Source organism: Acanthochromis polyacanthus, chromosome 4 (genome assembly GCF_021347895.1).
Source record: "Acanthochromis polyacanthus isolate Apoly-LR-REF ecotype Palm Island chromosome 4, KAUST_Apoly_ChrSc, whole genome shotgun sequence".
NCBI lineage: Eukaryota > Metazoa > Chordata > Actinopteri > Pomacentridae > Acanthochromis > Acanthochromis polyacanthus.
In genome coordinates, this window is record NC_067116.1 from 9,828,074 (window position 1) to 9,970,959 (window position 142,886).

The 142,886-nt window shown below is 40.9% G+C and overlaps 4 protein-coding genes across 5 annotated transcripts; 2 read left to right on the forward strand and 2 right to left on the reverse strand.

Moving 5' to 3' along the window:
- Positions 1–14,295: 14,295 nt before the first annotated feature.
- Positions 14,296–60,847, forward strand: LOC110966547 (tetraspanin-1). Its single transcript, XM_022215943.2, has 7 exons — positions 14,296–14,889; positions 17,047–17,289; positions 20,542–20,616; positions 51,139–51,237; positions 55,426–55,569; positions 57,025–57,108; positions 58,942–60,847. Exons 1-7 carry the CDS (start codon positions 14,296–14,298, stop codon positions 58,999–59,001), a joined length of 1,299 nt encoding a protein of 432 aa, XP_022071635.2. The 3' UTR covers positions 59,002–60,847.
- Positions 60,848–64,062: 3,215 nt separating this feature from the next.
- Positions 64,063–114,588, reverse strand: pomgnt1 (protein O-linked mannose N-acetylglucosaminyltransferase 1 (beta 1,2-)). 2 transcript variants are annotated; one of them, XM_051947293.1, is made up of 22 exons: positions 114,488–114,588; positions 113,966–114,207; positions 113,366–113,468; positions 111,532–111,647; positions 110,786–110,851; positions 110,418–110,531; positions 110,216–110,333; positions 106,978–107,076; positions 105,115–105,242; positions 104,098–104,168; positions 103,622–103,697; positions 103,173–103,256; positions 90,865–90,906; positions 90,618–90,676; positions 80,929–81,001; positions 79,627–79,755; positions 79,084–79,209; positions 68,859–68,923; positions 66,852–66,896; positions 66,627–66,762; positions 66,407–66,516; positions 64,063–66,012 (listed from the first exon to the last, which is right to left on the reverse strand). In XM_051947293.1, exons 1-22 carry the CDS (start codon positions 114,516–114,518, stop codon positions 65,931–65,933), a joined length of 2,115 nt encoding a protein of 704 aa, XP_051803253.1. In that variant the 5' UTR covers positions 114,519–114,588; the 3' UTR covers positions 64,063–65,930. The 2 variants fall into 2 exon arrangements, with proteins under 2 accessions (XP_051803253.1, XP_051803254.1); XM_051947294.1 differs by having other exon boundaries at positions 114,410–114,500.
- Positions 114,589–127,767: 13,179 nt separating this feature from the next.
- LOC110954741 (interferon-induced protein with tetratricopeptide repeats 2-like) lies at positions 127,768–129,821 on the forward strand (the record flags this gene model as incomplete). The annotated part of the gene is made up of 1 exon (XM_022199416.2): positions 127,768–129,821. A coding segment is annotated over one exon (1,338 nt), but the record flags the coding sequence as incomplete, so codon positions are not given.
- Positions 129,822–131,021: 1,200 nt separating this feature from the next.
- rtca (RNA 3'-terminal phosphate cyclase) lies at positions 131,022–137,781 on the reverse strand. Its single transcript, XM_022199414.2, has 11 exons — positions 137,616–137,781; positions 137,373–137,473; positions 136,564–136,707; positions 136,341–136,464; positions 134,002–134,060; positions 133,783–133,924; positions 133,006–133,127; positions 132,682–132,740; positions 132,369–132,463; positions 132,181–132,285; positions 131,022–131,689 (listed from the first exon to the last, which is right to left on the reverse strand). Exons 1-11 carry the CDS (start codon positions 137,664–137,666, stop codon positions 131,591–131,593), a joined length of 1,101 nt encoding a protein of 366 aa, XP_022055106.2. The 5' UTR covers positions 137,667–137,781; the 3' UTR covers positions 131,022–131,590.
- Between the last annotated feature and the right edge of the window lie 5,105 nt (positions 137,782–142,886).

The window sequence follows — 142,886 nt, forward strand, 5'->3', positions numbered from 1 at the left end:
TCCAAAGGACATTCTCCCAGAAGCTTTGTGGCTTGTCAACATGCATTTTTGCAAATTCCAGTCTGGCTTTTTTATGAGTTTTTTCAGCAGTGGTGTCCTCCTTGGTCGTCTCCCATGAAGTCCACTTTGGCTCAAACAACGACGAATGGTGCGATCTGACACTGATGTACCTTGGCCTTGGAGTTCACCTTTAATTTCTTTGGAGGTTGCTCTGGGCTCTTTGGATACAATTCGAATGATCCGTCTCTTCAATTTGTCATCAATTTTCCTCTTGCGGCCACGTCCAGGGAGGTTGGCTACTGTCCCGTGGGTCTTGAACTTCTGAATAATATGAGCCACTGTTGTCACAGGAACTTCAAGCTGTTTAGAGATGGTCTTATAGCCTTTACCTTTAATATGTTTGTCTATCATTTTTTTTCGGATGTCCTGGGACAATTCTCTCCTTCGCTTTCTGTTGTCCATGTTCAGTGTGGTACACACCTTTTCACCAAACAGCAGGGTGACTACTTGTCTCCCTTTAAATAGGCAGACTGACTGATTATGAGTTTTGAAACACCTGTGATGTCAATTAAATGACACACCTGAGTTAATCATGTCACTCTGGTCAAATAGTTTTCAATCTTTTATAGAGGTACCATCATTTTTGTCCAGGCCTGTTTCATTAGTTTGTTTTTTTAAATAATTATGTTAATCAACAATTCAAAAGTAATGGCTGTTTTTGATTATTTAATTTTCAATAAATTTTTATTTATTGTTACTTTTGTGAGTTTCAAGTGATTTCAGTGAGAATTGTGGGTTTTTCCTTCTTTAACTGAGGGGTACCAACAATTTTGTCCACGTGTGTAGAAGAAAGGTGTATGTTAGTAATGCATTGAGCCCAAACATTATCTGTAATTACGATACCTAAGTCCCGTTCCCAAGCTTCTCGGGTTTTAGTTTGCGATAGAGGGTCGATGCTCTGGATTATTTTATAACTCCTAGAAATTAGACCCCTATTCCATGGATTTAAGTTTAGCAAATCATGCGAAAAATCTTTGTCCGGGGGCTTGGGGTAAGAGTGAAAAAGTTTGGAAGCGAAACTGTGGACTTGGAGGTATCTGAAAAAATGTGATTTTGGGATATTGTTTTCTTTTACAATAAATTCAAAGGGTAGAAAGGAATTTTCATCAAATAGATCTTCAAAAAAGACCAATCCATGTCTACGCCAGCCAGCAAAATTCGAGTCAGTTTGTGAAGGAGCGAAAAGATGGTTATGGGACACAGGAAAGAGGCCGCTCATCTGATTGAGGTTAAAATGCTTGGAAAATTGTATCCAAATTTTGATGAAACTTGTAACAACAGGATTGGAAAAAATCTTACTGTTGGTGCACAGTGAAAGTGGAGCCATCACAAAAGCGATTGGTGATATCGATGCATGTGATGAAGCTTCCATTGTTGCCCAAGCGGGCCCATCATTATCAGAAAATGTTGATATCCAGTATGCCAGTTTGGAAATATTCGATGCCCAATAATAGTAGAAAAAATTTGGGCCTTTCAAGATAGGTTTCCTTCATTTGGGGTATTGAATGGTTCCATATGAAAGTTGAAATACACTTATCTAATTTAACAAAGAAACATTTTGGGAGCCAAACAGGAATTGCCACAAATAGATACAGAAATCTTGGTAACACTGTCATCTTGAGGGCATTGACATGGCCAGCTAATGAAATTGGAAGGCGTGACCACCTTTCTAATTCTTTTTTTGTGTGTTCTAATAAACTGTCGAAGTTTGCTGCTTTGAGTGTCTTGAATGTGCTGGTTACATTCACTCCTAAGTACTTAAAGGACTGATATTCAGTTTTAAATGGGAAGGAACTGTAATTTAGTGTTTTACTCATGTCATTAATAGGAAATAGTAAGCTTTTTGTTAAATTTAATTTATAGCCTGAAAAACTCCCAAATTTCTGCAGTGAAACTAAAAGGTGAGGAATAGACTGGATCGGATCAGTGATAAAAAGAAGTAGGTCATTCACATAGAGCGCAACCTTGTGGATTGTGTCTCCTCTCTTAATGCCCTTAATTCCCTCATCACCTCTCACCGCTATAGCAAGAGGTTCTATGGCTAAGTCAAACAAAAATGGTGACAAGCAACAGCCCTGGTGTGTCCCTTTAAAAATAGGAAAGTATGGTGATATTAAACCATTTGTTTTAACAGCCAAGGTTGGGTTGCTATAAAGAATTTTGATCCAGTTACAAAATGTTTCACCAAATCCAAATCTCTTCATGACTGCATGTAGGTATGCCCACTCTATTCTATCGAAGGCCTTCTTGGCATCAAGTGATAGGATTACCTCAGGCAGCTGTATTGGATGAGTGGAGTACATGACGTTAAAGAGAAGTCTCATATTAAAAAATGGTTGTCGACCAGGAATGAAACCGGTTTGGTCTTGGTGAATAAGTGTTGGTATCACATCATTCAATCGGTTTGCCAGTGTTTTAGTCAGGATTTTGTAGTCGCAGCAGAGAAGACTAATGGGTCTGTAAGACGAGCAGTCAAGTGGATTTTTGTCTTTTTTCAATATCAGAGATATAGTTGCTTGAGTGAGAGTTGGTGGTAGGCTGCCATTTTCTAAAGTTTCGTCATGCATTGCTTTCAGAATAGGTACTAATTTGGGTGCAAATATCTTGTAATATTCAATGGGAAACCCATCAGGTCCCGGGGCCCGTCCACACTGCATGGAGTTAATTGCGGCTTGTATCTCATTCACGGTGAGAGGTTGATCAAGTGAAGATTGAGCATCTGAATTAAGAGTAGGGATATCTAAGGAATCTAAGAAGGATTGTATTGCACATATGTTTGGATCTGTGTTTGATGCATATAGGTCCAAATAATATTTTCTGAATTGACTGTTAATAAGTTTTGGGTCACATGTAGTTACACCTGAGCTGATGCTTATTTCTGTGATTTGGGAGTTACTATTTGTTTGACGGAGTTGATGAGTGAGTAGTCGACCTGCTTTCTCTCCATGTTCGTAAAATTTTTGTTTATTTTTAAGTAAGTTTCTTACTGCTTGGTTATTAAACTCCATCTGAAGCAAAGCGCGTTCTTTCTGTAACTCTGATGTGGCAGATATTGAATATTTTTTATCGATGTCCAAAAGGGACTTCTCGATTTCTAAGAGACATTTGTTGCGTTGTTTATTTTGATGGGCGGTTTATGAACTTATTTGGCCTCTAATGTAAGCTTGATGTGTTTCCCATAGAACCCGTCTTGAGATGCCTGAACAGTCATTTGTTTCAAAAAAAAAAGTCAATTTGCTCTGCAACAAATTTCTTAAATTCAGTACATAATAGCAGAGAAGGGTCAAGCTGCCACGTTCGTTGGGGCTCAACATTATCTGGGAAATGGGTCCAGTTGTACAGGACAGTGGTCCGATACCACAATACTGTGATACTGTGAGTTAGTGACATGTGGATAGAGATTACTGTTAATTAAAAAATATTCTATCCTTGAATAGCTTTTGTGGACAGGTGAAAAGAATAAGAATTGTTTCGTATCTGGGTTTAGTTTCCTCCATGGATCTGTGAGGCAGTAAGACTGCATGAAAGACTCAAGGACGCCACCAGACTTGGATAGCTGACTGTCCGGTTTCGGATTGGATCTATCCAGATGTGGGTGTAGTACGCAATTTAGATCTCCAGCTATGATGAGCTGATGGATGTTGACATCAGGTAAGGAGGCGATTAGCTTAATAAAGAATTGCGGATCATCCCAGTTGGGGCCATAGACATTTACAAGAATAGTTGGGGAATTACAAAGTTTACCGATTAATATAATGAATCTACCATTGGAGTCAGTAATCATTTTGGTATGGCTGAATTGAGCTCCCTTCTTAAAAAGGATTGCAACACCCCTAGAGTTATGGGTAAAGTTGGAATGATAAACCTGACCGATCCAGTCATTTCTCAGCCTTGTATGATGGTTGACCTTTAAATGTGTCTCCTGTAAAAATATAACGTCTGGGTTAAATGATCTCAAATGGCTAAAGATATTATTGCGTTTAACTGCATTGCCCATGCCTCTGATGTTCCATGAAATGAAGGAGATCCAGGAGTTCTGCTCACCTGTCTGCGCGATGTCATATCCTTTCAGACTTACAAAGATGTGCTATGCCATCAAGTCCTTGTAGAAGATAGTTGGGTCTAACAATAGAAATACACAGTTCAAACCAACTTAAAAACCAAATACAGAGAACTAAAAAACGATAGTAGGAAAATAGAAACTTTTGGTACCCATCCCAACAGGCTATCAGCCCATCAAAGTAGGTTGCTCCATCTCCAGATAATCAAACCATCAACCCGAACACTTGGTACTAAGCTAATCCCTAAGAGAGCTATGCATGAGTCGAACAATGCAGAGAAGTAACTGTCCTCAAAACTAGAAATTCCAAAAGTAGTTGCTTTAACACTTTACGCTTCAGTGTGTCGTAGGTGTACCGCCGGCGGTACACTTACTAATTTGCATAGGAATTTCAAGAATGTCCGACGGCTGCAAACCCGATTATACAAACACTATACCCCGATGGAAAGCTTAGATTCTCATGAATCCGCCGGTATAAACCACTTTCAGATGTGATTACCACAGCGGGTGAGAAAAACACATTTGTCCGACAAAAACAAATATTCATCCATCCGTTCTCTATACATGGCTTCAATGCACACAGCGCGACTCACATTTCTGGGTTCATTATTACACACAGAAAAAAAGATTCCACAAAAAACGGCCATAATCCAACCTTTTACATCCAGACAACACAAGCCAGTAAACTATTTTGTCCAAAACATGTCCTGAAGTTGGTATAAAATCCACGAATCGGTCGTTTTCAAGGAAATGCACCTCGCGATGTGCGTCCAATATTCCCTGTATTTTTCGTCATTTTTTTAATTTAAAAATAGAATATTAGCGATTTTTTTGTACTGAAAACGGCTGGAATTGACTGAAGCTTAAAGGGTTAAAAGCTGCCATACATTGAAAATAAATAATTGAGAAAAAAGAAAAAAAAAAGGGGGGGGGGGGGGGGGGGGGACGACAAGGCTGAAATTTAGAAGAAATTTAGAACAATTGTGTAAATAGAATAAACTGAAGGTAAGCCAAAGGTAGATAAAATGCTGTTCGGATTGCAAATCCACTCTGAATGAGTCCCACATACTGTTGTTGAATATATAAAAAATAACTGAAATAACTGAGTGGCTACAAGAAAAGAGCAATGGAGTAGCATGGTGAGAGAGAAAGCTGATTGACAATATATTGATTATTTACGAACTAATTCACAGAAACAAACCTGTGACAGAAGAACTATTGTCACATCGTTTAATGTCAACTTTCTGTGCTGTTGCAGTTTCACAAAGCTGTCTGTGAGTCACATGCAAATACAGTCTATGGCAACATCACAGCTTTTCATGTGGGAGTGAGAGTTACAACCTCTCAGTTACCTGAGTCTCCGGGCTGCAGGTGACCGATAATGTACTCCTTTGCTTCAGCCGGGTTATCGAATGATCTCTGCTCTCCGTTTGGAGCAGTGATTTTCAACGTCGCAGGAAACAGGAGGCCAAACTTGGTGTTGGGGCAGCGACTCAGCAGCTGTATTGCTTCTCCGAAGGCAGCCCGACGCTTCCTCACGGCAGCAGTGTAGTCCGGATAGATGAAAATCTGTTTGTTATTATGCTGGATGGGACGCTGGTTTGACGCCTTTCTCAGGACATCCATCTTCTCCTGGAAATAGTGGAACTTAATGACAATTGGCCAAGGGGGATCCCCCTGTTTAGGCGTTGGCTGTAGGCTTCTGTGGGTACGATCGAGTGTCGGGGTATAATCCAGACCCAGTAAGTCCTGTAGCAGTTTAGTGACCGGCTGCTCCATATGAACATCCCAGAAGCTTTCATCCATGGCGATAATACGGCAATTATCTCTGCGTTGTCTTGATTCCAAGTCTTCCGTCTTGGCTGTCAGTTGATTGACTTGAGAGGTTAATGATGTGAGCTGTGTTTCTAGCTCAACAACCCGGTCTTAGTATTGGTTAGCCCCGTCCTCCAGATTCCGTATCGATGTCGCGTGTAGCTTTAGCTCCTGGTTAGCATTTTCCAGTGCATCATGTAGCTTGGAGCTAACTTTGGCTATTTTCCTGCGCAGCTCTTTGGAAAAGTTTTCTATCTTAGCATGTAGGTCCGACGACAGTGCAGTGACTGAGCCTTCTATCTTCGTCAGGACCGATTGCTCAGAGGCTTTGATGGCTTCTATGATGGTAGCAACGGCCAGATCCGGCGTGTCCTTCGGGGGACCCGCCTCCGGGGAGTCCGGGGCTTTACCTGTGGCTGGTTTTGACTTGGCCCGGTGAGACATGACCGCGAATGTTGCTTGGCATTAAGTAGAAAAAAAAGCAGGATAGGAGAAAAAAATGCAGCTATATTATCGTAAGAGGTTTATAATTTATTCTAAGTAGGTATAGTGTTGTTTTAGAGGCTATAGTGAAATTGTCGTTTTCATGCGGAGCTCAGGGAATATACGTCTTTAAATGTTGCTGCTCTCGAGCGCCCCCAACAGGGCCCTAGACTTATTTTCAGTCTTTATATTATCTTCAGTAACCCCAAATTTCTCATTCTCATCTACTTTAGTCATGAATGACTCAGATAAATCCACAATACCACCAAATTTACGAGCCTGTGCGGGTGTAAGGGTGTACACAGGGAACAGATGTGGTTCAGAGAGGTCAGTAGAAGTGGCCGAGGACGAGGCGGGGACCGGAACATCAGCAACCACGGGTTGAGGAAAACTTTTCCTCCAGACAAATCATTACCTAAAATGAACGAGACAGCACTGATTGGCAACTGTGAACACACGGCTACTTTTACCTGTCCTGTCACTAGTGGCGATTTCAAATACACCAAATGCAGCAGGGCTCTCAGTACGGTCATTCCAATTCCCCACAGTAACACATCAGAACCATACGAAGTCTCATTCAACAGTGGCATGACATCACTTAACATCATCGACTGATAGGCTGCCGTATCACAAAGGATTTTTACTGGTACGTTTTCTTTTCCCTCTCCGGTCCCAGATACTCAACCATCTGTAATGAACGGCTGAAAACGAGCATCAGCATCAGAAATTTTACAATCTGATTGCACAGAATGCACTTGTAGGGATAACTACTAAAGCGATTTTATTTGCACTCGTTAAATAGGAGGGGCACTACCCTGCATATGCAGGGAAATTAATAATTTATGCAGAATCTCAAGGAGATTCCTGTCCAAATACAGTTGATCAGTCTAATATCTGAAAGTCTCGAATTCTCGGTGAAATTGACCTCAGTTTTCATACACACAGAAATGCAGAAGACGGTGGATTGGTCTAAATGCAAACATTTATTTACTTTTCTACCGGAACAATACAAGTGAACTATATACAGTGAGGAATGTGTCACGTGTGTGTATGTGTGTGTGTGTGTGTGTGTGTGTGTGTGTGTGTGTGTGTGTGTGTGTGTGTGTGTGTGTGTGTGTGTGTATGCTCAGGTGCTGGCTAGTTTCAAGTTAGTTTCAAGTTTATTTGTAAAAGGACAGCGTGCAGTTACATTAAAAAGATGGTTGCACCAGATTTAGCTTCAAGCTAATTTCCATCTGTAGTCCTTGGTCAATAAAAAACATTCATTATTTAAAACAACGCATATAAAACGCATTACCTTAATGCAAAACAAAATCAAAATCAATCTTGTGGGGACCAAATGTCCCCACAACTGTTGGAAAACCGAAAACAATGTCACTCGTGGGGACCTCATTTCAGTCCCCACAACTTTAAACAGTGTTTTCTTGGCCATGTTGTTGTTACTGATAAAAGTAAAAGTGCAAAAACGTTTCTTTAGGGTTAGGCATTGTTTTGGTCTGGGTTAAGGTTAGGTTTAGGGTAAGGGTTAGGGGTTAGATATGAATGGGAGTCAATGGTAAGTCCCCACGGGGATATAAGAACCAGACATGTGTGTGTGTGTGTGTGTGTGCGTGCCTGTGTGGGATTGTGTGTAGGTGTGTGTGTGGGTCAGATTCAAATCAGCATATTAAAAGATGAGGATTATGGTCGTAGAAGCCAGATAGCGGACGACCTGATTAAATGAAACAATAATTTGGACTACGAACGATTGGTAAAAGAATAAACGGAGGGGTTGAATTTAGGTAATCAAGTGGTTAGTGCCATTAACCCAAATCAGACAGAGAAAGCTCAGCTGGTCTCTTACTGTCAGTCAAACCGTCTGTCAGAGTCTCCTCCTGGCTGGGACGTGCGGGCCATGGGCTTTACAACGCGCCTGGACTTGCTGGTTCTGGAGCGGTGTATCGTCTCTAAGGCAACGCATTGACGTCCTGCCGTGGGCAATTGGTTCGGAGCAAGTGGGTCTGGACCAGAGGATCGTTGAAGCGATGGACACTGCAAGCTCTTCTTCCAGGGTTGATGAAAGTCACTTGACTAAAAATGATGGCTCTCAGGCGTTAGCTGAGTAACTGGAGAGCTGCCAAAAATTAGGAAAAATGGAAACTGGTTCTTAATCAGTTCTTGTCAAAAATCATGGATAAGAAGAATAAGGGGCGGCTGTGGCTCAGGTGGTAGAGCGGGTCGTCCAATGATCAAATGGTTGGCGGTTCGATTCCCGCTCTCGCCTAGTCATGTGCTGCATGCCGAAGTTTCCTTGGGCAAGATTCTGAACCCCGAATTGCCTACCAGTGACTGTTCCACTGGTGTGTGAATGTATACTGACTGATGTTGCAGGTTGATTAGCAACCTGCACATTAGTGTGTGAATGTGTGTGTGTCTGGGTGAATGGGAGCAATTGTTGTAAAAGCGCTTTGAGTACTCTGATGAGTAGAAAAGCGCTATATAAGAGCAAGTCCATTTACCAAGTCCAATAAATTCGGAACAAAGAAACTTCAGAAGATAAAGAAAAAACGTGTCTTTGGTAAGAATAGTGAGATGCTCCTCAGCGTGGAGCCTCTCAGAGAGAGGACAAAGGGAAGAGAGCGAACAGGGCGCTGGCTGGCCTTTATCTGGCCAGGCAGCCCATGGGCAGAGATGATATGTTTCGGCGCGATTCTCACTCGTAATTTGATCACCTCTTTGTCTGATGAGAGGCAGAGAGGAGAGATGGTCAGAGTGGATTAAAATATGATATTAAACGTGCAAACGCGATCTGTGTATCTCTCACCATAATCCCGTTAAGCAAAAGTGACCACATATTCCTAATTATGCAGGCTTACAAATATGTGAGTTATTTAATTCAATAAACTATATGTGAATGTGCTTCTTGATACTAAAAATATATGTCACAGTAAGGATATGATAACATGTCATACATATGGTAATGAATAACACAGTTTTCACCTTTTCCAACCTGAATAACACAAGATTCATAATTAATAAATGGGAAATCATTCTGACATTATTGTGTTCTCCAACGTCAGTAGGGGGCACTGTGGACTGTGGAAGAAATTGAATTAAGCAAGATTTAATAAGAATAGTTCTACTCCATATAAAAGCACAATTTTTGAATATGTTAAAGATGAAGTACTTTCTGTAACTTTGGTAAACCTGAAAACACAAAATACATCTCAGAAATATGAGTTTTGAAGATGTTCTGTTTCAGTTTAAACAGTTGGGTTGTACCAGTCTCTATGAGTGGTCGTAAAATTTTACGACCCATCTTATCTGATCCTGCAAGGAAGGAGGCAAAGATGGCATTCCAGAAGGGGGAGGAAGATTTTGGATGAGTGCTGATTAAAAGAAACATTCACAGCATAAAGTGATAGTCATTGTCTTTCAAATGGTTCTAGTTTTGTAGGGAACTCCATCCCTATGAAGGAGGTCCGAATGTCCTTCACTGTAAATGAAAACACACAAAGAAATAGATATGTCCCAATTCCTCCAGAAACTGGGGGGTTGTTCTGTGTGGAGAGAGGAGAGAGTTCTGTTCTTATCTGAGTTTGTCATCTCCTCTGGAATTCCTAAGGCCAAGCGATGTTCCTACACACTTCAGAAGAAGTCACAGTTTTTATTAAACACACACCAGCGGACGGCTTACTGGGTTTGGCCTGACCTTTCTTTTTTAGAGCTGGACAGACTGCAATTAAATGACCCGGCTCATGGCAGTAGAAACACTTGCGGCTGTCACCGGCAACCGTGGGAACGTTTCTCCGCGCAAGCTTCGGTGATCGGTTTCTCCGTTCATACACAAAATTTGGTCCACACGACGGCTGTGGAGAAAACACAGTTTTATGAGTCAAGATAAACTCATCGGCTAAGGCAGCTGCCTTCGTAACAGATGAAACCTTCTGTTCATTCAAATATACAACGATGCGCTCTGGCAAATATTTTTTAAATTCTTCTAGCAGGATTGACTCGTGCATCTCTTCCAGAGATTTCACACTGCATGCTTGACACCATTTATCAAACAAAATGCTTTTCTCGTGCACGAATTCTAAGTAGGTCTGGTTGGCATTTTTTTCCCGATTTCTAAATTTTTGCCTATAAGCCTCAGGGACTAATTCATAGGCCCACAGCACAGCTTTCTTCAGAGTGTTGTAATCTAAACTCTGATCTATTGACAGACTAGCGCAAACCTCTTGCGCTTTACCAACAAGTTTACACTGCAATAGCAACGACCAGTGGGCCATTTTAACGCAGCAGCTATGCGTTCAAAAGCACTGAAATACGAATCAACCTCTGATTCTCGAAATGGAGGGACTAAAGCGATGTGTTTGCTCATATGCTGCAAAGACATTTATGCATGCTATGATTCTGTCCCACATGTCATATTGTATCACATGTTGGGGACAAGCTGGGCAGGCAGTCATCGAACCACTGGAGTCTCTTTACAAACAGACTTTGAAAATCCTGGACAAAAACTCAACACAATATCACCATTGCAGGATTTTAGATAAGCATCGTCTACTGAGTTTTGAAAATTTTAAGTTATTTTCAAATATGTGTCTTGTTTTTAAAGTTTTAAATGGTTTGGCCCCTCCTCCGCTGCAACAGTTCATTCAGTATCGCTCGGCAAAGTCTATTAAATCCACAAGGATATCTTCCACTACTGACTGTGCAATACCTTTTCGACGCACCACCTTTGGACAGTCAGCTTTTTCTGTAAAAGCTACGGCTCAGTGGAATGCCCTGCCTGATGACATTAAGACCTGTAGTTCTATCAGCAGTTTTAAAAACAAACTGAAAAACCTGCTTAAGAGCACTCAGAACTGCAACCATTAATGTCTTTTTAATTGTCATTTATGTGTGACTGTGTGTACATGTCGACTTTTAAGTGTGTGTGTGTGTGTGTGTGTGTGTAATGTTTTGATTCACTGTCATGTTTTTCAGTCTAGCAATGTTCTTTTAATTGGCATTTTTATGTGAGTGTCTGTGCTTTTAAGTGTGTGTGTGTGTGGGTGTGGGTGTGTGTGTGGAATATTTTGTTTCACTGGTCATGTACTTTTTTCTAACGTAATGTTGTGATGTTTTTATTGTGACTTGCTGGGGGACTGCAGATGAAAATTAGCTTAAAGCTATCTCTGGTACAATGCATCAAATGGAAACATTTATGTTTAATATTGTACATGGTCCCTTCTTAAATTAACTACTACTACTACTAATAATAATATCAAACCCACCTAATGAAGCAGATGCAGCACTTGGACTGGGCACAGACATATCAGCGGCAGGCTGGCCCCGCTCCAGTTCTAGGGCTCGGATGCGGAGATGCATCGCCTGCATTGCCTTCCAGCTGTCTATTCCTCACCTCAGCTTCCTTAATTGCCAGGGTTAGGCGGAGATCCTCCGTAGCCATACCTACTAGCGAACCAGCGGCTGGCTTGTGCTCCACACCAGCAGGGGATACACTGGGAACCTCAGGCCCCGCTGCATCCACCTGCGGCGGGGTTTTGCTTACGCCAGCCCTCGCAGGAAGCACACCGGTGTCCACCAGCTGTTGAGTCAAAACAGTTTGCATCTCTGCTTAGCGGGCATTAGCAGACACACCTAGATTAAAACGACCAGCAATGATTAATAGGTCTGTCTTCCTACAGTTGTCAAATTTTTCCCATGCGGGACTGACCGTAAACTCCTCGATGGAGTAATCAGCCATTCTTCCTCTGAATTCCTCCCACACAAAGAAAAATGCCAACCACACAAAACACTCATCTAAGTGTAACACTAAGCGAAAAAAGCATCGGACGAGCCCCCAATTCATGTTACGCCCAGCCGAGAGGACACTGAATGGAACATGAAACTGTCATCCTGTTGAGGCCTCAAGCAGCACACACTACAGCTTTTCCCAACCAAATTAATAATTTATTTTCCATAAATGAATATAAACAACACTTGTATTGAACAAAACTAAAAGTATGGATGAGATTGAGCCAAAACACTAAACAAAACCACGCTAAGCTTCCCGAAAACAAGGGGGAACGAATAAAATAAAAAATAGCAGCTCAATCTCTTCTCTTACAAAAGAACCAGAGTTGATAAACAAGTAACAAATGAATGGATGGACTGCGCTGCTGTGTGCTGGTTGGGACTTCGCACAGGATGACTCGCCCATATGGTCCTCTCTGTCTCTGACCCCCCAAAGGAAATGACGTCATCTTTCCGCTTTTATGTCCGACCTCCAAGCAGACCGAGCTGATCCGGCATCTCAAAGCATTTCATAATGACCAGTGTGAGACTACCAGACAGTAGTCATTCAGCCTGCTGATGACAGACTTTTTGGCAGTGGTATAATTGTTGAAGACTTCCGACAGGGTTGGATGATGGATGTGGACAGGGACAGGTTGAAGATTTTAGTGAAGATCACAGACAGGTGATCTGCACATTCATTTAGTACACTTCCTGTCACACCATCAGGGCTAGTAGCTTTCCTCAGATTCGCTACTCTGAGCACACACCTTACCTCATGCTCCATCACAGTGAGGCTGTGGCTGTCTGAGGCTGAAGGTGTGGCATTTGTGTCTACTGTTTTCACCTCAAAGATGGCAAAAAAGCAGGAGGCTGTGGTCATTGAAGTGTCCTCAATCTTCCTCCTGTAGGCTGCTTTAGCATTCTCAATGCATCTCTTCAGTCTGGCTCTATCAGCACTGTATGGAGCCCTTAAAACAGCCCCATGATTTGAGCTGCCTCTGGATATGTGCTCTATTGTGATGTTGTGACTTTGTACAAGTAACCTAGTGCTAAGCTTGTGGCCAGTCCTTCCCTCGAGATTATTGAATTCTGCCGCAAATGTAATATGGTTGCAAATTGTCAGTCATTTTGGCGTTGAGGTTCCTAATCAAATTGTCAAACGTGAGCTGAATTTGAGCCAGAGCTAGATCCATCAGCTGGTGTTTTTTGAAGGATGACAAATCTTATGAGTTTTTTGAATCGCAGGTTTGCCTATATGCGGAATGGAAAAGAACTCAGAACTTGCTGTATCAAGATGCAGCTATTTCTAGGTGTCGCAGACTGGCTGCACAGAAGTTCTGACTCACTGGCCACCTGCCAGATTATATTTTGGATCTTTTAAATACACCCCCTTCCGGTCATACACTTGCCCAATCTCTTCCACCCAGTCACCATGCTGTTAGCTCCTCATCTGCTCCTGAGCTGGCTAGTTGTTCGCATGCTAGTACCTGTACCTCACCACAAACTGTTAGGATGGGTGTGGTGAACATGCAGCCTGGTGAACCTCAAGATGTCATCTCCAGTATCTAGTCCCCCATAGGCTCGCCTTCTGTCAGAACCACCACTGTCTCCCGATTGCCCCTCAGAGTCCGTCACCCCCGATTCCATGTCTGATAGTGCTTGGGAGTCTCCCTTTTGGGAAACCCGTCTAGCCATAAAAACTATCCCCAGAGGGAAGCGAGGTCCCTGACGCAGAGGCTCCCAGTCACCCCCTATCTCTATTTCATCCTGTGTGTTCATTTCTGTTGGACAGAACCCTCGGACTGGACAATTTCCCCACAGATCAAGCCAATTCCTTGCCTGCCACAGAGTTTGCCAGCATTCGGCCTGCAGAACCTGAATCCATACCACCAACATACAGCCAGACAACTTTCAAGAACAGTCTTCATCTGTGTCAATTAGCCCATTGATTAACTTCTGGCCTACACCACCATCACACAGGAACCAACAGTCCCTCACCACTCCAGAAAGCCTGGCAAGCATGGCTCCAGAGAACACCAGGCCTCACCACTCCCCAGCGCCCAGACCTCGCCACTCCCAAGCAGCATCTGAGGTCCCACTGCTGAGTCCCACCGATGTCCTGCCGCCGAGGCCTGCCAAGGTCCTGTCGCCGAATCCCACCGAGGTCCCGCCGTCGAGTCCTGTCGAGCCCTGTCGAGCCCCGCCGAGGCCCACCGAGCCCCGCCGAGCCCCAAGATCCTGTTGCCAAGCCTCATCTCCTGGCCATTTCTGAGGGGGTCAAAGACACCCCCTCACCCATCCCGAAGTGGCTCCATGCCACCTCACCTGTCCAAGTTCCTGAGCAGGTCGACGTTGACGCCGGTCGGTCCCAGTTCCAAGGTCGGTCTTCAGCCCGGCCACCAGAGGGTCCCTGTCTTGTCCGCCACTGCCAACCTCCTGAGGGTCCCTGTCTCGTTCTCCACTGCCGGCCCCACGAGGTCCCCGTCTCATCCACCGCTGCCGGCCTCCAGAGTGGTTCCGTCTCCTCCATCTCCGGCTTCCAGAGTGTTTCCGTCTCCTTCGTCACCGGCCTCCAGAGTGGTTCCACCACCATGAACCTACCCCCCAGCTCTTGGAAGAGCTGCAACTTCCAGGCTGTCCTTCGGACCAGCCTCGCCTGTCCTGCCAGCCTCCGGAGCGACCTCACCTGTCCTGCCAGCCTCCAGACTGTCCTCTGGAGCGGTCTTGCCTGACCTGCCAGCCTTTGGGCCGTCTCCGGAGTAGCCTTGCCTGTCCTGCCAGCCTCCAGGCCATCCTCCGTAGCGCCTCCCCATGTCCTTCCAGCCTCCAGGCCATCCTCCGTAGTGGCCTCCCCATGTCCTTCTAGCCTCCGGGCCATTCTCCAGAACGCTCTCGCCTATCTAACCCACCTGGCCTGCCTGCCTTGGAACATTTTGTTTTGTTTTTGACCAGCTTTTGAACTATCCTCTGGTCTGTTTTGGTTTTGGACTTGTCAGTTAATGTGCCTCCAATGGCTATATCTAATGGTCCAAATGCAGATACTTTGGGTAAGCAATGCAGCATGGTACTGAACAAGTAGCTCAACAGCTTCGTGCTACTCTCAAGTCCACACTAGTTACGTTTGTTTTTCTCATGAAACCAAAATTGTTGACAAGACTTCTCCCTTTGCAACCTAATCCATCCATTCTCTATACACCACTTTATCCTCACTAGGTTCGCAGGGTTGCTGAAGCCTATGCCAGCTGACTCGGGCAAAGGCAGGGGACACCCTGGACAGGTCACCAGTCTGTCGCAAGGCTACATATACAGACAATCACACTCACATTCGCACCTACGGGCAATTTGGAGTAACCAATTAACCTCAGCATATTTTTGGACTGTGGGAGGAAGCCAGAGTGCCCGGAGAAAACCCACACATGCACAGGGAGAACATGCAAACTCCATGCAGAAAGATCCCAGGCCCAGGCTGGGATTTGGATCTTCTTGCTGCAAGGTCAAAAAAAGCAGGGACGCAGCTTTCAATTGATTACTTGGTTTAAAGTGATTTGGATGTCAGAATTAAAAAGACCCAGTCTGTTCTCATCTGGGTCAGTTGGCATTAACATTATGGAAGTGAAATCATGCAGCGTGAGCAGTAAAAGTACCTAATAATTTGCTCTCTCATACCATTACTACCAGTTGTATTTTTACATTTTACATAGATGACCGTAGCTTTGATTGAAGTCAAAACTTTATTAGTAATGTTAACTGATTGGCGCAGGGGGTTCAACTTCTGTGTTGGAATTCAGCCTCAGCATTGTGGTGGATCAGTCAATGCAGTGGGAGCATGAATTGTATACTGTGCAAGTAAGGTTGAGTGTGAGTTTGTTGTGTCGTACAATATTATGAAAACTGAACAGTTTCCCAGTTTTTACCAAAATAGGTTATCTGTCCTTCCAGCAGACCTTATTGATTTTATTGACCATTTAACATGGAACTAGGTAGAGACACAGTGAACCAAAAGTTTCATTGCGCTTATAATTTGTTTATTGCTGTGTATGGAAAAAAAGCCTGAATCCATTGATACCTTAGCATTTTCAGAAAGACATCTTTTCACTAATTTCCATTTCTGGTGTCAAGAATTCAATTATTCTCAATATTTGCAGGAATGTGATATAATTATACAATAGGTTGCTGGTCATCTGGTGTTCACTGTACTTGTAGTTGTTACTTGTGTACATTTCAGTCATTGCATTTAGTGTATGACAGTGGAAACACTGGTCACATATTTGTACAATCTTTGTTGGGCTGAAAATAGAAAAACCTTAGTGTTGTCCACAAAATTTAAAATTGATCTTCTTTACTCTTTATAGTTCTGTAGCCTACTTCTGTACACACCATGGCTGCTTTTATCAACAAGCACAAGACGATCCCTAATTGAATTTGTTTTCCATTGCATCTGTGCAACATTAATGGGGACAAAAAGGCAGCACTGAAAACAGGAAGTCATTTTCTTCAGATAAGTAAAAAGAGGCCAAGTTGTTGCACAGCATCAATGCACACTAGGAAGCCTGAGGCCCAACTCTCTCTGCCTCACAAGAAATGCTCCTCTCTGAATAGGAGGGAAGAATGTTGAGGTTTCATGTTGTCACTAAAAGATAATAGTAACAGAGGGATAATGATGTAATATGGCCTCTCATATTCCAAATCAATTACTCCCTCAAGAGATGTTGACTTGACCACATATGAATGACTGCCTGGCACCCAAATGATTGATATTTTATTTGCTGTTGTTAAGTGTGGACTACTAATGGTCATTATCCCACTTTCACAAATGATAGAAATTAATTTGCTTATTGCACACTTATGCATAGATGTTTTAACAGATATATGTTGATCAATTTTTCTGCATCCTCCTGCAGCTAGGTGGCCTAACACTGCTGGCCATGGGGACCTGGGTGAGTGTGGATTGGGGTTCCTTCCTCCACCTCCTGGGGCCATTCTCCAGTCAAGGCATGCAGTTTATCAATGTGGCCTTTTTTTGCATTGCCATTGGTGCTGTGCTGGTGCTGCTGGGACTTCTGGGCTGCTGTGGGGCCCACAAGGAGAGCAAATGTCTGCTGCTCACAGTAAGTGCACTCAAGATTGTGGTCACACTATCCAAGTGTAAGGTGCTATTCTGGTTGATGATGTTATGTCTGCTGAGATCTCACTCACCTGTAGCATGTTATATGCTGGTAAGCCTACACCTCATCAGGACTGTCTGTGTTGTCTTCATGAGTGTCAATAACTGGCTTAAAGGCTTCATCATCCTTTTCTGGCATTATGCAGGAAGTATTTCCTCTAGGTGCAGTTTATTCATTGGCAGGAATAAGTTCCTATGGACTAAGTCTGAAGTTGACGAGGCCTTCTTCTTTCTGACAGGTTTTTCTTCTACCAGCACTTGGTCACCGGGACAGAAAACAACACCTCTGACTGTTCTGTCATATTGTCTCTTATCTTTGGCTGAGAATTTTTACTATTGTTAGCTGCAATTTAATATGAGGAATGTATTCTCTTTTCCCATTTCTGCGCGTATATCTGCCGATCAGATGTCTTAAGCTCTTTTGGCTTGGCACTCCTAGTAAGACTCCTGATGGAAAAACTGCATGCACAAGGCAACCATGTGGTATACAAAATAGCAAGATACTTTAGTCACTTATATTGTGTTCCATTGCCCTTTGAAGAAGACTTATAAGAGTTCATGGACAACAGTTACAATGTAAATCACCATAAATGAATATGTATGGGTTGATGGGGTGTGTTTGCACTCAGCTGCTCAAAACTCCAAGAATGAGTGTCCCACTCATTCTTGCAGTTTTCTGGTTCTTCAGAAGCCCAGCTAACATCCATGTCCACCTCCCCTGCCTTATCCACATCAGCAACAACACTAAACCCTGAACAACACAAAGTAAATTATTACACTTGTTAATGATGGAGCTAACTATCTCTTAGTCCACTAAGAGTGGAGTGCACCAAATGAGGAGCACAAGCAGCACATTTCCTTATAGAACATCCCTGTACACAGTGTGGGACCTTCGCGCTCGTCCGCTCGTCAATAGCGACCTGAAACTCGGCCGGACGACTCGTCATTACGATATCTACATTCTTGCTCGTCCGCCCGGACGACCACCGCTCAGAAAGACATACTAAACTAGAAAAGCACTCAGAGAGTGCAGACCTTCGCCAGGCCATCGCTCAATTGTACACATGACCAATCGGAGTTTGTTTGTCTGTTAACAGTATAACCCAAAACGTAATGGATGGATTTAATTTAGTTTTAACAGTTTGTGCACAAAGCATAACATGCATGTACAGTGTAACAGCACAGTGTTTTGACGCACGCACATAACGGTAGCGTTGTGCGCGCATGTGATGGTACCGTACGTGTCGCCGCCACTTCGTTTCGTTGGTCCCGACTCGCTAGGGCAGCCCGAACCGGCCGCGCAGAATTCGGCCGTCGCCCGGGATCTTTGTGCACAAAGCATAACATTCATGTACAGTGTAACAGCACAGTGTTTTGACGGCGCCGCCGCCGCACGTACATAATGGTAGCATTGCGTGCGCACATGACGGTACCGTACGCGTCGCCGCCGCTTCGTTCCATCGGTCTCGACTCGCTTGGGCAGGCCGAACCAGTATATGATCCGGCGACCTCTGTCTGTACAATTGAGAGATGGCCTCTCGCAATTGTCCTTTGACCTTCAAAAAAATCCTGGATCCAGACGGTGATCCGGATCACCTCCAAAATCTAATCGATTGTTACTTTTGCTCTTCCGGACATCCTGTAAAAATTTGGTGAAAATCCGTCCATGACTTTTTGAGTTATGCTGTGAACAGACAAACAGACACACACACACACACACACACACACACACACACACACACACACACACACACACACACACACACACACACACACACACACACACACACACACAGACGGACAGACAGACAAACAAACTCCGGTGATTACATAACCTCCTGGCGGAGGTAATGATTTCTTACCAATTTAAAACAACGAATAACTTCTCAGTTCTCAACCTGCAGGAGGCCGCCATCTTGTGTCATTGCGCATCGCTTTTGCGCAGGTTTCAGTTTCCGGTTGGGGTTCGTGTGGATGTTGAGCGATGTCGATTCCGACTCTAACCATTTATTTATATTTATTGCTTTGGTTCCCAACTTTCCTTAGGGGTCTCGCTTCGATCATTGAATGACAGTACAGAGGGGGCTATAATGAATAATGAAGAGTTTCATTTCCAATTTTTCTTATTATTCGATGTTTGGAGGTTCGATTCCCACATCTCCACACAGGTCTCAGTTTGGATCACACAGGTTATTAGGGCAGATGCTTGGGTTTTGTTATCAAGGAATATTCTCAGGGATGATGTGGTCTTAGGACTTTTTTGGTATGACATTTTTGTGATATTTTTGTGCTAAGAGACTTTGTGCTAACTTGTCTAAGTCATATTTGTTCTTGTTGGTCAAAGAGACTATTTAATGATAATATGAAGATATTAGTATTGGATATGAAGATATATAGACTTGGTATGATGATGATGATGATATTATAATATCTCATATTTGCTTATCAGGGATAAGTTTATTTCAATGTTAGATAGATGATACTAGTAATAATGTACATAGTTGTTATGTTAAAAATTATCTCAGGATGATGATCTCAGGATGATGATCTCAGTGCTACTGGAGGACCTGATGCTACATTTAAATTTTCAATGTTATTTCTGTAGAGTTGCCATATTAAAAGTGATCATAATGATCTCAGGATGATGATCTAAGTCTTACTGGAGTGTAGTATTAAAGTTACACAAGATATAATTACATTTTTTTTTAAAGTGACTTTTAATCAATTTTATTTTTTGCTTCAACTAAAAAAAACGCCGCGAATTACGGACGACCAGAAATTTGTACGGACTACCAAAAATTTGGATTTGGCAGGAGTTGGTCGTCCGTAATTTGCTGTACGGACGACCAAGGATTTTGACGAAGGTCCCACACTGTGTACACATCTCCCATTGCATTGAAAGATGAGGATTTTGTTGAAAGATGATAATGGAGCAGATCCTGTGACAGCTCAGCACCCAGCACATAACTGGCTCACAGGAGAAATAGCTGAAATGGACTGAAAAAAGACAATAGATGAGCTGATGCAACAGATAATTCAAGCTCTATGTCTTCCTACTGTCTGTCTCTGTACTCAATTGAACTTTAATGAGTGGAGTGATTATTATTGTTTTCCATGCATAGTAATGTTTTGTTTGTTTTTTGTTTATTAATGTAGACTTTTTTTCTATCACCTTCTCTCTCATCTTCCCCTGCAGTTTTTCTCCATCATTCTCATCATATTCCTTGCTGAAGTGGCTGCTGGAGTTGTAGTTTTGGCCTACTCTTCTTTTGTAAGTTGTCATTTACTGCATACCCATCACATTCCCTCCATCCTCCCACCACTCTTTCTGCTTCTCCACTCATTCTTTTTACTTCCTTTTCCTTTGTCTCTTAAATGTACTTGTTCCTCTGCTTCTTTCCCTTACACCCTCTCACCTTCCTGTCCTATTCTCTGGATTTTATCTCCATGTAATTTCTCTATCATAGTGGCAGGTTATCATTGAATTACTGACTTTATGTCCACCTCACTAAATCTGGCTACTTAATGATTCTGTGATGGCCTGGGGCCATGTGCGCTGTGTCTCATTTTGAGCAATTTATCACCTAGTAACACTGAAGCTAAAGCCTTTTATATGCAAAACACCCTATTTACATATGTCTGCCCCTCTCTTTCACTCACACTCACTCACTCACTCACACACACACACACACACACACACACACACACACACACACACACACACACACACACACACACACACACACACACACACACACACACTGTGTTTTTCTATCATTGTGGGGACATACCATTGACTCCCATTCATATCTAACCCCTAACCCTAACTCTAACCTTAACCCAGACCAAAACAATGCCTAACCCTAAAGAAATGTTTTTGCACTTTTACTTTTTTCAGTAACAACAACATGGCCAAGAAAACATTGTTTAAACTTGTGGGGAACGAAATGAGGGTCCGTGTACGTCGCCGTCATTCTATTTTTGATTTGGGGTCAAAACACGTTCCCGTTTTTCGTTTTCAAAACAAAAATCAGAAAACAGAAAACCAATCCGTTTTCTGATTTTCTTTTTATCAATAAAAACGGATATCAAAAAACAAATTAAAAGTTAAATTTCATTTTTTGATATCCATTTTTTAACTACACTTTTGCAAGACAAACATCAGAAAACAGAATATTCAAATATACACAGCACTTTTCTGCATGCAAAGGTGGTGTGCGGAGCGAGGCCTTAATTCATCCAACTCATGTTCTGACGAGCGGCTGGAGCTTGAGGTGGCAAAGGCGATTGAAGAGGTAAATGGTCCATTAACAGTGTATTTTGATGATATTTATTGTTATGGTCCTGGATTCATGACACACCACATAAGAAGCGATCAGCGTCCGATTTGTTGATAATTATTAATTATTATTTCAATGGATGACAAACGTCAAGCAATCAAATCAGTCATCAAATTTATTTTTATAGCCCAATATCACAAGAGTTAGGGGCTCGACACACGGGAAGCGACAGTTGAGGGGGGATGCGAAAGTCATCGCAAAAGGAGATAGATTCAACACACGGTGCGCGATACTTGGCAGCGGCAGGCGACGGTGACACACGGCGCGCTGTGCAAAAGCACAGATCACTTGTCTCCCTCACTTCTGATCAGCTGTGAAATTGGAGGGATTTTTTTACGTTTTCAAAGATTTTCATGACAGAAAAGCATAAAAATGATGAGCCAGAAGATATTGCTTGATTTAGCCAAAATTGTACTATTGACATTGGCTTATAAAAGTTTACCCTGGCGCCAACCAATTCCCATGCAGCAGCTTTTTTATTTATATAATGATAGTCATTAAGGGAAGGATCATAAAGACTCGGGAAGTCAATCACAGCTAAAATGATTTGCTCCTCAATGTTGAAAAAGGGCTGAAAACAATTGTTGAAAACCGGAGCGGACCATTAATGTATAGGAGCAGACTGCACTGTGTAACATGCTGTAAGCTCTTTGGTAAGTGAGTGAAACCCTCGCCGATTGGTTGAAGCTCCAGGCGACAGCAACAAAAGTTGAACATTTTTCAACTTTCTTGTATCGCGTCGCAAGCCAGCGGGTGCACGTCTACGTGAACGCGCACGAAATGTCACATGCACAAATGTCGCCGTCGCGTTGTTGGGAGGGGGGAAAGTGATGTTCGTCTCGTCGCACAGCAGCCATAGAAAATGAATGGAGCGCGACTGTTGTCGCTTCCTGTGTGTCGAGCCCCTTACCCCAAAGGAATAACGGTCAATATTCTGTTTCTGATGTTTGTCTTGCAAAAGTGTAGTTAAAAAACGGATATCAAAAATGAAATTTAACTTCTAATTTGTTTTTTGATATCCGTTTTTATTGAAAAAAAGAAAATCGGAAAACGGATTGGTTTTCTGTTTTCTGATTTTTATTTTGAAAACGAAAAATGGGAAATGGCCGTTATCCGTTTTTGGTGTTTGACCCCAAATCGAAAATAGAATGACGGCGACGTACACGGACCAATGAGGTCCCCACAAGTGACATTGTTTTGGTTTTCCTACAGTTGTGGGGACATTTGGTACCCCACAAGTATAGCCAGCACCTGAGCGCACACACACGCACACACACACACACACACACACACACATACACACACACACACACACACACACACACACACACACACACACACACACTCCACATGCTCCATTTCCATCTAGTGCCATGTTTAAAAATTACAAGGATTTCAAATGAGCTATGTAAAAGGAGGTTAGTAACGACTGGCATCCTAATAAAGAAAGTAGTGGAGTTTTTTTAATCTAGTCAGAAGATGTATCTGAGACCATATGAGCAAAGGAGGCAATGTAATATCCATGTGCAGGAAACAGCTGATGGAAAAAACAGAGTAAATTATACAATTCTTGAAGCATTTCATTTGTGTGTGCTTCTGGTATTTGTAAACCAGCTTGCAGCTGCACTCTGCAAAAACATCAGAAACACATCATCTGCATTAGTCTTTTCTTTAAATAGATTTACCTCAAAGTCATGCAAAGTGACTGCTGTTTCTCAAAAGCAAAAATGTAACAGACATGATATTTTTCTAGCATCACAAAGCTTCATAATGGCAACATGCACACACTTTGATGCACATCACCACAGATGTAAGCACATCAGCTGATCAGGGTATTCAGTTGTCATTTTCCCTGGCGTTGCTACCAACCACACAAAAGCAGCAACCATTAAGAATGGACTACATTAGCTACCATGAATCATAATGATTTACTGGCATCAAATGATGCAATGTGGCTTCTCTTTAAAGAGTCTGGACTTACAAGAAGAGGTCTGAGTGGATGGTTGGAAAATGACATTCCATAAACCTCATAAATAATTTTGGTTGCAGATCTTAACTCCATAATAGCTGTAACAATTTAATGGACATGGAAGTCATATGACTCCTTAAAGTCTTATTTTCTTAAAAGGAGAAAAGCTGCCAATAACATTGTCTCAATTTTCAACTGTTCATATCATTTTGGGAACATGAAGGTACTGTGCTGCACATGGCATGCTGTCAGAGTAGGATTCTTGTATGTCATAACATGACCACCTGCCCAAAATTGTGATGGTCTCCCTTATGCTGCTACAACTCCTCTGACCCAGTGGGGCATGGACACAGGACCTCTAGGGATGACCTGTGGCAACGGGATGGTGGCCGTGAATTCTGTGGGTCATGCGGCTTGTAAGGTAGGACTTACCTAGATCAGGCTTATCCTGGTACTCACACAGATGCTCAATAGGATTTGGATCTGGGGAGTGTGGAACCCAAGTGAATACATTAGCTTTGTCGTATTCCCCGAGCCACTCCTGAGAAGATTTTTGCGGTGTGTCAGGGTGCCATGAGGGGTGGGGTGTTGCATGACCTTTATTGTCTAGGCAGATGGTACATGCCAAACATCCACACGAATTTCAGGACTCAAGGTTTCCCAGCAGAACATTGTATTTGAACAAGATGTTACTCACTTCACCTGTCACTGGTCATAATGTTCTTACTGAACGGTGTGTATACGTATATAAGTGATGGCACACGATTTAAAAAAGTAATCAGATTAATTAGAGGCTTTGTAATTAACCACGCCTGACGTACACGTCAGCGGGGTTACTGCATTCGCTTCGGTATCTGGCTGGCTGGCTGGGTAAGTATGTATGTGTGTATGTCTGTTCAGATATCTGTGCAAGTGCTGAAGTCAGGATAATCAAACTTGGCACTGAAGATCGGTCTAAAGTCCCCTGCTCAGTTGTGGAGTTAGAGGTCTGGGCATGGTTCTGCCATCTAACTGAGGGCTGGTCTAGTTAATTAACTGCAATTATACCATTACCACAGGTAACTTGCTGCTGATATCAGACATTATAATCAGTTCCCAACAGACTGTTAGCAAACTTTCATGTGCAATAAACTAAAGTGCAATTCATTTGTGTGTATATGTACAGGGCTGCCAACTTGTGACAAGACCTTAGAGCAGGGGTCGGCAACCCGCAGCTCCGGAGTCACATGCAGCTCTTTCGTCCCTCTGTTGCGGCTCCCTGTAGCTTTGGAAAATTAATAATCAGCAGGCTATTTAATTAAAATTTATTTTATTTAAGTTTGTTAGTTTAAAAAAATTTGATTCTAAATTTGAAGATTATTGTGATCTTGTAACATCAAAATGAAACGTCTTAATTTTTGTCTGTCAAAATATGCGTTCCAGCCGTCAATCTCCGACACTATTCCAGTCTATTATGGGATGGATACACCGGCTTCAAGTGCTGCGGTGATCAGAAAACTATTTGTTGCACAATTTTCAAATAACCACGTTTTTATCCAAGCTGCCATCAGGAAGATTTATAAAATAAACTTTCTGCTCAACACACTCAGAGTGTTCTCATCTTCAATCACTGTTCACCAAACTTTGTTGTGTGCTGACAGTGCATCCTGTGAGTCTTCTTCATGGCTGGAAAACAGACTTTAGGTTCATTAGCGCTACCTACCTGGCTGGAGTGTTCATTAGTGTTATCTGTCTCTACTCTTCCACAGTCATTTAAAGCTCCCAGGCAGCTACACAGGCTTTCAAACAGGGTGCGTCAACAGCTGCACAATGACTGGGGAGTGTAGGACAGAAAATGCGGACTGGATTTTCACAAACCCGGCATTCTCTGGGGTAAAAACGCAAACTGGATTTCTCTGGAGGTTACATATTCCCATAACAGCAAAGTGGAACTTTTTGTTTTTTGCCCGTGTGATATTGGGAGCGTGTGAAGGGACTGATTTGCGTGTGTCTCACGGCCAAAGCATGAGATTTGGCAACCCTGTATGTATAATAATGAAGCTGACTAACTAGCTAGCAAAATATAGGCTATATGCTTGCTTCAATAATAATGAAGCTAAGTAGTTCCTAGTGACCTAGTTATAATGAAGCTAACTAGTTAGTAGCGAGCTAGTTATAATGTAGCAAACTATTTACCAGCTAGCTATTAATTATCTAACCTTAAAAACATTTTTCTATTCAATGTGAAAGTCATATGAACCTCAAAATGTTAACTTGTAATATCCTTGTCAATGAAGGATTACCGGACAACATGATGCAGTTACTTCTTGCTTTTAATAAACATTTTTTAACCGTGCTGGTCAACAACATTAGCCTGCTACTGCTCTTCTTCTAGCCTTGACAGCCTATGGCTTAATCTGTAATGCCACCTATTGGTCAGGGGTAAAAATAGCATTCTCATCTACTCCATCCCCCCCCTTAGGTTTTCACTTTTCACATGAACAATGTAATAATTAGGTAGTTCTGAACCTTTCTGCATCCTAACAAAACTAATTAAACTTACATTCAGTGTCAATTACTAAACAGTAGAATGAACATGACACAAAATTACACTATGCATTTTTTTTAACATGCACAGTCTTTCAAGTAGCTAGGTTTAGACACAGTTCGTTGAGGCTGATGTGCAGGTGCAACTGCCTGCTGTGGTGGTGCTTCAGTTCCCGTGACTGGGAATGGAATGTTTGTCACTGAAGGTTTTGCATGGTCTTGTACAGTCCCTTCAGAAGCACAGCTGTTCCGCACTTCTACTGGTTTCTGCGACACTGCTGCAGCATCTGCCGATGACAGAGGCACTGTAGGTATTTCTGGGATTTTGAGTTCTATTAAATCCTTTTCTTCAGGTCTCGCTAGTATCTGGTCAACATGTCATCGTATGATGGTTCCATCTCCGAGCATGACGTTGTAAGACACTGGTCTTGTGACTTTTGTAACAAAACCTGAGATCCACTTATGTCCATTGCTGAAGTTTCTTGTGATCACAGCATCTCCACCTTTGAAACTTCTCTCTGATCTTTGCCTGTCATGATGCTTCTTTTGAAGACCCTGTTTCCGCTCCACCTTAGATCTGAGATGAGGATTCACCAGATCCAGCGTTGATCTTAACCTACAGCCCTGCAACATTTCAGCAGGTGACAGTCCTGTGGTTGACTGAGGAGTAATACGATAGTTAAACAGGACTCTTGACACTTTGGTAGTGATATTACCTTCACCTGCCTTTTTCAACATGGACCTAAATGTCTGCACTGATCGCTCAGCACAGCTGTTGGAAGAAGCATGGCAAAGAGCTGAGGTGATGTGTTTGATAACATTTTTGCTCATGATGTCCTTAAACTCAGCACTCACAAAACATGAACCATTATCTGAAACAATCATCTCAGGTAGTCCCTGATTGCTGAAAATCTTCCGCAGACATTCAATAGTGTTAGCCGATGTTGCTGAGGTTACTGGATAAGCGTCCATCCATTTGGAATAAGCATCCATCAGAATCAAAAACATGACCCATAAAAGGTCCTGCATAGTCAATATGTAGCCTTTGCCACGGCTTACTTGGCCACTCCCACAGGTGAAGTGGTGCTGAAGCTGGTAATTTGCGGTGTTCTTGGCATGAGCTACATCCCTTCACCACTGCTTCAATGTCAGAGTCTAACTTTGGCCAACAGAAGTAGCTTCGTGCTAATGTTTTCATTGTAGTGATGCCTGGGTGATCATGATGTAATTGCCACAGCAAAGCTTCACGGCCTGGTGGTGATACTACCTTCACCTGCCTTTTTCAACATGGCAGGTGAAGGTAGAGTATGACGCCTCGCCGTGGGTGTCAAACCTGGTCATAGCCCAGAGAAGGGGGGGCGGACTTTGACTCTGTGTCGATTTCACAGATGTAAACAAAGCCATCATACCTGATTAGTACCCTCTACCTACGGCTGAGGAGCTTACTAGCCATTTCCATGGCTCCACAGTCTTCAGTAAAATGGACCTGCGAAACGGCTAACTGCAGGTTCCTCTGGCATCAGCCAGTATGGACCTTACTGCGTTTGTCACGCACGTAGGGGTTTTCAGGTTCAAGCGCATGGCATTCAGACTTTCGTCAGCCCTGAGCTGCTTCCAGAAGATAATGTCACTCATACTGGCGGGTATCCAGGGTGTCTCCATCTACCTGGATGACTTGGTGGTGCATGCGCGATGCTCATCTGGAGCAGGTCTTTCAGCATTTCAAACAGCATGGGGTCACTCTGAATCCTGAGAAGTGCGTGTTTGGAGTGGAGGAGGTTGAGTTCCTGGGCTTTCGGCTCTCGAAGGAGGGAATCTCTCCAATTATGTCCCACACTAAAGTCATTTTATCCCTTCCAGATCCTCAGTCGTCGTCCCAGCTATCTTCCTTCCTGGGGATGGCCGTCTACTACCTTAGATTCATGTCACACTATTCTGACTCAATGGCCCCCTGCGCCAACTGCTCAGGAAGGACGCTACGTGGGACTGGACCCCAGCCTGCCACAAAGCAGGGCGCATCATCAAACAGCAGCTTATGGCTCCTCCCACCCTGACCCATTTCAGCCTGACCGCCCCCACCTTGGTCACCTGCGATGCCTCCGGGTTGGCGCTGGACGCTGTGCTCTCCCAGCTTCAGGACAGGGTGGAGCGCCCAGTGGCTTTTGCTTCACGGGTACTTACTCCAGCAGAACAGAAATACTCGGTGGGGGAAAGAGAGGCTCTGGCCTGCCTGTGGGCATGCGAACGTTGGCATGTTTACCTATACGGGAGGCCGTTCACCATTCGCACAGACCACCAAGCACTGACTGCACTCCTGACGACCCAAGGCTCTGGTCACAGGTCCATGGGACTGCTGAGGTGGGCAGACCGACTGAACCAGTACAACTTCAATCTGGAGTTTATTCTTGGTCGGGCCAACATAGTGGCTGACCTCCTTTCAAGAGCTGTGTCGGTGACAACAAAGGACTCAGGCACAATGCCGTCAGCCATAGAGAGCGACGAAGACTGGGTACACATCTTGCAGGGGCCAATTAGTTCAGTGGTCACCTTGGCGGAGCTGCAACAGGCCTCAGCTGCTGATGAGGTCCTCACAGCTCTCCCTACCTATGTCCAGGATGGCTGGCCTGCCAAAGTGGATGACAGGTTGCTTCCCTACTACCGATTTCGCAATGAGCTCTCCTGCTGTGGGGCAGTGTGCCTGGCTCGTGGACACCGTGCAGTCATCCCAGAGATCCTCAGGTCAAGAGTTCTTCAAATGGCCCACGAAGGACACCTTGGGGTAGTCAAGGTAAAGCAGCGCTGGCGTGATACAGTGTGGTGGCCCCATATAGATTCTGATGTTAAGGAACTGGTACATAACTGTGCCTGCTGCCTTCTGAGTGGGAAAACTGGCCAGCCTGAATTGGCCCCTCTAAGCCTCACCCTGGGAACACATCCAGGTGGACCTCCGCGGAGAACTTCATGGGGCACCTACTCAAGCTCGCTACCTGTTGGTTGTGCATGATCTTCATTCAAAGTGGCCAGAGGTTTTTCAACTCAGCTTAACTAAGGCACACTCCATCATCACCTGCTTGAACAACCTGTTTGGGCGCTGGGGCCTTCCCAGTGTTGTCACAACAAATAATGGGCCCCAATTTGCATCTGCAGAGTTAACAGAGTTCCTCACACTTCGGTCTATCAGGCACATCAGGACGGCAGTGTACCACCCTGAGAGTAATGGGGGGGGGGGGGGGGGGACTGAATAAAACTCTCAAGAATGGAATCAGAGCCTGTCTTGAGGAAGGGAAAACTTTCAGTGATGCTCTCAACCAAACTCTCCTTACCATCTGGGCATCCAAGCATTCTACTACAGGAGTGTCACCTGCATTGCTCATGATTGGGCGTGAGCTAAAGCAACCACTGGACTGCTTGAGAGTTGAGCCAGCTCCTGCACAGGGGAACCCAGCGCTCCAGAAAGTCAGAGCTCAAGGGAAGTGTTCGCAGGCTCTAATGAAAGAAAGGTTTGATGCTACGCACCGAGTGCAGAGCCCCTCACTTTCAGCAGGGGATTGGGTCAGAATCAAACATGTCCACCACCAAAATAAGCTGCACTCATACTGGTCAAGCTCCTGCAGGTGACCAAGCGGCTGGGGCCAGCCACTTACAGACACTCAAACCGCCTGCACAGGGTCACAGCCCCCACATCTCCAGACTCACCTTTGTCCCAGGCAGTGGCACTGGGTTGGCAGCCCAGGCCAAGAGCTAACCAGGGCAGGGGTGACCCACTAGCACCGCCCAACACAGCTTCGGGGCTTGCACGTCTTCAAAGAATGCGGATTCCGCCCGTCTGGCATGGGGACTATGTGACAAGGGGATAGTGACACTGGGGAGTGTGGGCTGATTGGTGTGTTTCTGTTTCCATTAGGGTGGGGAGGGGGAAAATGTTATGTTTGAAATGTTCATTGATGTGGTTATAATGTCCTGTTGGACTCTGTACATTGTGCACTGCAGTTTTACAGCAGTGAGGGTGGTTTGCGGCAGTGGAATTGAATGCGCATTAACACAGCTGGACGGTGTGGTTATTGTCTGTGGCAAACACAACAGTGACATTTACCATTCCTAGTGTAGCAACTCTTTCACCTGTGTATGTTTTCAAAGTCAAGGAACAGTTTTGCAGCTCCTATGCATTTCCAGCTGTCCATAACTTGCCACATTCAGTTTTTCTCAAAAACGTCACACTGCATCCTGTATCCACTTCAAATGTTACAGTATTCCCATTAATGTCAAGCTCTGTAGTAATGGGATCTACTTTTGTCATTTTTACATCTTTCTCCTTGTGCAGTGTAAACACTTCTTCCTCACTCGATTGTGGATCTGAGGACTCACTCATATGATGTGTATTGCCTTTTTTCTTTCCGGATATCCTTTCCATCCTTTCCAACCTTCTTTCCTCCTCCCTTAGGCTGCTGGTCTGTAGGAGGTGTGGACCTGCATATCTTCTTCACATGCCGTTTTTTACCGCAGGTATGACACTTTTCATTTAGAAAACGGCAGTCGCTTGCCAAGTGGTCACCCCCACATCGATCACAGGCTAATGGAGCACCCTTGAGTTGCCGTTTAAGTTCCATTTTCAATTTATGCACCGCCAGAGTTGTCGAACTTTTGCCTAAAGTACTGTCCAGCACCTTGAGCTGCAAGTCCTGTATATCGCTGTTCGCTGGTTTGATGGCCTGTGCGAGTTTCCAGGCTTTGTGAAATGTTAGGTCCAGCTCTCCCAACAGTCTTCTTTGTATGCGATCATCTGCAATGCCGCACACAAGACTATCGCACTGCATCTCCGTGAGTTTATCTCCATAATTGCAATGTTGTGCCAGCTCTCTCAATACAGCCACGTACTCCAACACAGTCTCGTTAGCTGCTCTAGTCCTTGAATTAAAATAAAATCTCTGGACTATTTCACTGAGCTTCAGACTGTAGTGTGACTGAAGCAATGGCGCCACCAGGCGGTGGCCTGGGGTGGCCGTAGCCACCCCGACAAATCTGCTGGCCACCCCACTGGCCACCCCACTGGCCAGTTACAAATATCAATTGCCAGTTAAGCTCACACCGCAGCAAGGACGAGGCTCAGACTGCACACACTTAGCCAATCAGAGGCGACAAAGACGGTTCCTTCTCCCTTGATTGGCTCATTGTCTAACAGTGATGTCAATCACTCATTCATACCATTGGTTCTGAGTAGGTTGCAAACTCTGACAGCATCGCCATTGATTCACATCGATCAGCAGCACCGATCTGAACAGAGGACTATGAGTAAGTCATAATTTCTTTTGTAAAAATAAGGGGGAGAAGTAATATTCGTCATGACATGTGCTTTGTAAGTGCCAAAAGGTGCTGCTACAGCAGCCTGTTAGAGCAGCACTGCTGTGCTTTCTTTTTTTTTTAAACAATATATTTATTGAACTTTTTGTACATTATTCCAGGGTCATTGCAACCAAGTAACAACAAAGAGTAACAACCCCCCCCCCCCCCCAAAAAAAAAAAGAAAGAGAAGAAAACAAAAATAGGAACATAAAAATAAATAACTATAGCCACAATAATGATGTGGTGATCATAATAATGATCACTAATTAAGAAATTGTAAAAAAAAAAAAAAAAAGACTTCCGGTTTGAAGAGCATGGGGTAGCCACGCTGTACCACAGCTCCCGCAACTTTTACCATAATAAACCCACCTAGCCTGCTAACCTTCAAACCAACATTATTGGTTATGGTTTAAGTGCTTCGCACACTTAATACCTTGTCATGCTGCCTAAATCTTCCAAACTGAGTGAGAAAACAGCTGATATGGCGGCTGCTAGCGCCTCCGCTACTGTTAGTAAAGCCGACATCACAGCATTGCTAGCCGAACACAGAACAGCTCTATTGGCGGAGCTGAAAAGCAGCTTTTTCGAGAGTGTGAACAACAAATTGGATGCTCTTCAGATTGCATCGGACAGCCATGGTGAGCGCCTTGTATCCCTGGAAGAAAATGCCGAAGACCTCCATCAGCGCCTTGCTAAGGTGGAGGAGAGTTGTGAGACACTACGTGCCGCTAATGAGAAGCTAAAGGCTAAGCTGTCGGACATGGAAACAAGGAGCAGGCGATGTAACGCTCGGTTCATTGGTCTGCAAGAGGGGATTGAGGGTCCTCATCCCTCTAAGTTCTTTTCTCAAATGCTGCAAGATGTTTTCGGGAAGGACATATTCTCCTCACCCCCTGAACTAGACCGTGCTTATCGTAGCCTAGCTCCTAAACCTGCGCCCGGAGGCAGGCCCAGGCCTGTCATTGTCTGCTTTCACCGCTACCAGAATAAGGATCTGCTGATACGAGAGGCCAGGAGGAGAAACGACTTGAAGTACTTGGACAAACCGTTGCGGATTTACGAGGATTACAGCCCCGAGGTGGTTAACCAACGGAGAGAGTACAGATCGGTGATGTCGGCCTTATACAATATGGGCCTGAAGCCATCACTGCTGTACCCAGCGCGGCTACGCATCACCAAAACTGATGGCGTTCGTCACACATTCGGCTCTGTGGTGGAGGCGGAAAGGTTTGTTGAAGATTATAAGGCGGACTGATCGGTCTTGTGCAAGATGAAGCATGGATGCTTTTTTTTCTTTCTCTCCTTTTTTTGACGACTGTTATAGTTATATACTACTGATACTAACTGCCCAACATTCATATACAACTAAGCAGCTGACATGTAAAGTTGAACATTCCCATATATTTTAAGTGATGGATATATTTGTTATCCTCTTAACGGTGGAGTAAATCTTATTTTCTCTTTTTATCATGTGGGTTTGAGGAGTGTTAGGTAGAATAGCAATGGAAGTTCAGAAGTTAGATGAGATAGGTGTGCTGTTTGTTCGCTAACAGCTAGCGTCACCGGGGGGTTCAGAGGGGTTTTGGGAGTTTTGTTGTTTGGTTTTTTTGTTGTTGTTGTTCTTGTTTTTTTGTTTTCTTGTTTTCTTTTTTCCTTTTCCCTTGTTTCACTGTCAATGCTACAAGACAAATGTCCTGTTTTGTTTCATCCTATTGGTACATCCAGCCAGAAGTAGAGTTAACTAATAATGTTCTGTCTTCCTAATTTACTACAATTCTATTTTTGTAATGTGTATGTGTAATGGCAGCCTCAGTTAATCTAGTCACCTGGAATGTGAAAGGTCTCAACCATCCTATCAAAAGGAAAAAGGTCCTCACTCACTTAAAAAATATGAATACTGGTATAGCCTTTATCCAAGAAACCCATCTTAAAACTAAATTAACCTCTAATATTAAGTTATGTGAATATCAACCTATTGTCATATCTGACCATGCGCCCTTATTGCTGACATTGAACATACCTGGCGTGGACTCTCCCAGACGGCTCTGGAGATTCAATTCTCTTTTACTGAGCGATGAAAATTTTGTTAAGTTCATCTCTGAACAAATTTCCTTATTTTTATAAATCAATATGACACCAGATGTTTCAATTTCAATTGTTTGGGAAGCACTTAAGGCTTATCTGCACGGCCAGGTTATATCCTTTGTGGCCAACAAGAAGCGTGTATCTCAGGCTAGACAAAAAGATTTGGAAAAACAATTGGCAGATTTGGATAAGCGGAATGCGCAGAACCCCTCTCAAGATTTATATAAAGAACGTTTGAAGCTTGGGGCAGAATATGACATGCTTACTTCACATTCTATAGAATATTTATTAAAGAATCGGAGTGACACTTATGAACACGGGGATAAAGCTGGAGAGGCTCTGGCGAGGCAGCTGAAGTCTACCAGGGCAAAACAAACTATTAACGGGGTTACGTCCCAGGATGGAACCACTGTCACAGACCAGCAGGGGATAAATGATGCTTTCCAACGCTATTATTATAATTTGTATAGCTCCGAAAGTGTCAATGACCATATTCTTCTTTCTGATTTTTTTAAAGACCTTAACATTCCAACATTGTCTCCAGATGCGGTGTCCGCGTTGGATGCACCTTTGCAACAGCAGGAGATCACGGCAGCAATAAAATCATTACAACCTCGCCGCTCACCGGGTCCTGATGGTCTGCCAAGTGAGTTTTATGCCATGTTTGCAGAAAAATTAACTCCTGTTTTGGCCACTCTATTTACAGAATCTCTTGCCAGAGGTGTGCTTCCCAATAGTTTGAACCAAACCTGTCTAACACTTCTTTTGAAAAAGGATAAAAACCCTTTAGAATGTGGGTCTTATAGACCAATTTCGCTTTTAAACTCTGACTATAAAATATTGGCAAAGGTTCTCGCTAATCGGCTCGAAAAAGTTTTGCCAAATATTATTGCTCCTGATCAGACTGGTTTTGTTAAGAATAGACACTCCGTTTTTAGCATCCGCCGTCTCTTTAACATACTATACACGCCCAGCCAAGCTGATTCCGAATGCCTTCTCTCTATGGATGCGGAGAAGGCATTCGATAGAGTGGAATGGGACTACTTGTTTGCGGCCTTGCGTGAGTTTGGACTTGGACATAATTTCCTGTCCTGGGTGAAATTAATTTATGCCTGCCCTACTGCTACGGTGCTCACCAATAATCACTACTCAAAACCATTCCTTCTGCATCGTGGAACTCGTCAGGGCTGTCCCCTTAGCCCTCTCCTTTTTGTGTTGGCTATCGAGCCCCTAGCGATAGCTATAAGAGGTAATCACTCTATTTATGGCATCCTGCGATATGGCATTGAGCATAAAATATCTTTATATGCTGACGATCTCCTGCTGTTTATATCAAGGTCAGAGGTAACTATTCCCTCCATACTGGAACTTTTCAATAAATTTGGTCGTCTGTCAGGTTACAAACTGAATATATCTAAAAGTGAATTGCTGTCTATGAATATGTCTGACTCCACAATAGCGAAAATCAACATTCCCTTCAAGATTGCTGCACACAGTTTTGTCTATCTTGGTGTAACGGTAACTAAACACTACTGTGATCTTTTTAAAGAAAATTTTTCTAAATTACAATTACGTGTACAACAAGATTTGTCAAAATGGTCGCCATTTCACCTCTCACTTGTGGGGAGGGTAAATGTGATTAAGATGTCTGTGTTACCTAAGTATCTGTACTTGTTTCAGAGCCTCCCTGTGTACATTACTTTAAAAAACTGGACTCTGTAATTTCAACTTTTCTCTGGAATGGTAAAAAGCCACATTTACGTAAAGAACACTTACAGAAATCGAAGCGGGATGGAGGGCTAGCTCTACCAAATTTTGTTATTATTATTGGGCATCCAACCTATGTTGTCTATCTTTTTGGATGCACTATCAGCATGACACCAGTGGGCCCGCATGGGTAGAAATGGAAAAGCTTTCCTTTGCCCCTTTTTCGCTGCCATCTGTCGCTGGTGCATCTGTCCCATTGGCAAAAAACTGGACAACTGATAATCCTGTAGTCCACGACTCTATTAAAATTTGCTTTCAATTTCGGAAACATTTTGACCTTTTAAGGATGAGTTTAAATTCCCAAATTGCATCTAATTTTCTCTTCTCTCCTTCATTACAAGATGCTACATTTCATGGCTGGCTGAGGAGAGGGTTAGAATTTTTAAAGGACTTATACTTTGACAATAACTTTGCCTCATTTGAACAACTGGCCAACAAATATAACTTACCTGCCTCACATTTTTTTAGATATTTACAGATCCGGAATTTTATTTCGGGCTCCATTTCGGGATTCCCCAACAAACCCCCTTATTATATATTTGATGAGATTGTGTTTCAACCCAAATAAGAAAAGAGCTATATCCTCAATGCTTGCTTTGATTTCACATCTGAACTCCGCCTCTATGGATGTTCTTAAACAGTCATGGGAACAAGATCTTCAAATCTGTATTACTGAATCTGACTGGGAAAAGGTTTTAAAGGAAATTCACTCATCCTCCATGTGTGCAAGACATTGCCTCATACAATTTAAAGTGGTACATAGAGCACATCTCAGTAAATCAAAACTGGCAAAGATGTATCTTCAACTTAGCCCAAATTGCGTAAGATGTAAATCGTCGGAAGCCACTTTGATCCATATGTTCTGGCTTTGTCCAAGGATACAACTTTTTTGGGGAGGTGTCTGCGAGGCATTCTCCTGTATATTCGGCATAAAGATCACACTCAACCCACTTTTGTTTTTGTTTGGAGTTGAGACTGAAGGCTTGGCATTACCGGCAGGGGGTCGGAAACTGATCGCTTTTTCTACTTTATTGGCACGCCGCCTAATACTTTTGAAGTGGAAGGACACGGCTCCACCCACAGTGTCACACTGGATTAAGGATGTGTTGTTTCACCTCAAATTGGAAAAGATTAGGTTTGTCTTGAGGGGCTCTGAAAGGGAATTTTATAAAGTGTGGAAGCCTTTCTTAACTTTTGTTGATAAACCATGTACACAGGTCCAGGACTAAGCCTTTTCTCCATTTCTCATAAATTACTGACTTTTCTAGGTCAAATCTGCTCTGGCTGACTCAATTGTTAAATGTCATTAATCTGTATTGAGTTTGTAATTCTGTATGACAGTGAACAGGGTGTTGTTTGTTTGGGTGGGTTCTAATTTTTATTTCTATTTTTTCTTTTCTTTTTTGTTTATTTCTTGTACTGTATCCCTGTTTGAAATAAGTATGTTAAAATAATAAATATATTAAATACCAAGAAATTGTAATTTTTTTTTTAAAAATGTAACCATAATGATCAAAAAGTAGTAACAAAAAAGAAAGAATGGACCAATAAATGGATACAGACAAAATAATAAGTAATAGTAAAACGAGTTAACAATTCGTAATTAGACTGTAGAGGTGGCAGTGTAAAAGGAAACGTTATAAGAGAAAAAGAAATAGAAAAAGAAAAGAAAAAAATAAAATAAATTTAAGAAAAAAATATATATAATTTTTAAAAAATAAAATAAATAAATAAATAATTACAACTTACATACATTCATAAATACACGGAGACAGACTAGCACAAGAAATGAAGACAGCAGCCCATAGCTTTAGCTTTGGAGATCACTCTGAGTCCTGTAGTACATAATCTAGACCCCACTCACAGGAGTGACAGCAACTCTATTACGTAAAAAAGTCAAAAACCCTCCCCAGCATTTGTCAAAGACAGATGTTTTTTTCCTAAGAATAATCTTCTCTGAACGCAGATATGACGAGAGCTCTTTGAGCCATAAACAAACATCAGGGGGGTTCTCATTTTTCCAGTTGATAGCTATGCATTTATTAGCCGCAAGAAGGGCTAATCTGACAAAGCGAGTGATATTTCTCATATTTATTGGTAGAACCGACAGATCCCCCAGTAATGTTAGACGTGGATTGGCTGGGATTTCCATCCCTACGATTCCTTTAACAATGTCCAAAATGGAATTCCAGTATTCCTCCAAGCGTCTACAAGTCCAGAACATATGAAAAAGGGTTCCTATCTCAGTCTTACATCGAGGGCAGAATTCTGAGTATCTATTACTTATCTTATGGAGACGATGAGGTGTCAAGTAAACCCTATGTATAATATTAAACTGTAAAAGTTTGTGTTGGCTGTTATACGAGAATGATTGAGAGCTACTGCAAATCTCCTCCCACTCAGAGTCAGTGAAAGCAGCGTCAATGTCTTCCTCCCATTTAGCTTTGGCATTAAGAACTTTATTCTCTGCCAGGCTCATTAATTTTTTATAAGCATTGGACAAAAAACCTTTAGGGTCATGTTTCTCCTGTATCATGCGGTCTACCTCAAAGACCCCCAAGGGGATAAGTTTCCCACCCTGCTGCACCCTAATAAAGTCCCGAACCTGCAGATATTTAAAGGAATGTGCAGAAGGCACCCCAAAAGAAGTCCTCAGTTGTTCAAAGGATTTTAGAATATTGTCCTCATACAAATGTCCAAAAGTGCATATACCTCTGTTATACCAGTCTTTAGTGATGCCATCTCTTAATGCCCCAGGTAAAACTGGGTTAAAATGGAAGGGGGTAGACCTATACTGTGTGCGGACACTATGAAACCTTGTTCTAATCTCCTTCCAGACTTTTGAAGTAAGTTTTATCATTGGGTTCAAAGTTACATTTTTTTTGCTTGAAATAAGAGCAAATAAATGGAATACTAGACAACGCTACTGTTGTATGCGATTGTTCAATCTGTTTCCAGACTGAATAGTGATCCGAGTCCTTAGTCCAAAACCAGACAGCCCTGGATTGAGCAGCCAGATAATATAACTGAAAATCGGGTAGGTTCAACCCTCCTTGTTCAGCGGGACGGCAGAGGGTTTTGAGCTTGACTTTTAGGGGTTTTACCATTCCACAGAAATCTAGATATCAGTCCGTCCAGACTCTTGAAAAAAGCTTTCGGGATTGGTGTAGGCAGCGCTTGAAACAAGTAAAGGAACTTGGGCAAAATATTAATTTTTACACAATTTATTCTTCCAATTAAGGATATAGGAAGATACTTCCATCTATCCAGATCTGCCTCGACTTTTTTAAGTCGTGGTTCATAGTAGAGAGGATAAATCTGATATATCTGGTTGGGTATTTGCAGACCGAGATAACAAAGTTTACCAGGGTCCCACTGGAATGGAATATCTCCCTTCGACATTCCTTGAGCAGCTGGGTTGAGAGGCATCATCAACCTCTTCTGTTTATTTATCTTATATCCAGAGAGGCAGCTATACTCCTCTAATAAGGTGCAGAGGGCGGGGAGTGACGTTGCCACATTCGACAGATACAGCATGATATCGTCAGCGTAAAGCAAGATGACATGCTTCTCGTCCCCAACCATAGCAGGATGTGCTCGGATGGCAATTGCGAGAGGCTCAATCGCTAAAGAAAAGGGGAGTGGGGATAAGGGACAACCCTGCCGAGTGCCACGTGATAAGGGAAAGGGGGCTGACATATTAGCATTCATTCGAATCATAGCCGATGGATTGAGGTAGAGTACTTTTATCATTCGTATCAATTTAGGACCAAAATTCATTTTATCCAATACTGCAAAGCTCACCTCCTCAGACAGCTGAGCTGCTGTGAGGGACTTCAGGTTTCTGTGGAAGGGGACCATCTGTGTTGGTGTCTGTAATTGCGGAAAGGCAGCCACAAATTTTACCAAGAAATGGTCTGACAGGTGTAGTGGAGTAACTGTCACCTCTGCTATGGTGCAGTTACGAGTCAGCACCAAGTCAAGGACTTTACCAGCTATGTGGGTGGGAGGAGACGGAGCCAGTACAAGTGCAAAAGAGGAGATAAGTGCCAAAAAGTCATGTGCCTGAGGTCTGTCAATGTGAATGTTCATATCTCCCATGACAATCAGTGGTGTGCCATCATCAGGGATATCAGAGAGTAACATGTCCATTTCAGAGACAAAGCCATCCAGATTACCCCCTGGTGGGCGGTACAAAACCAGAATATATGCTTTAATGGGCGTAGTGACCGTTAAACCATGATATTCAAATGTTGTGTTGTTGTTCGATGGGCACAGTGCAGAGAAAGACCAGTTGTCTGGAATGAACATGCCAGCACCGCCTCCTCATCCAGTAAAGCGAGGGGTGTGGCCTAGCATAGCGGAAGCAGAGAGTGCAGCTGGTGTAGCTGAGTTTTCTGGGTGGATCCATGTCTCAGTCAGGGCTAGGACCTGAATGTCTGAGAGTTTCATCAGTGAACTGATTAATTCTGTCTTATTAACTGCGGACTGACAGTTCCAGAGACCAAAGGTAACCGAGTGTGGGCTGGGACCACTGTCAGAGAGAGCGGACAGGTTGTGTGGATTGCGTTTGCAGAGGACTACGCGTCTTTTCCGGTTGCCGACAATGACTGAGATGCACGTGAGACACATTGTGCGTTAAACTGTGACAGACAGACCTTAGCGGTAGCCGGTGTTCGGTGTCCTTGCTCGGTGGACTCGTGCAGGTAGACTCGCAGGTCTTCACACTATGTGCTGACGCTCAAGCGCAGTCTGTGACGTTAAGTAGCCGACAGAGTCACAGCTTTTTCCAACTTCACTGAATGCACCCGGCTAAACCGCCCCTGTCTGTTTTCACTTGGGCAATCAATAGAGGGTGTGTTAACCCCTAGGGGTTTGTATTTTAAGGAGAGGGGTGTTACGACCACCAGTATTGGTGTGCCGTTTGTTCTTGAGGTGGTGCTTTGTTGGGCCTTTTGTTTTGGGAGAAGTTTGTGTGTGGGTGCAGCTGTGGCTTGTTGCGGAGTCTTTTGGAGCCCCAGCTGCCAGCCGTTTCAGCTAATGATGAAGCTGATGACGACCTGCACTTCCGTCTGGTTCTCCCCGCCCTCCGGCCATCCTCATTGGACCACCCCCCAGCAGCTCCTCCTCCGACCAACCAGAGGCAGCCAGGGTAAATAATTATGTTAATCAACAATTCAAAAGTAATGGCTGTTTTTGATTATTTAATTTTCAATAAATTTTTATTTATTGTTACTTTTGTGAGTTTCAAGTGATTTCAGTGAGAATTGTGGGTTTTTCCTTCTTTAACTGAGGGGTACCAACAATTTTGTCCACGTGTGTAGTGATCGAATAAGTACTATATTATAGAATAATTAGTGTTTCTCATTCGGATTCACCACACAAACAGGTAAGTGTCCAGAATAACCAGGATGGGAGGTGGACGGCTTACAAAATTACAAAAATTTATTACAGTATAAACAGAATAAACCAAACAGTAAAATTCGGATAATAAATGGGGCTACAGCTACACAGTAGTCAATACAATTGTGCAAAATATGCCAAAGGCAGAGGGCGATTGTGTGTTGTGAGTAAAATAGCAGCCTATGAAACAAAGAAGGAAGAGGGTAGGGCAAAATGGTAGGTGGGATCTACACACTAACAAAATCCCGTAGGATCTACAACCACTGCAACCGTTTAAGAATCACCAATGATCAAATTTCACACGAAAGGGGTCACCAAATGTAAGGCCCACAACTTCCAACCGGCTATAACTCAGAAATTGCACAATGCCCATAAATATTGCACTTAGCCCACTTAAAACAGATACCGAAAAGAAAGTAAACAAACAAAAACAAAATAAACCAAAGGCCCGTTAAAACTAAATCATGGAGTGAAAGAAAAACAGTGACAGTCACCGCACTTGCAGACAGTCCTTTAAATCGTATACTCAATACTCAGACCAGCAGTGTGCGTGGTATCATGATAACTGCCAAATCACAATCTCTGCTCAAAGTTCACACCGCAACGTTCTGTACGCAGATGGCTGGAGAGATACAGTCTTTCCTTAATTTACTCCTGAGTTTGCGTCAAATGTTTGACGTGCTTCATGCGTCTGACTGCACTTCCCTGTCTGCATACCGATAGCGAGAGAAGGGAAGGAAGCACCGCTCCTACTCAACCTCCCAAAGTCTCACCAACCTTGTCACAAACTGCCGCTTGTCTGAGTTCAAGTCAACTGTTTGGCGTGCTTGACGCGTCTGACTGCACTTCCTTATCTGCGTACCAATAGCAAGAGAGAGAGAGAGAGAGAGAGAGAGAGAGAGCACTGCTTCCACCTTTAAAGGCTCCCCAGGGTCCTAAACCCGTCCCTGTTACAAACACAAAAACAAAATAAAGCAGTTCGACCTTACCTAAGCTGGCTCAACTTTCTTCTGTCTAAGATTCAGTGCTTGTTTACTGAAGTTACAGATTTTACTCTCTTATAAGCTAGGCTTATAGTGAAATCCCGCCCCTGTCTGATTTCACTTGGGCAATCAATAGAGTGTGACCCGTGTCAGCTGCCCTCACCTATTGTTGCAGAGAGAAACTGAAACTCCAGTGATAAGCACTTAACGACCCCCAACACAAAAACAAAATAAAGCAGTTCGAGCTTACCTAAGCTGGCTCAACCTTCTTCTGTCTAAGATCCAGTGCTTGTTTACTGAAGTTACAGATTTTACCCTCTTATAAGCTAGGCTTATAGTGAAATCCCACCCGTCTGATTTCACTTGGGCAATCAATAGAGGGTGTGACCCGCGTCAGTTGCCCTCACCTATTGTTGCAGAGAGAAACTGAAACTCCAGTGCTAAGCATTTAACGACCCCAAACACAAAAACAAAATAAAGCAGTTCGAGCTTACCTTAGCTGGCTCAACCTTCTTCTGTCTAAGATTCAGTGCTTTTTTTTTTTTAGCATTGTAGGCCATTTTTGGAAAAAAAACAACTTTTATTTCCAATACAAAGTGTGTTTCACACAAGGTGAAACAACAAAAATGTTTGTTTCATTTATATTTATCTGCATTTTTCATCCTCTATTACATTAACAGATTACGGCAAACTCAAAGTCCAATTATAGTGGTTATTTTCAACATTTTAAGACTTTCTATAAACTCAAGCACATTCACTGTCTTGAAGAGTAGTCTATTATGGTATGGTTACACCGTCTGCTGGTACCAGAACTGTTGTAGATAATGTTACCTCTGGTGCTAACAGCAACACGTTTTGCATTGAGGTGATGCTGGTGACTTTGAAGTGCTGCAATGATAAGAAAACTCTTTGTAACACAGTTTGCACACAACCACACTTTTGTCCGAGCTGCCATCAGGAAGTTTTTAAAAGAAAACTTTTCGACCAATACGGTCTCGTCTTCCTTCACTGTTAACCAAACTTTCTTGTGCACTGATCTCACCCCTGTGCATCTTCTTCATGGCTGGCAAACACACTTTACCACCCCCTACTGGACTGGAGTGTGCATCAGTGTTACCAGCATAGACAGTCTATGGTTACCGGTGTGCCAGGAATTAGGGAACTGAGAAAGGTGCAATTAAATGCATTATTTTTTTCAACATGTTATTTTTTTCTGACATTAATTAGTAATTAAGCGAAATTAACACATTAAAGTCCCAGTCCTAGTTTTATATCTTAGATTCTTCAAAAAAGCCCTGCGACAGATTGGTGACCTGTCCAGGGTGTCCCCTGCCTTCGCCTAAGTCAGCTGAGATAGGCTCCAGCACCCCCGCGACCCTAGTGACGATAAAGCGATGTATAGAGAATGGATGGATGGATGGATTCTTCAAAATAGCCACCATGTGTTTTGATTACTGCTTTGCACATTCTTGGCATTCTGTCAGTGAGCTTCATGAGGTAGTCACCTGCAATGGTTTTCACTTCACAAGTGTGCCTTGTCAAGGTTAATTTGGGGAATTTCTTTTCTTCTTAATGGTGTGCTAATGTGTGCTAATACGTTTGGTGGGATCCTTGCTGAGTGCAGACTTCCCAGTCAGCTAAGCAACAAATGAGGACACTTTCATCTGACAGTGTCCACATCTCTGAAAGAGTTAGCTGTTGTGGCTGTATTTCCCACTGCTAGCGTATTTCTCATAGATCTAACGTGTTTGGTGGGAACCTTACTGAATGACGACCTTCCGGTCTGCTAATGGTGGGTATCAGAAAATTACTCCAGCTGAGTCATCATCACTCTGACGATACCTGAATGTCCCTTGAGCATGATAATTATGGACGGAGTCTGGAATGTACTTCAGCAATCCCTTCTTTTGACTCTTGTTGCTAGTCTGGAATAGGTTTTCTTTAGAACTGCATTTTTCCTGGCCCTAGTATGTGCAAGGCCAGTGGCAACTGGCTCAAATTTCAGATGAGTCAGGTGTAGTCCTTCGTCCCAACCTGATGTTCCTGCCTATAGCTTCATCTGAATTTAACCTATCTTAGTGGGTCATTTTTATCTACCAGGGAAGACCAAGAGGACCAGCACCAGCCTTGTCTGGGCTTATCGGAGCACATTTAGTGCTGACAGACTGTCATGAAGACTGACCAACTCTTCATCTGACTCCAGTTATTTGGACAGGCACTTGTTGGGCTGGCCTGCTGGATTGTCGACCTTTCATCAGATGTGTGTTTCCCAGGTGTGTCAGTCACATCCTGGGTCTGAGCAAACTCACCTTGTGGTGTGACTACCACATGAGCCCCGTAATGTCGACCGTCTCTAGCTGCCGTATGTGCAGCAGCCACATGGTCATCACAGTCCACTTTTATCTCAAATCCATTATCTGAATATAGCAGCCATCATCTTTTTTGGGGTGGGTGCTGGGCATGACTCCTAAGTGGATTCCTAGGTCAAGCCTCTGTCCACCTTCAGTGTCTCCCTTGGTCTGCTTTACAGCTTGTTAGTTGATCTGAGTTCATTTTGGCATTTCCAGTGTTCCTGGGTTCATTCTTGCATCTTGTGGACTGGCCTAAGCAGTCTATCTGTCTCTTGGGGCAGGTCTTTGCACTGTGCATTGCACTTTGGTTGATATGTAAATACAGTGCCTTGTGAACGTATTCGGCCCCCTTGAACTTTTCAACCTTTCGCCACATTTCAGGCTTCAAACATAAAGATATAAAATTTTAATTTTTTGTCAAGAATCAACAGCAAGTGGGACACAATTGTGAAGTGGAACGAAATTTATTGGATATTTTAAAGTTTTTTAACAAATAAAACCTGAAAAGTGGGGCGTGCAATATTATTCGGCCCCCTTGCATTAATACTTTGTAGCGCCACCTTTTGCTGCAATTACAGCTGCAAGTCGCTTGGGGTATGTCTCTATCAGTTTTGCACATCGAGAGACTGAAATTCTTGCCCATTCTTCCTTGCAAAACAGCTGGAGCTCAGTGAGGTTGGATGGAGAGCGTTTGTGAACAGCAGTCTTCAGCTCTGCCCACATATTCTCCATTGGATTCAGATCTGGACTTTGACTTGGCCATTCTAACACCTGGATACGTTTATTTGTGAACCATTCCATTGTAGATTTGGCTTTATGTTTTGGATCATTGTCCTGTTGGAAGATAAATCTCCATCCCAGTCTCAGGTCTTTTGCAGACTCCAACAGGTTTTCTTCCAGAATGGTCCTGTATTTGGCTCCATTCATCTTCCCATCAATTTTAACCATCTTCCCTGTCCCTGCTGAAGAAAAGCAGGCCCAAACCATGATACTGCGACCACCATGTTTGACAGTGGGGATGGTGTGTTCAGGGTGATGAGCTGTGTTGCTTTTACGCCAAACATATCGTTTTGCATTGTGGCCAAAAAGTTCCATTTTGGTTTCATCTGACCAGAGCACCTTCTTCCACATGTTTGGTGTGTCTCCCAGGTGGCTTGTGGCAAACTTCAAACGAGACTTTTTATGGATATCTTTGAGAAATGGCTTTCTTCTTGCCACTCTTCCATAAAGGCCAGATTTGTGCAGTGTACGACTGATTGTTGTCCTATGGACAGACTCTCCCACCTCAGCTGTAGATCTCTGCAGTTCATCCAGAGTGATCATGGGCCTCTTGGCTGCATCTCTGATCAGTCTTCTCCTTGTTGGAGGTGAAAGTTTAGAGGGACGGCCGGGTCTTGGTAGATTTGCAGTGGTCTGATACTCCTTCCATTTCAATATGATTGCTTGCACAGTGCTCCTTGCGATGTTTAAAGCTTGGGAAATCTTTTTGTATCCAAATCCGGCTTTAAACTTCTCCACAACAGTATCTCGGACCTGCCTGGTGTGTTCCTTGGTCTTCATGATGCTCTCTGCACTTTAAACAGAACCCTGAGACTATCACATACAGGTGCATTTATACAGAGACTTGATTACACACAGGTGGATTCTATTTATCATCATCAGTCATTTAGGACAACATCGGATCATTCAGAGATCCTCACTGAACTTCTGGAGTGAGTTTGCTGCACTGAAAGTAAAGGGGCCGGATAATATTGCACACCCCACTTTTCAGTTTTTTATTTGTTAAAAAAGTTTAAAATATCCAATAAATTTCGTTCCACTTCACGATTGTGTCCCACTTGTTGTTGATTCTTGACAAAAAATTAAAATTTTATATCTTTATGTTTGAAGCCTGAAATGTGGCGAAAGGTTGAAAAGTTCAAGGGGGCCGAATACTTTCGCAAGGCACTGTAAGTGTACATTTGCAAATATTTCATTTGTCATATACATGTGGCTTAGTCTGCAAAATCTCCTCACAGGGTGTCTTACAGAGTTACCCTGAACACATAAAATATGTAAGTGGATGAAGAGATAGTCTTGAGATGATACAGAATGTACAGCTAGATTCTGAATTCACATGAAGGAGATTTTTGTCGTGTGTGAGATGTTTTTACCCTACCGTATGCTGATAGATGTGTTATCACCTCTTGCTTCACTCCTGCCTTTGTCCTGCCTATCCATTTTGTGTGTGTGTGTGTGTGTGTGTGTGTGTGTGTGTGTGTGTGTGTGTGTGTGTGGGGTTGTCTGTGTCTGTGTCTGTGTGTCTGTGTGTCTGTGTGTGAGAGTGTGAGTGTGTAGGTCTGGTGAGGCTCTTATCAGTGCAAATGTATGTATGCTGTGTCTTGGATGGTATGCGGCCAGGCCTGGGGCCAAGTGACAGTGATGAATTAGCTACCTGGTAATAACCCTCTCTGATCTGAACCACTCGGGGGACATTTTTAATTGTGCCATTTATGCCTGCATCCCCTTGGGCACCACTGCCTCAGTCATTGCACACATGCTCACACACATCTACCACCACACACATTGAAATGATTGCATGCAGATACAGTACACCACACAGTCTCTGTCCTCATGAAATGGGTCTTTGTAAGACTGTATGGAAGGGGATTATTAATCAAAAGTGTGTGTGTGTGTGTGTGGGGGGGGGGGGGTGCATGTTGGGGGTGGAGGCGAGGAATGGAATCCTTGACAGCGAAAGAATTTCCCCAGCCTGAAACCTAATATTCTTCTTTTGCATTTTCAAGGCAAAATGTTTATCAAGGGCATCAATACATATGTAGATGTCCCACCTTTTTTGACCAAAAAAAGGGGAAGAGAAATGGAGAATACTGGCTTCGCCATCTTTTGATTTATTGTCTTTTTTCCAGGTGCTGGGCTAAGGTTGTTTGTTTCCCAGGTGCTTTGTGTGAAAGAAGATTTATTTAATTTCTGATGAATAGATGACTCCCAGTTATTTACCTTTCCTGTCCACGATATCAGCTCCAGTGTTTCACTTTCAAGAGGTTTCAAATTATGAATGTATCTGTACCTATGAATGCATAATTATGTGAGACTTTGACAGTAAAAGCTCTGCTGTGCAATGATGAGGTTTCATACCATTTATTTCATTTATTTATTTATCAGGACAGTGTACAATGACATTAAGCTCAAGAGCAAAGATGTTTGTACCAGACTGTAGCTTTTCAAGCTAATTTCCATCTGTAGTCCTTAGGGAAAGGGACGGGGGCAAGGTGCACATAAAATACATTTGACTATTTTCAAATAGTCCCATTCATAGAGTTACAGAATTAATACCAATCCACAGGAAGATATTAACATATCTATAAAACCCTCTTGTTCACAAAATGACCCCTATAAAAAGACAGTATGAATTTCTGATGCTGTTGAAAAGGGTGTGTTTTTTATTTAATTTAAACCTTCAAATGGTAAGTACCTTAAAAAAGATGTATATTTTGAAATTTTTTTTACTGGAAAGTAGGGAAGCTTTTATATAACAGTTTTTGGCAATGATAAGTGAGGATGTGCACAGTGAAGACATTGTTGAGAAATGTAAACATTTTTAAAGATGCATAAGAGGGAAAATTTTTAACACTTTGAAATTTGAGCACATGTTAGAGATCATCAATAGTTTTTGAAAACAGATATTTTTTTGACAAATGGGACATTTTCTCTGCAGTAGTTTTCAGAAAGGGGACAGTTTTGCACAATAGAGAAGTTGGGACATTTTTTTGAGAGTGAAGACATCAGTACAAGCAGAGGACATTTGTACAACAAAAACTAAATTTTGGAAAGTGTGGACATTTCCAAAAGATGAGGACAGCTTTGCAGAGTGGAGAAAGCTTTGAGAATGGACTGTAATTTTGAAAAATTACAAGACTGCAGGGAGTGAGAACATTTTAGAGGGCAAAGACAGTTTAGAAACACATATGTTTTGGAATACTAGGACATTTCAGTAATCATTTCAGAATGTAACGACTGTTAAAAAAAACTGTGACCTTTTAGACAAGAAAAACATTTTAGAAAGTGAGGATATTTTGGAGCAGAAAGACTGTTTACGAAAATAGCACATGTAAAACAGTGAGGCCATTTTAGAATGTAAGGATATACAAGAATACAAGAACATTTGATCAGTATTTGAACATTTAGGAAATTGAAGACGTAGAAAAATGTGGATAATTTTGAAGGTGAGGACATTTTTAGTCTTGAAAAATACTTTAAGTGGGGTCCATTTTTGCAATTGAGGTCATTTTTGGAAAGAATGAATATTTTGTAAAGGAAGATGTGTAAAGTGCAGGCACATCATAAGATTTTGCAAAGTAAAGTAAAAATAAAAATGTAGTGCAGAACAGGAGAGAGGAGAGGGAGAGAGGCCATAACCCTCAAACAAAAATGTAAGAAAATTACTCCAACCACTCCAAACCGCTTAAAACTGAACTAATTAAATACAGTGTATGCGATCCATGTGCGCATACACAGTCAATCATTAGAACTCTGCAGATGGCAGAGCAGAGGTCCACACTGCAGAATCAATCTGCGGTAGGAGACACAGCGGTGACAAAACAACAGCCGGAGACAAAGCAGTAGAGACAAAACGGCGGCCAGAGACAAAACAGCAGGAGACAAAGCAACAGAAGACAAAACAGCAGTGGTCCCAATTGGCTGACATCAACAGCACGCACGAGCACCGAGCCCTGAGCCCTGCTAAAAACGACATTAGCATTACTATGCTAAATGCTAGCACACAGCGGTCGCCATAGACATATACAGTAGATGCCAGGGAGCCTGTGTTCACCCACTGCTATGATACATCAAAGCGGCCGCCATATTGTGAGGGTCAAGTCTGTCCTGTCAACCTAAACAAGTCAATGTGACAGCGATGTGTTTTCTGAAGAAAACCACTTAAATATACAATTACGTGACTGTAAAGAATCATTGCATTTATTTTTTATTTATTTATAATCATGGATGTAGCAGACTTATAAAATAGTATTGAGGGGAAATGGAAGAAGTTTGCAAATCAGATATTGGAACTGATGTATCATGGACATGTATATGTCCTTTTTGAGCAGCAACATGATGTAGCCCAAAACAAAAATATGCAAAAGCGTTTATTTACATACAATGTGACATTTATGTACAATGAACATGTACATTAGGGCACAAGTTATAACATTTTTCTGGAACAAATGTAGATATTTCAACATATTTACACACAATGACATTTTTACCTATTATACATTCATTTATTGTTACATATTTACGTATTATATTACATACTTAATTGTTCCATATTTACCTATTACATATTTATTATTACACATTTATGTATTATTACATATGTATTGTTATACTATATTACACATTTATCTATCACATATTTATTGTTCCATATTCACCTGTTACATTACATATTTACCTATCATATTACATACTTGTAACATATTTACCTATTACATATTTATTAGTACGCATTTATTATTATTACATATTACATTACATATTTATTTATTGTTACATATTCACCTATTACATTATATATTTACCTATCATATTACATAATTGTAACATATTTACCTATTATATTAGATATAGCTTCATTATATTTACATATTTATTGTTACATATTTATTATTCATTATATTTACATATTTGGTGTTACATATATTTACATATTTATAGATGGATGACAGAAACCGCTCAAACTGATTTTAAGGTTGCTTTATTTCACCAACTTAGAAACCTTGGAACAGGACTGTCTTACACAGTGTCTTCCGTGAATTGCCAGTTTGGAGTTTCAGTGTTCTCACTGTCCCCTCAGAAGGAATCAGGAGCCCTCCCCTTTTCCTAAGGGTCAGCCAGTGGTAGCTTTGATCAAAAGACGCAGCTGCAGCATCTGTCACCAGACTACCATGGCAAAAATGTCCCAGGCCTTGCATGGCCAGCATACTCACCAGACATGTCACCCATTGAGCATGTTTGGGATGCTCTGGATCAGCATATATGACAGTATGTACCAGTTCCCGCCAATATCCAGCAGCTTCGCACAGCCATTGAAGAGGAGTGGACCCCTCCCCGCACAATAAAACAAAACTGCACCTTTCAGAGTGTCCTTTTATTGTGGGCAGTCTAAGGCACACCTGTGCACTAATCATGCTGTCTAATCAGCATCTTGATATGGCAAACCTGTAAGGTGGGATGGATTATCTCAGCAAAGGAAAAGTGCTCACTATCACAGATTTAGACAGATTTGTGAACAATATTTGAGAGAAATGCTGGACAATTCTTTCTCACTGACAAACTAAGAAAGAGCACTCAACTCAAATCCACTGAAAAATGTCCTTAAGCCACAGCGCAGAACCTTTTGAAAGCTGTTTTTGTCTGTTTGTTTTTTCCTTTGCTGTTGTAGAATTGTACAATTGGCAAGTGGCATGTTCTAAGCTTATGAGAAAGTATCCGTAAAGCTCTGTTTTTACCTGTTTATTATAATTTAACTAAAATTGTAGTCATTGTGCTTCGAATTACTTTTTTTTTTTTTTTTTGCATCATTATCACTTGCTTTTTTGAAAGAGCAGAACTACACACTCCACAGCCGAGTGAGGAGTGTGGAGCGCTCTCAGTCTGAGTTTCGTTCAGAGCTGACCCAGCAGCGCAGCAAGACTCTGGAGGAGCAGAAGAAGAGAGAGGCGCAGGATGCTCTTTCCGTCGACTACAGAAGCGAGTGCTGCTGTTAACCAAGGAGCGCGATGGAATGCGTGCCATTTTAGAGTCTTTGTCAGCTATAGTTTACTGACAAAGTGGGTTCTCTGTCTTTTTAATAACAATTCTGTTTTTTTCTTCAAAATTTGCTATAAATGTCACAAATGATGCATTCTTGCATTGGCTCCTAATGGGAGCAAAAACAAAAGTGTTGCGTTTATATTTTTGTTGAGTGTAATATAAGTAGACTACTCACAGGTGTGTATGTCTGCATGCATATGTTTTCAACAGGCTGAGGGGATCCTCAGAGCGTGGGCAACCCCTGCTTTACAAAAAGACTATGGCAGTGATCCCGTGGTCACCAAGATCTGGAACATCACCATGATAGAGGTATAATATGTACAGTCTTGAACAAAGTTTACATACCCTTGTAAAGACCATGTATATCCAACCCGGTCTCACGGGGATTCGTGAAACTGTCACGTAAGTTTTAGTTTCGGTTTCGTGCGCACCAACACGATTTCGTCATGTTTTTCATGCCGCTCACCACGAAATGTTTTTCGCTGTGGTAATCACATCTGAAAGTGGTTTATACCGGCGGATTCATGACGATCTAAGCTGTCCATCGGCGTATACTGCTTGTGTGATCGCGTTTGCGGCCGCCGGCCGCCGGACATTCTTGAAATTCCTATGCAAATTGGTAAGTGTACCACCGGCTTATGGTTAGGTTATGGTTAGGGTTATGGTTAGGGTTATGTTTAGGGACGATGTCATGCAAAATATAGCGTTGGATTCGCCACGGTTTTACATTAAAAATATAATATACACATTCTTTTGAAATACGTTCTGAGTGGCACGAAAAGTCCGCCGTTTAAAATACATTGGTGCGCATTTCGAAAAACATGACGAAATCGTGTTGGTGCGCACGAAACCGAAACTAAAACTTACGTGACAGTTTCACGAATCCTCGTGAGATCGGGCTGGTATATCATGGCAGTCCTGAATTTCCGATGACTCCTATAACTCTAAATCAGGGGTCGGCAACCTTTAACACTCAAAGAGCCATTTCGACCCGTTTCCCACAGAAAAGAAAACACCGGGAGCCGCAAAATCCTTTTGGCATTTAAAATGAAGACAACACTGCATATATCGCTTTTTTACCTCTATGCCCTTGTTAATCAGTCGTGATTAATTAATTACAAAGCCTTTAATTAGATAGATTCATTTTTTAAATTGTGTCCTACCACTAATATTTATCTTACCTGGTTAATGTCATTTTTGCTCCTGGACCTCATATGTTACGTAATGTTAGCTGGAAATCAATAATTTGCAAATGTCTATTTAACTTGAAAAATCTATTTATCTATTTATCTTAAGCTAATAACTTTTCTCCGGTAAGTCGCTGCCCTATTTTCCAAAACGACACTCCTCTGACTCTCTGACCTGCTGCCTGGATGCTGGACGTGACATCGAGCCGTGCTCTCGCGAGTAGCATCGTATTAACCTGACATATCAAAGAGTAGATAGTGAGTGAGGCGTGCTTGCTGGTCTTTTAACTTTTATTATGACCACAACAATACTTAATATATACTCGCATGTCTCTTACATCCAGCCGATCTACACGAGTCGATGTCCGGCCACTTCCTGGTTCTTCCCCCGTGGCATGCTGGGTTATGGAGTTCTTCTACACAAGACACTCATTACATCACAGGCTGGGACGCATATTTTGACAGACAAAAATTAAGACGTTTTATTTTGATGTTACAAGATCACCATAATCTTCAAATTTACAATTAAATTTTAAAAATTAACAATCTAAAATAAAAGAAATTTTAATTAAATAGCCTGCTGATTATTTAATTTCCAAAGCGACAGGGAGCCGCAACAGAGGGATGAAAGAGCCGCATGCGGCTCCGGAGCCGCGGGTTGCCGACCCCTGCTCTAAATATTCTATGATGGAATCATTGAAACCCCAGTGAAAACAATGTGTCTTTTTACACACACACACACACACACACACGCACGTACGCACGCACGCACACACAAACAGTTAAAATATAGGGTGATATCAGGTAAATTGGGCCATCAGGTAAAATGGGCCATTTAAGCTTTGGATGTCCTAGCCCCTCTGATTTTTAGAGCCAATGACAGCAAATGGTCTCAAATGTTTGCCACAACTGTACTTAACATGAAACAACAGATTTTATTGGTCTGTGGTTGTTTTTGTGGGCGGAAATAAGATTCAAATTCACACTGCACCGGAAAACTGCGTGGTGAGTGGACTGGCATAAGAATTTCTGATAAAATTATAAGGATGATAAGTCAATTAAAGAAATGTGTATATATAAAATTGTTGATGTATAATATCTGTCTTGATGACACCTATCAGAAATAATGCTTAAAGTTTGGTATTTGGACATTTTTTTTCAAAGATTGACGTTTTTGTTAGTGGCCCAATTTAGCTGAGCCTATTCAGGTAAGTTGGGCCCCCTGGTTTCAGCTAAAATGGGCCACCCTTTTTGTCAGTCACACATGCACACGTGTACACATTTGAAGGGAATGCAGAAGGCATTTATGTGAAAAGGATGCATCTGCCTAAAAATAATGATGATCAGTGATTTTAGTAACAATCCACTGACTTTATCTGCAGTGAGTACGGCATCTATGATGATGACGGCTTCACCTGTCAGGACTGTATTTAAATTTGTGGTTTAAGTAGCCACATACCGGGCTTTGCAAAAGTTCTGTTACACGGTTTCATGATCTTTAGAGACGTTTACATGTCGGAGTGAAAAATTCCATTAAACAAACTGAAAGTTCTACCTTATAGGCAGGTGTCATTAACACAAATTTGTTCTCCGGTGAAGTTGTATCAAGATGGAAGTCAAAAGAGTTGAGATATCTGCTCTCCTTCATGCTGGCCACAACAAGTCTGACAGAGCCAAGCAGCTGAACATCAGTCGGATGATCGTCCACAGAGTCGCGGAGAGGCTCAAGAATGGTGAAGATCTTTCAGTGATCTTTCAAGAATGGTGAAGACCTGAAAGATCTTCACCATTCTTTAGCCTCTCCGCAACTCTGTGGATGGTCATCCGGCTGATGTTCAGCACAAAGGAGAGCAGATATCTCAACTCTTTTGACTTCCATCTTGATACAACTTCACCAAAAAAATTTGTATTAAGGACACCTGCCTATAAGGTAGAACTTTCAGTTTATTCAATGGAATTTTTCACTCCGACATGTAAACGTCTCTAAAGATCATGAAACACCGTGTAACAGAACTTTTGCAAAGCCCGGTATGTACCTACCGAAGCACACACACACATTTTAAAATTTTGACTATTTATATATTATTGAGGTTCAGTGTTTGAATTCATCCCATTTGTAGGTCTTTTTTATCATTATTTATGTGTTTTATACCCAAGTTCACAGTGCCATGTGGATTCAATACATTTGCCATGAGCAGATCAGTTAATCATTTACAATGTAATGAATTGTCCTGATATTATTAAATTGTTCTTACACAGTATGTTGCCATATTAACAGTTTTTTTTTTACAATAAAAATTGATGACTATCCCTTTGCAGTTGGACTGGCCCAACTTACCTGATAAGCGTCCCATTTTACCTGATCAGCTGGCCCATTTTACCTGAACTTTGCTTGTGTAAAAAAATTGGCACAGCTGATGTATCAAGACCTGTAGGAACTAAACAATCCTATTTTCTAGATAATTTCAATGCAAAATTAAAAGAAAACAACCATTACTAGCCATAAAACCACATTTTAATAGAATACATTGTTTTTTGTTAGCGCTTCAAGCGATTTACCAAAAAGTGGCCCATTTTAGCTGATATCACCCTAAAACAATCATGCATTTTGGCTCTCTCATAGATTTATTACAGGTCTTCTGGAATTATCACAACATCTACTGTTTCAAAAAAATACAACTTAAATGATTAGTTTTGGTGACGCAGAAAACTGCAGTAATTGAATTTTCTTAGTGGCACGGCCTTTTAACTTCTTGTAAATGATTACAATAAAGTACAGCTGCTGGCTCAGGTCCAACAGGGTCGATTTGATACACTTATTAGACTCAGACTCAGAGAGGCAGAAAATCGATCATTTACATTAGCAATGTATAAAAAAGTGGATAATGTCAGAGCTTGTTTTGTATTTGAGGAAAAAAAATACTGTGTATTCTGTTTTAGGTGAATAGAATTTATAGTGCTCTAAGCTTCAAAATGTTTTATTTTTAAAACTCTAAGCAATGTGATGGCACCCACAGAATGCAATCATTACTTAAAACAATATATTTCACTAATGGTTATCAGGGGTTTAAGAATTTTTGAGACCAAAGCCCGTAAATACAAAACAGTCAGCATTTATTTGTTCTGAAAATAAATGCACAACACATAGCAACATCTGAGGTGACAACATGAAATTTATTGATAGTTTCAGTAAATAGTTTACTGACAGAAAAGCAGAGTAAAACGTCTAATATTTGTAGATTAAAACCTTTATTAAATGCATAAAACTCTCTACTCAAGTGTTAACTGTGCATTCTCATCCCCCTCTCAGCTACAGTGTTGTGGTTTCTCCAACTACACTGATTTTGTGGGCTCTAAGTTTGAAAAGGAGAATGGAAGCAGCCTGCCACCCAGCTGCTGCTGGACCAACAGCCTCCCCTGCAGTCTAGCAGAGGCAGAGCACAGCACTGTGCAGGTGAAATGAAAAATTCTTGAGTGTACGTTCATTAACGTAAAAGGGGGAGGTCAAAATATTACGCATGTCTCTCAGTATAGTCCAATACAATTTAAAAGTAGCACACTCTATAGTATCTACAATAATTAAATTGAATGTAAAATGACTTTAATAAAAATATTCTAACATTAATTCATAAATATAGGATATACTGTACGCTTGTATTTTCAGACTGCATTCATTTTACCTAGTTGTCTCTAATGAACTAGTGACTGAATGTGGATTAATCATAAGTCTACAGCCATATAGCTCTGAGAAACTAACCTTGCCAGCAAGTTGATTTCTCGCGATATTTGTGAGTTCACAAATCTCTCAAGAAACCATCTTGCTCTGCTCCCGCATTCACTGTTCGTACAGAGCCAAGTTGGCACGGGCCAATCATGCAGCAGTATTCGTGTGTGGGGTGGGATATCCGGGTGTGAAGATGACACCAAGAGCCAGTAGATCAAAACAAACATGGCAACGGAGGACAACGATCGTGTAGATGCTGCTATTAAGTCAGTTTTAGCTGAATCTCCTATCGCTTCTTTGAAGGAAGAACAACGAGAGGCGCTTTGCGCATTTCTGGATGGTAAAGATGTTTGTGCTTTTTTACCTACGGGTTTTGGTAAGAGTTTAATCTACCATTTGGCTCGTTGTGAAGATCCCGCGATTGGCTAAAAACAAACCTGTCAGAGGCGGGACATACTGTTGCATTGTCCAATCCGTGCCTCTTTCCTCCGAACGGATTTACATGGAGCAGTCCCAGATTGATATTGTGGAGTACTATCAAGTACTACACAATTATTAATCTGGCTATTGCCAGGTTACTGAGAAACTGCAGTAAGACAAAATGCTTCTTCGAGCTCAATGCGAAGATCATCAAAATCATTCTACCATGCAAACAACAATTTTAACATGCTGGTATTTAGCAGGTATAATGTTTCCAATCTTCACAGACTTAGTTTAGCATGCTAGCATTTGCTAATTGGCACTCGCTAAAACGTACAGTTGTAGCTGGTGAATAGTACTAGTTTTGTGATATTTGGTCATAAGTCAAAGTACTAATGATGTTGCTAGAAGGAAGGTCAAGCAATCCTTAAGGGGATTACAATTCTTCCTGATAGGTCCATGAATGCTAGTACCAAATTTCACTGCAATACATGAATTAGCAGATTTTTCATTATTTTAAGATTAAATATGACAAAATGGTTGACTAAACTGACTGAGTTGAAAAATCATTCACTAGATTCACTGATAGATATATTCTGCTATATTGGCAAACTAGTTGCAACCAACCCTAATTTTCTTAGGGTGGGAATGTTCAATACACTGAAACATAGTGAAAGATTTGCTCCACTGGCACTTGCCAAGATTGTCAAATGTGTGCTTTGTGTAGAACTGACATTTTTATTGGACAAATATTTTTCTCCTCAGGGCTGTTTTGAACAAATCCTGGAGCTCCTCAAAGAGCATGCTAACACTGTGGGAGGCATCGCAACAGGAACTGGAGTGCTAGAGGTAAAACAAATGAAAGGGAAAAGCTAAATTCTCAAGAAAATGTCAATGTGACCACTTTGGCTGATGGTGCTTAACTCTCGTGCATCCATCTAGACGTTTTTGTTCTTTTCATTTTTGATTTGTAGATATTTTTGGCTGTTTTATTTCTACTTTTGGCATGAAATTTGGTAAAGGTGTGTATTTTAAGGGAATTTTGAAATTTTAACCTCAGCCCCCATGATGTGTTAAGGTCCCAAGTGTAAGAATTTTGTATACACAGTAATTATTAAGGACAAAATGTCCTCATTAAAACCTATTATAGCTACTATCTTTTATTCCCTGGCCATTACAAATTCTGAAGCTTTGGCTTCGAAATTGTCATTTTTATTTTTTTCCACTAGATTATGTAATGTTTTCATATTTGGCCCATAGAGCAAATACAGGCTGCTTGCTACGTTATGGAGCACTGTGTGTGTGTGTGTGTGTGTGTGTGTGTGTGTGTGTGTGTGTGTGTGTGTGTGTGTGTGTGCGCTCAGGTGCTGGCTATACTTGTGGGGACCAAATGTCCCCACAACTGTAGGAAAACCGAAAACAGTGTCACTTGTGGGGACCTCATTTCGGTCCCCACAAGTTTAAACAGTGTTTTCTTGGCCATGTTGTTGTTACTGAAAAAAGTAAAAGTGCAAAAACGTTTCTTTAGGGTTAGGCATTGTTTAGGGTTAGGGTAAGGGTTAGGGGTTAGATATGAATGGGAGTCAATGGTATGTCCCCACAATGATAGAAAAACACAGTATGTATGTGTGTGTGGGTGTGTGTGTGTATGTGTGTGTGTGTGTGTTTATATGTGGGGTGGCTATATGGTGGGGATGTGTGCATTTTATAGGGGGGGTACTCTTGTACTGACAAGCCTATAACAATCCAAAACTGAATTGTCCCTTTACCACTTATTTTATAGAAAATAATTAATTTTATTTCATTCCATGAAAGACAGCAACATGCATGCAAACTGCCACTGAAAAGGTTAAAAACCTGAAAATGAATAAATATTTGGTAATAATGATCAGGACTGATGTAGATCAAAAGAGATAAGTCATTGAAAGTGAAAATAATATTAATATGTAATGTTCTTCTGGCATTGTTTTCGATGTGAACATTTTTGTCTTTGAGGACCTCCGTTTAACTTTTTAAAATCAATGTTTAAGGGTTAAAAATGTATCAAAGAATCTAAAAATCCCAGATGCAAAGCCTCTATCTGTGGGGTTATTGTGTTTTAGAGAGCAAAATCTCAACCCCGCGTTGAACTATTTGCGAAACACTATAACCTAATTAGGGAAACATTATACACCTGTATGAGCTGGACAGTTCTATGCAGTTATGAGAATGTCAACGAAACATGACAGCCCTCAATCAAACAGTAGCTACCCAAAACATATAGAAAATACATTTTACACTATGAGAAGCAGCAGGAGAAGCTGAATATGAGAAATATAAGAAATATAACAAATATTCAGCATTCAATATGAATGGCAGTAAAAGAGAGTGACCTTTAAGTCAAGAGCAAGACTTTCAAGTATGTCACTCCTGTGGGTTAGAAGGGCTTTTTTTTAGAATAAAATTATTGAAATTATTATTAACCTTTACCCTATAATATTTTTAGGGTATCAGTTTTGGTAGAAACAAGTGGGTCTCAGAGGACTTGTCAAGTTTGTTTTTTTTAACTATTCTTGAGAAACCTTAACTTTTGTGCCATCTGAGATAACCAAAACAGCATTTATCAACCACACAGTCTGGTTAAAATAAATATTTTCATTTTACATACCTTCTTTGGATTCACAAATTGTTGTGTTTCTCCAGATTGCTGCCATGATTGTGTCCATGTACTTGTACTGCCACCTGGACAACAGAGTCAGCTGAGGCTCCTTCACAGAAAACAAAATGGGTATAACAATGATAGATCATGTGATTGACTATTTAAATCATTATTAAGGGAAGTCTTGTTGTTTTGCCACCCACATTCTCTTTTTTTACTGTTTGTTTTCAGCCATGTTTAGGATATTTTCCTAAAAAAAATCTTCTTGTACATATAGTAAAAATTTACAAGAGCAGCTACAAAGAGTAAAAATATCTAATTTGACAAAAAAAAAGTTCCATTTATTACATGCATTACCGTGTGATCATTCTCTGAATTTCTTTTCTGGATCCTGAGATTATTCAACACATTCTGTCTTTTCCTTTGCTTTTTGCTAACTTATAAGTCATAGTTTTGATTAAAAATAATCTAATTTGGAGTTCATTTTTGTGTTCCGTCTATATCATGAAGTACATGTTTTAAATTGACTCTCATCAAAAGAGGCACCAACCTGGCTGACTGAGATGTCCACTAACACCAAGCAATATTATTTGCATTCCCTCACAGAAAGTTTAGATTTAGATACAGTTATATACTGTATAGGTAGACTCTTCAACCTTCTGATCTACATTTGGTGTGTTGATCTAGTTCAGTCATACACTACTACTAGTTCAGGGATACTATGGATACTACAGAAAGATGAAATAATGTGACACTTTACATGATGCAATTAATGCTAAAAACTCACTGTAATGGGGCAGTCTTTGATTGCAACTAGCTGTTGCCTGTGAGCAGCTGCAGCTATTCTGCCTGACTGTGCTGCTGAAATTGTAGCTCGATATGGTCATTGTTCAGACTTCAGCAGAGAATGAATGAGATTGCAGGTATAAGCAACCGAAATGAGCTTGGTCCACAGGGTGACTGGGCTCAGCCTTAGAGACAGGGTAAGAAGCTCAGACATCCAGAGGGAGCTTGGAATAGAGCCACTGCTCCAGTTGAGGTGGTTTGGATATCTGATTCGGATGACTCCGGGGAGACTTCCTTTGGAGGTTTTCTGAGCATGTCTACCTGGGAGGAGACCCCAGGGTAGACCCAGAACCCACTGGAGGGATTATGTATCTCGTCTGGCCGGGGAACACCTCAGGATCCTCCAAGCGGAGCCCAAAGTGTCGCTAAAGAGAGGGACGTCTGGAATGACCTGCTTCGCTTGCTGCCACTGCAATCCTACCCCGGATAAGCAGAAGAAAATTGATGGATGGATTGATGTATGGCAGACATCATGACAATTACTTTGGCTACTGTTGATCAGATGGATAAATCATTCCTGCTCACCCAAGAGAGTGTCTATACACCTTGAGCTATTGCCTATCAGAATGGACAATGTACACAAAAAGGACCATAATATTACTTTATTAGACCTTTAGTCCTGTTTTAGTATAGCACAATCCTTAAAAAAATCCAATAGGTCAAGAAGCACAAGCAATCAGGTTCAGACATTTTGCAAATAAATATATCATATAACTACCTATAAATGCCCAGACTGTCCATTTTTATTTCAGCCCGAGGTTTTGACCTAGTGACCTAATGTAGTTATGTGCTATCAGGAATTGCCTTTGACATTTCAGGTGTGCTTGTATTTAGTTTGGCCTGATGTGGTTTAAATAATTTGGAAAAATTGTTTACTTCTAACCTGTCTGAGTGCTTGTGTTTGTTGTTCAATAACATTTATTGTAATACTTCCCCCAAATCTGACTTGTACTTTGTTGGGTAAAAAAATTATAATTAAGCCAACATTAAGAACATGCACCTGCATCTTAAACTATTTGATCCAGCTCCGTGTCTCTTAAATTGCCCCCAGGGGACAAATACATGTTTTTGAATTGAATTGATTTGAATTTAATAAGTAATATAAATGTGACCAAAAACTTTTCTATTAGTCCCATATCCTAAGATAAGAACTATTACATCTTCTTTGAGAAGCTCATTTTATTTAGGGGAAACAATAATTTCATATACCAAAATCTGCTGCAAGTCTGGGGAATGCTACTGAATGTCTACACAGCATTTTTGGATCCAGCAGGAGATGTCCAAAATGCATAAAATTGCCTCAGTGTCAGTGTAAATGTTTTGGGAGTTAGAAGGGAGCTTACAAAATTAATGCCAATGTGCTGAGCTGACTAACCAACAAGGGCAATAATGCACATGCCTGGCAGTAGCGTGGAATATGCATGTTTAAGCAAAGGAAAATTCTCACACAGTCAGTGTACAAAAGGCAAACAATAGGCTGTTTGAAAGATGGAGATCTTCCAAAGATTGGAAGATGCATTTGTTACTTCCAGGCTTGACTATTGCAATTCCTTACCATCAGGATGTCCCAATATGTCTCTGACACACCTGCAGTTGATCCAAAATGCTGCAGTGAGAGTACTGGAGGGAGTTAGCAAGAGAGATTCATATTTTCTCCTATATTGGCTTCTCTTGATTGGCTTCCTGTGAAATTTAGAATACAATTCAAAGTCCTTCTTCTGACATATAAAGCTCTTAACGACCAATCTCTATCGTAATGTAAAGACCTTATAGTACCATATCGTCCAAGCAGAACTCTTCACCCTCAGCCTGCAATCTTACTTGTTGCTCCCAGAATTTCAAAACGTAGAATGGGAGGCAGAGCCTTCAGTTATCAGGCACATCTCCTGTAGAACCAGCTCCCAGTTTGGGTTTTGGAGGCAGATACCCTCTCTATTTTTAAGACCAGGTTTAAAACCTTCCTTTTTGACAAATCTTGGCTGACTCAGGTGACCCTGAGGGGCTCAGTAGGAGTCTTCATTTGCACAACTGACTTTCGACATCCCTTACTGTAGTTCTGCCCCTAGTTATGCTGCTCTAGGCCTAGGCTGCTGGGGGACCTCTCTTGATTGACTGAGCCCGTATTTACCTTCTATACCGTTATTGTATTGCATTCACTCTGTTTCCCCATGTCCTTTCTCTGAGTGTCCTTGGTCCCAGAGCTGGATGCTTCTGATCTGTGGTTGCTGTCCCACCAACCGACTTAGTCTCCATCACGTCCATTGTGGGATGCTGCTGCTGACCTTCCTCCAGCCCACTGACATCCAGCTATCCATTTCCACCAATCTATTCTGTATCACCCTTACTATACTTGATATGCTCATCTACACGCTGTTTGAATTTTACTACCAGATATATATGTAGCATATTTAATGCCAGAGCCTTACACCATAACAGTAAACTTATGAATCAGTTTCAGTGTTAGCTTGTACTTTGTATCATCTAGCTTATCATGCATGTATCCAATTGTGTGTGATATTTTCCTATTTCTCCCACGCTTCTCCCATCCTTCCCACTCCCCCTCTACCTCTCGAAATCTTCTATGCCTCTCAACCCACTGGCCATCGGCAGAAGAGTCCCACTATTCAAACATCTGGGGTCTGCTCAAGGTTTCGTCTTGAGTTTTTTCTTGCCACTGCCGCCTTAGAGCTTGCTGTGGGGTTTCAGGTATATGGGTTCTGTAAAAGATCTTGAGACCATTTGACCTAGAACTGGTGTTATAGAAAAAAAAATGAATTGAAAATCACCATCTTACAGCACCAAACACTGTAGTAATAACTTGACTTTGACCATGTACAGTAGTCCTTTAAAGCAAAAGCTGTGAAAGTTGGAATTCAAAGAGCAGAAACCTGTTTTGTCCTTGGTCATCCACAGCGGACAGAGAAATCCAATGAGTCCAAAGGATTTGCATACATTTCCCTTGACATATAGGCTTCCTCTCACCATTGCTTTGCCTGAAGGTCTTGTGGGAAATTCGTAGGCAGCACAAGGTCACATAAATACAAAAATCTGACCTATGGTCTTGAAGAGAAAAAAAAACTATACAAAACTCTGTCAAAATATCTTTATTCATTTCCAAGATAAAGAAACTTATTCCTGTCAAATCATATATGAAACTTAGAACGTATCTAAAAACCCTTACTGTCACGCATACAAGTTACGTTCTACTTTTCCAATTTGTCACAGCTTTGGACAAAGCAAACTGAATTGCCGAGTAAATGACAATTTCAGTTTATCTTTTTCGTCATAATTCAGAGAAGCAAGTGTACCACTATGAAGTAAAATGACCAAAAACAAATATAAATAAAGTGTAGGTTGAAGAGTTGGTAGATTTTCCTTGGTCATTCTTTAGGCCCATGGTACACTAATGAAACTGAATTCAGTCATAACACATTAAGCAATACTGCTGTGTACGGGTTTCTGTCTGATGGCATTGCATGACTAGAGATATATAGTCATACATGGTGGTTTCATTATACAAACGCATACTTTAAAATCAAAAGACTGCAGGTACCAATTGAGTGGCATTATAATGTGACACACACACAGACAGACAAACAACAAACAACACACACAGACACCAGTGTTGTCTAATATGAAAACAAACTGACCTCAGCATCTTCTCCTCACATAGAAACACTTCTCTTTTAGTTTGAAGTGGTTTGAAATCAACAGAAATTGATGCTAAAAAGATTTAATTCAGACTTTGGTAACACTTTATATGAATCTATCCATGAATCATTTCTATTTAGCACTGATAATCAGTATAACAATGCTTGGTAAATCATTTTTAAGTCAATATAGTGTATTTTTAATCTGATATAAACACGCAATTCACAAAGACTTGTGATCAACTATACCGTTTGTATGAAGTCGCCATTATTCATAGTAAAAAAAATCACAAATACTTGCCAGCATGTATATGAACAAACACACTAAGTAGCTGAATGTAGGCACAAGCAGTATATATGATTACAGTTAGGTTAGAATATGTTCAAATATTCAAAACCTGTTACACAATAATCTGATGTTTTATAAGGAGTTATAGCTACTGACAGACACAAACAAATAGGTTGTAAAAAATTGTTCAGATTTGTATGTGTTAAGATACTGATCTATGCTGAAGTCTCAAAAAAAAAGTTGAATCATGGTTTAAAACTGATTATGCTTACCTATCGCTTTCTGATAAACATTGTATACATTGCTTTTACCAGAGAAAGTATTTTGTACCACATGATTACGAGAGAACTTGTATGTTGAAAAATGCTCAGGTTCTGAGCAAATTTTCAGTTTCAGTTTATTAGGACACTAAATCTGTCCAGCAACATTTTAGAACAAACCTATCAACCTTTTCCCCACTCTGACATAGAGAGCAGTCCAATGAAAGAATAAAACAAAGGAAAATTTGGAACAAACATGAGTTCAAGCTGATAATATCTGATCACAGCACTTGTTTCAAGTCATAAAACATAGAAGGGTCATTCTGGTAAGTAGTAACTCAGCAGCACTGAGATAAAGATTTTTATATTCTGCTTATACAAATTTTCCAAGCTGATATCTCTGTTTACTGGGGATGGAAATTATGGAGCCTCTGGCTTCAGCGGTGGTTGAGAGACACCAAAACTGACAAGCACCACCAAGAAATTAAGTCAACTCTTAAAAATACTACAAAGTATTAACATATGCGTGCATCAAAACCTGTCAGCAGCATTCAGCTTGCAAGGCCTCCAGAAAAATACTATTTAAAATAAAACCATACTTTTAAAATTAAAAAAGCAAGTAATTGTGCAACACAGAAAAAGAGTTTTCAGTTTTTCACTATTCATTTGTGTAAGTTCAGGGCTAAGTTTCAAATGTTCCTAGTTGTGTAATGAGCACCGTTTACAGAGTCAACTGTCCAGAGTTAAATTCTTATGTTGTCACTATACTGCCACATGATAAAAAGGTTAAGGGATGTTTGCATGCATCATGCTTCTCAATTCATCTATCTTCGTCATGTAGGATCAGAAAGACTAGCGAGACCTTTGACCATGATGATCATCTTTCATTTTCTTTGCAGTCTCTGATGAAACCAAGTGCCCCAGACTTTTGTTTACAAACAGATGCAAGACTGTCTGAGAACTTTGCCTAAATATAACCAAAAAGCACAAAAAAGGTTACTTTATTTCTCCTCTTGATAACAAAAAAATCAATAACATTAAGCTCTAATTAAATGTCAATCCAGATGCTCTTCTTCCCCCCCCCCTTTCCGTTTGCACCTATCATGGGAAAGCATCACTGTCGTCAGTCTACACATTATGTATTACTAAGCTACAATTTCTACACAAATCGGGTTGAAATTGTAGAAAATTTTTCTGCTTTCTGTCTCTCAGCCACCATTTACATTCCCTCATTAAACCTAATCCGAGGCAACTGACCCAAGCAGTCAATAACGGTAAAAACCCACAGGGCTTCTTCACTCTGTATCAGTCTTTGAAAAATATGTTGACTCTTTAAATGTTCATTTAAAAATATATAGACATGCATGTACAATATTATTTGTAAACATTAGGCCCTTGAAAAAGCACTAACCGTGATAAAAGTGGATTTTCTTTTGGAAAAAGCAAACAATCCACTAAAACTTGATTAACGGATGTAAAATAAATATAGATAAGTTAAAAGATATATACAAGTTGGATAGCACATTCAGTAGTGGAAAAAATACAAAAACTCTAAATAAAACTGCCTAAATTATGTTGAGTGTGTCAATTGTATCTTTTTTTTGTCAAAAAACTTGAAATCAAAGTACGCCATGGATCAGCCCAGAGTTATCAAAGGAATGAAAAGAACAGTTGTTGACAGATCACCAAATCATTTTGGTTGTAAAGTCACCATTAACCAAAACTGGTCTTAGCATTACCACAACTCTTCAACCTGTTGGACGGATTTAGCACAGCTCCTTAATGCAGCAAAAAAAAAAAAAGGAGGAGGAGAAAAAGGGACTTCATTTCCAGGCTATTCTCTGGTACACAAGTTCAATTTCTCGAAAAAGTCAGACTGGTAGCTGTTGGCCCCATGCTGGACTATTAGTAGTAGTTGTCGAGAATTAACAGCGTGTTTAAGGCCTGGGCTGGTAGAAATGCTTGTGTCTGTAAATAAAACATCAGGTCTAAATTTGTTCCACTGGTGCTCCCTCTTCTTTGGGAGGAGGCTCTAAGTGAATTGGAGTTACACTGGCTGGTTTCTTCACACTGGTCATGAACAAAAAACAGGAGAACAGATAAGAGGGCAGATACAAAGAGCAGACAGCTGGAAAAGATAAGAGGAGTAATGGAGACGTATTTGTGATCAGTATCTTTATGACCATGCATCTTTTATACTCTATTAATTTCTGATATGCTTTTGTAACTAAAAAAGCTGTGAGATTGTTTTCTATAGCAAACGTTCCTGTTTCTGTAGACTAGCCTACTGTATACATTTTATAATGGATAGAAGTCATACAACTGTATGAGCCAGGATAAAAAATGGAAGCCAGGAGGATTTGCATGTGGGGTCATGTTTCATGTCCGGTCTTTGCCCTCCATAAGTGGGGTCATTGTAAACACAAATTTATTCAAATGCACACATCATTTAAACATTACTTACGAGTATGGGGAGATTGGCACAGCCACAACCAAGACATGATTTCTTTTTCTAAAGAGCCGCCACAGGCCTCTGTGATATCCCCGTACATCCAGGTCCCAAACATGCAGGCACTGAACAGATGACAAAGAGAGGCAATTACTCTGTTCCTTATGGCAGGCTAATTTCATCTGTCAAAACCAGGGGAAACAAGCCCTTATGACCATGATGTAAACAAGTATACCTTGGCAAGCTCTGTCCAAGTGGACGTGTCTGTCTCAGTTTCCATCTTAATGAACATAACGTAGATCCTCCCCTCATAGTCTGGCAGGAATGAATCTTCACATGGGTTTTTAGTGTGGTCCAGCACCTCTGCCTCTCTGGGATCACACACACACACACACCAATATATCAACCATGCTATCCATTTTTGTGCTTTATTACCAGAGCAACAACACATTTTACTTACTTGAGCAGGTTTTGGATCTCTGCTTCATAAGCATCTTTCTTCAAGCTGTGAAGCACAACATCAAGACTGTCACTGTTGTCAAATACACTTCACAAACCTTAGTACATCAACTGTGAAATATCCTCTAAATGTCAAATGACTAAAGATTGTACATTCTTACAGTAAGTGCATTTTTTAAAAAGTGGAACACTGTGGTATGTGCCCCTCAAGTCAAATTAAAAATGAAGAGTTTAGATGTACTACATTAAAAATACAAGCCCCACAGTAAAAACTCATTCAAAACACAAAACAGACAAAAGATTAAGATCTTTTACTTTTTCTTGTCCACTTTTAATTTTGATGTGAAAAACAACCAGGCATGGAGGACACCAATGTTGAAAAAAAAACTTCTGCAGAGATGTTCTGCCATTCTTGAATCTACTCTTTTAGCTCTGCCTTTCACTTGGAATTCGTCTTGTCAGTCAGTATTTAGGTATTTCTACAGGCATTCATGATGCCATCTAGAAATGTCATGCCCCTAACCCTAAACCCAAACACCTTTTGCACTTGTGCAGCCCCAAATCATCCCACTGCCATCTCCGTGTTTCACTGTCAGGACTATGCATTCACTGTGGTACTCCTGGTCAGGTTCACACCAAGCATGCTGAACCCCATCTTAGTAAGAAAAAAAATATTGTGGTTTCATCTGAACAAAGAATGTGCTTTTAATATTTGTCAGGCTTTCTTCATTTTTTTTAGCAAAGTATAATCTTGTAGTTTTGCACCAAACAGCAAGCAAGAGTTTTTTCTTATCGCAGTCAGTTGACGATGGTGGAAAGCAATGTACTTCACACTGTCACACAAATTCAGATTTTCATTTAGAATCATTCTGTCAAATCTGAAGCACTCCTAGTCTGCTTTTCAGTGATATTGTGCATATAGCACGTCTGTGGTGCTATTTTAGCAGAATGACCACTGCAGCTCATATCAATAATTTTTTTCCGACTCCGATTCTGTCTCATTCTTTAACACCTGTTTACTGTTGTTTCAGTTTTTCAGTGTGTCTAGTATTTTGTTTTGTTTTTTTTTTACCAGTGGAGCAGTGATACAAACATGCAGATAGACACAGACCATAGCTCCAAAACTGAAAAGGTTCTGCTGTTCACAGCTCAGTTTGCAACCATGTTCATGGAATTAGACTAACTTAAAATCACAGGTGTACTCAATTTTTTCTTCAATGAAAAAAGGCTTTTTTACTCATGTGACAGTCATTACATATGTACAGGGTGACACAAAAAGGAAACTTTTTAACAATCCAATAAAACGAAGAGTGATGGAAGAAAAATATTTTATTCATAGTAATTGAAACCTTAAAGCATGCCATTTAAGAAACAATGATGGAATTTTCATTTTTTAAAAATGACTTCCTGTAGATGGCGTCCTCCTGTACGAATGCATTCTTAAAATCTACCTGGAGCTATCTCAAGAGTAAAGTGAACATGACTCGACCAAGAACTCTGGATGAGTTAAAACATAGAATTCAGGATGAAATTCACAGTATCCCAGCTGAGATGTTGCAGCGGTCAATGAGGAATCTCAACAGCAGATTTCAAGGATGCATTCGTACAGGAGGACGCCATCTACAGGAAGTAAGTTTTAAAAAAAGAAAATTCCATCATTGTTTCTTAAATGGCATGTTTTAAAGTTTCAGTTACTATGAATAAAATATTTTTCTTCCATCACGTTTGGTTTTATTGGATTGTTAAAAAGTTCCCGTTTTTTTGTGTCACCCTGTATTCACTAAAGAGATTCTACTTTTTCAAAATAGCCATTCTAATCTTTTTTTTATTTTTCACAAGAGGAAATAGCACATCGTTCAGCTTCGAATAATATAGTTACTGAAATGTGAAACAAATTTGAATAATTTAACATCTAAGTAATATTGAACAGGGGTGTAGTTTCTTCTTTTCTAAACTATACTTTTTCAGTTAAAAACAGCATTTCTTCCCATCACCTGTGTGTACAAACCTGTCAACATTCTTTAGCTGCACATTGGGAACAGTGTTGAACTTATGTTTCTTGAAATACACCTCCTACAAGACAGAAAAGACAAGGATAGCAATATGATCAGGAAAACAAAAGACGAACTCCAAAAGAAATAACAACACCTTTCACATTATGACTTTACTGCAATAACACATCATGTGAAAGCCATTTAACAAAGAATCATCACTATGCAGTCTTTTACCCTTTTCAGAAATAAAGGCAGAGTTTGTAGACATCTTGCATTACTTAAAAATAACATCATGAATATGAGTGGCGGTCTGTCTTATCTGGCTGATGCCCCTCATCTCATGCTGAATTATTAAGACTTTAAACTGAAAATGTACACCTCCTACACAAAGGTACAACAAGACAAAGGTTGAGGCCTCTAGTTCTGTTTTTAGGGCCCCACACTGCACTCTGCATCATAGGGGAAAGGAGGAGATCAGTCATCTTCAACAACACAGAGATAGTAGAGAAAGCCTCCAGGTGGCTAAGGTGGATAAAGAGAGAATATCCGCCGTTGAGCTGCCACAGTACGAGTTGAGGCCTGATCAACCTCAGCGAGGTTATCTGAGGGAGGGTGTCCGATGTTTGAGAGACTGAAGCACCCAATGATCTCAGGATACATCACAAATGATGTGCCCTGCTTTTTGCATCAAAAGATGTATCATCACAACTGTCAGACTGGAGTAACCAGTGCAGGGTTTCCTCTACATGTAATTGATTGTGGCGCACCGCCACGGCAAAATAAAAGCCGCCACACCTTCAGAAAAATGTTTTTTTTTACCTTGTTTTTATGTTGTTTTATGTTTATATTAATGACGATTATTGTATTAAATGTGATTTCGGCACAAAACGTGGTGGTTTTCGTGAAATGTGAGGCTACGCTGCAAATACCCTACCCTTATTTTGAAAAACCAACACCAGAACACCGGAGTCACTGCCTGGCACCTGCCTGTCTAAGTGCTGCGCATGAAATGCGAAGTGAGTAGAGACAACAGTTCGACGTGGAGGGAGAGAAAAGGGTGAAAGAAAGGTCCCTAAACTAGGTTGTATTTGATACAGTTTTTTTTCAAACCAGTGAAAACGAAATATAGATGCATTAGGCTACAGAAAAAATCCTGAGTCGTGATAAATGTGTTATTCATTGTTTAATACAGGATACGCATTATCATTATTTCAGTGAGATTCTTATTTTTATTTTATTTTTGTACCATTGACACTTGTTAAAGAGAGATTAATCTAGGCCTAATAAAGCATGTCGAGTCTTTGGTTATACAGTAGAGAGATAATATTTTGTTGTAGATTATTTTTTAACTGTAAAATTAAATTTTCTGTTGATAGAGGAAACCCGTTACGTTTCAGATAGACGTTTTGAACAGCACGACATAACGTTAGCTTAGGTCATGCCCAGGTAATTTTCTGCCATGACTCTTTTCTGGTCACATTTTCAGATGAGTATATTAAACTATTTTCTCAAGAAGAGAAAGGTTCCAGAGGAAGAGACTCAGGTAACCTTACGAGCTCAATGTTCTTGAGACTTTTGTCGTGATGTAACTCCCTCAAGTCAATAGAAATGATAATGAGGAGACAGAAGGGCACAGTTATATATAGTTTTACTACAGCCTTTTACTTTTTGCCTCTTTGTTTACTGTTGTTGCCACAGCACTAGGATAAAGCAAAGGCACAAGCTCTGTGGCACTGGCAGATTGACGCCTCTTCTAGATGCTGCTTTAATTTGTCGTTGTGTTTGTTGTTACTGCAAGATAGTCTTTTCAGTTATTATTTTCAATTAATGTACTGGAAACCTGATAATAAATAAAGTATTTAGAAAAACATTCAGTTCGAAATAGTCATAATTTCACATTTCAAAATTTATCATCATCGTCACCCCCCCGTCTTCCACTCGGGCAGACCTCCCCCACAGTTTAAAAAATCCTGGAGGAAACCCTGACCAGTGACTATCCTTGACCAAACAGCACAAAGAGGCCAGGAAAGAGGAACAGGCACCAATGGCAGAGCTACGTGCAATGCTCAGGAAGAGGCTCCTGTGCAGAGCAGAATACCATAGGAGGCAGCGCAGAGAAAGAGCTAGGAAATGCATTGCCTTCATCAACAACCAATTTGGTTTCACCAAAGAGCTACTTGTGCAGAGACACAGTGGACTCTTAGCCTGTGCACAGGAGGAAGTCGATCAACACCTTCAAAACGCCTTCAGAGACCCCATCAGAGACCAAGATCTCGGACAATGTGACACCGTGTTAAGCCAGTGGATTCGATCAGAGTGAACCACTCCTAAAAGAAGATCAGGATGTGGTGAAGAAAGAAAGGTCTCAGGCCTCAGGGACACAGCTTCAATGAAGAACACCTCTGAGGAGCTTGAGAACCCACTGAAGAACGTTGATAAGACAGACCTATGAGGAAAATGTAAGGCATGGCTCTACCAGCATGGGCTTCTGCCAAGGATACTGTGGCCACTGCTCCCTCAACAAGTTCCCCATCCCCACCATCACAGACCTGGAGAGGAGAGTCAGCTACTACCTGAGGAGACGGTTGGGTTAGGGGATACTCCCCTTGAAAACCATTGAGGAGGAGTTCAAGGTCTTGTGAGCGAGAGGGGCTGCAGTTCTGGGAATGAACGGACCCAGAAGTCTCCTGGGCAGGGTTAGGAGTCAAGAACGGCAGGAAGTGGAGAGCAGTGGTGACAGTAGGGCAGGCCGAGTCGCACTTACGCCATGGAGTCCTGGTGGGAATTGTGGCCAGAGGGAGGGCTGGACTAGGAGCCGTCCCAGTCGCCTGTTATGACAAAGCATGGGGGAAGTAGTAGAGGCTACTAGTTCAGAATGAAGTGAGGGAAGCTGTGGAAGACGACAGGTCCAGCAGAGCAATGGGGATGAGACAGCAAGGTGCCAGGACCAGATGGGAGCAAGTTGTGGAGTCTTTGTGACTACAAGCACCTTGAAAATAATGCACTTTAAAACTACAAGGACCTACTATAATGCTCTTTTTAATGTTGTTTTATCTTTTTGTAAGTAATTGTGTCTTGTTTGGTCATCTTTTTTCAAGCTACTTGTATGCCCTTTAAAATTGCCCCTTGGGGACAAATAAAGTTATTTGAATTGAATTTGTATAAGTCTTTTTACTAATATTTGGTTGTAGTCCATGAGCCGAGGGCCCAAATTTGGCCTATCGGTACCATTTTGAGGGATTAATTTTCATAGTGATTTTTATGAAGGTACATATCTCTAGTGTTGGGAAATGTGTGATAGCCTTCAATCCACGGTAGTTTTCAGGAGCTATCACCACTTTAATAGAAGAAAGTCAGCTCAGTCGGATACGGGCCTGAGACCACCTCTTGTCTGACATTTTTGTCAATATCTCAGGAACAGAAGGTGATAGCCACTCACTTCTTTTTATTTCAGAAACTACACAATTAGACCTTTACAACAAGCTTTCCCACTACCTTCTACGCCTCCTGGGCGCTGTACACTACTGCTGTGAATATTTGTCAACTTTTCAAAATTGAAAAAAAGTGCAAAATGTTTTATGACTTTAAGTATATCTTAGAAACAGAATATGGTAGACACTTATAGTTTTCTCTTTTGAATTCTATGGGTTTCTAGCTTTCAATCAAGCCCACCCATGACCCCCTACCCCACTGGGAGGCTGTTCAAGGCTGCATTGAAAAATTGTTAGGAGGCGAAATTAAAGAAAAACAAAAAAAAAACTTTTGTGCTTTGAAAACCTACAGTTTTTCTTTTGGGAATCTATCTTTTACATAACACATTATTATATATGCATTTCCTATTGATTTTTGCTAAAAAAAAAACAACAAAAAAAAACCTTATTTGCTGTCATTGCAATGTTCCCCCCTCAGCCCCCCCCCTTCTCCTTCTCTTCTCCCGCACGGCTCCTTTCCCGCGTTGGCCTAATTAAGCACGGGAAGCTCCCATGTCCCACACCTGCAGTAAGTAATGACATTAAAAGAAAGATACAATTTGAAGCATAACGCAAAATGCATATAAGAAAAGGGCTTGCTAAGAATAGCACTACTACATAAGTGTATAAATAAAAGAGTATTTCTTATATTTTACAAGCAATATTGTGTAAATTCTCTATTGTAGATGTGATCAAATGCTATATTTTGTTTCAGGATTTGTGGTGGTCATGCTACATCAAAGTACAATATATGTAGAGTGCCAGTTTCCCTTTCATTATGGAAAAGAAGAAGGTGATGCCAAAAGACAAGTGTATCATACACCATGCTTCCTCAGACTCTGATACTCATCTAGTTTGTCCTCAGACTTATGAATCATGGCTATCCTTACTAGAAGCCGCAAAAGTAAGGAATCATACGGCAGTCCTAGATGTAGCACAATCCCTTGGAGAGAAAGAGATTCCAAACATTTACTATCATCGGAAATGCAGGAGTTTGTTTACAATGAAAAAAGATTTAGAGACCATCAGAAAGAAAGAAAGCACCAATGACAATCCCCAATGTAGTTCTTCTCTCAGCAAAAGGCCGACTAGATTGTCGATCGAAGGAGAATCAAGGGTATATGAGCCAATATGTATCTTTTGTAACAAGGAGAAATTTCTGAAGGTGACTAAAACCCGTGAAAAACTTGTTAAGGCCGTGGAACTGAGGGCAGACCAAAGACTGAGAGAGTGTGCAATGCAGAAAAGGGATACAAAAATAATGGCAGTAACAAGTAGAGACATTGTTGCTGCTGAAGCCCACTATCATGCATCATGCTACAAAGATTACACAAGACAGAGGCCAGAACATGTTCCAACAAGTGTCAGTGAACTTGATGACATGTACCAAAAAGCTGAAAAAGAGGCATTTGCAAATCTCTTTCATTTCATCAGGAGTGAAATTATTCCTAACAAGATTATTACTCCAGTTACTGACCTCGCAACAAAGTTGGAGTCATTTATGCAATCTGTTACTCTGAGAGAGTCCACAAAGAAACACCTGCGCCGTATTCTGGAAATTGAGTTCCAAGATTCAGTTCTTATATTCCCTGATGATAAAGGCAAGCTACTGATGGTTCCTGAGAGTGTGTCTTTTCAGAGTGTTATTATCGAAAACCAGACTATGCGTGAAGAACTTAATGTATGGAAAAGCAAGTCATCACTTATAAACAAGATAATAGATCAGGCATCATCATACATCAGATCAGCCATTACAGAAGAAGCAGTGCCTATACCATGGCCAATACATCCATCTGATATTGAAAACTCTGGGTTCATTTCCATACCAAGTAACCTGGAAAGGTTTCTTGTGGGTCTACTGACAGGAAACCCAGACACAAAAACTCAGACATCAAAGACTGCTACACTTGTGCAGTCTTTTAGCCAGGACATTATATATGCAGTCACAGGAGGTAAGAAAAAAACCCCAAAGCATATGTTACTTACAAGTGCTGTTAAAACACTAACTGGCAGCACAGAGGTTATTCAGATCTTGAACCACCTTGGACATGGAGTGTCCTACACAATACTTGAAGAGAACGATACGGCCTTGTGTATTCAAAAGCTATGTGCAGGAATTAATCAAAAGGCAGTGATTCCAGCATCTATTAAAGCCCATGTCTTTACCAACCTTGCATGGGACAATATTGATCGACTAGAGGAGACGCTCACTGGAAAAGGGACATCACATCGAATTAATGGCATTGCAGTGCAGGCAAAGGTTCATGGACCCCATTTGCCTGGTGCTGATCTTCCACGGGTTGAAAAGTTAAAGCAGAGGTCACTTGAGGTTGAACCTGCTGCTTTAGATGTTTATTTGGGTGGGACACGTGTTGGACCACATCTCCTCATGACCAAGAATGACCATGTGCAAGAGATGACAGGATCAAAACAGAATGTCTCATTGAAAAACATGGTGTGGATTCTTACAAGACAGTCACAAGCTGTAGATCAAATTGTCCCCAGCTGGACTGGTTTTAACATTAAGACACGTGACAAACTACAAATCTCAAAGGATGTTGTAGCATACCTTCCCACTATAAATGCACCGGCAACAGAAATGAGCACTGTATATGAGATTCTCAAGCAGTCAAACCTTATTCGTCAGGAGTTACAGCTGGACTCAGTAGTTGTTGTACTGGACCAAGCCTTGTATGCCAAAGCTGCTGAAATTGCTTGGAAGGATAAAGAACAATTCTGTGGTGTCATCTTAAGAATGGGGACATTTCACACCATCTGCAATGCTTTGTCTATTCTTGGCAAGAGATTTCAGGATGGTGGGCTGAGAGATATCTGCATGGAAGCAGGGATCGTTGCTGAAGGATCCATAAGGGGAGTGATGGATGGGAGGCACTACAACCGCGCAGTCAGAGTGCACAAGTGCATCTATGAAGCGATGATGAGACTGGCATGGTCAGAATTCACAAATCATTTAGAGACCCACAATTCAACTAAGATGAATGAGGTCAGCTCTTTTTTAGAGCAAACAGTTGCTTTGGCCAGCAATATAAACCAGGAGACATTCAACAGTGTTTTGAACAACCCATTTTTGTCAGAGCTATGGACCATGTGGCAGGAATTCTTAGAGCACCTCCGACACAGCAATGGTGATCTCTCAGCTTACTGGATGTCATACGTGGATTTTGTGGAAGATGTAATCCTTGGTCTTTTACGATCCTCGCGTGAGGGCAATTGGATTTTGCATCTTCATGCCATTAGAGCACTTCTACCATGGTGTTTCGCATATGACAAGGTGAACTATGCTCGATACCTCTCCTCATACTATGCTGAGATGACAAATCTCCCAGAGAAATATCCTGAAGTCTATCATGCTTTCCAGGCTGGGCAGTTTTCAGTGCAACTATCCAGCAGCAACCCCTTTGGCAAAATCCCTGCAGATCAAACTATAGAGGTCACTGTCAATAAAGACACTCAAACTCCTGGGGGCACATCTGGATTCAGCCTGAAAGCAGGAGCTATCAAAAGATACTACTTAACCGCAGAACACCGTAGTGCTTTCCTCGGTCAACTGAGAGACATGATCCAAGGTAACAGGTCACAACTTCAACATGCAGAGCTGCAGCAATCAAGAATGAAAAAGGATGAAGAAGCAGTGTCAGCAATTCTTAGTCTCATTCTGGGATGGGTGAACCCCTTTGCTGGTAGCCAAGACCTTATCAGCATCTCTACTGCTAAGGCTGTCCCAAAGGACATAGCGTCAGACCTCATGAAGGCATCTGAGATAGGGGAGAAAATCTACACCTCTTTTAAAGAAGAAAGACTTGAAGCTGACCCACCACTGAAGAAGTTCCATGAACCAATAAAAGCCAATAAGCTGAAAACGTTCAGCACTATGTGCAAAAAGAAAGAAGTCAAGTCAAGTGGGAGAACTATTATCCTGAAAGCAGACAGAGCTCTATTCGGAAGAATCATTGTCATGGCTCAGAGCCGCAGCCTTCAGATGGAAGAGGTTTTCTCCCATCCCCTTGGGCCATTGCCTTGGGCCCTTTCCACGCCAGATGGGCAATTGAGAAAGACAAACAAAGCTGCACTTGCCACCGCTTTACAAAAAAATGTGCCAGTGACAGAACAATTCCCAGAAAACTCTGCAACAGTTATAGATGGAATGAACTTGGTACAAAGAGTTAAAGGTGATGAAGCTACATTTGGAGATGTTGCCAAAACAATCTTGTATATGGCACTGAGTGAAGGTAAACAGAGTTGCCGAATCGATGTTGTTTTTGACACATACATGGAGAACTCTATCAAGAATAATGAAAGATCCTTGAGGGGTGAGGAGACAGGACATCATTTGGTGAGTATCACTGATACACAGCTAGTGAGACAGTGGAGGAGATTTCTGGCACAAGTCAGTAACAAAACTAATCTTATTTCATTCTTAGTGGAGGAGTGGAGAAAGTCCAAAAACAGACAACTTCTCAAAGAGAAAACTCTTTTTGCAACTGCAGGTGATAAGTGCTTTAAGATCACAGCTCAGGGCAGCGAATTATTCCCAACACTCCAGTGCCAACAAGAAGAAGCAGACGGTCGTCTTCTTCTCCATGCCAACCATGCTGCAGAAGAAGGTTATAAAGCTGTTGTCATCTGCTCGGAGGACACCGATGTTTTCATCATGTGCCTTGCTTTCCATGACACAATTGTGGCACCTCTGTTCCAAAAAAGTGGAGCAAGAACCAGAACAAAGTTGACTGACATTAGGAGAGTGGCAGCCTCATTTGGTACTGGAATCTGCAAAGCTCTAATAGGAATGCATGCATATACAGGATGTGACACAGTCAGTGCTTTTGCAGGGAGAGGGAAAGCCAGCGCTTTAAAATGCTTGACCACAAACAGAGATGTACAAGACTCATTTCAAGAGCTTGGCAAAAACTGGGATCTTCCACCAGGCAGATCTTCCAACCTGCCAGTTATACTCTCCCAAATCCCCAGTGACTAAGGTCAATGACCTGAGGTACCGCCTTTTTTGTGCTAAGAAGGGTGAAATAGAGAGTCATCAGCTTCCACCTGGAAAAGCATGCCCAAAGAGCTAACTACCAGGCTGCCATATGGAGAAGATGTTTGGAAAGGAACCCACAGGCACCCAATCCCGTTGGTTATGGATGGAAGATGGAGTCTGTTGGTGGAGTTGACCAGCTTGTAGTTCATTGGATGGATGGCCAACCAGCACCTGAAGCTCTTTTAGATCTGTTGGCCTGCAACTGTCCTCGGCAGTGTGTGTCAGCTGTTAAATGTGTTTGTGTGGCAAATGGAGTTAAATGCACAGACATGTGTAGGCTGCCAGATTGTGAAAATCAGGCATGCACTTCTGACACTGATAATGATGATGATGATGATGAGAACGGGGATGAAGAAGACATGGAGAGTGATTCCTAGATGTATCCTATGCCACAAAGCACAGATTAGATTGGACTTAAACAATGTTTGTTCATGGCATTTTTGCTCAGTTTGCATCCCGTGTGTTAAGGGTTAAGTTCATGTATTTTCTAAATAAAAAGTGTGAATAAATGCTATTGCTTTTGTTCTTAAACATTCCTACTCAATAACATAATAAAATTATATACCTTTGTGACTACATTATGCAATTAAAATATGTTAAATGAAAATGCAGGGAATTTTGGAAATTTTGGACCTACAATTTCTTATTTTGGTATTTAAGCCATGACAAAATAATTAAAACATAATTTATTCCTACTTAAATCATTAATCTTCTGCAAAATTTCAACCAAAAATCTTTGGATTTGAAAACGTTTGTATTTTTAGTTTTTTTAAATTTCGCCTCCGAACAATTTTTCAATGCAGTCTTGAACAGCCTCCCAGTGGGGTAGGGGGTCATGGGTGGGCTTGATTGAAAGCTAGAAACCCATAGAATTCAAAAGAGAAAACTATAAGTGTCTACCATATTCTGTTTCTAAGATATACTTAAAGTCATAAAACATTTTGCACTTTTTTTTGATTTTGAAAAAGTTGACAGATATTCACAGCAGTCGTGTACAGCGCCCAGGAGGCGTAGAAGGTAGTGGGAGAGCTTGTTGTAAAGGTCTAATTGTGTAGTTTCTGAAATAAAAAGAAGTGAGTGGCTATCACCTTCTGTTCCTGAGATATTGACAAAAATGTCAGACAAGAGGTGGTCTCAGGCCCGTATCCGACTGAGCTGACTTTCTTCTATTAAAGTGGTGATAGCTCCTGAAAACTACCGTGGATTGAAGGCTATCACACATTTCCCAACACTAGAGATATGTACCTTCATAAAAATCACTATGAAAATTAATCCCTCAAAATGGTACCGATATCGCCCCTGGCTCATGGACTATTGGTTGAGATATGAGAAAAAATAAATAAGTATAACAATATAATATTTGTAATATAAATACAATGTATGGAATGGTAGTACATACATGAATATACATAGATATGCATGATTTTTCATGTGTATCTTTTATATACTCAAGTACATTTACAAATAAATCCCTCAGTAAATAATCCTGTGCTACTGAAGAAAACTTGTGAATGTAATTCAGGACAACTGCAGAGTGGGTGTATGAACAGGTGCAGTGCTTTGTACAGGGGCACAATAGTCAATATGTCTTTTGATGCACAAATTACTTATATATCTATATAATTCGTGAGCATCTTGTCTGTATAAATTTTTTATACGCTCTGTTAATACATACAATAAAGAACTGATCGTAAATAAAACAATAAAACTGACATGGAAATAGCCGTTCATATTGAGCCCGATGATACCAAAGTGGTAGGAGCGGGACACATCAGGGATGATGCACTCTCTGCCTTTCCTCTGTTCTGGCATTCGCATCCACATGTCCCAGTCCCACAGCTACAAAACACAAAAAAGTAGGCATATTTTTTTATGGATTCACAATGAGGATTAATAACACAATGATCTTTCAGAAAGATTTCATTGCTTTCCTTTCATGAAACTAGTTTCAGTTAATTTGATGAAAAAAAACATCTAATTGTACATCTTTTAAACTAAAATAATAATAATGCAATATCCCCTCACAAACTGATTATAGTTATAAAAACAGCTTTATGGTAATTCATACAGCAGACAGTGTGACATGACTGTTCCATTGGAGAAGTGTGCTTGTGTAGTTTCCACAGTATTTTTAGGGGAAACAGATATCAGACAGAAAGATGATTAAAATATGCCTGACTTGTAACCTGTCCAAGTAAACATCCAAATGCACTGACTGAAGTTCTTAAATACAGAAGAAGAAAAAAAGCCCTGCACCTTTTCAGGTGTTGGCCACTTTGGTTCCAGTTCATCTTTGTAGAGGCTCTTCTTCAGGACCCAGCCTAGACCAGGCATACTCTCCACTCTGTAGAGCAGTGCTGGATCATCTGCTGTGTGCTCATAGCCCTGAACAACAACAAAAAACAACAGCAGCTGCAATCAATAACACGTGGAACTTTTTCTGTAGGCTTAAAATCTGCAAGTAGGTTTTTCTAAAGAAAGCAAATGCCTGAGGCCTGAACAGCTGATTAGAGAATAACATATGAGAAGAAAAAAACAGTCACTGACTGGAAAATATAGGGTTAGATCATAAGGTGTAAATGAAACTGATGCTCCCTCATTTCATGCTCTACTGTAGAAGTAATTTGCAGAGAATCCTAAATTGTCCAGAGACATTCAGGCGTTTGTTACTCAACTCTCTACAGCCAAATATGTGCGTGCGTGCGTGCGTGCGTGCGTGCGTGCGTGCGTGCGTGCGTATGTATGTATGTATATATATATATATATATATATATATATATATATATATATACATACATACATACACACACACACTTACACCTGTATTCCAACTGTAACAGGATAAGTGTTGTTAACAAAATTTCCATATATATTGTATTTCCATTGCATTCTACTCTTCAATGCTTGCACTTAAACACTAGTTCCAAACCCTAAAATGTTAAGCATGCTTAGGAGATGTGTGCAAATATTTTTGATGCTGATATCTGTACATGTTATTCTTATAGTGTCATGTAACCATCTATAGTGTAGAGCAATTGTTGCCAGGGAACAGAAAAAAAATTATAAAAAATCTGAACTGTTCCCTATCCCAGACATATCCTCACAGGCACTTAAGTATCATAATGTAGCCACAAGGCTTGTCCCTCACAATGTCAACATCCAATTTGAGGTCTTGTCATTTAGATTTTAACCTAAACTGAGATGTAAGCCACTGTTAACCTCTCTTTCACTGCAACGGGAACTGCAGACTGGATTTCTCCAGAGCTTCCAAACCCTTAAAATTGCAATTTTTCCCTTCATGTTTAGACTAAAGGCTCTAACGAAAAAAATGTATGTGCTTTTAGTCTTTCTCAAAGAAATGATTGTTTCATTAGCTATCAGTATGTCTGATAAGTTTTTAAATACTGTTTTTTATTTAGTTGACTTGTTTTGTGTCACTTCAACAATAGACTAGTCTTCATAGACAAATTACATTTACAAGCAAAACAGTGGTAAGTCCTAGCAGAGTTTTAGGCCACAGAAAAGAGATAAATAAAGAAAGACAGTGACCGCAGTCACCTGATCATTCCAGGCTGAGATACAGTACAGACTGTCATCCTCATCCAAAAGGTAAATGGTCTGACTCAGAAAGCTGAGGGAAAAAAATAGAAAAAGAACAGCAACATTAGGGAAAGAAGCTACATCAGTAAAGACTAGCATCAACATTAAAAAGTCTTGTTGCAATTGACAACAGAAAGCTGACCATACCTTTGGAGAAATTCTTTTCAACAACTAAATCATTATTAAAATTATAACTTTTATTTAGTCCAGCAAAACTGTTCTACTTTATACCTACAAAATGCCGAAAAACACATGGACACTTGCACATTACAGACATGTCAGGCCTGAACATGGGCATTATTGAGGGAAATTTTCTGGTTTCGGGAGTGATTTGATCCCACTTAGACGCAAGAGTGTTAGTAAGGTTCAGCGATGACATTGGGTGATTAGGCCTAACTTGCGATCAGCATTCCAATTCATCCCAAAGATGCTGGGCGGGGATGAGATCTTGGTTCTGACTGGGCAAGTGAAGCTCTTTACATAAAAGTGGGAAAACAACACCCTCTGTCATGTTGAAACAGGATAGGAACAAACTGTTGATACAAAGTTGAACACTCCTGTCTAAAATATCACTTTATGCTGAATTAGCATTCAAGGTTCCTTACAGCAGGTCAGTACTAGGGTTGGATATCGAAATTCGGTTCTAAGTAGGAACCGAATCAAAAACGGCGGGTACCTGGTACCCATAAAAATATTTACTTTCGGTTCTGCTTTTCGGTTCTTGGACGGACTTATAACCTTTTTTTGACAATGGCTGTGTGTCTGCCAGGAACCCTCAGCGAGAGGGCTCTAGGAGACCTGTCTGTTACGTGACTGCGTCACACATTCACGCTGATAGCGCTGATAGCGTGAATGTAGTCACGTAAAGGGAAAAAAAACAACACCAGAGAAACTTTGCTAACTATGGACCATGGGAAACGCTCTAAAGTGTGGCTTCATTTTGAAAGACAAAGAGATGAAAAAGAAAGTGCAATATATGTCATAAGCTTATTAGCTGTAAGACAGGCTGCATGTCAAATTTGACGAAACATTTACGACTCCATGGCATCGAGCTGAAAGACTGTACAGTGTTCGGTCTTCTGCGGATCGACACAGCCATTGGTAATGTTGCTACAAGCAGCGTTAGCACCTTGCCAGCAGCCCCAAAAGAGACACCGTTCACGTTGGCGAAAAGGAGGCTGACAAAAGAGAAAGCTGAGGAGTGTCACCGTGCGGTAACCAAGTTTGTAGTGAAAGGACTACATCCTTTCTCGGTCGTCGAGTCTCCGTCATTCAGGTAAGTTAAATAATGTAACGTCGCATATTTCCATCCTAAATCCTGTGGCAAAAATACAGTATTTCGTCTTGTGTAGGCTTATATTTCCCTGCAAACATCAATGACATGCAAACTATAAAACGATTGAATTTGTATAGAATTAAATCAAGACGAATCTATACAATAAAATAAACAATACAGACATTCTGTATTCATTTGAAATTTTTTCAGCTCTTGTATTTGCGACACTGTACACTGTACTGTACTGCACTGTACTGCGACACTGTATTACTGATTTCCTAACAACAAAACAGCGTGATTTGGGTTGGAAATGGACGAGGGCTAAGTTTGTAGAATCAAATAAAAAACATTGATCCTAGAAAACTTGTATAATGACAGCTACTGTTATGTTGAATCTTTCTTTGTAGGGAGATGGTCAGTGCCCTGAATGTAAACTACACACCTCCCTCCAGAGATGTTTTGGCAAATCATTTAATTCCTGCCTGGTACAAGGTAGAAAAGTCAAACATTATTTCTGAGCTCAATGATGTCAGCAAAATTGCCATAACCAGTGACGGCTGGAAAAGCCTGACCCAAGATCATTACCTTACAGTGACAGCACACTATGTTGATGAGGGAAAGATGAAACAAAAAGTTCTCAGAACAAAAGCAGTCTATAGATCACAAACAGGACCAGCAGTGGCTCAAGAGATTAGTGACATTTTGCAGGAATTTGGCATAATCAACAAAATCACAGCTGTCACTGTTGACAATGCAACAAACATGAATGTGGCAATAAAAAGGCTACAGCTCATAAAGCTAGCCTGTTTTGCACATACACTAAATCTGGGAGCACAAAGTGTGTACTCTGTCCCATCAGTGGCCAATTTGACAGCCAAGATCAGAGATGCTGTGGTCTGGATGAAGAGGTCATCCATGGCAAAGATTGTGCTCCAAGAGAAACAAAAAATCCTCAGTAAGTATCCATCAGAGTTTGTCTTACAGAACAGCTAATTAATTATTGCAGAACAATAATATATCCATTTTCCTTTGATTTTCTGTTTGTGTTATACTGTAGATCTGCCTCAGCATGCCCTGATCCTTGATGTTAGGACGCGTTGGAACTCCCTCTACATGATGATGGAACGATTCCTCGAGCAATTTCCTGCAATTCAGGCAGCCTACCATGATCACCGTCTGAAGAAGCCATTGGAGAGGGACCGGCTTGTTCGACTGACAGATGAAGACTTCAGAAAGGCAGAAGAGTTCATAAATCTGATGAAAGTGTTATACACATCCACACACTGTGTTTCGTCCGAAACAAGTCCTACATGCAGTCAGATCCTGCCAATTCTGAAGAAACTCGAGATGCATTTCACTGTGAAAGAAGAAGACACCGTTTTTGCATCCACCCTTAAGCAGGCTGTCTGGGGAAACATGTCAAAGAGGTACCAATATGATGACATCAGAAGTTTTCTTGAAGAGGCCACTGCAGTAGACCCACGTTTCAAACACACTGTGGAGGACAGCACTGTATGGGAGCGGGTCAAGGAGAAAATGATGGCAGGAAAGTCTACAGAGTCTGTGCAGGCAACAGAGCAGCACGGTGGAGAAGGTGATGTGATTGTGTCAGAGGGAGAGGATGAACGAGAGAAAAAGGAAAAAGAAGGAGAGCAGAGTGAGAGAGGAGAAGGAGAGGAGAATATGCCACCTCCCTGCAAGAGGGCAACAAAGTCTCCACTGGAGGAGCTTTTTGCTCATGAAGACAACCTGAAAATCAAAATCCTGACAAACAAAACCACATCCATCCAGCACCAAATTGAGACAGAGCTGAGATGTACCAAGAGATACCACCATTGCTGATGTCTGATGACCCTGCCGCCTGGTGTTGGAACAACAGAGCCACGTACCCTTCTCTATCAGAGGTGGCTTTTTCGTATTTGTGTGTACAGGCATCCTCAACCCCTAGTGAGAGGGTTTTCTCCACAGCTGGAGACACCATTTGCGCAGAGAGATCACGCATACTACCAGAAAAGGCTGATATGCTGATTTTTCTTAACAAGAATTGTTGAGTTGGACACTTTGACATAAACTTTTGTGTTTTTTTTTTATGATTTTGTTTTTTGGTTGTGGACAGCTAAAAAGCACTAAATAGACTTGAAGATGCATTTTACCCTCAGTTTTGCTTGGACATGATGTGCAGAATGTGCACCACAGATGCACTTTATTTTTTATTTCTCATGTTAACCTCATTGCTGCTAAGACACATGACTTGACTTGTGTGCAAAATGTACAGTGCACCACGGGATGCACTTTAGTTTTTATTTCACAGTTTATTTCTCAGAGGTGTCTACTAATAGTAAGCAGCTATTATTTATTTACTGAATGCACTTTATTTCTCGACATTTATTGTTTTACAGTGCATGCAATACAGTTTAGTATTCTAGCACATTTTATTTTTGTTTACAATTTTCCTAAAGGTAAAGGAATAAAGTTACTTTAGTTAAATAAACTATTGACCTTCTATTTTTTTTTACTATTTTGGAATCGTATTAAGGAATCGTTTGGCACCGGAATCGATAAGCAGAACCGGAATCGGATTCATAAAAATCCTAACGATACCCATCCCTAGTCAGTACACAGGTAGAACCGTAATAACAGGAAAGCATTCGGTAGGTTGAAGATATCTAACAGAAGACAATTGAAGAAATCACTCATTCACAAACAAGATGATTTCTTGTTTTGACAATTTGATATCGGTAAAACAGAATTGGGGACAAGATCCACTGACATGCTAGGGCATTTACAACTATGGAAATAAAACTAACAAAAAACAGGTGTGGATATGGGCGTGGGAGAGCTCAGCTGCAGGGGAGAGAGGTGTGGAGGAGAGTGTGTGGAAGCAGCGTCAGGTTAATGAATGCACGTGGCACCAATTAGGTTGTCCTGATTATCCCCACAGTAGCAGGCTGGAGCAGAGGACAAAAGGCGGACAGACAGAGATGACAGCAGAGAGGACGGACGGACGAGAACCGGCGGAGAGCCGGACTGAAGTTGAGACCGTTTACCGGACAAGAACCGGCGGAGAGCCGGACTGAAGTTGAGACTATTTACCGGACAACAACCGGCGGAGAGCCAGGCTGAAGTTGAGACTGTTTACTGGACGAGGTCCAGTGCAGCGCCGGGCAAGGGAAGAACTGTGTATGTACGCTGGTGTTTAATAGTAAATATAACCCGTGTTGCATCGACGAATTGCCGTGGTTATTGCACTGAATGGACCCACAGACAGGTCATCTGTTACATTGGCGCCCAACCGGCACGCAGTACGATGTCTGTGCCACCGGCAGAGCCGGCGCAGGCGGTGACAGCTTTGGCCCAGATGTTGAGAGAACTAGCGGCAATGCATTCCGAGCAGGCGGCAGCGAATAGGCAGCACCTCGACGCTCTACATCAGCAGTCGGAAAGGCAAACCCACGTCCTCGAGCAGCTGCTGTCTCGGCCAGGGGTCTTGCCTGGCTCCTCAGTCCCCTCTTCCCCCATCTCCGGTGTGACCATGCAAAAGATGACGGCGACGGACGATCTGCAGTCCTTTCTGGACATATTTCAGATGACGGCAGTGGCTTGCGGATGCCTGACGGCGGAGTGGGTGGTGCGTTTGCTTCCCCTGCTGACAGGGGAAGCCCAGACTGCGGCGCTCAGCCTGCCAGCGGCGTCCCGGGGGAGCTTCACCGATATTCGGAAGGCGGTTCTGGACAGGATAGGCCTCTCGCCAGAGGACCACCGTTGCCGATTCCGGGGCGGGCGACCGCCCGTTTTGTATACGTGCAGCAGCTGAGGGATGAGGCGACCAGGTGGCTGCAGCCGGGGGAGACCAAAGGGGAGATTCGGCTGCTGGAAAAGGTGGTGGTGGAGCAGTTCATGGAGGGGCTGCCAGCGGAGACGGGCAACTGGGTGAGGTGCCATCGTCCGTCGGACCTGAGCGCAGCTGTGAGGCTGGCAGAGGACCATCTGGCGGTTCATTCGGGGGGCCAAGGACGGGCGCCTCCGATGACTCAACCGGCCTTCGGGGCCGCGCAGGAAGACCCTGGCCCTGTTGACGGCAGTGCCCCGTGCGCCGGCATCTCCTGTTCCGGCTCCCCGTATTAACCTTCCCTTTGTTTCCTCTCCCCGCCAGGCTCCAGCTGCTGCGGACACTGCTTCCAACCCACAGGAGGCTCCTCAAACACCAGGACAGGAGTGCTGGAGATGTGGGCAGCCTGGCCACTTCCGCCAAGAATGCCCACTCATGGAGGTCGGTCAGGTGGTTCAGGTTGCCGGCACGCCAGCACCCTCTCCCGGTCCGGGAGGGACATACAGCGTTCCGTTAAGGATCCAGGGGGGTGTACACTGGGCTATGGTGGATTCGGGCTGTGAACAGTCCCTAATTCACCAAAACCTGGTTCGACCAGGGGCGTTGGTGGAGGCATCCAGGGTGGGGATAAAATGTGTGGACGGGGATGTTCACAGATACCCTATTGTGCCAGTGGAAATTAGATTTAAGGGAAAAAAGTATATCATAAAAGCTGTGGTTAGCTCCTGCCTTGCGCACTCCCTTATTTTGGGCACGGATTGGCCTGGGTTCCAGCGAGCAGTGGGGAAATGTGTGGGAGTGCGTTCACGAGAGGTAGGGATGGGTGATACGTGTGCTGTGCTCAGTGGTGACGCGAGGTTGTACGACACTGCAGACGGGGAGGGGGAACCCGAGGGGCATCGTCAGGAGGCTCCGCGGGTTCCTGTCCTCCACCCCGTGGAAGATTTTCCTCTGGAACAGTCTCGAGATGATACTCTGCGCTCAGCTTTTGACCAAGTGATAAAAATTGATAGTCAGCTGGTGCACCCGAGCAAAGCACTTACATATCCACATTTTGCATTGATCAGAGACAGATTATACAGAGTGACTCGTGACACTCAGACACAGGATATTGCCACCCAATTGTTGGTACCAAACTGCCGCCGGGAAACTGTTTTCCAGGCGGCACATTACAACCCAATGGCTGGTCACATGGGGTACGAAAAATCACTCGACCGGATTATGGCCCGATTCTATTGGCCTGGCATTCGGGAAGACGTACGCCGGTGGTGTGCTTCTTGTCCCGAATGCCAGTTGGTTAACCAACCGGCCATTCCACGGGCGCCTTTGCGCCCATTACCGCTTATGGAGGTTCCATTCGAAAGAATTGGCACGGACCTCATCGGGCCATTTCACCGGAGCGCCTGAGGATATCGGTTTGTGTTAGTCCTAGTGGATTACACAACACGATATCCCGAAGCAGTGCCGTTGCGCACCATCTCCACAAAGAGTGTTGCTCAAGCACGGTTTCAGGTCATCTCCCGAGTTGGAATCCCCAAAGAGATTCTGACTGACCAGGGCACCTCGTTTATGTCACAAACACTTCGGGAACTCTATGAATTATTGGGCAACAAGTCTATTCGGACTAGTGTGTACCACCCACAGACTGATGGTCTGGTGGAGCATCTGAATAAGACCTTGAAGAACATGATTCGTAAGTTCATTCACGAGGATAGCTGCAATTGGGACAAATGGCTGGACCCTCTGCTGTTTGCAGTGCGGGAGGTGCCCCGGGCCTCCACGGGATTTTCTCCCTTTGAACTGTTGTTTGGCAGGAAGCCACGTGGGGTTTTGGACCTGGTTAAAGAAAACTGGGAGGAAGGTCCGAGCCCAAGTAGGAGTGAAATTCAGTACGTCTTGGACCTTAGAGCAAAACTTCAATCACTGGGGCAGCTTTCACGGGAGAATTTGCTCAAGGCCCAGGAGCGGCAACAGAGGGTCAAAGCTCAGATAATTATCACCGGGAGACAAAGTGCTTGTATTACTCCCTTCTTCTAGTTCGAAATTACTCACCAAGTGGCAAGGACCCTTCGTGGTCACACGACGAGTAGGGGAGGTGGATTATGAGGTGGCAAGCTCTGACAGGGGAGCACAGAATTACCACCTCAACCTCCTAAAAGCACGGAGAGAGGCGGAGTCGGTTTCCTTGGTGACTGGTCGAAGAGAGAGACGAGTTAGGGCCTGAGGTTCCAAAGCCGGGCAGTTCCACCTCACTCCCCTTTGAAAACCACCTCTCGCAGTCTCAAAGAGCTGACATTGCCATGTTGCAGGAGCGGTTTGTGGACGTGTTTTCTCCCCTGCCAGGGCGTACAGACCTCATACAGCACCACATCGAGACCCCCCCGAGGCGTGAGGGTTTTTTCACGACCTTACAGGCTGCCTGAACATAAGAGAAAACTAGTTCAGAAGGAATTGAAAGCAATGCTAGAGATGGGAGTGATAGAAGAGTCCAACAGTGCCTGGTGTAGCCCCATTGTTCTGGTCGTCAAGAAAGATGGGTCTATACGGTTCTGTGTGGACTACCGCAGGGTGAATGACGTGTCACGGTTTGATGCCTATCCAATGCCCAGGGTCGACGAGCTCCTGGATCGGCTGGGCACGGCTCGCTTTTTTACGAAACTGGATTTGACCAAGGGCTACTGGCAGATACCCCTGTCGCCGGAGTCCAGGGAAAAAACGGCCTTCTCCACTCCGTACGGCATGTACCAATTTGTGACACTTCCATTCGGGTTGTTCGGAGCCCCAGTCACGTTCCAACGTCTCATGGACAAGGTGCTGTGGCAGCACGCAGCATATGCGGCCGCATACTTGGATGATGTCATCATTCATAGTAGTAGCTGGGCGGAGCATGTGCATCAGGTGGCTGCGGTGCTGAAGTCCTTGAGACAGGCGGGGCTGACGGCCAACCCGAAGAAGTGCCCGGTTGGACGGAGGGAGGTATGGTATCTGGGTCACCACTTGGGCAGCGGGCAGGTGCGCCCACAGGTGGACAAGACAGCAGCGATCGCAGCCTGTCCGCGACCCAAGTCCAAAAAAGAGGTACGGCGGTTCTTGAGGCTGGTGGGCTACTATCAGCGGTTCATCCCTAAGTTCTCGGACCTGGCCAGCCCCTTGACCGACCTGACTCGGAAGAGTGCCTCAGATCCGGTCCAGTGGACGGAGCAGTGCCAGTGGGCGTTTGAGAGGATAAAGCAAGCCCTCTGTGGGGAGCCTCTCCTCTACACACCTAACTTCTCTCTCCCTTTTACCCTGCAGACTGATGCGTCGAACAGAGGGCTGGGGGTCGTTTTGTCCCAGCAGGTGCGGGGCGTCGACCGCCCGGTAATATACATCAGCCGTAAGTTGTCTGAGAGGGAGGCTCGCTACAGCACAGTGGAGAAAGAGTGCCTGGCAATCAGGTGGGCGGTCGGGGCCCTGCGCTACTACCTCCTGGGACGCCCATTCATCCTCTGTTCGGACCACGCCCCTCTCCAATGGCTCCACCGCATGAAGGATACCAACGCCCGAATCACACAGTGGTATCTGGCATTACAGCCGTTTAAGTTTATAGTGGTTCATAGGCCGGGGGCACAGATGGCTGTGGGGGGGGGTTAAGCCGGACGGCTCCCCAGCCTAAGTCGGGTGGTGGGGATATGTGGCGATGGGCGTGAGAGAGCTCAGCTGCAGGGGAGAGAGGTGTGGAGGAGAGTGTGTGGAAGCAGCATCAGGTTAATGAATGCAGGTAGCACCAATTAGGTTGTCCTGATTATCCCCACAGTAGCAGGCTGGAGCAGAGGACAAAAGGCGGACAGACAGAGATGACAGCAGAGAGGATGCACGGACGAGAACTGGCGGAGAGCCGGACTGAAGTTGAGACTGTTTACCGGACGAGAACTGGCGGAGAGCCGGGCTGAAGTTGAGACTGTTTACCGGACGAGGTCCGGTGCAGCGCCGGGCAAGGGAAGAACTGTGTATGTACGCTAGTGTTTTATAGTCAATAAAACCCGTGTTGCATCGACGAATTGCCGTGGTTATTGCACTGAGTGGACCCACAGACAGGTCATCTGTCACAACAGGTTTGTTTTTGTCAGAAGAAGAGCAAGCTTTCTATAATCTCTAAACTGAAATCCTGAAGTCCTTTTGCAAAGTGCAAACCAACAACCAACAGTAAAATGTCATGAGGGGACTAACCTATCCCAACCAACTCAGGGAGAAGGCTGGGAAAGCTCTGGACAGATAGCCAGTCTATCACAGTGCCACACATGGAAACAGAAAATCCATCACACTCGCATTCATTGAGAGTCAAAACGTCAAATTAATTTAGAAATAAATTATAAATCTACTGATACATTTTAGAGTAACCTTCAGTCAATCATCAATACACTTTATACAGTAAACCACCAATTTTTTGTTTTCTTTGCTTGTTCAATGGCGATTAAGAAATGATTATGCTCCTCAAATACACTGATAATACGCTGTTATCTGCCTATCGTTGGTAGGGATTGGGCAGTTTTAAGAACGTACCTAAAGAAGTCAATGGAAATATCCAGGTCTTCTTCAAGTACGATCGCAGAATTGGCATCCTGAATGGAAAAAAAACATAACGTATGATAGGATCTGTGCTATTCAGGGGAGCTACTCAATGCAGTGCAGCCCACAAGTCATTTATTAATGGATTGTTCCATTGTTCATAATAAATGGGTATAAAATTCTTAGTAAAAAAAAAGCAGTCATTGTATGTCATGATACAGTGTTTGGAAGTGATGCTTACTGGGTGTAGGTTGAAGGTTGCAGTCAGACTCGCCTTGTAGTGCTACAGTCGAGAAAAGGAACAGATTGCTGATTTTCACAATAGAAACAAAGAAAAAGCAAAACAGATAGAGGTCTGAGTTTCCTTAAGAACTTGAAATCAGGCTGAACCTCAAAAATTTCACCTACAGTTAGATCCAAAAGTATTTGGAAATTGATGGAAATTTCTGAATTTCAACTGTGCCCACCACCACAATGGATCTGAAATGAAACTAATTCAAGGTGTGCTTTAAGTGCAGATTTTCAACTTTAATTTCAGGGTATTTACATCCAAATCAGGTGAACGGTGTAGGTGTGAGTTATTCCCTCATTATTTGCGGCTTATAATCTGGATCCACGGCTTGTCAAGGATTTCCGATTGCAAGATTTAGGTGCCGTCACGGCGTCGCTGTAACCATGACATGAACACTATGCCAGTTACCTGCTGACGATCATATGATTGCGATTCTATGCAATCATATAATCCAACTGATAAATGACCATGATTTATCAGTTGGAAATCATACAAGGAACAAATGATTAAACTGTGGGATGTTTCTGAGTCCCATCAACTCCTGTTGCCTGCTATGTACACTGCTCAAAAAAATTAAAGGAACACTTTTTAATCTAAGTATTGCATCAAATCAGTGAAACGTGGGATACTGATCTGGTCAAGTAAGTAACTAAGATAAGATAAGATAAGATAAGACAGACTTTATTGATCTCACAAAGGAGAAATTTAACGTTACAGAGCTCTTAGGAACAAACAGAGGGGTGCAAAAAGTCACGAAAGGTGCAAGTACAAGATAATAAAGATAGTAAGAAATGGTAAAATAGTAAAAATATACACATCTAAGGATAGAAAACTTTTCTTATATACATTGTTATAAGATAGAAAACTTTTCTTATATACATTGTTATAACTGAGGGGCTTTTCAGTCATTTTCAGCTGCTTTGATGTTCATGAAATTAACAACAGATGCACTAGAGGGGTAACAATGAGACAACCCACAAAACAGGAATGAGTTTACAGGTGAAGGCCACTGACATTTTTTTCCTTCCTAATGTTTTCTGACTGTTTTTCACTAGTTTTGCGTTTGGCTAGGGTAAGTGTCACTTCTGGTAGCATGAGGCGATACCTGGACCCTACAGAGGTTCCACAGAGAGTCCAACTCCAACTCCAGGATGGCACATCAGTGCGTGCCATTGCCAGAAGGTTTGCTGTGTCTCCCAGCACATTCTCAAGCGCATGGAGGAGATTCCACGAGACAGGCAGTTAGTCTGGGAGAACTTGACAGGGCTGTCGAAGGTCCTCAACCCATCAGCAGGACAGGTATCCTTTCTGCAAGGAGGAACAGGATGAGCACTGCAATAGCTCTACAAAATGACCTCCAGCAGACCACTGGTGTGAATGTGTCTGATCAAACAATCAGAAAGAGATTTAATGAGAGTGGTCTGAGGGCCCAGCGTCCTCTCGTGCCCGCTGACTGGCACCGTGGAGCTTGGCTGGCATTTGCCATACAACACAGGAATTTGCAAGTCCACCAATGGTGCCCTGTGCTTTTCACAGATGAGAGCGGGTTCACCCTGAGCACATGTGACAGGCATGAAAGGGTCTGGAGAAGCCGTGGAGAACGTTATGCTGCCTGTAACACTGTTCAGCAAGACCGGTTTGGTGGTGGGTCAGTGATGGTCTGGGGAGGCATATCCATGGAGGGACGCACAGACCTCTACAGGCTGGACAATGGCATTCTGACTACCATTAGGTATCAGGATGAAATCCTTTAACCCATTGTCAGACCCTACATTGGTGCAGTGGTCCTGGATTCCTTCTGGGGCATGACAATGCCCAGTCTTATGTGGTAAGAGAACTCATGCAGTTCCTGGAGGATGAAGGAATTGATACCATTAGCTGGCCCCCATGCTCACCTGACTTGAATCCAATAGAACGCCTTTGGAACATTATGTTTAGTTCCATCCGAGCAGAGGTGGAGAAAGTACTGAAAAAATGTAATTGAGTAAAAGTATCTTTACTTTGTTTACTTTTACTCTGAGTAGAATTTAAAAGTACCCATCTAAAAATGTACTCGAGTAAAAGTACAAAATTACTTAATTTAAAATGTAATTTGAGTACAAGTTACTTTGTTACTTTCATTTATTTAATGCAAAAAAAGGACGAGTCATGAATAAAGTTCAGCACAAGTTGTTTTAATCAACTTTGAGGCGTATTAAAGTGCACATCCACACTTAAAAAAAGCTCAGCTTAACTCAGTAACATGATCCTCAACACAAGGAAAACAAGGACAGTCACAACTTGTACTGTATAGTGCAAACTTTTTCAGTCCTGTTGTCCAACCAACAACATTATGATAACAATAAAGAAATTTAAACAAGAATCAAAGTATTCAAAATAGAAGAAAATAAAAGATCCAAGAATTTAGCAAATAGAATGATTTACAACAGAGAGCAGAGATACAGTAATAAAGAACAATTACAACCTGATAGAACAAATAAAAACGTGCTAACTTACCACCACATGCTTTCGCAAATTGGACGCTGATGTCCTATATGCTGAAAGCTCCGTTTTGCCGGGCAGGCACATTTTACACAGCATTACAACGCTGTTGCTCTTTGTGCGTTTGAACGCGAATAAGTCTTCTAAGTTTGGCCAAGGGTTTTTGTGGCTTTCCTCTCCAGAATTTGTGTCCTCTTCGGACTCTTCCTCCTTCATGATCTCCATATCTTGGTCAGCAACAGCCATCTTCCAACGCGTAGATCCAGATTATGATATGGAAAGGGCGTGCGCAAGGCAAGGTCACGCAATTGAAGTTCAGTTCCGGGGACACAGTGGTTTTCCGCTCGCATTTAATTTTTTTCACTATCAATATTGTACTCAGTAATGTGAGGGGTTTCAAATGTAGCAAAGTAAAATACTTGGGTCAAAATGTAATTGAGTAAAAGTAAAAATTACACATTTCAAAAACTACTCTGAAAATTACAAATTACTCATAAAAAGTACTCAATTACAGTAATGTGAGTAAATGTAATTCATTACTTTCCACCCCTGCATCCGACACCATCAGGTTGCTCCTCAGACTGTCCAGGAGCTCAGCGATGCGCTGGTCCAGTTCTGGGAGGAGATACCCCAGGACACCATCTGTCGTCTCATTCGGAGCTTGTCCCAGCATCGTCAGTCATGCATACAAGCACATGGAGGCCATACAAACTACTGAATACCATTTTGAGTTGCTGCCAAGGAATTTCAGCAAGATGGACTAGCCTGCCACATCAGTTTTTCACTTTGATTTTGGGGTATCTTGAATTTAGCCCTCCTGGGGGGTTGATAATTTTCATTCCCATCAAACAATGTGGCACTTTACATTCCTAACACATTATCCAGTCCATATCAATGCTAATATCCAGTTTGTTTTTTCCCCGTATTGAAATATGATGTATTTTCAAAGTGTTCCTTCAATTTTTTGAGCAGTGTATTTAGGTCATGCAACAGAGCAAACCCCAGCCAGACAATGGTGAAGCTCCTGCTGTTTCACAAAGCCTTTAGTTACATTGAGCCATGACCCTTATTTTGAACACAAACTCACCTTTCTGTCTATCACTCCTTTCTTCAGGAAACACTGTAAGAGCTTGTCCTCAATGCAGGTAGATGCTTATAAGTTTATACACATCCTTTGCTACACAGCAACAGCGTGGAACCGTTTTCTTTCATCTTTATGTGGATTTTTGGACATTTCGGCAACATCTTTGTCATGTCAAGAAACCGTTACTTAGATAAACACTTCATGTGCCGCTGGAATGGTGACAGAATAAAAGCCCATAACATTAAAAATATGCCTTCAAAATAAAAGCATGGAGGGAACTTTTATTTTAACACTAGCAAAACAAAGGCTTGCCAAAAGTGACGAACTGATCAACAGACCTTTATAAGAGTAATATACAAGCAATTCAATATCTATACATGACATGCACATGCATAACGCATGCCTGTGCTCAGCACAAGGTAATTTTTTATTAAAGATTTCATTCGTCGGAAATGATACGTCAACTGAGAAGCCTTGGCAGAGTACTGTGTTCTCTGAGTGCATTTTTAGTTTCAAGTGTGGTATTTGCGTTTGAAATCTGGCGAGGTCAATTTTCAAGTCCAAAGAGCTGTCACTATCAGTGAAGCAAGCCATCATTAGGCTGAAAAATCCAAGCAAACCTATCAGAGAGACAGCAAAACATTTATTAACTGTTAGGTGCATCCTTAAAAAGTAAGATCACACTGGTGAACTCAGTAATACCAAAAGACCCAGAAGACCACAGAAAACAGGTGTTGTGGATAACAGAAGAATACTTTCCCTGGTCAAGAAAAGCCCCTTCACAGCAGTTGGTCAGATCAAGAACACTCTCCAGGAGGTAAAAGTCGCCAATTAAGAGAAGAACTCAGAGTCAAATACAGAGGGTTCGCTACAAGCTGCATACCATTGGTGACACTCAAAAACAGGAGAGTGAGATTAGAGTTTGTCAAAAAAACATCTAGAAGATGAAAGCATACCACCTCATTAGTGAAGGATGGTGGCAGCAGTAGTATAATGCCGTGGGCATTATATTGCTATTGATAATGTGACTGCTGACAAAAAGCAGCAGGATGAATTCTTTTTTTTTTTAAACACTCTTTATTGTTTTTGTTTTTTTTTGCATTATTATATACAGTCCAGCCCAAAATACAAATATTAAGAATAACATCTGGACCTTGAAATTAAAAAGTAAAGAAGTACCTCTTTCTATATTAAATCAAAATAAAACAAAACAAAGAACAAAACAAAAAACAAGAGCAGAACAAAAGGGTGGATGAGATGATAATTACAAATTAAGTTGGCATGACAAATGTATATTTATATTTAATTGCTGCCTTCTCGGTACAGATTGTAAAAAGGTGACCACACTTTCCAAAACTTCTCCTCTCTTCCTTGCAGAGAGTATCTAATCTTCTCCAGTTCCATATGCATCATTACATCTCTGAGCCAGTTAACATGAGTGGGGGGCTCTGCCTGCTTCCAGTTCAATAAAATTAATCTTCGTGCCAACAGACAGCAGAATAAAACTGCTTTGCGTTCCGATTGCTTTTTTATGACATTTTGATCTACAATGCCAAGTACTGCTAAGAATGGATTTAAAGCAATGGGCTTGTGAAAGGCTTTTGACAATGTTGAGAAAATTCTGGTCCAGAACATTGACAGTACAGAACAACCCCAAAACATGTGTGAAAGAGAAGCTACCGAATCTTTACAACGTAAACAGAAAGGATCTACATCTGGAAATACTTTACTTAATTTTAGTTTGGACCAATGTAGTCGGTGTAGGATTTTAAACTGTATTAGACAATGTCTTGCACAAATGGAGGCTGAATGTGTACAGGTAAGAGCTTGCGTCCATTGTTCCTCTGAGATACTCATACCAAGCTCCGTCTCCCATGCTTGCCTCAAGTGACATAATGTAGTAGAGTCGTTAAGCTGAGACAATCTATTATATAGAACTGATATGCCCCCTTTAACTGCAGGATTATTTAGAAATATAGAGTCAATAGGTGATTGTGCTGGTGCCCTTGGGTAATTTACATTATTTTGTTTTACAAAATTACGAACTTGCAAATACATAAAAAAAATGTGAGTAAGGTAAATCAAATTTTCCTCTAAGCTGCTCAAACGAAGTGAACATATCATCAATAAAAATGTCCAAAAAACTGTCGAGACCCTTTCGATGCCAATCAACAAATGTGTTATTTCCAAGTGATGGCGCAAACATATGATTCTTTAAAATGGGTCCTTGCAATGGGCTTGAATGAAGACCCAAGTGGTTTACCAATTGCTTCCATATTCTTAGGGAGTGAGAAACAACATCATTACCTGTCATTTTAGGAGATATAGAAGATATATTTGAAAAAACTAAAGCTCGAAGAGAGGATGGATGACAACAGTCTTGTTCCATCATTATCCAGTAAGGATATTACTTTTGTACCCAGTATGACATATTCTTCAAATTACAAGCCCAATAATATAATTGAAAGTGTGGCAGACCCATTCCACCTAACGATTTTGGTCTCTGTAAGAACTCTTTTCTAATCCGAGCAGGTTTTCGGTTCCAGATGAACCCCAATATTAACTTATCTAATTTTTTAAAAAACGACTTGTTCAAATAAAAAGGAATGCACTGGAACAGAAACAAAAGTTTGGGCAAGATCGACATTTTAATTATGTTAACGCGACCTGCTAATGACAAAGGGAGATGGGCCCATCTTTGAAAGTCGACAGTTATTTGTTCAACTAGTTTTGCAAAATTTTGACTATAAAGGTCTTTGAAAGACCTGGTAATGGTAACTCCCAAGTATTTAAATTGGTCTGAAATTTTAAAAGGCAAGCCGTATCGTTGTACCTGCTCCTGTGTCACATTGATTGGAAATATTATACTTTTGTCAAGGTTCAGTTTATAACCTGATATAGAACAAACTGTTTAATTCTACTCATTATTGCAGGAACTGATATGCAAGGATTAGAGATGTATAGAAGTAGGTCGTCGGCGTATAGGGAAACTTTATGTTCTCTTTTGGCTCTAATGATCCCTGTGTAGTCATTCAACATGCGCAATGAAATAGCAAGTGGCTCAATTGCTATCGCAAAGAGCATAGGTGACAAAGGGCAGCCCTGTCTGGTTGACCTGAAAAGAGGGAAAAGGTCTGACTTGCAGTTATTAATTTGCACGGAAGCAACAGGTGATTTACACACGTGGACAAAATTGTTGGTACCCCTCAGTTAAAGAAGGAAAAACCCACAATTCTCACTGAAATCACTTGAAACTCACAAAAGTAACAATAAATAAAAATTTATTGAAAATTAAATAATCAAAATCAGCCATCACTTTTGAATTGTTGATTAACATAATTATTTAAAAAAACAAACTAATGAAATAGGGCTGGACAAAAATGATGGTACCCATAACTTAATATTTTGTTGCACAACCTTTTGAGGCAATCACTGCAATTAAACGATTTCTGTATTTGTCAATGAGCGTTCTGCAGCTGTCAACAGGTATTTTGGCCCACTCCTCATGAGCAAACAGCTCCAGTTGTCTCAGGTTTGATGGGTGTCTTCTCCAAATGGCATGTTTCAGCTCCTTCCACATATGTTCAATGGGATTCAGATCTGGGCTCATAGAAGGCCACTTTAGAATAGTCCAACGCTTTTCTCTCAGCCATTCTTGGGTGTTTTTGGCTGTGTGTTTTGGATCGTTGTCCTGTTGGAAGACCCATGACCTGCGACTGAGACCAAGCTTTCTGACACTAGGCAGCACATTTCTCTCCAGAATGCCTTGATAGTCTTCAGATTTCATCGTACCTTGCACACTTTCAAGACACCCTGTGCCAGATGCAGCAAAGCAGCCCCAAAACATTACTGAGCCTCCTCCATGTTTCACCGTAGGGACAGTGTTCTTTTCTTCGTATGCTTGGTTTTTGAGTCTATGAACATAGAGTTGATGTGCCTTACCAAAAAGCTCCAGTTTGGTCTCATCTGTCCAAAGGACATTCTCCCAGAAGCTTTGTGGCTTGTCAACATGCATTTTTGCAAATTCCAGTCTCGCTTTTTTATGAGTTTTTTTCAGCAGTGGTGTCCTCCTTGGTCGTCTCCCATGAAGTCCACTTTGGCTCAAACAACGACGAATGGTGCGATCTGACACTGATGTACCTTGGCCTTGGAGTTCACCTTTAATTTCTTTGGAGGTTGCTCTGGGCTCTTTGGATACAATTCCAACGATCCGTCTCTTCAATTTGTCATCAATTTTCCTCTTGCGGCCACGTCCAGGGAGGTTGGCTACTGTCCCGTGGGTCTTGAACTTCTGAATAATATGAGCCACTGTTGTCACAGGAACTTCAAGCTGTTTAGAGATGGTCTTATAGCCTTTACCTTTAAGATGTTGGTCTATAATTTTTTTTCGGATGTCCTGGGACAATTCTCTCCTTCGCTTTCTGTTGTCCATGTTCAGTGTGGTACACACCTTTTCACCAAACAGCAGGGTGACTACTTGTCTCCCTTTAAATAGGCAGACTGACTGATTATGAGTTTGGAAACACCTGTGATGTCAATTAAATGACACACCTGAGTTAATCATGTCACTCTGGTCAAATAGTTTTCAATCTTTTATAGAGGTACCATCATTTTTGTCCAGGCCTGTTTCATTAGTTTGTTTTTTTAAATAATTATGTTAATCAACAATTCAAAAGTAATGGCTGTTTTTGATTATTTAGTTTTCAATAAATTTTTATTTATTGTTACTTTTGTAAGTTTCAAGTGATTTCAGTGAGAATTGTGGGTTTTTCCTTCTTTAACTGAGGGGTACCAACAATTTTGTCCATGTGTGTATACAGTAATTTGAGCCAGGAGATAAAGCCACCAAAACCAAACCTTGACAGGGCGGAGTAGAGGTAAGTCCACTCCATCCTGTCGAAGGCCTTTTCTGCATCCAGAGAAATAAGCACTTCAGGATCCAGTCCTGAACCACTTGTGTAAATTATATTGAAAAGGCGTCTTAGATTATGGAATAGCTGTCTATTTTTTATAAAACCGTTTTGGTCTTCATGAATAATTGTCGACATAGTATTTTCTAATCTATTAGCCATTATTTTTGCCAAGATCTTTATATCTACATTGAGAAGACTAATAGGTCTATATGCTGACAAGCTTTTAGGATCTTTGTCTTTTTTATGGATCAAAAAAATTTTTGCCTCATAGAATGTTGGTGGGAGTTTGCCCAACCTGAATGATTCCATGTAAACTTGTAACAAAAATGGCGACAATTCATCCACAAAGGATTTATAAAATTCAGCTGTATAACCGTCGGGTCCTGGGGCCTTAGATCCCTGTAATGCCTTTATAGCTCGCTTGACCTCTTCTAAAGAAATATTTTTTTCAAGATTGTCCCTATCTATTTGGCTAATTAAAGGAATGGGGAGATCTTTGAAAAACGTTTCTATGGAATTTGGATCTTCAGTAATTTCAGATGAATATAACTCTGCATAAAAATTTTGGAATTCACCGTTTATTTCTTTTGGATCAGATGTCAGTTTGCCTGATCTTGTTGTTATTTCAAGGATGTGTTTCTTTTCTTCCATTACCTTAATTTGATGGGCTAACATCCTCCCAGGCTTATCACCATGTTCGTAAAACCTATGTTTAGTTTGTTTAATTAATTTAACTGTTTCATTAGTAGACAACAAATTAAATTTAGACTGCAATGAGACACGCTTTGTGATTAACTGCGGGTCTGGGTTCTGGGAAAGTTGTTGATCCAAAGTTAATATTTGTTGTGAAATTGTTTGTTTCTCCTGGTTTTCCTTTTTTCTTTTGTAAGCTCCATGTGATATAATCTGTCCACGAATAAATGCTTTCATTGCCTCCCAAAGGCTCTGTCTGGAGATTTCAGGGGAATCATTTGTCTCAAAATAAAACAACATTTGAGATTTAATAAATTCTTTAAATTCCGGATCTGAGAGTATTCTGTTATCCAATCTCCAAGTTCTGGAACCATGCACTTTAGGAAACCCAATCTCTAATAAAAGAGGGCTGTGGTCCGATAGAACAATAGCTTCATATTGTATTCTTTTTATTGCCTGTAATAATTGAATATCAACAAAAAAGTAATCTATTCTAGAGTAAGAATTATGTCGCGGAGAAAAAAAAAAAAAAAAAAGAGTATTCCCGCCTGGTGGGATTCATGTATCTCCATGGCTCGATCATGCTAGTGGCTCTTAAAAAGCTTCGAATCAACTTCGCAGATTTTGACACACTGTGATGTTTGTCTGAGGACCGGTCAAGTAGTGGATCCAGTACAAAATTAAAGTCACCGCCCATTATTAAACGGTGACTATGTAAATTAGGTATGGAGGATATCACTGAACGTATAAATTCTTCATCGTCGTGATTAGGTGCGTATACATTTACCAATGTAACAGGAGTATTACAAAGTTTTCCAGTAACTATTGCATATCTACCACTGGGGTCCAGAACTTTGTCCATCAATGTGAATTCAACATTTTTTCTGATCAGAATAGCTACACCTCTTGATTTACAGTTAAAACTTGAGTGAAAAACATAGCCAATCCAATTTTTATGCAATCGAGTATGATCCCGATTCTTTAAATGTGTTTCCTGAAGAAACATGACATCTGCACCAAAATTATTAATATGGGTGAGTATCTTATTTCGTTTCAGTGTACCGTTCAGGCCTTTATAATTCCAGGATACGAATTTAACCAATAAGTCTTTATCTGTCATCTGTCATCACCCTAAACAATCCTGAGTAATATCAAACATAAAAAGGAAACACCTCCAAGATAAGTAACCACATCCACCAAGATGAGAAGCAAAACACTTCCTAAAACAATCCCCGCCCCCCCTTGATGCGCACCCCAACTGTGCGCCAAGGGAAAAAACCTAGGCTGTAAGTCTGACATAGTCATCTGTTGCTTTAAGCAACCTAAAAAAGAGAAGAAAAAAAACAGAATCTCGCTAGATTGAGCTCCACTAGCAAAAGAGATTAGGACAACTGAGTTCTAATTTAATCCAACCAAAATAACCAGATAAATCATATTTTTGATTTCAAACAGACGCTGTCATTATTAAGTTGGTTCTTGAAAAAGATATCTTATAAAGGTAGAAATTGAGAGAGAGAAGGAAGAAGGTGCTAAGTTCCGTACCATTATTCAGTGTCCATGTTTCCAAAAAGAAAGAAACCGTCTCAATCAGTCTTGGCAATTTTCCGGACATAAAAGTCGTGTGCAGCTTGAGGGGTCTCAAAAGTGTGCTTCGTCCCGTTCAAAGTGACTGCCAGCCGCGCGGGGAAGTAGAGATTGTATGACACTTCGGCCTCTCGGAGCTTCCTCTTTACATCATTGAATGCGGCGCGCATCTTTCCCACTTCAGGGCTCATGTCAGGGTACAGGTGCACCGGGCGGCCGTTGTAGAAGAGCTTCCCCTTGGCTCTGGCGGTATCCAGGATCTTCTGCTTGTCTGTGTAGTAATGGAAACAAACCAGAATTGTACGTGGGCGATCTGAAGAGGCGGGTTTTGGTGCCAGGCTTCTATGAGCTCTATCGATTACCACCGGGGTGCTGAAAATGTCGCTGCCCAGGACGTCATGGAGAAACTCGGGGATGAAGGTTAGCATATTTCCGTTCTCAGAGTCCTCCGCGACTCCCACTATTTTCACATTACGTCTCCTGCTTCTATTTTCGAGATCGATGCACTTTTCCTGGAGCTGTTTACATTTCTTTGTCAGTTCTTGTTGAGTATTCTCCAATGTTGTCACTCTGTCCATCGTCTCGCTCAGCACCGCGCCCATCTCCTCTAGCTGGCCTTTAGCCTCGGCTTGTGCGGCACTTAGCTTGGTTAGCTCGCCTGTTAGCTCTTCCCGAAGGGCCTCGATATCCGCTTTGGTCTCGCAGCAGGATGAATTCTGAAGTGTTTCTTTCAATATTATCTGCTCATATTCAGCCAGATGCTTCAGAACTCACTGGATGGAGCTTCATGGTGCAGATGGACAATGACCCAAAGCATACCGGAAAGCAACCAAAGAGATTTTTAAGGCAAAGAAGTGGAATGTTCTGCAATGACCAAGTCAATCACTTGACTTGACTCCAACTGAGCTGCATTTCATTTGCTGAAGACAAAACTGAATGGATAATGCCCCAAAAAAACAGTACTAAGTGAAGACAGCAGCAGTAGAGGTCTGGCAGAGCATCACCAGGGACCAAACCCAGCGTCTGGTGATGTCTATATGAGTTCCAGACTTCAGGCTGTCATTGACTGCAAAGCATTTGCAACAAAACATTAAAAATAACAATTTGATTTATGACCTTGTTAGTTCATCCAATTACTTTTGGTCCCTTAAAAAGGTGGAGGACACATAAAATGCATTGTAATTTCTACGCTGCTCACCTGATTTGGATGGAAATACCCTCAAATTAAAAGTTGAAAGTCCGCACTTAAAACACATATTAATCGTTTCATTTCAAATCCATTGTGGTGGTGTACAGAGCACAAACGCTGAAAATTGTGTCAATTATTTGTGACAAGTCAGTGATAAATACAGAGGAGACAAAGTCTTTCTGAGGATTTTATGGAATGGTTAAATTAAGAAGATACCTGGTCCTTTTTGAGTGGAACTCTGGAACCTCATTGTTCTAAATGATTGTTCTGAATTAGGTGTTAACCTTTAAATGATGAGCTGGGTGCTTTTTACCTGGGACACCCTGGCATTCTTGATGCTGATGGGTGTGTGCTGAACTCCCTTAAGTCCAAACAGCTCTACAACATCCATTGGCTCCTGAGTCAAAAAGACACACAAATTTTTAGCTACATATTTAAGTGGCTCTTTGAGCTGCCAAATAATATAATGACACAGCAGAGCTTTGTTGAGGAAATAATTAGCATGAACAGTTTTTGATATTTATTCTATTGCTTAACTAATACATTCATATGGTTTAAATTTCATTTTTCTGGTCTTAAGAGAATGGATGCATATGGATAGAATGAAAAAAAAAAAAACACAATCTGACTGAGCATTTACTGTACTTCTGATTCAACTGCATTTCAGTTCAAGACCCAGCTGTAGTGCCTTATTTGGTGTACTAATCAGCAACAACAGAGGAGGAAAATAATTTGAGAAAAAAGGAAGGGTAAATGTAGTACCTCATAATATCCATCAATGAAGACGGTGATCATCAGGGGGTTCACGCCATGAGCTGAAAGAAGTGACCTCAGCATCCTGAAAACAGATATTGTTGACAGCAACTTATTACTTGGTTCTGTATCAAAGTCTGATTTTTGGGAAAATTTTAACACTTGTTGAAATTGCTGGCAATGACATTTCTAAGGGGTGCCACTATGTTTCTCCATTCAACAATACTGCAAATATTAACTGTACATTACTCTATATGTGGTGCATTTATCTGTATTTGTTTATGGGTAAAACTCAGAGATACTAAAGTGCAGTTTACCTATGAAATAGCAACAAATAAGCATATATTTTTTATAAATGACAAGTAAAAATCAAACAAGTGATCTCCACTGTATGCAATATAAAAAAGAAAATTGCGTTGCCCCTACTTCCATTTTTTCCACAGAAAAAGGACTAAATAAACAAAACATTACTTTTCACATCTTACCGGTAGAGATAGTTGGGTCTGTTTCCTGCAATGACAGCGACTGGGACATTGAAGACTTTATTGTTGGGGAGCTGGAAGGAGGGGCACAAATTGAATAGACGTATGTTTGTATGCATACAATAAATTACAACAACACATCAGGTTAAGCTCGAAATCAGACATGGACTGAAGTAACCTGATGATTTCAAAGCTTCATTTATACTTTTGTGTTACAGAGCCTGTGCTGCAGTTTATGAAAGTGGCCTATGTCTTCGTGAACTTTTATATTTTGCGTTGCCATGTCTGCGGATAAACTGCAAAAATACCAGGTGATGGGGGTGTGTGCATCTTGAAGGATGCTGCAACTGATGTCATCCTATCATAAGGTGATATAATTTCAAAATAGCAGTAATTTTAAAAAGTCCAATACGCACAGTAGTAAATTTATGTTTTAGAAAAATACCTACAAAATCAAAAATATATACAGCAGCTCTATGTTTTATAATGTTTTCAACCTCTTTTAGCAGACAAGTACACACTCCAAATGCTAAAATATAATCAAGCAAAAAGTCAATATTAATTTATTGCATAATCTTGAATTAAAATTCAATCTCAGATTCCTAAAGCTCTATGGAAAAAAAAACCTGGAGGAGGTGCTGAAGTCTTCTTTCCTCATACCTCTTGACTTACAAGATGATGAAAGGTTAGTATGGAATTTTTCACCTATGATGGCAAAATCATTGCTTAATCTAACTTTTAGCTCATTGTCATAAATAAAATGCTGTTTCTCAATTTTCAAAGTCAACTAACAGTTTATTGTTCAACGATAAAACCCTGTGTCCAATGATCACTACAAACTGTGGTGAGAAAAATATTTTTTAATGGTCCTAACTAATGAAGTGATTCTGTACCGGTAGAGGAATATCAATGCTTCCTTATAGTCAGGCTTTTGTGTGTCCGCACTACGCACGGCTTAATAAAGCATCTAGTTTGAAGAGTAAGCCAGAGTGAAATAAAGAGCAGTCCAGTGTGTCTTACAGGGTCAGGGTTGAACTCAATGGGTGCCGGGTCTTTGCAACTACAGATACTGCCGTATCCTTCCACTTTGCTACAGAAGAGTTTCCTCCTCCTGTTCAGCTCGGTGTCTGCCCAATGACACTCTGCCTCTGCAGGACAGACAAATACATTCAGTTTGCTAGTAACCAATCTTCACTGTTATTTCTTAACTAGACGAGCCCTCAGTAGAGGGCAGAACCACGCCCTCTACTGGCGAAAACCCTGTCCTCCCTATACAAATGATGCAATATGTATCAATTTTGATCATCGTACGTATCTCCCTTCCTACTTGATCTGCTGACCTGTAACTCCACAACTGAGCAGGGGACCTTAGACTGATCTTCAGTGCCAAGTTTGATTATCCTGGCTTCAGCACTTGCAGAGATATCGGAACGGACATAGTCACATACATACATACTTACCCAGCCAGATACCGCACCGAATGCAGTAACCCCGCTGACGTTCGTCAGGCATGGTTAATTATAATTTAGGATTTCGGACTATGCAACTAGATCCTGGGAAAATCAAAGGAGTTGGATATTGACATCAGAAAACAGCGCGCAGTTCATGTCATCTACATCTGTGGGGAAACCATAAAGAGGCTTAGCAGCTTCTTCAAATTTCTTGGGCTCACCCACAGTGATGAGCACCCGGAAAGTGCCATCAAAAAGCCCACCCTTGCAGTCACTTCTTCAGGCATCTGAGGTAAGCCTAGGACATCCAATGCAATCCTTGTCAGTTTCTACAAATGTGCTTTAGAGTCAGTGCTCACAGGGTGTATTGCATGCCCATATGGCAGGAGCACAGTTCAGGAGAAGACAGCCCTAAAAAGGGTGGTTAAAATTACTCAAAATATCTCTTTTGCATTCCAGGACATTTACCCCACACTTTGCCTCAGAAAAACAAAGCACATCATAACAGACTCCTACTTCTCTGTTATGCCTTCTAGCAACAGCTCAACATAATTCAGAGGCAGTCGTTAGCCACAACAATTTTAGACAGTTCAAGACATACTAATTTAACTCTCGTAATGTCCTCCCAGTTGCCATTTTGTCCTCTGGGGTTAAAATGACCCCGCCTGGTTTGACTGTTGTGTAAAGCATAAAGTATAATTTGTCAATCAATTCTGCATTACACCTTTAGTTTTATTTCAGTTCAACCCATTACCACAAGTTTTTCCCTTTATTTTGGAATGTAGGGCCAAATAGACCTTGTGACATAAAAGTATACGACAGCAAAAGAATTTACATGGGGCCAGAATGACCCCAAGGAAAACATGCGGGGTAATATTAATAGCAAAATTTCACATAGTCATTTGTAAGTTATCTGTTGCACTGTCACTTCAATTGCCTAGTAATTCTGTAAAACTACTGCAGGATTCTCTGTATTATATTCTACCTGCTGTGGCACTGCATACTGCTACTTTGCCCTGTCACAATTATACTACCTCATGTTAAATGTTGTATTATTTGTTAGACATTAGTTATTTTGTAGATAGCATTTTGTACTACTATATAATTACAATGTTATTTTAATGTAGCACTGCGAATTGTAATTGTCTAGTTATTTATGTAAGAATTTCATTATTTTTGGTACACATAACATTTTGCATGTATAACAATAAAACTTTGGATTCTTTTAATCCTTAAAGGTGGTTTAAAACATGATGCCAAAAATGGACAGTGGTGAAGCAGGTCAAGGTTTTTTTGGGATTATTTTAGGATTTTTACAAAGACGATCTTTTGGTGTAGGTTTGACTATTAAGTAGCATTTCAACAAGATCAATTAGACAAAGTGTAAACTTTGACTGATCCGTTCACTCAGCATTTTACAACTGTCATTTACCTTCAGAGGCAGTAAGCTGCACCTCGGTCTTCAACAACACAGGGTCTCCCCAGGTGGACAAAGCTGGAGACTTTGAGTGCTTCTCTCCATATACCTGACCTGGACAGGGAAACACACACTCACACAAACAGCAAAGACAGGTAATCCCAGCCAAAAATAGGAGGGCAGTGTGCCTGATTTTGTAAAGACAAAGACATACAATCCAGGCAGACCTGCCTGAGTTTTTTTTTTTAAACCTGATTTTAACATAAATTCAGCTTACCCACACGACACTAAGCAGATAGTAATTAAATACACCGCTCAAAAAAACTAAAGGAACACTTTTTAATCTAAGTATTGCATCAAATCAGTGAAACATGTGGGATACTGATCTGGTCAAGTAAGTAACTGAGGGGCTTTTTAGTCAGTTTCAGCTGCTTTGGTGTTCATAAAATTAACAACAGATGCACTAGAGGGGTAACAATGAGACAACCACCAAAACAAGAATGAGTTTACAGGTGAAGGCCACTGACATTTTTTTCCTTCCTAATGTTTTCTGACTGTTTTTCCACTAGTTTTGCATTTGGCTAGGGTAAGTGTCACTTCTGGTAGCATGAGGCGATACCTGGACCCTACAGAGGTTCCACAGACAGTCCAACTCCAACTCCAGAGCTTGACAGGGCTGTCGAAGGTCCTCAACCCATCAGCAGGACAGGTATCTGCTCCTTTGTGCAAGGAGGAACAGGATGAGCACTGCAATAGCTCTACAAAATGACCTCCAGCAGACCACTGGTGCGAATGTCTCTGATCAAACAATCAGAAAGAGATTTAATGAGAGTGGTCTGAGGGCCCAGCGTCCTCTCGTGCCCGCTGACTGGCACCGTGGAGCTTGGCTGGCATTTGCCATAGAATACAGGAATTTGCAAGTCCACCACTGGTGCCCTGTGCTTTTCACAGATGAGAGCAGGTTCACCCTAAGTGCATGTGACAGGCATGAAAGGGTCTGGAGAAGCCGTGGAGAACGTTCTGCTGCCTGTAACATTGTTCAGCATGACCGGTTTGGTGGTGGGTCAGTGATGGTGTGGGGAGGCATATCCATGGAGGGACACACAGACCTCTACAGGCTGGACAATGGCATTCTGACTACCATTAGGCATCAGGATGAAATCCTTTAACCCATTGTCAGATCCTACATTGGTGCAGTGGTCCTGGATTCCTTCTGGTGCACGACAATGCCCAGTCTTATGTGGTAAGAGAACTCATGCAGTTCCTGGAGGATGAAGGAACTGATACCATTAGCTGGCCCCCATGTTCACCTGACCTGAATCCAATAGAACACCTTTGGAACATTATGTTTTGTTCCATCTGACACCATCAGGTTGCTCCTCAGACTGTCAAGGAGCTCAGCGATGCGCTGGTCCAGTTCTGGGAGGAGATACCCCAGGACACCATCTGTCATCTCACACGGAGCTTGTCCCGGCATCGTCAGTCATGCATACAAGCACATGGAGGCCATACAAACTACTGAATACCATTTTGAGTTGCTGCCAAGGAATTTCAGCAAGATGGACCAGCCTGCCACATCAGTTTTTCACTTTGATTTTGGGGTATCTTGAATTTAGCCCTCCTGGGGGGTTGACAATTTTCATTTCCATCAAACAATGTGGCACTTTTCATTCCTAACACATTATCCAGTCCATATCAATGCTTATATCCAGTTAGTTTTTTCCCCGTTTTGAAATATGATGTATTTTCAAAGTGTTCCTTTAATTTTTTTGAACAGTGTATTTTCCTTCAATTGCTGTACACCAAAGACAATATTTCATACAAGAAAACAATCTGAGGTGTTTTGATTTCTCCTGAAAATGAGAAATGAGCACTGAACCATAAATGGGACTACCGCAACAAAGGCGAAGAGTCAAAGGTGAATTGCAAATGTAGGAGTAAGTAACCTCACCTAAGAACACTGACAAAGTACCCCCTTAGTAGTAACCAAAAATATGTTTTTGAAGAGGTGATGGAACATTTTTAGCTCTTGGACATAACATGAAACTTATGATTCTCATATGACAAGCAAAATATCATCAGGGCATGAGTTTGACATTTGTAGCATATTATTTCATTTTACTTGGCAGAGTTTTAATTTGGCTGTTGTAACGAGACTCCCAATGCCACAAAATATAATGCAATAACACTTTGAGGATTTTGCAACTTTATCCCAGCAACAATGCTTCTATTGTCTGTGACCATCTTTAATAAACAGGACAATTAAACTGTTAGTGCTACAAAATTGTCTACCTGGTGCATGCTCTCACAGTTTTTGTTCATCACTTGATAATATTTTCTTAACCTGCATTATTAGCTGCTTTTCTCTGGCTATTCTCTCGCTGTGCTTCCCACTTAAATATTTCGCAGTATTCTGAATTGATTAATCAACAAGTGAAGTATAAATAAATGATTATCAAATGTCAATCATGCCAGAAAAAGTAATGTGAAGCTATTCATAGTTGCCTCCAAGTTTTTCCAGACATCGCTGTTTCCCATGTCAGTGTGTTTTTAGGGACAATGAATCATCGTGAATCCTTTCAGCTCCATAGAGATTTTGTGACTGTAACAGTGTTTAGGGTAAACAATTTCACTTGCTGTAATTTGGTTTTCATTTTATGTATTGTTGGCTAAATGTTGCCCTCTCTGAAGCTGTAGTCTCCAACTGGCATTGCAGCTACACTGTCAGTTCCTGAAAGGCATGCACCAGGTAGGTTGTGGAGCACAGCACAGGCTCTTAAATGGTTGTTTTCTTGATGTTCCTTTGTTTATTTTATGCGTATATGTGCAGTATGAACTACATGGATGGTCATTGGAGTGTGTTGACATAGATATTGTTTTTATTTGTTTAAACAATAAAGTCTGAGACAGTCTGTAAGCTACCTATCTAGCGAGCATTAGCCTAAACGCACGTGCTGTTCCTTTTATAGACCGCTGTGCACGAGACGCCTGAGCCCACTGACCAGAGTCTTTTCATACATTTCGCAGATGATACAATCAACAGCCCTGAGAAGACAATTCAGCTTTTTTACTTCCTTTAAAAAATAAACACAATGTACAGTTGAGGGGTTTTGAACCAGCTAGTGACAGAGCGTGACTGAGCATGGCTACGTGAGTAAATTAATTAGTAAATGGCTTCCTATGTAATGGCTGACCAGTGACCCCAATGACGATTGACACAGATTTACTTCAAAATGAAAGCTTGCCCTACTACCTCCTTTCTTCACCACCAGAGTCCACATGTCTCTCCAGCTGAGGTTGAGGGACACCTGGCTACCCAGACTCTTTAGCAAGTTCTTAGCAACGTCCTTCAGGTGGAATGTGCCCTCATCCTGTAGAATAAAATTCCATCTTTGTGGGTTATGACCATAACATGATTACCTGTTTCATTGCTCAGTCAGCAGTCAGTAACTCACTTTAATGGTAAAAATTAGGATACGACCACGGGTCACCATGTTGAGGAAGAGGATCATGGCTTCATCCTCATGGGGTGAATAGGTGTCAAATATCCTCTTTGCCATCACGTGACCCTGACACACACACAATAGACAGTGGTGGATGTACCTGACCATTCTCATTTACAGATTTGAAAAGATTATTGTGCATTTTTAGTTTTCCTCCATTAAGGAAAAACAGAAGCATTGGTTTACAGGAAAAGTGGTTATCTCAAGTTTTGTTTCTTATTGGGCCTATTAAATTGTTGTCTCATAAAACCTGTGACACTGAAACAGCTGTAAACAAGTTTGTTGATATTAAATATCAAGAAAAACCAGTAGAAGCTTACAGTTGCCTGGTTGAGAACTATCACATGGATGCCTCTGCCTTGCTCTCTCATGTCATCCTCGAGCACCTGCAGCAGTACAGCAAAATAAAGAGTTTTAACCTAGCTCCATCAGCAGTGAAGAAAAATGCTCTTCATAACAACTGATTCCAGGTTAGATGATAGACAATGTTTTACATAATGTCACCATTTTGTGTAATTTGTTCAACAATGGCTGCCTGAGCATCAATCAATCAGTCAGTCAAAATTTATTTCTATAGCCCTTTACAACAGGTGACCAAAGTGTTTCACAATGAAAAAAAGAAAAAAAGAGAATAACTTAAAACAATACAGTAACTTAAAGCAGGACAAACAATCACACTTACACCTATGAATAAAATTTATTTAGAATTTAAAATTTAGAATAATCAACTAACCTCAAAAAAAGTACAATGAAAATGTTAGATTGTTGCCATTTTTGTCCATAATTCCAAGCTGCAACAGCAAAACAGATGTTACTTTGTAAGTCTACAAGTGTGTAGAATTGTGACAGCATCACAAAATACCCTTCTGAGGCAAGAACTAGCGCAGACAGGGTTTGACTACTTCAGCAGGCATACATTTGCCCATCTGCTGTTGCGTTCACAGGTTTAATAAGTTTGGCTTGTGAGTAAAAAGTTACTACTGACTGAAGCCCTTTATGTGATAATGCAGAATTAATGATTTGGAACCCTGCCATCAGCTAGTAATTCAAACATTTATTTACTCACAGTGGTGCCATCGACTGCCACGTAGACTTTGGAGCGACTGGAGTACACCTCAATGTCCAGGATCTTGCGTCCATTGGCCGGCCTGCGTGGCGTCTCCATGTTAGGAATCGTATCCTCTAATAAGAATGAGACCAAGATATGGATATATTTTCACAACAACATGTCAAATTGTTGCTGCATAAATTCATTTTCTATACACCTCTTTATCCCCTTTGAGGTCATGGGGGGACTGGACCCTATTGTAGGTGACTTGGACAGGTCACCGGTCCATCACAGGACAGCACAGAGTGACAGACAAGTGCACTCACATTCACAGCAGCAGACAATTTAGAATTACTAATTGACCTCAGCATGTCTTTGGAATATGGAAGGAAACCAAGCACCCAGTGAGAATCTACGCAGGTACAGGTAGAACAAGAAAAGCACTCAGAGCGCAGTACTTCACCAAGGCTGCTCAGCTGACGTATCATTTCAGATGGATGAAATCTTTAACAAAAATGACCTTGTGCTGAGCACAGGCATGCATTATGGATGTCCATGTTATGTATAGATACTGAATTGCTTGTAAATTACTCTTATAAAAGTCTGTTGATCAGTTCTTCACTTTTGGCAAGCCTTTGTTTTGCTAGTGTTAAAGTAACTGTTTCTCTCATGCTTCTATTTTGAAGGCATATTTTTAATGTTATGGGCTTTTATTCTGTCACCATTCCAGAGGCACAGCAAGTGTTTATCCGAGAAGCGGTTTCTTGACATGACAAAGACACTGCCGAAATGTCCAAAAATTCACGTAAGGATGAAAGAAAACAGTTCCATGCTGTTGCTGTGTAGCAAAGGATGTGTATAAACTTATAAGCACCTAGTTGGAATGGAGACAAGCTCTTACGGTGTTTCCTGAAGAAAGGAGTGATGGACAGAAAGGTGAATTTGTGTTCATAATAAGGCTCATGGCTGAGCGTAAATAAAGGCTTTGTGAAACACCAGGAGCTTCACCATTGTCTGGCTGGGGTTTGCTACACTGCGTGACGTAAATATCTAGCGGGCGGCAGGAGTTGATGGGACTCAGAAACACCCCACAGTTTAATCATTTGTTCCTTGTATGATTTCCAATAGATAAATCAGAGTCATTTTGTAGTAGAACTGCAATCATGTGATCATCGGGAGACAAGTGACAGTGTTCACGTCATGGTTACAGTGACGCTGTGCTGGCACCTATATCTCACAATGGGAAATCTTTACCAAATCCTTGGATCCAGATTATAAGCCACATCCCTGCCAAAATCCAATTAGTTGGTCCTTGTGCCATTTCTGACCTTCCCTGAAAATTTCATCCAAATCTGTTTGTCCATTTTTGAGTAATGTTTCACACAGAGACAGATTCACAGACAAACGTACGCCGATCGTCACATAACTCTGCTGTTCCTTGGCGGAGTAACAAGCAAACTCCACAACGTAACACTGCCATATTTATCTAATTTCCCTACAAGTTCTATTAGAAAGTCAAGCCTTACACCAAAATCTTTGACCAGTCCGGTTCTGCAACTCCAAAGGTCAGCTGAGGACAAAAGCTTTATGAACTGACCAACTGTTGAGAGATTAGATGTTCAGTCTATTCAGAGACGGGCCCAAACACTATTGCACACAAGCATCTGTTATCAAAGCCACATGACCTGACTCAAATATTGGTAACTGAAGCGCTGATGGACTAACCAAACAGGTTCAATCAACGTTTTTAAGTCAAACACTGGAAGTAGAGAATAAAGTAGGTGTGGTAGTCCACTAGTCTGAAACATTGAAAAAGAAAGAATGAAAAGTAAGACATGGACATGTTTCCCACCGTATTCTTGAGCTGCTGCATCTTCATTAGCTACTCTTCTAGTGTCCAAGATGAGCTTAATGTTGACTATGACAGTTATCAGCAGAAACAACACAGCACCAGCCTGTGGAAGGAAAAAAAAATACAGTGTAAGGTGTAAAATCTGAACACATTTCATTTTCAGATTGTCCACATCTATCAACTATACACATTTCAACATAGCTAAATCCTTAGAAAAACATGATGACTAATCAAAAAAGATATGCTTTTCTATTTTTGATTTTGTGTCTTGTTTTAGGTTAAAAAATGATATTACGAGCAGATTTTACTTTGGAAGTAAAAAAAAAAACATTTTCTTTGATGGAAATATTGAGAACCATGCAAGAAAAAAGAAATAACTACCTTTGTACAGTTCTGTAAACTAAGGCTGCAGTATTTGGCATACTTAAATCAATGTGCAGAAAGCAGAGCTTTGCAGCCAGCAACTTGAGCTCCTGCAACAACCCCAGCTATCAGCAGAGCTCGATCCTCAGAGGCAGTTTGTGTGTGTGTGTGTGTGTGTGTGTGTGTGTGTGTGTGTGTGTGTGTGTGTGTGTGTGTGTGTGTGTGTTTTTAACTGACCTGACAGAACCGGCGAATCGTCCTCTTATTGGTTAGCTTGTATTTCCAGGTGAGATACAAGCTTCTTTGTTGGCGGGGGATAAAAGGCTTGGCTCGGGGATTGGGGGTCCAGGTTTCCATCCTGCTGACCGACAGCCGACCACAAAGTTCCAATCCTCCGCCTGCCCTCCTCCACCACAAACAGCCGGGACATGTACTGCTCCTCAACACCACGTAGACATGGGTAGCCGTCACATTGTTATCTAAGGAATAAAAATATTAAACATGGATCAAGTACGACACTGGATCAGAAATAAATTTAGCTAATCACCAAGTTTAGCTAATGGTAGCTAGTTAATTATTTATACACCAGAAAAGTAACTGCTACTGCCTCTTGACTTTGATTGTGTTGGGGTTTAACACGCTCCAGTTCTCTCTTTTACGTTTGAATTAATAACTACTCACGGAGCCGTTAGTATATCTTGCACTATGGATTTAATTTTGTAGCAATTCAGCTATGTAGCTCGTATAACTGCTACTTACGGCGTTCCTGTCGCAGAACAAAATACGTCATCGAGCGGCTTCTTCCATTTCTTCTTCTTCTTCTTCTTCTCCAATTTATTTTAGTGTGGTCTTTGTGCGGTACTGCCCTACCAGGATGTGTTGGAAATCACTTTGTATCGCTTGGATCTAAGGCATTCGCCTGCCCTCTGCAGAACAGTCGGTCTACCACAGAGAAACACACATTTCAGTATGTAGGTCAATATATAATTAAGGGACATTTGAAGTCCATGGGATATATCTTGCATATATTTTTATTGAAAATAAAATAAATACATAAATAAATAGAAAATAAATAAATAAATAAATAAGAGCTGCACAGTGGAGTAGTGGTTCGCCTTGCAGTAACAAGATCCCCGGTTCAAATCCCAGCCTGGGCCTGGGATCTTTCTGCATGGAGTTTGCATGTTCTCCCTGTGCGTGCATGGGTTTTCTCCGGGCACTCCGGCTTCCTCTCACAGTCCAAAAATATGCTGAGGTTAATTGTTCACTCTAAATTGCCCGTAGGTGTGAATGTGAGTGTGACTGTTTGTCTGTATATGTAGCCCTGCGACAGACTGGCGATCTGTCCAGGGTGTCCCCTGCCTTCACCCAAATCAGCTGGGATAGGCTCCAGCACCCCCCACGACCCTAATGAGGATAAAGCGGTGTACAGAGAATGGATGGATGGATGGATAAATAAATAAATAAATAAAGTTCTTTGATGTTCATTATGATCATGTCTTTACAAATGCCATAATTATTTATTATGGAAACATTAACTTATTAATAAAAAAGACTGAATATCACTACAATGTCAACTAAATAATTGTTCAAATTTAATAACAACCACCTTCTAAACAATAATAAAATTAGCTTATTCAAACATGTTTTAATTGTGTTCTTTTTATTAAGTTGAGATAATCATGTGTTACGATCCAACCTCTAGGGGCTGGCTGGATGCAACAAAATAACCAGATGTAATTGGTTTAGGTTAAGGGATTTATTGCTTAGTAGTAAAAGGGAACAAAAAAGGTGACAACGAAACACAAGACTGGTGGGTGTTGCTAAAACAAAGAACAGAATAAAACGTAGCAAAGGCTAACAGAGTTTACAACTAAGCTAAACACAAAGAAAACAACTAAAGTCCTTTGCCAAACCGAACTACAGAAGCAACACCCACCACCAGAAACAAAAACTAATACAAAAGGTGTACAAACAAACTAAACAAAACTGGTGCCTCTAAACAGATGTACTTACTGAGCGCTGTACACAAAAGCTCAGTATACAGAGTGGCTTTTACACATCATAGGCAGACTACAAAAGTGGAGCCTCAGTTTCCACTGACACATAGGCCACCACACTACACAAAAGCCGCCAACAGAAAGGTCGGAGTTGTCTGGGCACAACCACAAGTGCTTCCAGATCGAAAGACCACACAACACAGTGATATAAAGCCACAATATAAAAAGAGAGCACCAGGGTGGACTGGTCAAAGCACCAGCCACCAAGACTGATGGTATGGTGGGTCTTTATAGTCATCAGGTGTGGTGCCTGGCTGCCTCCAATTGGTCCGGGGAGGAGGAGCTGGAGGGTGGTCCAATCAGGATGGCCGAAGGGGGGGGAACCAGACGGAAGTGCAGGTCGTCATCAGCTGTGTGTCATCAGCTGAAACGGCCGGCAGCTGGGGTTCCAAAGACTCTGAAAAAGTCACCGCTGAACCCACACACAAACATTTCTCCCACACGAAGGCCCCAACAAAACACCACCACACAACGAACGGCACACCAATACTGGTGGCCGTAACACATGACAGATATTTCTTTTTTGTCAAATTTTATATGGAAAATAACAAATTGTGTCAGTATCCAAAAAATCACTTTCAATGAAGTTACCCATTACCAGATCACCTCTCATGGAAATGTGTTAATTCCAGATCATGATCTGCTCTACATGATGTCATTTCCTCTTGAAGAAAAAGACTAGCAAGACTCCATGGCTTTCTAAATTATTTAATATAAAATAATGTGTCAGTCAAGGGTGGATTTATCACATGTGAACAGGTTTACTACAATATCTTTATAAATAACTTTGAATTCTACTCAGTTGTATATATATAATTAGTAGAATCTTTCTCTTAAAATGCTATAGGCCAATGTTGATTTTAAGCCTGAAAACAGCAAAAATGTCAACTATGATACCTGTTGACTATGTTACAAAAAGTCCCACAATTATATATTGACCCAAGTGTAGTCTTGTGTATTGAAAAGCTGAATAATCAAAATAACGTTGATCCTTGATATAAATATATACTATAAAAGAACTTTTAGTATTGGTGTTCTTCATACGTCACAGTAGGTGTTTCAGATTTCCTTTTTTGTTTTCAAATTATTGTTTTGCAGGAACAGTCCACTGTGACAAATAATTTCACTAGCTAATGGACAATTAAAAAAAAACAACAAAAAAGAGAAAAGAACAACTAAAAACACAGAACAACAATTACATTATGCAAAACAAAACAAAATGTTGCCAAACAGTCCATCGGTGTGAGATAAAAAAATAAAATCAGTAAATACAATCAATATAATAAATACAAGGCAATCATACTTTTGTGCTGCCTTTAGAAAAAGACTGAGACTGGTTTTAAACTCTGCAAAGCTTTGTGAGTTTTGAATGTTGGTGGGGATAGAATCACACTTACCCACTGCTCTAATTGAGAAAGCAGATTGATCAAGAGCTTTCCTTCTAAAGAGTAGTGTTCAGTTATCTCAAGTAGATGCTCTAGTCTTATCCACCATGCAAGGGAGAACCACTGCATGATGCTTTTAAAACTACTAGTAAGTGAAGTAGTAAATTAAACAGTAAACTCACAAAAAAGAGATTCAAGTTATTACAACATTGTGCATATGTAGGCTCAACATTTGAACTATTTGATCATTTTAATGCATCAACCAAAGCCTACATGTACAGTGCCTATCATAAGTATTCACCCCCTTTGATGTTTTACCCTTTCATTGCTTTCATAAATCAATCACGGTCAATAAAATTTAGCTTTTTTAACAAAAAAAAAGTATTGGAAAAAACTCTTTAATGTCAAAGTGAAAACAGATTTCTATAAAGTAATGTTAATGAAAGAAAATTATATAAATGAAAATAATTGTTTGCATAATTATTCACCCCCTTCAAGTCAGTATTTAGTAGATGCACCTTTGGCTGCAATCACAGCAGTGAGTCTGTGTGGATAGGTCTCAATGAGTCTTGCACATCTGCCCACTGCAATTTTGCTCCATTCTTCTTTGCAAAACTGCTCAAGCTCTGTCAGGTTACGCAGGTTTCCGCCGAACACGACGTCTTGTCTGATGGCCAAAAAGCTCAATTTTGGCCTCATCAGTCCAAAGAATCTTCTTCCACTTGACCATGGAGTCTTCCACGTTCTTTTTGGCAAACTCTAGTTGAGATCTAATATGACTTTTCTTCAACAGTGGCTTTCTCATTGCCACTCTCCCATAAAACTTTGACCGGTGAAGAACTCGGGCAGCAGTTGCTACCTGCACAGTCTCTCCCATCTCAGCAGCTGAAGCTTGTAACTCCTTCAGAGTATTTGTAGGGGTCTTGGTGGCTTCTTTCGCTAGTCTCCTACTTGCACGGTCGCTCAGTTTACGAGGGCGGCCTGATCTAGGCAGATTGACACAAGTGCCATATTCCTTCCATTTCTTGATAATTGATTTCACTGAACCCTGGGGGATGTTCAGTGCCTTGGAAATTTTTTTGTAACCATCCTCTATATTGTACTTCTCAATAACCCTTTCCCTGAGTTGCTTAGAATCAGAATCAGAATCAGAATCGCTTTATTCATCCCCGAAGGGAAATTCAGTTGTCAGGGTTCTTATCTGTTTAATTTTGAACTGAATAGCCTGACTGCTGATGGCAAGAAAGATTTCCTAAATCTTTCGGTCTTGCAGCGCAGGGATAGGAGCCGTCCACTGATGTTTCGTTGTTCATTGAGGCAGATGTGAAGTGGATGATCCATGTTTGTCAGAATGGCCTCCATCTTGCTCAGTGCCTGTCTCTCCACCTCATCCTCCAATGTGTTCAATCGGATTCCAACCACAGAGCCAGCTTTTTTAATCAGTTTGTTCAGACGCCTTGCATCCTTCTGTTTTATACTGCCTCCCCAGCAGACTGCAGCATAAAACTTGCTACCACTTGCTTAGAGTGTTCTTCTGTCTTCATGGTGTAATGGTAGCCAGGAATACTGATCAACCACTCTCTGGACCCTTCAGACAGGTGTTTTACAACTCAATCACTTGAAACACACCCACACCACTCAGATGATCTTCATTTCACTAATTGTGAGACTATTGGCAACAATTTGATAGACCTTTATTGAATTAGACCATTAAATTAAAAAGGGGGTGAATAATTATGCAAACAATTATTTTTATCTATATAATTTTCTTTCATTAACATTACTTTATAGAAATCTGTTTTCACTTTGACATTAAAGAGTTTTTTCCAATACATTTTTTTGTTAAAAAAAGCTAAATTTTATTGACCATGATTGATTTATGAAAGCAATAAAAAGGTAAAACATCAAAGGGGGTGAATACTTATGATAGGCACTGTACGTGAGATACATTATGTATTACAAAATGCGTAGTTACCCTGCATGTTAAGTAAATATTTTTCCTCCATCTAGATACCTAACATTGCTCCTAACATGTGCTCTGTCTTTCTACATTGAAAATTTTTGGCAACATCACTTTAAAGGATTTTTTGCTGTTTGAGATGCCAAAGCTGTCTTATGTGTTTAACTGAAGCCTGCCAGACAAAAGCCCCTCTGTGGACTTCACAACGTCTGGTTCTACATAATGTGACTAATTGTTGTGTTTCAAGTAATTAACACAGAAAACATACTGTGAGGATCCACTCAAGAATTATTTTAATTGTCAAAAAGTTGGACAATTTTCTTTTGATTGATATTTATAGGGTATACATTGACAGAATCTAATAATCAATGCCCTGTATTATGCCCCAAAGCTCATGTTAACATATCCCTAATTGCTTTTAACCATGTGACCCAAATCTGCAGAAGACGTAATGACACAGGAACCTTATTCCTAAGCAAATTATTTTTGCTATTTTTTATGCAAATCATGAATTACTGTACATGTACAGTGCATGTCATCAGGTGGTCAATCACTCTTCCTTGTGAGTGCTGCTTTAAAATGCATATTTCTGTGTCAGAAATGTTACAAATGCAAAGCCCAAACCTGGGTCCCAATTCACTTTTTAAAGCCAGGAAAACCTTTCTTCACACTTAATGAGTTAAAAAGGTTAGGTCAAATTTTTGACAAGGTACAGTGTGGTTTTCACAAAGTACAAGTCTTCAGTCATGACAATTAGCAACCGCTGTCACATAGCTAGTATTGTTTTCACTTTGTTCGTATGTGTGTTTCATTGTGACAAAATGTCACCATGATGTGTGAGCTATACATCACAACTGTGCAAGATACAGTCAGAAAACTTTACAGGTATGTAGCTGAGATCAAAGGATAGGTCACATGTTGACTGGCATCATGATTTGATTCCATCCCAACATCTAGATCTAGAAAGGCTTGATATGTCCTAACAAGCCAAAAGCCTGATAAGTCAAAAGATTTAAAAGACAAAATGTGCAGTCAATTGTCATTTTTCTTGACTACGGGCAAAGACAATCTTATTAAAAAAAAATAGAAAGCAACAGATGATTGTAACTGTGACACAGTAAACACTAAAATACAGCTGATCAATTCGCTTTTAAATATTAGAAACTCTATTTGAGCTGAAGTATACTTTTCAAAAATAATTCATTATTTGTTGTCTGTATTCAGAACCAGAACATACTGTAGATCTGCTTAGTAATGGCTAGCTGAACATTTTCAGCATAACAAACATGTGACTGTGTGTTTCTACTCTTGGAACAGTCCTCAGAGTTCAAACCCTGTGCTCAATATCACATCATTTACAATAGTACAAGTAGAACATTACTGAAGTTTATGGTGCTGCACCTAAAACAGTGGCCATAAAAAAAGAAAAAAGAAACCAGTACTATTCAGTAAACCACTGAGTCCAGGGAACAGCTGCATGATGAAGTGAGTAGCTGCTTCTGTAAAATATTGTACATCTGGATGTCTTTCCTCTATTTCTCTTTTATAATTGTGACTTATTGCTCTTTCTTTCTTCACTTCTTGATAGTCTTCTGTTTCCTGTTACTATTCTTTCTTCTGTACGTTTTTCTATTTTCGTTTCCAGTCTCATTTGTTCCAACATTTTACTACGTCTATACTTTAAAAAATTGCACTTTTTCATCTGTTATTTTTAAACTTCTCTTTTTATCATTGTGTTCTTCTGAATTATTGGGTTTTCCTGCCTCTGCAGGAAAACCCAACCTCTTAAGACCTGACATCCACGTATGTGGACATGTTTTTGTTTTTTGAGTTTTTGTTCCGCAAAAGGGCATATTGTTTATACTAATAGTAATACTAATATTACTACTTCTACCACTACTACTTCTCCTACTACTACAAATAATAATAATAATAGTAATAACAATGTAAATCTAGTATATATATATATATATATACACACATACATACATACAGTGGGTACGGAAAGTATTCAGACCCCTTGAAATGTTTCACGCTCTGTGTCATTGCAGCCATTTGCCAAAATCAAAAAAGTTCATTTTATTTCTCATTAATGTACACTCAGCACCCCATCTTGACAAAAAAAACCAAACAAACAAACGTAGAAATCTTTGCAAATTTATTAAAAAAGAAAAACTGAAATATCACATGATCATAAGTATTCTGACCCTGTGCTCAGTATTGAGTGGAAGCACCCTTTTCAGCTAGTACAGCCATGAGTCTTCTTGGGAATGACGCAACAAGTTTTTCACACCTGGATTTGGGGATCCTCTGCCATTCTTCCTTGCAGATCCTCTCCACTTCTGTCAGGTTGGATGGTGAACGTTGGTGGACAGCCATTTTGAGGTCTCTCCAGAGATGCTCAATTGGGTTTAGGTCAGGGCTCTGGCTGGGCCAGTCAAGAACGCTCACAGAGTTGCTCTGAAGCCACTCCTTTGTTATTTTAGCTGTGTGCTTAGGGTCATTGTCCTGTTGAAAGGTGAACCTTCAGCCCAGTCTGAGGTCCTGAGCACTCTGGAAGAGGTTTTCCTCCAGGATATCTCTGTACTTGGCCGCATTCATCCTTCCTTCAATTGCAACCAGTCGTCCTGTCCCTGCAGCTGAAAAACACCCCCACAACATGATGCTCCCACCACCATGTTTCACTGTAGGGATTGTATTGGGCAGGTGATGAGCAGTGCCTGGTTTTCTCCACACATACCGCTTAGAATTAACACCAGAAAGTTCAATCTTGGTCTCATCAGACCAGAGAATCTTATTTCTCATAGTCTGGGAGTCCTTCATGTGTTTTTTGGCAAACTCTATGCGGGCTTTCATGTGTCTTGCACTGAGGAGAGGCTTCCATCGGGCCACTCTGCCATAAAGCCCCAACTGGTGGAGGGCTGCAGTGATAGTTGACTTTGTGGAACTTTTTCCTATCTCCCGACTGCATCTCTGGAGCTCAGCCACAGTGATCTTTGGGTTCTTCTTTACCTCTCTCACCAAGGCTCTTCTCCCACCATTGCTCAGTTTGGCTGGACGGCCAGGTCTAAGAAGAGTTGTGGTCGTCCCAAACTTCTTCCATTTGAGGATTATGGAGGCCACTGTGCTCTTAGGAACCTTGAGTGCTGCAGAAATTCTTTTGTAACCTTGGCCAGATCTGTGCCTTGCCACAATTCTGTCTCTGAGCTCCCTGGGCAGTTCCTTCGACCTCATGATTCTCATTTGCTCTGACATGCAGTGTGAGCTGTAAGGTCTTATATAGACAGGTGTGTGCCTTTCCTAATCAAGTCCAATCAGTTTAATTAAACACAGCTGGACTCCAAAAAAGAAGCAGAACCATCTCGAGGAGGATCAGAAGAAATGGACAGCATGTGAGTTAAATATGAATGTCGCTGCAAAGGGTCTGAATACTTATGACCATGTGATATTTCAGTTTTTCTTTTTAAATAAATTTGCAAAAAAATTTCTACATTTCTGTTTTTTTCTGTCAAGATGGGGTGCTGAGTGTACATTAATGAGAAATAAAATGAACTTTTTTGATTTTGGCAAATGGTTGCAATGACACAGAGAGATTGCGATCGCAATCTCTACCAGTAGAAATTTCAATTCTACCAGTAGAGATTTGTCAGGGCTAAGGTTAGACTTTTAAGGTTAGGGTCAGGGGTCAGGGCAGGGGTTAGATTAAAAGGTCAAGGTTAGTTAAGGTTAGGGTCAGGGGTCAGGGCAGGGGTCAGATTTAAAGTTCCATCTCTACTGGTAGAGATTACAATCGCAAACTCTACTGGTAGAGACTCGTATCGCAATCTCTACTGGTAGAGACTCCAATCGCCATCTCTACTGGTAAAAACTCCAATTCTACCAAATCGCAGTCTCTACCCTGATATATATATATATATATATATATATATATATGTGTGTGTGAGTGTGTATGTACAGTGCCTTGCGAAAGTATTCGGCCCCCTTGAACTTTTCAACCTTTCGCCACATTTCAGGCTTCAAGCATAAAGATATAAAATTTAAATTTTTTGTCAAGAATCAACAACAATTGGGACACAATCGTGAAGTGGAATGAAATTTATTGGATATTTTATACTTTTTTAACAAATAAAAAACTGAAAAGTGGGGCGTGCAAAATATTCGGCCCCTTTACTTTCAGTGCAGCAAACTCACTCCAGAAGTTCAGTGAGGATCTCTGAATGATCCAATGTTGTCCTAAATGACTGATGATGATAAATAGAATCCACCTGTGTGTAATCAAGTCTCCGTATAAATGCACCTGCTCTGTGATAGTCTCAGGGTTCTCCTTAAAGTGCAGAGAGCATCATGAAGACCAAGGAACACACCAGGCAGGTCCAAGATACTGTTGTGGAGAAGTTTAAAGCCGGATTTGGATACAAAAAGATTTCCCGGTAACACTTTATAATAACTATACACTATTAAGCATTAGTTAAGCATTGGTTCAGCATAATTTAAGCATTAGTTAATCCTTAAATCCTCATGAACTCATCATGAATTCACCATTAGTAATGCATTACAAAGCATTAGTAAAGACAGTTTTAAATGTTCAACTAACACATTATTAAGCATTAGTTAAACATTAGTAAAGTGCTTAATTCATTGTTAACTCATCATTTGTAACTAATTAGTTATATGTGCATAATTAATCATGAATTCATGATCTGTATGACATTTATTATGCATTACTAAGCACTTAATAAACCCAGTTAAAAATGTTTTGTTGCTCATTGATAATCTCAGTTATTAATACTTTATAAAGGGTTAGCAACTGTGTTAGTATATGATTTACAAACACATATTCATACTCAATGAATAACTTATTAATGCGGTTACTACTCATTAGTTAAGTATATTCCGTGAGCCCATCTAAAGTGAGGACTATCTATGCTTTATAAAGCATTTATAAATGACACAGAAGCAAAGATATACAAAGTGTCAGTTTTATTGGTCCCAAACAATACAAGCTCTTTTAAATACACACTTTAAACGAATACAATCTATAAAATTTCAAGTAAACTTGACAAACATCTTCAAATAACAACAGTCTGTGATCATATAAAATAGAAAAATAAAATACAAGCTCTTTTAAATACACACTTTGCAATCCTTAACATTTCAAGTAAACTGGTGAACTATCTCTTTCGGGCACACACACACCAGAGGTAAGTGGCTGCCTGATTCTGGGATTCCGCCAGTGCATTTCAATGGGAAACGAGTACATTCCTCCTCCTGCCAAAGGTAAAAGTTGCAAGAGGAGGAATCCGCTCGTTTCCCATTGAAATACATTGGCGGAATCCCAGAATCAGGCAGCCACCTACTTCTGGTGTGTGTGTGCCCTTGAATTGCACAAAGTGCTTTACAGTAAAACAAATATATCGTTTTCAAATATTGCAAGATAACACTAGATAATTTCTGCAACCTGTTTGCCTCTACGATCAGCTGTCATCTCTCCTGCGGGTTCTCTCTCCGACTTCCGCATTTGAGAAAAATAAAAAAAAACCCGCGCGGTCTCGCTCTCCAGAACCGCGGAGGAGGCTGGGACTTGTAGGACTCTGGGACATGTAAGACGCTACTGCGCATGCTCTTACCGTCAAAAACGCTAGCACGCGTGCTCCAAAATGCAGAAGTCACGCTGGAGAGATGACAGCTGATCATAGAGGCAAACAGGTTGCAGGAATTATCTAGTGTTATCTTGCAATATTTGAAAACGGTATATTTGTTTTACTGTAAAGCACTTTGTGCAATTCAAGGGCACACACACACCAGAAGTAGGTGGCTGCCTGATTCTGGGATTCCGCCAATGTAATTCAATGGGAAACGAGCGGATTCCTCCTCCTGCAACTTTTACCTTTGGCAGGAGGAGGAATGTACTCGTTTCCCATTGAAATGCACGGGCGGAATCCCAGAATCAGGCAGCCACTTACCTCTGGTGTGTGTGTGCCCTGAAGAGATAGTTCACCAGTTTACTTGAAATGTTAAGGATTGCAAAGTGTGTATTTAAAAGAGCTTGTATTTTATTTTTCTATTTTATACGATCACATACTGTTGTTATTTGAAGATGTTTGTCAAGTTTACTTGAAATTTTATAGATTGTATTCATTTAAAGTGTGTATTTAAAAGAGCTTGTATTGTTTGGGACCAATAAAACTGACACTTTGTATATCTTTGCTTCTGTGTCATTTATAAATGCTTTATAAAGCATAGATAGTCCTCACTTTAGATGGGCTCACGGAATATACTTAACTAATGAGTAGTAACCGCATTAATAAGTTATTCATTGAGTATGAATATGTGTTTGTAAATCATATACTAACACAGTTGCTAACCCTTTATAAAGTATTAATAACTGAGATTATCAATGAGCAACAAAACATTTTTAACTGGGTTTATTAAGTGCTTAGTAATGCATAATAAATGTCATACAGATCATGAATTCATGATTAATTATGCACATATAACTAATTAGTTACAAATGATGAGTTAACAATGAATTAAGCACTTTACTAATGTTTAACTAATGCTTAATAATGTGTTAGTTGAACATTTAAAACTGTCTTTACTAATGCTTTGTAATGCATTACTAATGGTGAATTCATGATGAGTTCATGAGGATTTAAGGATTAACTAATGCTTAAATTATGCTGAACCAATGCTTAACTAATGCTTAATAGTGTATAGTTATTATAAAGTGTTAGCGATTTCCCAAGCTTTAAACATCTCAGGGAGCACTGTGCAAGCAATCATATTAAGATGGAAGGAGTGTCAGACCACTGCAAATCTACCAAGACCCGGCCGTCCCTCTAAACTTTCACCTGGAACAAGGAGAAGACTGATCAGAGATGCAGCCAAGAGGCCCATGATCACTCTGGATGAACAGCAGAGATCTACAGCTGAGGTGGGAGAGTCTGTCCATAGGACAACAATCAGTTGTACACTGCACAAATCTGGCCTTTATGGAAGAGTGGCAAGAAGAAAGCCATTTCTCAAAGATATCCATAAAAAGTCTCGTTTGAAGTTTGCCACAAGCCACCTGGGAGACACACCAAACATGTGGAAGACGGTGCTCTGGTCAGATGAAACCAAAATCAAACTTTTTGGCCACAATGCAAAACGATATGTTTGGCATAAAAGCAACACAGCTCATCACCCTGAACACACCATCCCCACTGTCAAACATGGTGGTGGCAGCCTCATGGTTTGGGTCTGCTTTTCTTCAGCAGGGACAGGGAAGATGGTTAAAATTGATGGGAAGATGAATGGAGCCAAATACAGGACCATTCTGGAAGAAAACCTGTTGGAGTCTGCAAAAGACCTGAGACTGGGACGGAGATCTATCTTCCAACAGGACAATGATCCAAAACATAAAACCAAATCTACAATGGAATGGTTCCCAAATAAATGTATCCAGGTGTTAGAATGGCCAAGTCAAAGTCCAGACCTGAATCCAATCGAGAATCTGTGGGCAGAGCTGAAGACTGCTGTTCACAAATGCTCTCCATCCAACCTCACTGAGCTCCAGCTGTTTTGCAAGGAAGAATGGGCAAGAATTTCAGTCTCTCGATGTGCAAAACTGATAGAGACATACCCCAAGCGACTTGCAGCTGTAATTGCAGCAAAAGGTGGCGCTACAAAGTATTAATGCAAGGGGGCCGAATAATATTGCACGCCCCACTTTTCAGGTTTTTATTTGTTAAGAAAAGTTTAAATAGCCAATAAATTTTGTTCCACTTCACGATTGTGTCCCACTTGTTGTTGATTCTTGACAAAAAATTAAAATTTCATATCTTTATGTTTGAAGCCTGAAATGTGGCGAAAGGTTGAAAAGTTCAAGGGGGCCAAATACTTTCACAAGGCACTGTATATCCATCCAACCATTCCCTACACCGCTTTATCCTCACTAGGGTCGCGGGGGGTGCTGGAGCCTATCCCAGCTGACTCGGGTGAAGGTAGGGGACACCCAGGACAGGCCGCCAGTCTGTCGCAGGGCTACATACATGCCGTAGACGAACAATCACACCTACAGGCAATTTAGAGTAGTCAATTAACCTCAGCATATTTTTGGACCGTGGGAGGAAGCCGGAGTGCCCGGAGGAAACCCACGCATGTTCAGGGAGAACATGCAAACTCCATGCAGAAAGATCCCAGGCCCAGGCCAGGATTCGAACCGGAGATCTTCTTGCTGCAAGGCGAAAGTGCTAACCACTACGCCGCTGAGCAGCCCTATGTATGTATATATGATTATAATAATAATGTAAATGTAATAAACATAATAATCAGCTATTAGATATTATCCAGTTATTTTATTTATTCGTGACTCCTCATCCCAAGTAAGTAGGAAAAAATTAAAATGCAAACCAAACCCAAGCTCAGGTCTTAGGAGGCTAATGTTATTTATTTATGCTACAAGATACAAAATCTGATTGATTCTTTGCCTGTATATTTGCGTTTACTCTTTTTTTAGACTCTAATTTTACTTCCTTCAATCCTTCTCCATCATCATTCATTGCTTTCTTTCATATGAGATGAACAGCACTTATTCAAACAAAATGCACCACAGAGTATGTTATAATACAGCATTGTATATATCTAATTTAAAAATTTCTATATTCATTTTCCATTAGTTCTACTCGGAGTCTGTCGACACTGGAATCCAAACTAGATTCTCTGCAGTGTCACTTCACCTGGGGTCTGGACACCAGCAGGTCCAAACTTCTTCATGTCAGGGACAATCTGGAGGACATTGGCACCCAGGAGGGATACATTTGGCTGGGTCATATTTACAACCTGCAGGGATTCATCTACTGCCAGCTGGGCCTCACTGAAGATGCCTGTCGTTTCTTCAGCAGGGCCACAGAGGCCTTTCGTCAGATAAGAAACACCGTCTCAGATGAAGGTCAGTGGCTAGTGGTGAGCTACGGCAATCTAGCTTGGCTGCACCATCAACTGGGAGAACGAGCACAGAGTCAGGGTTACATATCAAAGGTTGATGCCCTGATAATTGAATATGCATCGCCATTTCCTAATGAGCTCCATCCAGAGATCTATGCTGAAAAAGCCTGGACCCTGATGAAGTTTGGCAAAGACAGCAATCTGCTGGCTGCAGATTACTTTCAGAGAGCCATCAGGATGCAGCCAGGCATGGTGGAGTGGCAGACCAGCCATGTCATAGCATTAGTAAACGCCTATAGTCACCATGACAAAAACCTCGGAGCTGACATCTTTGAGAAGTTGAAACTTACCAAGGAACAGGATCAGGCGAACTTGTTCCTTGCTGCTCTTTACCTTGAGGCCTGTGCTGATAAAGGAATAAACATTGAAAATGAAGCACGTGAGCTAGCTAGAATGGTTTTAAGAAAGCCAATTGGCAGCTACAGTGGTCTCCAACCATTACTAAGGCTGTACAGAAGATATGTATCCACGGATGAAGCTGTTGATTTGGCAGAGGAGGCTGTAGAAAGACACCCAGACAAACGTTATCTGAAGAAATGTGCTGCAACATGCTACAAATGGAGGATCTTGTCTCAGAAGGACAACCCTCTGGAGCACAGCATGATCAACAGAGCTATCAGTCTCTGCAAGGAAGTGATTTCTCTTTATCCCCATTCTTCATTTAAAATGCAAGTAACTCTTGCAGGCATATATGCAAAGTCAAATACCACCCAAGCTGCAGCTGACCAGATATATGTGGAACTACTACAAAGTGATCTGGACCCCAAAGAAACACAAATACTTTACAATTACTATGCAAAATATTTACATTTCAATCGAAAAGAGATCTACAAGTCAATAGAATTTCACATGAAGGCAGCCGCTATACCTCAACAATCTTCCTATCGTGACAACAGCATTAGAAATCTGGAAAAGATTAGAGAAAGAAACAAAAATAAAATGTGTGGAGAAATACATGACTTTTTGGATAAGCTGCATCACTGAGAGCCTTCACTAAAGTGTACAATGTTACTGTTCACCTGAGCGCTACAATCCAGAATCAGTGAACTGTCTCAAAGGGTTTACAAAAACGGAAAAAAGTTTGAACAAAATATGGCACCATTTATTAATCATATGAAAGGCCATCATGTTTTCTCATGCTAAAAATTACAGGCCAGATTCCCAAGCTTATGTGGAAACTGTCACTGTTTCAACTGAATTCTTGAGTTTGTCCTTTTGTTTTGCTCTTTTACTTATTTTCTATATATGTGAATGTCCAACTTAGAAAAAGTGAAATAAAACATTAAAAAATGAGCCTTTTAATATTTGCTGCATCCAAATAGCTTAAAGACCCTGAGAACAGATTCTCTCAATCAGTTGAATATAGTCTGTTTTTGAAATCATGGTTTTGCAATAATATTAATATGAACTAATTTTGATGGCACTGTAAAAGAAGAGTTTACAAAACTTACAGAACAGAATTGCTTCACACATAAATAACTAAACAGAAGTAAAGAGAAATCAAATCAGATAGTAAAGATGAGATATTAATACAGACTTTTTTTTAAAGAAATAAAAGAATAGAAATAAGCTGTCACACAGAAGAAACATGATAAAACTCCTCAGGTTAAGCAAGAAAAACTGTTTTAAAAGCAATTTAAAGAAGAGAGAGATTTGGTGAGTCTTGGGACCCAAGTCCAGAGTTCAGGTGCTTTGACAACAAAGACACACATCCCTCCTACCTTTTATGAAGAACTAAATACTCCGCCCATGTTACTGAGCAGAAAGCAACTCTGAAATATAAACTGAAGAATGTCTCTGCTGAGGCACTACAACATTATCATCCAACAAAACCTATATTTGCTGATGCATCTTAACTGGATTTTGTCTTTGTCTCATTACAGTCTGTTTTTATTATTACCCTCTTAGCCAGAGCTATTTTCAAAAAATTAGATTAAGTAAATTAAAATCAAACAAAACTGTGCAGAGCTTTTACAATGACTTGAATGAAAAAATAAAATATTTTTACAGGGTAACTTTAATTATACTTTTTTGACATTCTCCTGTCTTATTTTTGTACAAATAATGGATATAAGCCTGTAGTGTATTCCACTGTTCCTTCACACAAGCATGTCATAAGGTATTGCTGTTTAGATCATTAATAAATGTAACTGAACTACATATTGTGAATATGTGAACACTTCAAAAAGAAGTGCTCATGTCGTAAAATGTTTGTGAATTGAATGGCCTTCTATAAAAATTAAAAACCGTCTAATATTTCATTCTTTTCCATCATCTGCATGGCCAAGATTGTGTGCATTGTTTACCAGAGGAAGCGATGGCAGCAGGATGTACTATGGGAATGAAAGCCAGCATAGGCAGTGTCATGCTCTCAACAATGGTCTGCTGGGAACAATTATTCATGTGGATGTTACAGTACTTTCTTAAATAAATCATGTATATCCTTTAATAGCAGCCGTATTTCCTGATATCAGTAGTCTCTTTCACCAGGATAATGCTCCCCAAACCCTGCAAACATTGTTCAGGAATGACTTGAGGAACATGACCAAAAGTTCAGTGTTGAAATACAAAATCCTCAGATCTCAATCTGATTTTGCATCTGTTGTGGTATAAAACCAAGTGTGAACCAAGGAGGTCTGACCTTGTAACTTCCAGGAGTTAAAGGATCTGCTGCTAATGTTTTGGTGTCCATGATACTGCAGGACACCTTCAGAGGGCTGTGGAGTCCAGCCCGGGACAGGTCACAGCAACTTTGGTAACACAAGGGGAACCTACACAATATTAGCCAGGTAGTTTCATGTAATTATTGATCAGTGACCATCTTATCTGAACCAAGTAAAGTTGTAATTTTGAATTCTTAAAGGTTATGGACTTGATTTAGTATCAAAATTTCACCAAAGTGTCATAATTTCAACTTTAATAAACTTGCTTACAGAGTTTTACTCTTAACTTGATATCTCAGAATGCTGATCTGAAGTCACCATTTTCATTTAGAAAGGAAAACACCTCATAATCATGACCACAAAAACTAAAATCTTGACTCCGTACCTCATAATTTAGACTCAAAGAAAATTTCAACTTAAAGTCACTCAGTATCTTCATCTAAAAAGCTTTGACTAACCAGCAATCTTCTAAAAAGTATGAATTTTGACTCAGAAGCTAATAACCCAAAGTTAAGAAGCTGCCTTTAGTTAGTATGTCAAGATTTTGACCTTAGTCTAATGACATATCATATTGCAAATTTGACTTGAGTCAAACTCAAATGGCAAAACAGAAAACTAACGTGTACATGGAAAACATTAAAAATAATCACTTAAGTCTGGCAAGAGTTTTTTTTTTTTTTTAATTTATTACAGTATTTAAGGAAAAACCCTGAGAGAAACAAGCTAAGAGGGTCGGCTAGGTCAGAAGCAGCTACCAAGTCCAGTAGAGAGAGTATTCAGTGTGTGTGTACAGTGTGTGTCTTCAACTACAGGTTGGGGTTAGCTGCTCCTGATCCTTGACATTCGATGACATAGGTGACATTGCTGCTCAGCTCATCCTCACACTTTGTTATTGTGAATTTTGCCTGCAAAGAAAAAAACAAACACAAAAATATTTACAATATCAGTGGTTATACAAATTGCTTCATTTGGTGCAGCACACACTGCAAAAACATATCAGTCCGTGACATCCGAGACCTAACCAAGAGCTTATCCAAGTTTCACATGCTGATTCTCACATTTTTAAATCAAGTCCAATAATCAAAATTCATCCTCGGAAAAGATAATTTCTTCTTCAAAAGGCTTCCTGAAAGCCCAAGTTTTAACTTGACTCATCAACAAATTAAATGAAATTTTCACCACTGAAATAAGAGTATCAGTTTTGTCACCACCGGACAGTTCTTCGCCTCCCTGAAAGGCAGGTCCTCATGAGACCAAGAGCTCAAAAAAATTTGTGACGTTTTGATATAAAGCAGTAAAGGGGCAAAACTCCTATGTATGCATGTATTAAATGGAATAAATGATACTATGCATGTACTGTAGGTGTACTATGTCTAAACTGTGAGCTGTTCCTGACCTCAGTCAGCTGCTCTGCAATGTGAATGGCCGTCTGCGTGTGGAGTGTCACAGCACCAGTTCGAATTCGAGATGTCCCTTTTGCCAGCGCCATGAAGATAATGAGCTGAGAAGAAATGCAAGGTCAGAGGAAGGTCAGTGAGGTCACAGTAAGGTCACCAGGTGTGTATCAGCAAGTGCTTCTCTTACCTGGTCCTGAAGGAATTCATCCACGCAGCCGTTGTGTCTGATGTTTCTCAGTAACATCTCTGCAGCTTCAATACCAACCTTATCTGCATACACACCTGAAACACACAGGTGAGTGTTGATGGCATTAGTTTACATGGCCATCTGCACTGTTAATCACAATCTTGTACACCTGTCACCTGCGTTCTACAGAACGTGGTTCGTCAGCTTAGGTATCAATCAAAAGACCTTATTCAAATTGAAGCTTTAGAAGTTTAGCATGTGATAGAACTAAATATTTTTTAAAAATGCCTTTTTATGTAAATAACCACCCCACCTTTCTTTCCCAGAGCTGAACCTGCAAACAGGCAACCTGTTGATGACTCTGCGATGATTCTGAAACACAGACGGTACAAGGACTAACCAGACAGCTGTTGATGACATCTACTTCAATAATAATAACAACAATAAAAATACACTGCATTCACTACATGGTGGAAAATACAGCTGGAGATACAACCTGGAAAACTATAATGTAGAAAACTAAGCAACAAAAAAGTTACTAAACCGTTTCATATTTTTGCAGCTTTTGCCATATTTCACTCAGTTGCAATTCAGCCTACTTCATGTTGAATCATAACAATTATGCCATTATGCTTACATTATTCCATTCCCATTTCCACAGGCTTTGTCTTTCTCCTGAAGTGGCTGGATGTTGATGTAAAGTTCTTTGATTTCCTTCCTAATGGTTCGAACAGCAGCAGCCGACATGTCTTTAGCCAACTAAGGACGAACACAAAAACTACAGCCAGCTCAATAAAAACACACACACACCAACAGTCAAAAGAATCAAACAACAAAAAAGCAAACCCTACAGTTGACAGACTCATAGTAAAAACAAAATGCAGTCTCAATACAATAAAACTACAGTCAATAAATTGTAATAAAAAACCTACAGTAAGTCTACACATTAAAATATCAAAGTCAACTCAGAAGACACAAAAACATACAGTTACATGATCAGGACAAAGCTGATGAAAAAATGATTGTTTTGAAACAACAAAAACTATAATGGACAAAATTTAAAACTACAGCTGACATGATAAAAACCAGCAGCTGTAAGTAAAAATACTGCTAATACAATTAAAATACAAAAAAATACAAATAAGTATTTGAATACAGTCAACAAGATAATACCTACAGTTGATATACTAAAATGTAGCCAACACAATAAAAAACCACAGTCAACATTCAGCGACTACATTAGACTCAAATACAAAATACTACACTCAACACAATGAAAAGGTTAGTTCTCAAGTAAATTCCTTACTTTTTGCTTTACTTTCTCATAAACAAGTAAACATTCTCAGAATATAAAGAGAATACATTTTTATCAACTTGTTTATCATTCTGAAACACTTTATATCATGAACCTTACTTTGAAGGGCAGGACTCCAGCAACAAAAGCTCTGCCATGGATCTTTGTGATGTTTCCTCTCTCCATCATGGTGACAGGTTGCAGCTCTTTGACTGGATTCACTGTCACCCTCACCTCACCACCACCTTTAGGGTAGAAACCCCTGATACACAAACACACAGTAAAGTCAGACACTAGGCATACACACACATTTCTATATTTTCTACTATGTAAACTGACCTCATTCTGATGTCACAATCAAAATGGATTCCAAACTTCTCCAAAATGGGCTTAAAAACCTGAAGAAGAAAAACCAGTCAACCCAAAGATGTCTTCTGTACAGTAATAATGCTATCAATCATTTTTTTAAAAAAGACAAACAGTGAAAAAAATTAGTTTTTGGTACAAAATGTAAAAAATGTTTCTAATATCCATAGGGGGTACCAATAATTAAGCAGCATCCACTTAGCTGTTTTTGTTTCTTCCTAGCCCTGTAGACATTTAGGTTCTAACAAGCCACAATAGGTTTGTAGTGTAAAGTGTATTTACAGTAAGCAAAATTTGTATTTTGTGAGTATATGATGAATATAAACTGAGTATGCATTGAGCACTTACAAAATGTATTCAGTGTATTTACTTTAGAGTACATCATGTATCTCAGTGAGTATTTACAGAGTGCATGCAGCATGTAAAGAAGTGTTAGATGTGCATATAATGTATGCTTAAAATGTGTACAGTGCATTGTTAGCATATGTACTATGTGAATACCACTACCACCACCACAGTGATGAAAAACACAACACAAAAATCAGTCACTAAAGTTGCTGTACATTGTGCGTATTTTGTGAGCATACAGAATCTATACTACAGGTGGGCGATCAGGCCAAAAGATCATATCATGAGTTCTTGAAGAAGACTATGATCTACAATCTGTATCCCAATTTTTCCATTCAGATTTAGTTAAACTGATGTGATCACTAGGGCTGGACCCAAATATCCAAATATTCAGTTGTTGTGGTGGTATCTGAATATTAATTTTGAGATCTGCATACTTGGATGCCCCACCCCTCCGCAACAGTCGCAATAGCTGCTTTACTGTCATAAAGCACTGGTATATCTCAGTCTTTTGGACTAGAGGGACCTCTGGGGTCTGCTTTACTTTTGATTGGCTAGTTGACTGGCTGTATCACGTGGACCTGCTAACTCTGACATCACGCTTCACTTCGCCCGTGATTGTAAACAGAAGCTAAATGCTGAAGACGGAGATATCCATGCTAATGCTGTCAGACTCCGACAATGAACACCTTGAGGAGCAAGATTAAAGTGCCAAGCGAGAGATGGAGCAGTATTTGGCAAACTCTACTAACGTCCAGTCTGGCCCACTTGAATAGAGGAAACAAAACTGTGACCACTATCCTAAAGTGGAAATAGCAGCCAAATACTGTCTGTGCGTTCTGGCCACTTCGGAGCGCATTTTGTCGAAGGCTGTCTGCGTTGTGAACAAAACCAGGAGTTCACTGTAGCCCGAAAATGTAGATATGCTCATGTTCCTGGCACTTTACATGAAGAGAGAGTAGGTATGCTACTGAAATGTCTAGTCTTGTAAATATATGCCGCTGCTTCATTGCACTACTTCTCTTGTTTACATTTGTTTTATAGAAATGTCCATTCTCATAAATATATGCCACAGTTTTGTACTACCTGTCTATATCATATCAATGTTAATATTTGTAATATAAGTCATCAGGTAAATGTGTCATTTTCAAAATGTGTATTTAACTTGCATTTGAGTTTGTTTAAATGCGCTTTACTGTGTTAACAAACAAAGAAATGGATAATATAAATAAATGAATAATATTCTGTCATTACACCAAAGGCCTGTGACTTCAACTCAAGGCTAAAGACACAACTCACACATCTCTGTGTTCTGTATTGCTCTGATTGTATTCTAAAGTTGGTCTTCTTAGCTATTCTCTTTCACTATACTGTCAACTGATTATACAACAAACTGCCAGGTTGCCGTTGTGGCGGTCCCCGATATCATTCAGCCAGCTCTCAAGTGAGTCTCTTGTCCCCTGGACAGAGACCAACTACTGTCTTGGACAGCAACTTGTGACCGCAGTCTTCTATCTCATTCAGCTGAATTTTGTGGCAAACTTGTTCTGCTTTGTAGCCTCAATAAGCTAGACATAACAGCACATAAACGAGTTCTCCAATTGCTGCACATTTTGGCTGGATTGGTCTTGACGTTCCCAACTAAGAGCCCTCAGCCCACTAAAGCCACCTGCTACCTGAGACAGTGGAATTGTGGAATCAAGTCCAAGACTCACTGGAGAGGCAGCAGAATGATGCTGACAACTACCAGAAAATCAACCTGGCCAGTCTGCAGGTAGGGAACATGAAACAGGATGAGCTAGTGTTTACAGGTTAGCAGTGACTAAATTTAAAAAAAAAAAAAAAAACTTAGATAATTCCACCCTTAACAACATTATGTCTACAGCTCCTTTCAAAATCAGTTAATGTGTCAAATTAAGATCATCTACACCCATCTCTCGCTAAAAATTGTGTAGGCCAAATACCTTGATGGTGTAGTCAATCTGAGGAGCCATCTCTGCATTGGTTCCCCCTCTCAGACAGAGCTGTGAGGCAGCATCAGCATAAAGAGCACAAGGCAGAGCTACCTGCAGCAGCAGACACACACTCCTGACACACAAACACGAAAATATACGGACATTCAGTCTTTGAAGAAGAAAATTTAATGGCACACAGGAGCTGTTTACACAGTCAATAATACAGTCTCACCCTGCTGTCTGTGTGTCTGCAGTGTGGTTTCCAGACTGGATCTTTCCTGGGGTCAGACTGATGTCAGTGGAGCCAATGCTGGCTCCCTGCAGACTACCAGAACATAGATCTGAGACCAGCTGCAGGCCACTCAGGTGCTGCGGTCTGAACACAGGCAACATGGACATAAAAACAACACTTGCTAAGACTGTCAACAACTTCACACTTAAAATTTGATGCTCTAATGTTGCCTTTATTCTGTAAAAAGGGATTGCTAAGTTAGCCTCATGAAACCATCATGATACCTGGTATGTTTTAAACTTGATGATAAAACAACATGATGACCAAAAAATGATTGAGGTATTTTTGTACATGCTTAATGTCATTCAATATAGTGCATCAAGCAGCAATATTAATCAAAGAATTTTAAATAAGTGATTCACAGCTGCCCGATGACGCTGCTAGGACAGAGGCGGAAAAATAAGGTTTCTGAGAATAGTATCATGAACTTTCAGTAATGTCATGTTTCAGTAGTTATGGCGGGTTTGTACATAGTCTTGTAAAAGAACAGTCTATGTAGACTGTGGTCAGTGTCTTCTTCTCCACAGAAGCTGCACGGGGCGAAAGTTTATGAAAGTCAGTATTCAGATGAAGTCGGAAGGTTTGAACAAATCGTTGAGACCAACGTGACATAAATAAAATACGGTTAACATAAATTCAAAAAATAAAAGCGGTTTGTAATTATTGATATGTGCTGATAAAGTTAGCTGATGAATCGACTTCAATGAATAGGCTAACATTAGCCTGCTAGCAAGTGCGCGCTACTTCACCTAAGCCCCGGTGTGCTTCTGCCAGCTCGTATTTTGGTGATTTGGATGGATGACCCGGTGATGCAGCTGAGAGCGGCGGAGACTCTCAGGATTTGTCCGCCCTGTGTGGAGACAAAACCGAATCCAGTGTGGTCAGAACCTGCTACTAATCGCTGCTGTTAGGGTCGTGTTAGCATGTTAGCAGCGCCGAAAAACAGCTAATTTTCCTAAAATTTCTACTGTGAAGAAAGCGTGAGTACTCACCCCCTCCATCACGCTTCCGTCTATTTCCACCACCGTAGAGTCCATCTTCATGCAAAAGACTAAATTCGAACTTTTTTCAGACACAAACGTTCAGCCCCACTGTTGCCTTACAGCACTTTTCTCCTGCTGTTGGTGAGGCTATTTCTTCGTTAAGTATGACCGAGTAACTGCAGCCACTTCCGCTTGCTTGCAAAATAAAACAAATGTTTTCCAATATACTATTTTTCTCGATGTGGTAATATCTAAATTATTTTTGTCAATTTCAAACAAATACAGGGATTTTTTTTCTATAAAACAAACTTGTGAGAACGGAAAAATGTATCAAAACAAATCTTACCTGCTGTAAAATATATTATACTATTTCAATTTAAACTACAAGCCTGAAAAAGTAACTTAATTTGTTCCATGCCGAATATTTCAGTGAATTTAAAATTCATGTATTTTAGGGATTTAAGAAAAATTCAACAGAAAAAGCAGTGATGATAGGTGGGGTTTTCAAGAATATATAGTATGTTGCCATTACAAAAAAATGTGCTAATCAGCAGATTTTATCGTTCTATTTTGCTTCACCATACCAGGCATTTCATCCAGATGTAATTGATGATATTCATTTATTTCTTTAAGCCATTCTTCAAATACATTTACCACACTAATATACAACCAGTTTGGCAATGTACAACTTCAAGTTATCCATTTTCAACAAGGCACATTACAGAAAAATTGCACTGAAGGTGAGACCTAGCAGCCAACCACTCATACATGCTATCCATGAAGGCTGATGAAATAATGCAACATGGTCACTGTAATGTTACAACATACAATATCAGTCAAAAAAATTTGGACACACCTACTCATTCAATGTTTTGTCTTTATTTTTACTACTTTCTACATTGTAGATACATACTGAAGACATCAAAACTATGAAGCAAGATATATGAAATTATGTAGCAAACAAAAATATGAAGCAATTCTAAATATGTTTTAGATTTTAGATTTCTCAAAATACCCAACCTTTGCTTTGATAACAGCTTTGCAAACCAATGAGCTTCATGAGGTAATCAACTGAAATGGTTTTCACTTCACAGGTGTGCCTTGTCAAGGTTAATTTGTGGAATTTCTTGCCTTCTTAAAGGGGCTGGGACCCCATCAGTTGTGTGGTTAACAGCTGACAACCCTATTTGACAGCTGTTACAATCCATATTATGGCTAGAACAATCAGCTAAGTGAAGAGAAATGACAGTCCATCATTACTTCAAGAACTGAAAGTCAGTCTGGAAAACTGCGAAACCTTTGAAGGTGTCCCCAATTACAGTCACAAAAACCATCAAGCGCTGTGACGAAACTGACGTCCCAGGAAAAGGAAGACCACGAGTCATCTCTGCTGCTGAGGACGCGTTCATCCGAGTCACCGGCCTCAGAAATCACAATTTAACAGCTCTGATTCGAGCCCAGATAAATGCCAGTAGCAGGCACATTTCTACCTCAACTGTTCAGAGGAGACTGCACCAATCAGGCATTTATGGTCAATCATTATTAAGGAAATGCAACAAACATAAGAGATTTGTTTGGATGAAGGAATGGACATAATACCAGTGGAAATCTGTGCTTTTGTGCGATGAGTCCAAATTTGAGATCTTCGGTTCCACCTGCCGTGTCTTTGTGTGGTGCAGAAAAGGTGAATGGATGATCTGTACATGCATGCCTCCCACCATGAAGCATGGAGGAGGAGGTGTGATGGTGTGGAAGTGTTTTGCTGGTGAAGCTGTTGGGGATTTATTCAAAACTGAAGACACACTGAACCAGCATGACTACCACAGCATCCTGCAGCGACATGCCATCCCATCTGGTTTGCGTTTAGTTGGACCATCATTTATTTTTCAACAGGACAATGACCCCAAACACACCTCCAGGCTGTGTAAGGCCTATTTGACCAAGGAGGCGAGTGGTGCAGTGCTGTGTCAGATGACCTGGCCTCCACAGTCACCTGACCTACACCCAATCCAGATGGTTTTGGATGAGATGGACCGCAGAGTGAAGGCAAAAAGACAAACAAGCGCTCAGCATCTCTGAGCACTCCGTCAAGACTGTTGGAAAGCCATTTCAGGTGACTACCTAATGAAGCTCACGGAGAGAATGCCAAGAGTGTGCAAAGCAGTAATTAAAGCAAAGTGTGACCATTTGGAAGAATCTAAAATATACACATGTTTTGACTTATTTCACACTTTTTTTGTTAACTACATAATTCTGTCTGTATTCATTCATAGTTTTGATACCCTCAGTGAGAATCTACGAAGTAAATAGTCGTGAAAAAAAACATTAAAAAAGAAGATGTATCCTAACTTTTGACTGCAGTGTATACAATTATTGTGGTCAAGGCTGAATCTTTTTCACATAGAAATTATCTGATGTGTAAACTGTATTCAAGATTTTAAAATAGATTTCTTTTGTTTTTGGTATTTCCATATTTGGATCATATTAAATGTCTCATGCTGACAAAAAAAATGAATAATAGTGCTTCTGTTGGTCATTTGCATTGTTTAAAGATGTTTAAATGCCCTAGAAAATGCTATAGCTATAATTACAGACTTTACCAAGCAGGTCAACCACAACTTTGTTATCAGTAGGCTTTGCACAACTGGTTTGTACCCAGAAGCATGAAAGTGGTATGCCAAATAACTGTGTGTCCAGGTAGCAGGTCAGCTGCTGCCTTTCTGAAGGAGTTTACACGAACAGCATGTGTGTTCATTTATTTAACGCAACCTACCACTTTCATGCTGATGACTGCAGTTATGTATCTCTTGGTACTCTAATCGTATATCTTTGGACTAGTTTTCTTTGACTTTCTTTGTTTTCACTATTTACAACATTGTAAAAAACAGCTGAAAACATCACAAATGGAATAAAGAACTGAGAAAAAACAGTGTAGACAAAGGAAAATCTCTGTTCATTTTCAGATTCCTCAAAGTAGTCACTATTTGTCTTGATGACAGTTTTCATCTCTTTTGTTAATATGTTAACATGCTTCATGAGGTCATCACATGGAATGGTTTCCTTTTGATAGATCAGCCTTGTTTAAAGTTAAGTAGTATAATTTCTTGTCTTCTTAATGTGTTTGTGATCATAATTTGTGTTGTGTCTAGGCAGGGATGATGTACAGTGAACAGTCCTATTCAACTATTGTCATCATCCAAATTATGGAAAGATGTAAAAAGAAACAACAGTTCAGGATTACTGTAAGACCCAAAGGTCTGTCATCCTTGAAAATGTCAAGAAAGTTTTTCAGGTGCAAAAACTATCAAAGGCTGAAATTAAACTGGCTCACTTCAGGACAACCTCAGTAAAGAAAGATCCAAAGTTCCCTCTGCTGCAGAAATGAACTTTATTAGACTTAACAGCCTCAGTAATTGTCACTTTCCAGCATTTCCGATTAGAACCCACATCATTTGTACCTTCAAGTAGCAGACACATCACCAACTCAACATCAACTGTGAGGGGAGACTGTGTTAATCAGGCCTTCAAGTTAGAGCTGCAAAGAAACAATTACTGAGGATGACCAAGAAGGAGAAGAGGACTTCTTGGACCCAAGAAAACAAGCAAAGGACATTACACCAATGGAAATCTGAACATCGGAAGAAAAATCTAAATGTGAAATTTTTGAAGAGCGTGCAAAAACTGCTACTAAGGAAAAATGTACAACAATCTAATATTTTGCTCATATTTTCTTGTGTTTGCTCTTTTTTCTCATTACATAAATCTATTAGTGTTACTTCATAGTTTTAATTTATGATATACTGTATATCAGTATCAGTATCAGTAAAATCAGTGAATTAATATAGATGTTCTGATCCATTCAACAACCATGTTTTATAGTGGCAAGAAGACATTCTGTTTGCCAACTGCCTATAAACCTCAGAGAACAACTAACCCCTTGATGCCCAAATGTATTTAAAATTAAATTTAAAAAAAATTCTTGTGTGTTTTTGCTTTCCAGCTGATGCTAAAATAGGGGGAGATTGTTGATTTATCTACTACACATAGAACATGGATATATAATAATAACAGATATATAATAATTAGGTCCCACTCCGACCGGTCCTAGGAGAAACCAGTGCTTGCTGGTTCCGAGGTATGTATTGAATATGGACAAGCTGGCATTGGGAGAATGGATACGCTATCTCGCCTGCAGGCTGAATGAAAGTGGCATGTTGCAAATTCGCGCCAATGAGTGTCAAGGAGTTAATTAATAATCCACTTCAAAGCAAAGAGTGGCAACATGTAAAGTGGATATCAAATTATGTAGCAGTCTTGACGTCAGAGCTTGTCTAATCTTGAGGACACTGTGGTGGGTGGCAGAAATTAGGCCAGGAATGATAATTAAATGTTGATATTCTCCTGCAGCACTAATGGCATTAAAAGGAGGAAAGCCATAGTAGAAACCTTGACTGTATTGAATGTATGAAATATGTGCATTTAGGTCAGGGAACACTATGAGACTTTTAGGTGTGCTGGAGAAGGTAGGAGACCTAAGGAATGAAGAAACTTACAAGACACCAAAAAATAATTGTTTGCAGGAAGGAATAGATTTCAAAATGCTGTATGGGAGATTGAGTATTAGAAAACATTCTAACGTCAGTCATCATATCAATCAATCAAAGTTTCAAACAGAGTTTATTTCTATAGCCATTTACAACTCCCAAAGGGAGACCAAAGTGCTCCACAGGGAAAACAAGAGAATAGCTTTAAAACAATACAGCAAATTAAAACAGCACAAACAATCACACTCACAGGCAAATTTAGAACAATCAAATAACCTCAGCACATTTTTAGACTGTGGGAGGAAACCCACACATGCACAGGGAGAACATGCAAACTCCATGCAGAAATATACTGGGAAGGCCAGGACATGAACCAGGGATCTTCTAGCTGTGAGGTGAAAATGCTAGCCACTTTCACCTTGTGTGTGTGTGTGTGTGTGTGTGTGTGTGTGGTCAGGTGCTGGCTATACTTGTGGGGACCAAATGTCCCTACAACTGTAGGAAAACCGAAAACAATGTCACTTGTGGGGACCTCATTTCGGTCCCCTCAAGTTTAAACAGTGTTTTCTTGGCCATGTTGTTGTTACTGATAAAAGTAAAAGTGCACAAATGTTTCTTTAGGGTTAGGCATTGTTTTGGTGTCGGTTAAGGTTAGGGTTAGGGAAAGGGTTAGGGGTTAGATATGAATGGGAGTCGATGGTAAGTCCCCACGGGGACATAAGAACCAGACATGTGT

Coding starts and splice junctions, on each gene's coding strand:
- LOC110966547 (XM_022215943.2), top strand. CDS start 14,296: ATGTCCTGCCGCCGAGGCCTGCCAAGGTCCTGTCGCCGAATCCCACCG. Junction 20,617..51,138: donor TTTTGGCCTACTCTTCTTTT/GTAAGTTGTCAT, acceptor TGTTTTCAACAG/GCTGAGGGGATCCTCAGAGC. Junction 51,238..55,425: donor GGAACATCACCATGATAGAG/GTATAATATGTA, acceptor TCCCCCTCTCAG/CTACAGTGTTGTGGTTTCTC.
- rtca (XM_022199414.2), bottom strand. CDS start 137,666: ATGAAGATGGACTCTACGGTGGTGGAAATAGACGGAAGCGTGATGGAG. Junction 134,061..136,340: donor AGATTGACTACACCATCAAG/GTATTTGGCCTA, acceptor TTTCTTCTTCAG/GTTTTTAAGCCCATTTTGGA. Junction 133,925..134,001: donor GATTGTGACATCAGAATGAG/GTCAGTTTACAT, acceptor TTTGTGTATCAG/GGGTTTCTACCCTAAAGGTG.
- pomgnt1 (XM_051947293.1), bottom strand. CDS start 114,518: ATGACGTATTTTGTTCTGCGACAGGAACGCC. Junction 90,907..103,172: donor AGAATGCCAGGGTGTCCCAG/GTAAAAAGCACC, acceptor TCTCGACTGTAG/CACTACAAGGCGAGTCTGAC. Junction 66,897..68,858: donor CAGCTAAAGAATGTTGACAG/GTTTGTACACAC, acceptor TGTGCTTCACAG/CTTGAAGAAAGATGCTTATG.